Here is a 144,179-nt window from a genome sequence, read left to right as displayed (position 1 = left end):
TTTGGAGATTGTTCTTGAAATGGGGTCTTCGCATTCGTGGAATGCGAGCTCACCGAGCTCGCATTCCGCGAATGCGAGGTCTTTTTTGGGAAAAAAAAAAGACCAGAAAAGTAAGTCAAAGAAACAGAACGCAATATCGAAACAGAGCTGTCGAACAGCAAAACAAAGAAAACAGAGCTGTCGAATAGCAAAACAAAGAAAACAGAGCTGGATTCTGCACATCGAAGCATCCAAAGACCGGAGCTGGCCACCATTTGTCCTATTTTGTGCTGCCCAAACGCCGGACGGCAGAAATAGGAGGAGCGGTGCCACACGGCTGAGCGGCACCACCATCTCTGTTGTTCTGCTCCGCCGGAAGCCACGCCTCATTCTCTTTCTGCCTCGCTGAAGCAAGCCCTCCAGATTGCAGCCGGTTTTCAGAGCTTCTTCAACCACCAGATTGCCGACCCATTTGCGCCTTTGCCCACCCACTGCCGCCCCATTGCCGACCCAACATTTGCCAGCATTGCCGTCCCATTGCGACTGCCAAACAGCATAAAGGTGAGCCTTTTCCATTTGCAATGCCTCACTTATAGCATTTTAAGTTTAATTAATACTTGAATCCAACGGCAAGTTCAGATTTGTTGTGAAATTTGGGTTTAAATTTGATGTGGGTTGTGCTTATTTTTGCAATTTTTGTGGTGGATTTGAGGATATACGTTACATTTTTCGAATTCTTGCAATTTTTCTATTTCCAATTTGTTGTAGTTGCGCTAATTGTGTCCATGTGGACAGTGGAGCTGGAAAAAGAAGGAAGTAGTTTTTTGACAAATATTGCAAAAGAGTTTAAAGCTAAAACCCCTTTAAGGAAAAAGTCCATTTAATTGTTTCAACTATTTTTTAAAATTTTTTTAAAATTAGAATGAAATTTAGGTTAAACTTATTTTCTGTACATCTAACTCTAAAAACAAAAGTGGTGCTAGTCTCATTTTATTGTCTACGGCGGATAGAGAGCTAGTGGTACTACGAACGGGTTGGTGTTCATGATTTTTTCGATAAGGCATAGGAAATGACTAAATGTTCTAACATTGGACCAACTTGAAATAACGTTTTTAAAAAAAGTCTATTTTTTTGTGTTGAAGAAGATAAAACAAAAAAAAAAGGGGGCAAGTTCCATTTAAAATAGAAAATGGGTTCTAATTAAGGGAATTAAACATGAGATGCAAATGAGAAACGAATTTCTCTAGAGCAGCTATGGGTAAATTGTACAATAGAGTTGTGTTCCTAGAGAAAATTTTAGAAAAATAAGGGCCTTGAACTAAAATGGAAAAATAAATTTTGCTAAAATTACAATATATGTTAGCGTGACCCAAAATTTGATGCCGAGCATTGAAGTTGTCTTGGATGCATTTTCGTTGCTTTAACAGTCTTAGCATGCCATTTAATTATTTTTTATATACATTTAGACACTATTGTCGTACTTTAACAAGTGTATATAAATATATTTGACAAATACTTATTTTTCACTAATGTAGTTATCAAAGCCATTTACAATAATTAGTACTTTAATACGCTCTGTATAATTTGAAATGATAATAATTACAATAATTAATACTTTAATATGTCTTGTGTAATTTAAAATGATAATAATTAATCATCTCTGACTATTTTAATGTACAAAATAATTCTCTAAAATGCTAAGCACATAGTAGACAAAGTCTCTAATACTCAATGTGGGGGCAAGGGTTATGTACCAAATTTGGGTGGCAAGTGCCCACTTTTCAGTTTTTGTTTTTAAAATCTATTTCGCAGCTGTTATTTTTGTCGAAACACTATCTACATTGGACATTGTATGTTTTGCAATTGGAGTTTAGAAATTTTATTGACATTATGTAGTTTATAGATTGGAGCTTTTGAATTTCATGGATATTTGGATTGTTTGACAGGGAGTTTTAGCCCATTTATAGGGGAGACTCTGTCGAATTTTTTGTAGAGTTTTCTTTGTGAGGGCAACTGACTATTACAAATACATGTCACAACTTCTGTTTTTTTAAATGGTTTTTTGTTGCAAATTATTTCTTCATATAGGTACATACAAGGTTGGTGACACAAGCTTGAGAGGTTTAAAGGCTGGGGTTGGTACCTCTAAGATCCTGATCACAGAAGTTGGCTAGATTCAAATTTGATACAAGTCATTCGGTAATATATTTATATTACAACTTTTGGATTTTTGACGTCGAATTGAAATAGTATGTTTTGTTAAACTTCTGGATGTAGAAGAGGGCGTTAGAACACGTTAACGGATTTATTTTAAGTCGAATCGATGGATTTAAAATTAAATCTAATCTTGTAGTCTATATTTACAATATATGTATGTCGAGGTTAGGGAAATAACAGATAATGCTGTCAAGTGGCCTTTGGATATAGCCAAAAAATTTTATTGTGTTGTTGATGAAAATAGCATACGTATATGAACATAGATCTTATATAGCTATATGGAGCCCAAAAATTGATTAAATATTCTTCCAAATCGCATGTCAATCAACTCCCTTTTGCAATTCGTAGGCGGCTCATAGTTGTTAGGGTTATAAATTATAGGGGACATATATATTATACAGTGTGGTATTGACCGATTACAACTTAATATAGACCCTATTTGTATCATTGGTACAGTGAGTTTTAGCTTACTTATAGGGGAGACCTTGTCAATTTTTTTTTTAAATATCTTTGTCAGTTTTTGAATATTTATAGCAATTTTCGTATGGGAGACTTTGCCGACATTTTTAAAAAGTTTTTGTAATCATCGTTAACTAACTATTACTAATTGGGATGCAAATAACTTATGTGAAATGGTTTGCATATTGAGCAGTTGTTGCTTCATATAGGTGCATACAAAGTTGGTGACACAAGCTTGGGAGGCGTAGAGACCTGGGTTGGGAAGTCCGTCGTCCAAACCACAGAAGTCCATCTTTCGAATTCAATACAAGCCATTCGGTATTAATTTTTAGTTTACAACTACATATTATGGACGTCGAAACAATGAAATAGTATAGTTTGTTAAAACTCTTCCAAACCACGAAGGCGTTAATGAAATTAAATGAATTTATTTGAAGGCGAATTGATGGATTTAAAGTACTTTAATACGTCTTGTGCAATTTGAAATGACAGTAATTTGGATTGTTTGATAGGGAGTTTTAGCCCATTTATAGGGGAGACTTTGTCGAAATTTTTGTAGATCTTTCTTTGTGAGGGCAACTGACTATTACAAATACATGTTGCAACTTCTATATTTTAAAATGATTTTTGGTTGTAAATTATTTCTTCATTTAGGTACAACAAGGTTGGGATACAAGTTTGGGAGGTTGTGTTTGGTACCTCTAGAATCTAACCCACAGAAGTTGGCTACATTCGGATTTGATACAAGTCATTAGGTAATTTATTTTATATTACAACTATTGGATCTTTGCCGTCGAATTGAAATAGTATAGTTTGTTAAATTTTCTTTTAGTAGAAAAGACCGTTAGAATATGAAATACGGATTTATTTTAAGGCGAATTGATGGATTTAAAGTCAATGACCAACCTTGTAGTATTTTTTGTAATTGGCAAAATCTATAATGCTAAAAAAGTGCCAAAATCCGCTATAGGGAAAAACATTAATTTTGTAAGGTTCATTGCTAGAATATCACATCATTGTGAATGTGGATCTTGTTATACGGTGTGAATGTGGAGCCCAAATATATATAATTTCCCGTACTTTTCTTATGCTTGTACTTTGAAAATTATAGGGTCTCTTGACAATATGTAGTGTGGCAAATGTCATTACAACTTCATATAAACCCTGTTTGGATTGGTTGACAGGGAGTTTTAGTCTATTTTGTAGATTGGTTGGCAGGGAGTTTTAGTCTATTTTTAGGGGAGATTCTGTCCAAATTTTCTAAAAATTTCGTTGGGAGTTTTAGGCTATTCATATCGTCATTTATAGCATATTTCATACCAGTTTTCAATTTTTTTATAAACATCTGGATCGAAATTAGTCTATTTAATAGTACCAATTTCGATCTAGAGTCCACCCTCTTTCATTTGTTTGGACTCTTGGACTACTAATTCTAACTTATTGTCCCCAAAATAGGGATTCATTTCACAGACATGTCTGTAGAAAGACCTCTGCGGGTAAACCTATACTGGGGAGGAGAAATACATTACGAGGGTGACTTTGTTTGTTATTTGCCTCGTACTTTCAACCGGACATTCACTTTGAGACATAGAATTGGATACGGAGAGTTGGTTGATAGGATTTATCACTATATTGGGGTCGATAAAGGAATGTTCAAGCTGAAATTATTTCTTCGTCAACCGTTGGAGAGTTCCAAATATACTGTTTCCGCAGTGGTGGATGATGAAACTCTTGATGTAATGTACGATCTTTGGATCGAAAGAGTTTCATACATGACGGAGATTTAAATCAAGAAGGAAGAAATCGTCCAAATGCCTGTAGTTAATAGCGTATTCACTGGACCAATATGTAATGTTGGTCCAATGATATTGCTTGTACATGCATTCATGGATCCAACAAAGTTTAACTTCGGTTCTAGTTCAGTCGTTCCAAAGATTTCATCGGCATCTCACTATATGCATGATGATCGATCTATGGATTCATTAGAACCAAGGCTCACATCAGGGTCTATGGGTGCCCAGGAATATTTTCATGGCCTAGATTCGATTCCAAGTTTTGGAGATCCAGGGCCATCATGCCATATTTCTCCACATGGGATCGAGTCTAACCCTGGTCAAGGTTGTCGCAGTTCAGTTGAGGATGATTTATATGCTAGTGGGCATGATAGGCTCCTTGCCTTTGAAGAAGATGATCTGGAAGAAGATAACCCCGAAATTGATGCGGAAGAGGTTGAAGAGTCGGAGTCGCAAGATGTGTCTGGTAGTGACTCGGATTATGAGCATGAAGATGGGGGTTTAAGAGTAAACCTCAATACCCAACAACCCTTTGTTGGGTATCGGGTTGCCAACACAGAATGCGGAGATATCAGACGTAATAGCACAGCTGGCAACTCTGCATATGTTCCAAGAGGAATGGCATTTTTCTCCGATCTTGGGAGCATAGATGATGATGATATAGAAGAGGAAGATGGATTGGAGCGTATTGTCACATTCAGTGAGGAGAATAATAATATACGTCTCCCTATGAGGTTTGAGAGTAAGCAGCAGCTCAGCCGGGCAGTTAGGATGTGGTCCATCAATCACAATAGGGAGTTCAGAGTTATTGAGAGTAAGAGTAACACGTGGTTTGATAAATGCAAATCATCAATTGAAAGAACTCCTTCCACTTCAACCAAACCATCGTATCTAACATGCGACTGGTGTGTTAGAGCCGTAAAGAAAAAGACTCATGGAATGTGGCAAATTACAAAATGGGTCAATGACCATAACTGCTTAGGCGACATGATTAGAAATAACAATACAAGCCTGATGGCTTCCGTTATTTCAAGGCACATACTCCGTAACATTGAAGATGATCCTGGATTAAAGGTCAAGAACATACTAAGTTTCGTTAAAGAAAATTTGATGTTGATGTGTCTTACAAAAAAGCCTGGTATGCCAGACGTAAAGTAATTGAGCTTGTGTTTGGATCTTGGGAGGCGAATTTTGTCGAACTACCACAGTATCTCAATGTCCTGGTGCAATCCAATTCAGGCACCGTGGTGGAGTGATCACATCATTCGAATAGTTCGGATCGAGTTAAGACTTTTAAGTATGTATTTTGGGCCTTTTGACCGGTTATTGAAGCATTCCACATGTGCAGGCCGGTTATATGTGTTGATGACACTCATTTGCGTGGCGAATACAAGGGCAAACTCCTTGTTGCAGTCACTCAAGATGCGAACAACAAGATTCTGTCAATTGCTTATGCCATAGTGGATGAGGAGACGATTTCCAGTTGGTCATGGTTCATGAAACAATTAAGATATAATATGACAATTGATCGACATCCTATCTGTGTCATTTTCGATCGTCACAATGGTATCATGTATACCATGACACATTTTGACTATTGAGAGGAACCTTTAGCCTACCATAGGTTTTGCTTGCGACATGTTAGAAGCAATTTGATGACATACTTCAAAGGTTTACACCTTAAAAGGTTGTGTTGGGCAATGGGAAGGGCAAGACAATTGCGCAAGTGGCGGATGTTCAAAAGAGAACAACGAAGCATGTTTCCAGATACTTGGAATTATATGCCTGCCATTAGTCCAGAAAAGTGGTACCTAACACACAACGATGGCCGTCGTTGGGGTATTCTAACTACCAACATATCCGAAAGTTATAATAATGTCTTGCGCGGGGCACGCTATTTGCCAATTCGTGCTTGCATTGACATGACATTTCATCGGACAGTTGCGTTATTTAAGACGAGAAGGAAAGATACTTCACATTGTTGCAATCCTTTTCCCCCAAAGATATGACGGCATTTTAAGAATGCTGAGCAGAAGGTAGGCACCCACAGAGTCATTGAGTTCGATGGTCCATCGGGCATATACAACGTTATCACAGGCCGGCGTGTCGATAGTAAAGGAGGCAATATACAAACCGTCAGATTTTTTGATAAGGCATGTTCTTGTGGAAAGTGGCAGAATTACAGGTTTCCTTGTCCACACGCTTTGGCGGTGTGCAGGAATAGAGGTGACAATTTGGGATTGCTTGTGGATCAGCAGTTTACCAAAACAAGGTGGGTCGTGCAGTATTCAGGAAAATTTAACCCACTGCCTCATCAAGATACTTGGCTCCATCCTGAATGGGAGCTGCAGGCAGACAGGAGCAAGTTTGTTGCAAATCAGGTAGGGCGGGTTCGAGCTAGCAGAATTCGGAATGAGATGGATGAAAGGGATCCAGACGAACCAAAAAGATGTCGAAATTGTCATCAGACGGGTCACAATAGGAGAAATTGTCCGAATTATAGGTTTTGATTTGATCGAGTTCCTAGAAATTGGAAACTCCTGTCAGTGCACTCCAGTTTGGCGTAGGGTTCATTCTATTTCATTTATGTTCGATTCAGGATTTATTTCAAACAATTATATTAGTGACTTTCATTGTTCATTTGTCAAATGCATGCTTCGTTCTTGGCTATGATAAGTATTGAATTAACCAGTTAAACGTGCAGCCCAACAGTTTTATTCATTTATCGCTACATCCCCTATCCATTGATTTGTCGACATATTTGTTAAAGGAATGCTCGGATGGTGTGTTATATGTATTAATGCTCTTGCATATGCAGGATATGGTATTTTGATGTTTGATTGACAGAGAGTTATAGCCGCTTTATAGGGGAGACTCTGTCAAATTTTTTTAAAACTTTTAAAATATGACTACAAATAGATTTCTGCAGTATATGAATACATAGAGGGATAACAAATGTTTCTAAAAAAAAATAACTGATAGGTATGGAGTTTTAGTCGATTTATAAGGGATATATGGTCAAAATTTTCTCAAAAAAAGTCTTGAACACGATTTATAGGTCAAAATTGTATACACAAACTTTTATGAAGTACTTATGCATAATTATTGAATTTAATCGATGCAGATATTTGCTTGGGATTATGGCCGACACTCCTATCTCTCCTGGGCTACATCCAGAACCATACGTGCATGACATTATATCGGCGGGAACTGCACACCGGGCACATTCCATTTTTCACGGACATATTGAGGGCAATCAGTTAGATGTCAGACGATGTGACAGAAGATTTTGGGAGCATACGCCTATTCTTGATCAGATTTGTCGTTATATTGCCTTGGTTGGATTTGAGGGGGTGCTTGAGAGTGGATATCAGATGGTTGATCATTCTTTGATCACAAGTTTAGTGGAGAGATGGAGGCCCGAGACGCAAACATTTCATTTACCGGTTGGAGAGGCTACCGTGACATTATAAGATGTAGAGGTGTTGTGGGGGTTGCACATCGATAGTACACCGGTTATAAGGATAGACACATACCGCAACATTCAGGAGTGGGGAGCCATTTGTGAGGAGCTCATTAGATTTTCTCCTGTAGTTGGATACTTTGATGGACAAAGGCTAAAATTGGGATGTTTAGCAAAAGCCTTGGACACAGAGTTGCCACCCGATATTTCAGATATCGAATGTAGGCAGCGTGCACGCATCTACCTCTTACTGATATTAGGTGGATATTTATTGTCCAATAAGTCCGGCAACAAAGTCCCTTTGTTGTATCTTCCATTACCGCGGGACTTGGAAACTGTTGGGCAATATAGTTGGGGTAGTGCGTGTTTGGCGACTCTCTATCGGTCACTTTGTGATGCCACGAATCCTGCCAAATCGGCTATTGCCGGTCCATTAGTTTTGCTACAGGTACATTGCACCCAATAATGATATGTCTTGGGTTTTTTGCATATTATCATTTTGTAATTTTAACATTGATTATAATTTTCTAATAGTTTTGGATTTGGAAACATATACCAACCATGCGTCCAGACCGAATCGCGCCGTTGGAGCATTACCCTGGTCTATATGGAGTTAGGTGCGCGTTTCGCCCTTATTTTGGTTGTTTTAATGACATTTGTTATCGAAACAACTTTAATTTGTTCTAAACAGGTTCCTACTTTATTAAATATGGGTGGAATGATGACTTGGACGTACACAGAGTTGTTAGGCATGTTGTGCTCGTATTCCAAAATCAGTTGACAGGCCTGCGTCCTGAAGAGGTATTGTACATATGTCCGGACAATAGAAATATTTGAAAAGTTGTGCCAGTAGTCTTGTCATAATATTTCTTGTCAACTGAAAGCATAAGTTTGTCAGATTGTATTTTGTAAATGGAAATTGAAACCTCCAATTATATGGGAGACTCCGCCGAAATTTTTTTAGAAATTCAAAAATTTTTTAATTGACCGGAGACTAGCAATTTTTTCATGAAATTGTCCAATTTGAATATTGGGAAGTTTTATTATTTTTTAATAGAAAAAATGAAGCAACTTTGATTTTATATTTTTGTCAGTTCATATGGCAGTCATATTCAGAGGACGTTCTCGCTTCTCTTCCTGCGTATTGTACTGTAGGTCAGGACATTTGTAGGTTCGTAACGTATCTTATTTGCTGGGATGTAGTTGAACCACACCTCCCTCATCGGGTTATGCGGCAGTTTGGATTTCATCAGTCCCTACCTGATATGAGGTTGACAGATAATCAGGCAGCTCTACATTCTCTAAATCGTCGTGGTAGGGCGAATCAAGATTGAAGCACCACGCATAGACAATATATTGATATTTGAACTGATCGACGTGTGCATGTACAAGATGGCACTGTAATTGAAGATACTACATATCTATCGGATGAGTATGTTCAGTGGTATCGGGAGCGGACGGTGATTTATATTTCAAATTCAAGTCGATTTTCCGCTTTCTCAAAGGGCTTTCAGGGTAATAGCGTTAGGGCACAATATCTTGTAAGTTTATTTCCAACCCACTTTTAATAATTACTTTGAGTTTGCTCACTTTTTTAACTATTTTTTACCATAGTATCTCCTTCTTATTCTTATATTTGTTTCTCCAGAGCGATGCCATGTCTCGCATGTATTTCATGGCACAGGACTCTCTTGCAGTTAGTGATGAACAATACAGCAGATATTTTCAAGAGTTGAGGGACTTTGCATCCACATCTTTGCATCATGTAGGAGAGTCACGCCGACTTCCATTTCGCCCTCCACACGTACCACAGGAGATTCCACTATATGCTGATCCGTGTCGTGTTCAGCGAGTTCCTAGAAATACCCACAGAAGTCAGCATGGCGGTGGACGACGTCGTAGACTCCGATCACCAGAACCCGCCATACAAACTGGATTACATGGAGGTTCGCTGGCTACTGAGGACCAAACTGGCGCATCTACTTTTGTCACACCTCAGACTGAAGTCATGCATGAGAGAGGTGTATCGATTGGGCATTTTAGGTCTCCTGTGAATTTTTCAGAGTTTACGCCTGATAGAAACTCACATCAGCATACTTCTGAGCAATGTGAAGAAGGTGAAGGCACAAGCACATTTATTCAAGATGCTATACTGTTGACACATATTACTCAAGTCCATACAGTAGTGTCAAACCAACCACGTCGAAGTCAAAGAATACCCAAACCAATAACATGTGGTACTCATGGAAAACTTAGGCAGTATTGATGGCACGCTACTTATATCGTTATTGTATAAATAACCTAACTTATGGATTACATACTTTTTTGGTGACATTTTGTATATATTCTAAAATTTCACGAATATGAGTGGAACAATGCTATCACGCGTATCTTATTTCTCACTTTATATGAGTACTCTTTTAAACAAAACCAAAAATGTATGATAAAATTACAAAGAAATACTTTTTTTCCCATGAACAGAATAAATATAAAAAAGGTAAACTATACTAACCTCTCCTCTAGTTCATACACGGTAAGTTAGTTACATGTCGGAACTTCACAAAAAAAAATGAAACATACTATTTATAATATATTTATATATTGTTATTTTTTACCTTTTGTTATTCATAGTTTCCCCATTAAATATAGGGAACAAACTTTAATATTCTCATATGGGCAAGTTAAAAATAAGATTCCAATTTTGTTCATGAAAATTAAGCCCTAACTTATTAACAATTTAATTTTATTTTATATTGACCTTGAAAATAAAGAAGCAAAATGTGTAGTTATTTGGTTAAAATAATTGTATTATAATAACATTATTGGTTCACCACATGGTGGATTGGCTCGGAAGTTTCGACCCATGGGGAGAAAATCGCTCCCTAATGTTCTAAAATGATTCAATTTTTTTGAGTCGAACCAACGACTATAAACAAAAACGCTTGTTGGGAGGCAACCCAATAATAATATTGTAGTTGTGTTTTTATGAGTTTCTTACATTTTACTGTGATTTAATTGACTAATTAGATATATTTCACTTGTTTGCAGGAAGTACCGGAGTTTCATTATTATTTTGGAGGTACAATTGAAGAACAAGTGTAAAAAGGGAGGTTTTCTTACCAAATTGTGCTTTAAGTGTTTAGAATTTCCAAGCATACATACAATGTTGCATTTTCAGTATATTCAATTGAGTTTTGGTGATAACATGTTTATACATGCTCATGGACTCATTTGATGTGTATTTAATGCCCAAAAGTGCCATTTTGGTGTAAAAATGCAAAAATGATCAAAGAACCTCACCCCTAGATTTGCAATGTAGATGTGTTTGATGTGTTTTAAGAGATTGGATATTGTACTTTTGGTATATTACATGTGCATGGGAGGTTAGAATTGATAAAAAGTTTTTCCAAAGCGTGTTTTGGAATTGTCTGGAAAAAGGGAGAAAAAGTTTGAAAAATTGCAGTTTCTGCAATTAGTGCAGAGAAATACAGATCCGAGCTCGGATCATAAGTACCCAGACGAATCCGACCGCGAATCCTTTGATCCGAGCTCGGATCGAACAAATTCCAGATATATCCGAGGGGTCGTCTGTGCTTCTGGTGGTGCGGATCCGAGCCCTATCGGATCCGAGGGTTTTCAGAAACGATCCGACCTCGGATCTGTTCGCCATAAGAAAGGAAACGAGGCCTCAGTTCCTCATTTTCCAGATTTCCTCTTCCCTCTTCTCACCGAAACCCTAATCCCTTCTTCCAATCTTCCATTTCATCCATAAAACTTCTATTTTTTCACAATAAAAACCTTCCCTAACCTCTTGTGAGCATTAACCCTCAACAACTTCGAATCAAAAACATCAATTTCGGGGATTTTGATCGTCAAAACTGAATTTCGGGCCGCACCTGATTTTTTTCAAATTTGGGGGTGAATTTGGACTTGTTTCTTCCGCATTTGTCATCATTATCATCCTCTACCACCTTCCTATACATTTGAGGTATCAATTTGCAATTTTCTTTGAGATTCCATAATTTCTAATTTTATATTTTTCTAGTTTTTGGGCATATTCTAATAATTGCTTATATGTTGAACTTTTGTTATAAATGTGCTACATTGTGCTTAAATAGATTGTCACAACTAGTTCAATGCTTATTTTTGAGAGAATTGTGAATTTGAGGATATTCACTTGTGAATGTTTGCTTTCATGGAATATATGAACTTGTTCCGAAGAGTATCAATCCATGTTGTACCAAATTGAAAATGATATGCTATCATTAGAGCAAATTCCAGTGGGTATAAGAGTGTGTTTATGATTACATAAGCACATTGATTGTTTTTGCTTGAAATCACTTATCTTTTTGAGATAAGTTGCATTTTTCTTGGATAAATTGGAACTCATATGTATGCAAACTGAGTGTTATGTATTCCTTTGACAAAACGGCTAGACGTTGACAATTGTGTAAATTAAGGATATTTTGGCAATGTATATGAAAATATGGCTTTACAAGAATTGGATTGGAGATATTCTCAAGTGTTTGAGATGTTCATTCTTGCAAATGGCTATAATTCTCAGGTGTTTGGACTCATTATGCGTGACATGATTGGTAATGTTCTTTCTAAATGTGGGATTTGGATTTGAGGAATGTTAGGAACATTACTTGCTTGAAATTGTCAATTGTTGGCAGGGAGTTTAGCCCTTTTTCAATGGAAAACTCTGCCGAAATTTTCTTAAATTCTTATTTAACATGTGTGAGCAAGTTTCTATCGTTTCTAATAAATACTTATCTTGTTTGTGTATAGATACTATGGCTCGTACAAGGAGAGCTCGTATTCGTACTCCTACACCATCGTCAAGTGAGGAACATACACCTTCATTGCATGAGGAGCCGTTTGAGGAGGAATCTCCTTTTCCTGAGCCGCCACCTCGCTCCAGGCGAAAGACAGCATCTACTAGCCGCGAGGAGCCGCCTCTAGACTATGATACCACGCGATTCACCTCGCTAGAAAATCAGCAGTGGTATGAGGCAGGCTTGACCAAGGAGATTATCATCGAGAAGCATTTGGCACCAGAGGTGGACGATCACTATAAGGTGTCCACCGTCTTTGGTCGACTCGGATGGGCCAATATTCTGAAATTGCCTAGGCATTATTATCCCAACTTGGTCCGGGAGTTTTACGCCAATGCCGAGAACAAGCAGAGCCATAGTGGAAATCTCATTGTCTCTTGGGTTCGAGGCAAGAGAGTGGCCATCCATCGGGAGCAAATCGTTCAAATTGCCAAACTCAAGGACGACGGAGAAGACGTGAAACTAACCAAGGAGTTTAAGGCACGTGATCCATGGCAAGTGGGCGAAGCCGTATCACGTCTTAAAGGTCAATATTGGGAACGAGAAAGTTCGAAAAAACTCCTCGTTTATGCCGATTCATTTGAACCTAGGTACCACCTTATTATTTATCTCTTTGCTTTTAATGTGGTACCGAAGAGGAGTGGAAAAAGAGAAGTTCGAAATAGCGATCTTTACTTTTTGGATAAGATGATGAATGGAATAGGTCGGCAGTTAACAGGAATTCCTCTCGGCAACATCATTATTAGCTATATGCGCACTACAGCCCGCATGCGAGCCGGTGAGACTTGTTTTGGGTTTCCTCGTCTCCTCACTCTTCTGTTTGAAAAGTTCAAGGTACCATTGGGTGCGGAGAGAGCCATTACTACCAAGGCAGTTGATGAGGTCAATGTTTCAGTATTACGGTCCTTGGGTATCCCTACAGATTTTGGAGTTTCTCTGGTTCGAGATACTGGAGAAGTTTCGACTTCTGCTCAGCCCCCACCTCACACTTAACCACAAGCGGAAACTCAAGAGACAGAGGCACAACAGACTCTTCCTCCCCCCGTTCCACGACCACCACCTCCCCCGCGATCCAAGTGGCAAGAGCTCCTCAATGCCATCTACTGTATGGAGACACGAGTCGTCGAGCGCATTGACCAGACCGAGAGGATGATGACAGAGTGACTCGACAGACATGATCGCCGTCTTCATGTGATCGAGGATGATTTCCATATCCGCCGGTCACCTACTCCGATGCCTCAGCAGGAGGAGGGGCATATTGGTACATCACAGGGTCCTCATGGAACTGAGGAGGCAATAGACCCTCGTTCTGAGCAACCATGAAGATCTTTAGCTGATTACATCTTTTGTTGCTATATTTTTCTTTTATTGTGTTCGGTTTAAACTTTGTAGTTTTCATATTGGATTCTCTTGTGCTACTCATGATTTTTTGTACTCTTTTGTTTCATTGTGAACAGAATTTGGATGATCGTGAGGATTAATGGCTTCAAATTGAATCACCACTTATTTTGAGGGAAGTTTCAGTTTCTATTACCTTCTTCACAATGAGGACATTGTTAAATTTAAGTGTGGGGGAGGGATTACTTTATCTTATGGGGATTGTGTCTTGAAATGCATGATTTGAGTTGTCTATGGCTTAAAAATGTTGGAATTTTATTTGGAAATGTTGTATTGTGGTTAATTTTCTTGAAATTGAGGTTGTTGACAGGGAGTTTTGTCCATTTTTATGGGGAAACTCTGTAAAAAATTTTTAAAATATTTTCCAATATTTCAAGTTAATGGCCAAAATGTTCAATTTTAAGTGCCTAATTCTTCCATTGGATAAAATATTATATGTATTTTGGGAAAGTTTAGTCCTTATTTGACTTGAAATTAGTCATTATGCAATTAGAATTTTTATATTTTAGAAAGTATATTTGGTTAAATAAGGAAAATTATGCTTAGAATTTTGCACGTTTAATGATATTTCTCATTTTTACTTAATTTTATAAGTAAGTGATTGATATATTCAAGACAAGGCCAGATTCTTCCTTTAATTATGCTTAGAGGGAAAAGAAAAAAAAATTGTAAAAAAAGAAAAAATATATATATATTGATATTATTTTCTACTCCAATGATTCACATACTGAGTAACCGGGGGTTGGCATTTACAAATGTCGACATTCGCGTAAAAAGGTATTGAAATTAAGAGTATGTTTAGCAATTTGAATAAGTGAAATGTTGAGTAACCGGGAATATTCACCTAAAGCTGTCGATTTTCGCGTAAAAAGACATTTCTACTATTTAAATAAAATGAAGTATGAATAAATCCCTTTTAGTTATGAAAATTTTGGCGGTTATGGGACGAGGAAGGCCATAGAAATGACTATGTGATTTACTTATTTGTGGAATTAGGATAAAACGGGAGATTGAGTTGAATTTGTTGAAATTAAGGCATAATTATTTTTATTTAATTGAATATTATGAGTATTTAATGTAATCTGAGAAATGGCATAATGATTGGTTTTTAGGTTCTTGAGGAATTAAATTTGACAAAAGTACGTATATTGTTTTATCTATTGAATCATTGAAGTAAGTTTTGTGCAAATTACTTGAGGACAAGCAATGATTCAAGTGTGGGGGAATTTGATAAGTGAATATTTAACGTATATTTTGTACGAGTTTGGCATGAGCTTTTGGTATGTTTTGAGAAGATTAAAGCCATATTTGAATTCTTTTGGTGATAATTGCTTAAATATTGTTTAAGTGTTCAAAATTTGATAAATGAGTGGACTAATGCATTAATTTTGTGAAATTGTGAAGGATATCGATGTATGAAATTCATGCACGAGTTGAAAGAAGTGTAAGGATTGTCCAGAGGATAAAGTACACAAGAAATTAGGAGCAAAAATGAAGGAAAAAGAAAAGAAGCGAAAAACTGGAAATTTAATGGCACGGATCCGAGCTTGGATCCGTGAGAGCAAAGAGAGATCCGATCCCTCGTCTGTACTTCTGGAGGAGTGTATTCGAGGTCAGAAGATCCGACCCTGGATCCATCATGGGAAGTCCTCAGATCCTAAAGATCCGAGCTCGGATCTATATTCAACCCTCTGATCCGAGACTCGGATCTGTCTCTCTCTTCAGCAAGTGGCACAGCCGTTTTCCTTTACCTTTCTCACAACTTTTTCAGCTATTTTGAGGGACAGAAATCGGTGGCACATGCTTCTGCAACAAAAGAGAAGACCAAATAAGTTGTAAACAAAAGAAAACATCATATCTTTGATTCAGCTACTAACTACATTAGAGATAGCACTCAGGGTTTGAGACTTTTAGGATTCAGGGTTTTAGGGTTTTAGAGATCAAGATTTAGTGTTTTAGGAGAATAGCATTTTCGGGTTTAGGGTTGTAGGATTTTAGTTTAACAATAGTGTGCCTTGATTAGGACTTTAGATTTTTAATTAAAATAGTAATCCTATTGTGCCGCAAAAATATTTTTTAATGGATTTTAATAAACCCAACAACCTTGATTTAATGTTTTAGGGTTTACAAGGATTTGGTTTCTAAGATTTACGATTTAGTGTTTTACGGCTTTAGCACTTAGGGTTTTAGGATTTTTGCATGACAATAAATTTGCGTTGGTTATCGCTTTATATTTTTAATCAAAATAGTAATCCTGCCAATAATTGTAAAAGATAAAACATGCAAGATTTAATCGCTAGATATTTGATTTAATTTTTTTTCTTTTCCTTTTCAACTACCAAACAAATAACATGCACTTCATAAAAATAACTTATATAATTTTTTTAAATAACATTGCGTTATGGAATTTCTAAAATTACAGTTGAAATTGTAACAGATATTAATGACTATTAATTATTAGATTCTTATAACTAATATTCATTGGTGTCAATAAATAAATACGATTCATTAATAACAAAGGAAAATTAGAATTTGATAAAAAAAATTTATTTGATAAAAAGGAAAAAAAGTTAGTATTTTATTCATAAAATGTAGTCAACACCTTACATGTTAACAATTTCATTCTATTTTTACATTGATCTATGAAATAGAAAGAACTATGCATGTGTACTTTTTCCACCATTTAAATGTATTATAATAAAATAATGTATTTCCAACCGTACAATTACCAATTTTTTTTAATATAAAAGAAATATGCATGTATAGTAAATTATATTAAAAAGATTATTGTGAATATGATTTTTTTTAGAGCACATATTTGATGACTTTAGGCACGTGCAAGTTTTAAAATAAAAAAAAATTTATTCCTCTGCTAATTACAGATTTTTAAATAAAATTTCTCTAACATTTCTCCGAAATATAAGATTTTAGTAGAGATTTTAAAATAAGATTTTATTACCGACAGCATTTTAGTAAAGGCAAATTCTACAAAACAAACAACATTTAAATTTAATTTTACATTTTTTTTGGAGCTTGTAAATTTCATTTTAAATTTCTTTTTCTAGCAAGTTTGAATTTAATTTTCTGAAAGTCATACTTATAAATGCGAAATCTAACAAAAAAATTAAATACAATTTTTGGAGGTCAAATTTATCAAATGCGAGCTATTTGAAAAAATTTAAAAAAAAAACATTTAGGAGCTCGCATTTAGCTCTTACTATTTTCTGGAAAAAATTCTCTAGCTCCCAAAAAAAAAGCAAAAAAAATTAAATTATACTTAGTGTGGGAGCTCTATTGACCTCCGAAAAAAATTTTTTTTAAGGAATGCGAACGCGAATGCGAGATTTTTAAACATTTTGTTTTAATACAAAAAAATCTCTGCCTCCGAAAAAAAATAAGCACAAAAATTTTACTTATACTTTTTGGGCTCTATTGAGCTCGCATTTCAGAAATGCGAGCTCTGCTGAGCTCGCATTCTGCGAATGCGAAGACCCCCCGATGGATTCCCTCACCAAAATCACCCCTTTGTAGAATTTTTTTAAAATTCATCACAAAATTGGAAATTTCTCTCGACTTGATATAGTTGCTTTGGCGAATTTTCTTGTTTGGAAGCTCAAATATTACATTGATGCATATGCTAATTTTCTTAGAGGTTCAAGTCTAATTTTTGGTCATGCCAAAGGAAATGTTTGGAAGCATGGTAGCTTAGGTCATGTTAAAGAGATCAGAATGATGCATGGCAATCAAAAGTTTCCTTCGTGTCACTAACTTGACGAGTGTGTTGATTACAAGTATTTCATCGTCATTCATTCTTCTTCTTTTTTAGATACCAATTTGAGGTCGAATCTTTTCAAAGGATGAGGGAATTATAGAGGTCCAAGAATCTATAGGGACACATTAGCTATCTTATTCATTGGAGTAGATAATAATGAGTTTTTGGATACGTATTCATGACAAATGGGACGTGAGCTAGAACAAATGCATTGGATTGTGTATGTGACCTAGCTAGTTGAGTAGGTGACATGCTTTGTGGCCTGCCTTTATACATACAAACATTCTCCAGTGTGATTCATTGCAAGCAAGTGCTCAAATTAAAGATAAATCATTTTCAAGAGAGGAAATGATGCGAATCCGATTGCTGTTAAGGGTTCAAATGCTAGTTATTTCTACATCCTCAAGGATCCCGAGTCAAGTATTCAATCAAACCATTTGAGAGAACCGTTAAAGGTGTTTAAGACCTCAATTCAAGATTTGGTACACGCTATCCTAGGACAAGTTGGAACTCACCAAGCCATTGAAGGGATTGGACATGAACAAACATCATTCAAAACCCCGATTCAAGTTGACGAAGAATCCATGGTGCAAGTTCCATCTGATTGAAGAGTTACCTATCAAGCTTGGCGGATCAAGACTCAAGGGGCTGATTTTTTCAATTTGTTTCATTTGGTTAGAGTAGTTAGAAAGCTAGTTAATTGAGTCGTTTGTCTAGCTTTTTATGTCGTTTATCTCATTAAATAAAGTTCGGCCAGCCGTCTTAGACTGTTAGTTGGGCTGTTGGTGTAGTTAATAGACTAGTCCATTAGATGGTAGATAGAATAAGTGATGTAATTCCATAAAAAGAGGTCAACTACGGATCAACTTGACTAGTCCATTAGTAGATAGAATAGTTAGTAGATAGAATAAAAGTGGTGTTCAACTTGACTTATTAATTAAAAATCACATTTGATTGTGACATTTTCTATCCAAAAACTAGGGTTCTCTTATTTCTTTAATTGTGGGTTGAAGTTGTATCAACGTTTGTAACTATGGGAGTTTGTAGGGTCTTTAGTTATTCCAGAAACCAAACTTGTCCACAAAACGATCCTGCGGCTTATTTTGATGACGGGTTTCATTGGTCTCAATGAGGTTTGTATCATTAAGATTGCCTCTAATGTATATTTCGAAATTGCACCAGCAATTGATATATAGACATAAATTGATGTAATATCTTCCCTTAATGTACTATAGGATACAGGATAGATTCAACCAAAATATGTCATTCTTTAACAAATTTGGTAATCTGCAACCACAGAATAAACAAATATCCTTTAGGAATGGTATGACAAGTCAACAATGCGACCAAGAAGAAATCCACAAATATTGTACAGTCTACAAAATTTTGGGTGAACCTTGGTTGCTGAATTCTGCCAAAATTCTTTGCATTTTGGTTTAATTTATTCAGTTCAATTACATAATGAGGCTTTCTGAGACTATGCAACAACACTATTACAGATAATATTTCCCATTAAAAGTTGAGGGTCTTTTTCACAAGCATTTTTTTTGGGGGGCCTATTTCGCAAGCATTAGAACTATGCATCATGTATACAGCCTGTTAATTGTGATTTAGCTGATTAATGTGTACAAAAAAACGAACTCTAGAATAGAACATACTTCCTTCTTGATATGTTCTTGACAATTTCTTTGAAGTCTTCAGCATCACATGAAACTCTAAGTAACCCACGCTGAGTATATCCACAATCCAAGACAGAATCATCAAGTAAAGAAACGAAGAAGAGTGATTGATGATCTTAACAGGAACACATATAATCTCTCCATCTCCTGCTTATCAGTTCCCACAAGTATGGGAACATAACCCTTGCGAGGGAAACTTTTGTCATCTGCATCATTGCTGCTGGACAATCTTACATAAGTAGGCGATGAGTTCATCACCCTTCCTTTCATGCTTGTTAGCTAGATTCTTGAATGATGTTTTTCTTGTTTGAAAGAAAATCTACCTGGGGAAGAAACCTCCCAAAGTAGCGAAATTGTGATGGACTCTTTTTTTTTTTTTTTTTGCTTTGCTGTAATTATAACATTTCTATTATTTAATCTATTCTGTTTTATAGGGAAGAGAAGTCTAAACGGATTGTGTAAGGAATTAATACCTAATTTATTCTATTCTATAGATAGAAGAACCTAAAAAAATTATGTAAGAAACTAACAGATATATACATTTAATTAAATCAAAAAAGTACTCTAATAACTACTTTAAATTTTTTTCAAAGCAGACTCACCTGCAACCCAAAGAGCCCCTCTTTGAGGTTATTGAGCGAAAGCTTAGGTTGTGTTTGGATTGCATTTTCTGTCATTTTTTATGGAAAAATTACTGGAGCGATTTGATAAATGTGAGAGAAAAAGGTGATAGGAAAATGTGATCAAGGAAAACGACAATATTTTTCGACGGAAACAAGCAATCCAAGCATGGCCTTAGTTGTTAAAAGTTGTGATGGACCAAGGATGCCTCTATGTGGCTATGGAGCTACAGAACAGCCACCCTCCAACATACAAAGCACGGTGGCCCCGTGCAGCTATAGCCGGCATATTTGACTTTTTCATGAAAAGAATTAAACTAGGCTTAAATTCCAGTTTGAAGTCGTAAACTATAGATGAACTTTCACTTTAACCATAATAAGTTTCATTTGTGGTTATTTTACTTTCTAAAGTATGAAATCCATTCCACTTCAATTCTTAAATTTTATTTTTCAACACTTTATCCCTAAACTACGAAATTATTCTCAATTGAATCCATAACTTTAAGCAGTAATTGCCTATTATTCAGTTAATTTTAATAATTATCTGAGATGAATTTCATATTTGATGAGGTAAAATTTCTAAATCTGAAATTCAAGGACTAAAGCAGATGACTTTAATACCTGATAGGATAAAATGCTGGAAAATGAAGTTGAAGTAAAGTGATAATGCATCTATAGTTTATGGGTCTAAAGTGGAATTTAGCCATTAAACTAAAGCTCTTGTTTTACTACTAGTCATCCTTTCGTTATCATAACTAGGTATGCACAACTTAGTTTAACCTTTTTTTATTATTATTTTACAAATGAATAGATTGTTTTATAAAAGTCTATGTACACAATCAAGTTGTGACGATGTATGGGAAAGTTTGACGATCAAATAATACAGCAAATAAGAATATCGTCCGAGTTCCAAAGCATCTTTGAAGAATCAAGAAAGAAAAAGTTAGATATGTACACAAAGTCCTTGAAATAATTTACTACAGTCAAAATTTCTTATATATATATGGGACAAATTAGAGCTAATGAGACTTGGAAAATCGACTCGGTGATATTAATTCCAGCCAAATTAATAAGATCCTGAGCAATCCATTCATTGCGAATTGGATTTGCTTTGAGATGGAACCTAAAATTCTAGCTTCATCATCTTGGAATTTATTCATCAGCCAGTTCAGAGCTCCAACCATAATTTGACTTTTGACTTTTATTTTTTTGACAAATTTTGAGGGTACATTTCACCACGTCGCAGGAGGAGTATTGATAAACACAATTCCCAAGGACTATTGTCAATACAAAGTCACACGTGAGTGAAAGTATGAGAAAGCAATATCCAATATCCCGGATTGCTTTCTCAAGAATTTCTAACATAATTAATAACATCTTATGCCATTCCACCTATTTAGAATGTATTCGGATTTAAGATTATTTAGAAAATATTTTGAGAATAACATTATACCACTGTCCGTAATAAATACGTATGCGTGAAAATGTGATTAATAAATGTGTTCAGCGAATAACATAATAAAAAAATTCAAATAATGGCCTGGTGTGTATATCCAATCGGGTTAATCACACAGATCATGCATTAAAAAAGTCATAATTCATGTGGGATGTTCTGAATTAACACGCCTGCTGGTTGTATTCTACTAATTCAGGTCCAAGTCCTTTATCATAGTCAATCCAGTTAAAAAATTGACTCTTTCTGAGCCTAATACGTACTAATAAAGTACGGATTCCAGCATCCGTTATTCTTGACTAACTTGGATTCCATTTTCTTGGTCAAAAAAAAAAAAAATGCAACGAGACTATAAATGTTTAGGCAATTGATAAGAATTATATTTTAGCAAATGAACTCTTTGCTAGGAAAAAAAATATCTTATGTTATTTAATTTTTTTTTTATACTCTTGCTTGGAAGAGTAGCAAGACAAAAATAGTACGAATAGATATATCCAAACAGAAAATAATACGAGTGGGTAGAAGATTTAAGTTTCTTCCTATTGTTCTCGTAGACTTTCCATGTGAAGAAAATAAGTGCTGATTCTGTTCCAATAATAGTTTCTTTCCCTTCATCACATTTTTTTAATTAATTTTTTCTAGTAAGAAAGGAGTGGGATTTAACAAGTAAAGTAGAAAAAACAAATTTAAATCCAAGGCCTCGAAATCGCGTGGCTTCAACCATAGCCACTTTTTCTCGATCACTTGCAGATATTAAAATGTTTTTTCCTCCGTGGTCCCTAACCATATTTATAAAATAGAATAGAGTTAGGGCAGACCTCCCGCAGCCCCCAGAAAATAGCACTAGTATCCACATAATTTTGAAAAATTTTCAGCTTTGCGCCAACTAAGTTGTTGAGAAATTAATGGAGCACTAAAAATCCAAAACTACAAGCCTTCTACTTTAGTCATTTTTTTTTTTTTTTTGGCTAACCCCCTATGCGGGGAGGGACGCCACCCCCGTTTTATTATTAAAAACCAAAAAAAAAACAAAATTACAAAGAATTTACTTGCGAGCAACTCTAACACGAATACCGGGTGTCTGTGACCGATCTAAACCGAAGGCCCCCCTTGCCAATCCGGGTAAATCTGCCTGTGATGAATACAGGACAATATAGTCAGTTAATTCTCTTAAAAAGCGATATAGTTTTTGATTCATTAGTTGAGTGGATTGTGCGGATTTTTCAATAAAACAAACTGTACAAACTATTAATTATCTAAGAACAATGCAAAGATGACTTCTTTGATCAACAAAGCAGAGGTGACATTTGTAATAAAAACAAAAGCTTTTCTCTCCTTCCCCTCACAGAATTGCAGGGGCACGAGCAATTGTACAAGGCGCTGCATGTTTTTTGAAAGAAAATGATTGCTTTATTTATAAATTCAAATATGTCATGGTCTGCTTTTTTTATCGGGGAATAGAAACTTTTACTTATTATGTGATTTTTTTTATAGTATAAATAGGAGTGTTCGAATTCAAAACCTCTTACTTGTACTCTTTCTCCTTGAACAACCTAAAATCTGTACCTTTGGCCCCACTCTATTTTTCTAAAGTGAATTTATTATTCCAAAATCAAATGACGAGTTTTGTAATTTGATGGAATTGAAATACTAAACAATCCAAAATCACAAATTTGTTAAATGCTCTGGACCTTTTTTTAGTAAAACAAAAAAAAAAATACATGTTGTTAATATAGAATTTACTGAAAGGCAAGAGTATGTTGCTTGTTCTGTTACACAATTAAAAACGTGAATGCACTAGAGCAGAAAAAATCTTCCATAGCCTGACTTTGAGGTTCAGGTATGAGGGGTCATTCCCCACACTTAGGCCAAAAACACTTACCAACGAAACTTACAAAGACTAAAACTTTTTTCAGATGCACCTTCAAAACATTAATTTTGTTCTTTGGAAAGTTTCACAAGCACTAAGGTTGCCCCTAATGTATTTTTCCAAATTGCACCTGCGATTGATTCATATATAGACATAAATAGAGATGTAATATCTTCTCTTACTGTTCTTTAGGGTACAGGATAGATTCAACCAAAATAGTTTCATTCTTTAACAAAATTGAACAGACCTTGATAATCTGCAACCACAAAATAATAAACAAGGGACCTTGAGGAATGGTACGACAAGTCAAAAATGGGACCAAGAAGAAATGCATAAATATTGTACAGTCTACAAAATTTTAAGTAAATCTTCACTGCTGAACTTTGCCAAAATTCTTTGCATTGTGTTTGAACTTATTTAGTTCAATTACATAATGAGGCTTTCTGAGACTATGCATCAACACTTTTTCTATTTTTTTTCCTAGCAGGAGAGGGTGTGATTTAAAAGCAGGAAGGGTGAAGGGGATTAGAACCCAAGACCTCAAAAGTTGAGGGTCTATTTCACAAGCATCAAAACTATACATCATTTATACAGCCTGCTAATTATGATTTAGCTGATTAATGTCTACAGAAAACACGAACTCTAGAATAGAACATACTTCCTTCTTGATATGTTCTTGACAATTTCTTTGAAGTCTTCAGCACCACATGAAACTCTAAGTAACCCGTGCTGCGTATATCCTAAATCCAAGACGGAATCATCAAGTAAAGAAGCCAGAGAAGGATGATTTATCAGCTTAACAGGAATGCATAGTCTCTCCATGTCTTCATTGTCAGTTCCCACAAGTACAGGAACATAACCTTTCCTAGGAGAGCTTGTTGCCTCTGCATCATTGCTGCTGGACAATCTTACATAAGTAGGGGAAGAGCTCATTTCCCTCCCTTTCATGCTTCTTATCTAGATGCTTGAATGATGTTTTTCTTGTTTGAAAGCAAATCTACTTAGGGAAGAAAGCTCCCAAAGTAGTGAAGTTGTGATGGAATAAGGATGGCTTTGTATGGCTATTGAGTTAAAGACCAGCCACTATCCAATATATAGAACATGGTGGCCTTGTGCTATAGCCGGCATCTATGACTTTTTCATGAAAAGAATTAAATAATGCTTAACTTCCAGTTTGAAGTTTTGAACTATACACGAATTTCTACTTCAACCCTTAAACTTTAGTCATGGATATTTTACTCCCTAAAGTGTGAAAATTTTTTCAATCTAGTTCTTAAATTTTATTTTTAGACACTTAACCACTAAACTAGAAATCATTCCCACTTGAGTCGTTAAACTTTAGGCATTAATTGCCAACTATTATGTTAATTTTGACAATTACGTGAGATGAATTTCATACTTTATGGGTAAAGTGTCTAAAGTTGAATTTCAAGGACTAATTAAAGTGGATGAATTTCATACTTGATGGGGTAAAATGTTGAAAAATAAGGTTGAAGAACTAAAGTGATAATGCATCTATAGTTTAAGGGTCTAAAGTGGAATTTAGCAGTTGAACTGTTACTCTTGTATGCTGCTGGTCATCCTTTGCTTAGCATGACTAGGTTTGCACAACTTAGTCTAAAATCCATTTCATCTTACAACCCAACCTAATCATTCCCTTTCGATGAATCGACAAGAAAAAAATTGGCTATGTACACAAAGTCCTTAAAACAATATATAATTTACAACAGTCAAATTCTCCTTTTATATATGGGATAAATTAGAGCTCACGAGACTTGGAAAATCAACTCAGTGATCTTATATCTTTGCTAGTTTCAAGAAACAATTATGTGACATCGGTTTTGGAAGGACTAATTCCAACTAAAGTAATGATCCAGAGCAATCCATTTTGATTGCCAATTGAATTTGCTTCTGACAATACATAATTTGCCACAGTCAAATTCTCTTTTTATATATGGGATAAATTAGATCTCACGAGACTTGGAAAATCAACTCAGTGATCTTATATCTTTGCTTGTTTCAAGAAACAATTATGTGACATCGGTTCTGGAAGGACTAATTCCAACTAAAGTAATGATCCAGAGCAATCCATTTTGATTGCCAATTGAATTTGCTTCTGAGATGGAACTTACCTACAACTTTTCTGAAACTATCTACATTTCAAAGTCGCGTCTGAAAAGAAGCAGTAATAAACACAATTCTCAAGTACTATTATCAATACAAAGTCACGTGTGATTGAGAGTATAAGAATACAAAGTGTCCTGCAATGATTTCTCAAGAATTTAAAACAAAATCAATATTTTCTTATGTCATTCCACTTATTTACAGTGCATTTGGATTTAAGATTATTTGGATAATCTTTTCGAATATAACACTATAGCATAATTTGGATAGAGTATTATTTGAAATATTATTTGGAATAATTACTGTAGCACTTTTTGTTGCGTGATGTATGTGAGATAAAAAGATAATTGAGAATATAAAAATGTGAGTTGGGAAATGTGTTTATTATGCAATCAAAATATTATTTGAGATATTTTTGCTATCCAAACACTCCTGTACGTTTAAAAAAACGTGGTTAAAAAATGTGTTCAAGAAATAACACAAAAAAAATCCAAATAATGGTGTATATGTCCAATCTGATTTTTGTTCATAATTTGATATTGATTTGGCTGATTGAATGTGCAGTTTGATGAGTTTAATCACACAGTTCATGCATTAAAAATCCATAAAACTTGTCAGATTGTTTGAATTAACAACCAACCATGTCTTAATCAATTGGCTCTTCAACTGACAACCCCACAATGTATTTTGACTTTCGCACTTTGATCTCTTGATTAGCACTGCTAAAGTTTGAAATAATTGGGTTATTATCACTTTACCCCCTTAACGTTTGGTGCTACTATCAATTTTCCCCTTAACGTTATCTTTTAATCATTTTGTCTCCAAGACTGACGGTCAAACTTAACGGAGTTTATTAATTAAAGTGAAAAGACATGTTTAACTCTTAAAATTATTATTACTTTACCCCCATAAAATATAGTCTCATTATCAATTTACCCCCTTGAGTTATTTTTTAGACAATTTATCCTACCATTAAACCAACTTAGTAAGTTAAAAAACTTTAGAAGAAAATATCCTCCTCTTTGCATAATAAAAATAATAAAAAATTTAGAGTGACTCTTCTCCTTTTTAGTATCAAGAAAAAAATTCAAAAATATTAATTTCTTTCTTCTTGGTAGCCTTATTAATATTGAAAAAAAATAGAAAGATGGAGAGGGGGAGGGGGAGGGGGAGAGGGAGAGAGAGAGCTCAATCATTTTTTAAAAAATTACAAATAAAAAAGAATTAAATACTTTTATTATTTTAAAATTATTTCACTTTTTTGTTTACCACGAAATTCTAATCCTAATCTCGACAACCTTAAAGTAATACGATAATGTTAAACTTTTTTTATTTTCTTTTTTTGCAAAATCTAATTTTTTGTTTCTTTCTTTCCTATCTCTTTTTCTTTTCCTAGTATTAATAAATGGGAAAAAAGAAATTTGAGAAAATCCTTTTATTTTTATATTTTTCAATCTCTTAAAGTGAAAAAAAGAAAGAATAACCATTTCAACTTTTTTTTTTAATTATATATAAAAAAGGGTATATATATTTAAAAAATTTTAACCATACTAGTTAAATTAATGATAAGGTAAAATGTCTAAAAAATAATGTTAGGAACTAAAGTGATTGTATCACTATAATTTAAACGAATAAAGTGATAATAACAATGTAGTAATGTTATAAAATAAAAGGGTATTTTTGTCCAAAATTTTTTAACATGTTTAGTTGAATTACTTATGAGGGTAAAGTGACCAAAAGATAACGTTAGGGGGTAAACTGATAGTAGTGATATAGTTTAAGGGGGTAAAGTGATAATAACCCGAAATAATTTGCATTGTACAAATGAGAGTACAATTTCTAGCAGCCACACAGTGTCTTGAGTCTTGACTGATATGAAACGCTGGGGTACCTATCATTCCTTCCTTTTCAACGATGTCTCATTCCTGCGTTGGTATGACCTTTTCTTATAACACTGGGAAGAATACAAATTCAAACTCAATTATTGATTCATTAATAAAAGGTTAATCACATTTTATTCCTTTAAAGAATACCCAATTTCTCAGTTTACCCCATAACCTTTAATTTTGCTCACTTAACCTGTGAGAACCCTGAAAAATATATATATAAATATCATTTTGTAGTTCATTTGCATTTCTTTTAACTCTTTAATAAATTTTAGCATTAATTTCCCTTGTCTGCAAATAAGTCCGTAAAAACAATTTCATGTGACAAATAATATAATTTTCTTGATTTTGCTAGACTAAATTAATACATCTGGAGTTAGAATAATTTATCGCCTTAAAATAAAATGCTAAAATACTTAGTTTTCTTTATGTTGAAAATTAATGCTACCTGAGTAGAGTAATTATATAAAATTTCTTGAATTCCAATAATTAATTCTAATCAGTGAATAACGTTAAATACTAATAAGAATGTTCACTTCAAGACAAAGCCAATAAATTTTAGATAAACATGATACAAGTATACTAAACATACTTAAGGCATGAAAATTTCGATAATTAAAGTCTTGCAGGATTAGTATATAATTCGACGTTTAAATCACGTTTGGGGTAAACTTTGAATTTGTTTAGAACTAAGGTCTTGAGTGGAGATTAGGAAGAGACGTGAAAAGACTAAAACACCCTCCATACTATCACAAAACAACCATGCAATTCCAAAACCAAATTGTCGGACAACCTTATGCGCTACCTCTCTATTCGGCCAATCACCAAAGAGCCAACTCTTCCATTTCTGCCGCACTTCACTTTCATCTCCACTTCAACACTCAACCTCCTCTAGCCGTGCACCATTTTCTCTCTACCATTCCACTTCCAAACCCAGACCACTACAACATTTCCTCCCCACCTCGTGATCATCGACCAGAGAAAGAGAGAGAGAGCCGCATCTCGCATCCGAGAGAAAAGAAAAGAAAACCGCGAGCTGCAATTTTTTCTGTTTCTGTCCGCAAGCCTGAGGAAAGAAAGGGAGAGACCGTGCATGCTTTCCATTTACACCTTCACCTCCACCAGCTACAACCACCGCAACCAGGACCAACCATCGCGTGCGTGAGCCAGCCGAGAGGAGAGGAAGGAAACTTCAGTTTCTGTCGCATGAGTGAGCTTCCAGTAGAGGTAATTTCTGGGCTGAAAGCAGTAGATTATAGGTAGATTAAGCTGATTAAGGACTTGCATGTGAAGCTGATGCATTCGGATGATGAGTTAAGGAGCATAAGAAATTCTGTTTTGATGAAGTGGAACTTCCGTGAGCATAAATTGGAAATGTAGCACCTAATCTTCTACATTGTGATGAACTAAGTTGATACCTATGATTATCTAGCTAACAACATGATGTTTGAGCCGTGCATGAGGTTAACTAGCCGTGTGTGAATCAGAAAAATTAGGGGTAACGAAATCAGCTTGCATGCAAGCTAATTGAGTAGGATCGATTAAACTTCTGGTCGGATGGTATCTTGTGATGTTGTTCGAACTCAATTCTGGATCAAAACTCATTGATAGTTAATTATTTTGATCATGTATGAAGCTAAGATGAGTCGTGTATAATAGAAAAAAAAAGGAATATTGAAAGAAAGCTGCTGGAGTTTCTTAGCTTGGGCCGAGAGAAAGAAACAGAGTTTTATCCAACTTTTTCTTTTGAATCTTTGGTTATAAATTTCATATTATTGCACAAGATACACCTTAGCATGATCATTGCACTCTGCATGTTGAGCTGGAATGGAAAGAAAATGAGGAATTATGGAGAAAGCTTCAAAATTTAATCTACCAATTGGTGGAAAAATGATATCCTAACTGATGACAGATTTATGAGGACTTCTTGGTGGAATAACTTGCTGGAATTATTTACCATTTGACTCATTCCATGTTGGACAAAACGCATGTTAAGTGTTTAGTGTTTAAAGCAAGATAAGGATGGAAATCTTGTTGAAAATTATGAAGTATCTTTGCTGGAAATCTGTACGTGGTTGCTAGCCGTACTAGCTCAAGCTTTTGATGAGTTTATTTTTCTGGATTCGTGTATTATTTGCTTTAGCTTAAGTTGAGCAGGGTATAAGCTATATGTTTAGTGCATCTAGCAAGTAAAAGATGGAGATTTAATAGACATCTTGAATTGACATTTGCTAGAATTTTTCTTGACTATCGAAGCAAGAAAGGAAAATATGAACTTCTAGAATTATTTGAATGCAAGCTAGCCGTGACTTATCTTCTATATTTGAGTTAAAATTTCTGTTGTTTGTGGCAAAGGATGTTTGTTTGATACCAAGAGCTAATGATTGATGAAGCTCTTGGCCACTTAAGTAATTTTTGCAAGGGTTAAATTCTTGGTGGAATTGTTTAAGTGGTTTGGCCAAAATGCATTTGGAAGGTCCACGATTTGTGATTTGGAATTGTTTTAATACTTTGGACTTCCTTTGGTTGATTTTGATTAGAATTGAATCTGTTGAGACCTAGGGCTAATGATTGATGAAGCCCTAGAGAAATTGATATTTGGTTTGTGATTTTTGTTTATCTTGGTGACTTGGGAATCCATTGTGCAAATGAGCTGAATTTGTGAAGACCGTTTTGATTATTCTTGATCTTGAATATTTTCAAAATCAAATTTTGTGGAAATATTCTGCCTTAATATCAAGTGATAGAATTGAGTTTAGTATATTATTAAAACTTAGTTATTTGGACTTTTAAAACCTTGCCGACTAGTTAATTCCTTTATTTTGCTTAAGCTAGTTTATTATCTTTAGGGAGTAATCGTATTTAACCTTCTAAATTTTAAGCTTTCCTAAAACTATCCTTGACTAGACGTTTTAAAGGAAATTTGTTAAAAACATTAGATTTGAATAATTTCAAATAAAAGACAAAGAAAACTTGTTTGAATTAATTTGGTTCTAGTTTGCCCTCTAGAAGGGAAATACCTTTAAAGAAACCATACGAGATATTTTATTTCTTTACTAGCCTTAATTCCAAGGGAATGATTGATTTGTTTAGAGAAATTAAATTAGTTTTATACAGGATAACCTTTTATATACAAAACAAGAACTTGTTTAGTAAAACTTATAGTTTTAAAACTTGGATTTCTAGGGTGTAGCGAGGACGTGGACTTCGATTCCCAGCTTGACTTTTGAGCTTCACTTTTGGTGAGTGTCCCTGCCTGTTTTATGACTACTTGGTTAAAGTGCTTTATCGACTCGTTGTGTGATAATTGCTAAAAATGATTGCTGATCCATCGAAGTGAGCAATGTGAACTTTATCACACTAGACTTTCGAGTGGTGACTTGCTTGAAGTGTTTTTCGTGAATAGCTTGCTTGCGTTTGCTAAGTGCTAAATTACTAGGCAGGGGAATGTACCACACCATAAGGGTGGGAGGGTTTCTTATCTTGTCATAATAATCAAGTGTTGGACGTAAAGTCGTTGGGTGAATCCCTCGATCAGTCTATAACAATCAAGTGCTGGACGTAATGTCGTTGGGTGAATCCCTCGACCAGTCTATAAATATAAGTGTTGGATGTAATGTCGTTGGGTGAATCCCTCGACCAGTCTAAGGTATACTTGAATATTATTGCTTCCCTATTTATTTACTTCAGTCGAATCAGTACGTGTTAATTGTTTCGAGTGATTGCATGATTTTGGGGCACCACTGAGCTTTAGCTCACCCCACGTTTATTTGTTTTCCTTGACAGGTCTTGAGGTTTGAGAAATCTGAGCTGCTTATATCTTCTTAAGAATGTATCTACTTCGTTTTGTGACTTGTAATGTATTTGAATTAAACGATATAGTTTTGTTTTGGGGTTGAAGCTGGAGATGTGTAAACCCTGATTATAATATTTGGCTTGTATGTGTATATATACTCGGGCTGTATGAAATTTCATGTTTTGGAAACTGTAAGACCTTACTTCTTGAATGTAACGCGTGAGGTGTTTAGGAGCCGCCGATTGGCTAACTTCGGTTGCTGTTATCTTTGAAGTTAATGTGTTTTAGTATTCAAGCCGCTTAAAAGTTGGCATGATCGGATGGCGGATTGTGTTTTGGTTTAAGTTATACGTGGATATTTGGTCGGTTTGCTTGCGTGAGTCCTGACGAGAGCTAGGCAGGCGACCCGCCAACCCTCTGGTTCGCCTTAGGGGGAAGTGGGGTCGTCACATAACCCCCTTTAGGACAAAATTACCCTTTGCATTATTTTGACTTTTCATTTATTTTGTTTTCCTTTCATTTATTTCTTTTTCTCTTTCTTCTTTATTTAATTCTTTCTCTCTCCCACAAAAATCTTCACCTTAATGATTGAAATTAAAAAAAAAGAAATTGCAAAGATCTATCTTCTCCTTAAATGATTTAAAAAATATTCAAATCACTTTCCTAAAATACAATTTTTTTAGCCTTTCAATTCTTTTAATTTTGGGTTTTCCTCTTTCCTTTCTAGTTTTTCATTTTATTCTCAAGAAAATATCATAAGATGAAATTGTTTTCCTTTCTTTTATTTGTTTTTCTCTTTCTTCTCTTTTTAATCCTTCCTAATAGAAATTTCATTTCAACGAAAATTTTTGTTTTGAGTTTATAATTGCATATTTCTGAGTGAAAATTTAAAAGGTATCAAAAACTAATTTTGATTTTTTTTATGATGCCACGTGTCACAAATTTCAACTGATGAGTATTAATTAGGTCACAATTTCATCTTAAGATATTTTCTTGGAAATAAAATGAGAAACTAGAAAGGAAAGAGGAAAACCCAAAATTAAAAGAATTGAAAGGCTAAAAAAATTGTATTTTAGGAAAGTGATTTGAATATTTTTTTATTTATTTAAGGAGAAGATAAATCTTTACAATTCCTCTTTTTTAATTTCAATCATTAAGGTGAAGATTTTTGCGGGAAAGAGGCAGAATTAAATAAAGAAAAAAGAGAAAAAGAAATAAAAGAAAGGAAAACAAAGTAAATAAAAAGTCAAAATAATGCAAGGGCAATTTTGTCCTAAAGGGGGTTAAGTGAGCAAAATTAAAGGTTAGGGGGTAAACTGAGAAATGAAGTATTCTTTAAGGGGATAAAATGTGATTAACCCTTAATAAAACAATTGGTTAGAGAATTAGAATTCAAGAAGTTAGTTTTCGAACCTTTACTTTTCAGCCTTGATTTCTCCTATCCATCGTTGTATCTTAGATTCGTATGCCGTGTGGTATATTACCAACCAAAAATTGTTTGCAAAAGAACTTTGACAAAATTATCAGTGATTTTCCTACGATCCACAATTCCATATAGGACTCAACTCTCTGTGTCCAGTTTAAACAAGCACCCAATTCAACTTTCTTTTTCCTTTTTTTTTCCCTCATTTAGTGTGGTGGTATTAATTTGTAACTTCATCATAGACATGTACTCAGAAACCAAAATAATAAATACAAAGAAAACCACCTTAGCCTTCTCAAAAACCGCTAAATGAAACCTTGTTCCCAAAACTTTTGTTTCACATTAAACTTGTTCACATATTCAGCCAATTCAATGGACATAGAATTCCAAATGATGTCGTCCAGTCCTTTGATGCGCGTAATTCAATGCCTGTACATAGATCCTTTTTTTTTTTTTTTTGTACTTTGACCGTAATAATAAGAAAGGAGAAATGGAGTAATTTATTTTCTTTTTTGTTTTGATCCCTAATGTTCCGCCAACGTACCAAATTGATCTTCAATGTTTCGATCAAAATAAATATGCCCCTTAGAATTTCTATTTTTAGGCAAAGTAGGAAAATCGATGAAAATTTAATAGTCCCAAATGGTAAAAATCAAATAATTGTTCGTCAACAATTTCTTAATTTGAATTGCATTGTCTTTTGGTACGAGGTGGGCTATCATATTTTACATGCAGGTCTCTATATTTTCTTGTCACGCATAAGTTTACTTGCAATGCTATTACAATACATGAGCATATATATGAGCAACTGTTACTTGAAGACGATAAACCTGAACTTCAGGGAATAGTAGCGAGTTTGGGGAAAGGTCAGCCGAAGCAAGGAGAATTAGCAAGTGTCTCTAGCTTGGAACTTTGATCAGCAGACTTCTCGATACATTTCGTCTAAGTTTTTAATCCGAGGAGCTTATGGATAGGCAGTGGCAGAGTCGGCAGGAGTGCAAGTTACAAATTTCTCTAAGGCAAAATTATGGGAAGTGAGACCAATTTATGGGTTTTTTTTACCACAATGTTACAAGGGCCAAGAAGAGGACTTATTAAAAGGTTCATAGAAATTGTAGGGGGCGAGAGGGTTCCCCCAAGGCCCCCATGGTCCAATATGCTGATAGGTTTTATATGCCTCTGTGGGAAGAGTTTTGTTGGATACCACTTGGTTTAGTTTACTCTTTTTAGAAATGGCAATGAAAACCATAGGTTTACCTCAAATTGAGAAAACTACTATTCACTACTGTACTTATACAGTAGGTAGCATGTTCCAAACGTGCCAAAAAAAATCATGGAAAAGGATTGTGGGAAAGAGACCATCATATAATTGTGCATTTTCTTTCTTTAGATTTGTGGTGCTGAATTAATCTGCATGGAGGATCTAGTAAGAAGAAATGTTCCAGAGACAATGCCTGGTAGAAAGGAGCACAAATTTATATTATGGGAATCTAACTTCCGTATTGTCGTTTGGAATTTTTTCCTCTAGAGGGAAAGGAGATATTTTGAAAACTATGCCATAAAATCGTAACAAAATCCACCGATGTTTCCCTGTCCATATTGCTTCGAATCTCAGCCCACTCTTCTCAACTACAACGGGAGAAATGGAGACAAAATCAATCAATGCCACGGCGGAGCAACTAGTTGATGAAACCTACATGTTCACCTGGTTTCAGGCTTGTGGGCTTCAAGAACTTCATCAGAACTGAACCCAAATCCTTTTTTTCACCATGAAGCGCTTCTACCACGTAGAATTCTAGTGCGGCAACGCCGCCAACACTTGCCACCGCTGCTGATTAGTCTGTACAAAATAGACAGACTCTAAAATAGCACACACTTCCTTCTTGATAAAGACTTGACAATTTCTTTAAAATCTTTAGTATCACATGTGTTAGGATCCAGACGCGGAACAAACAACTATTGAGACATCAAGTGTACAATAATTTAATGAGGAACAAGCCACAAGCATAAAAGATAGACGATACACAATATTTAATGTGGTTCGGCTCCACCATTGAACCTACATCCACGGAGAGAAACCTGTTCTTTATTATGAGTGAAAAACCCTATACAAGAATACAACTTGAACCCAATCCCAACCCTTGTATACCATCTCTCATATCTCAAGAACCCTCTCTCACACCCCATGTATAAGGCTACATGATGCCCCTTGTGTCTCCTTGTGTTTCTCTTTGTGTGTTTTTTTTTGTAGTATGCCAACCTACCTATTTATAGAGAACATTACTGCCAAAAAACCAAATAACAATTGAAAACCAATACTATTTCCTAAACTCATATAGAGTAGGAAATAGCATCTAGCTAAATAGGGTTTTACTTAACTACTATTTCAAGTAACTAAAACCAATTAGGAAACTAGTTACTTCCACACAAAACAAGAATTCTACCTAAAAGAAATTAAGCCAATTTCCTAACAAATCTCCATCTTGGCTAAAATTTCTTTTAGCAACCATTTGCCTTCAACTACCAAATAATATGGTATCAAACTACACACCCGAATCAATACAGTCCTGACACCAAATTGATTCAATCGGCAAATGAACATGTGTAGTTACCCTGAGTCCAACCTCCAGTTGACTCGTGAGAAGGTGCCTCAATTCACCGTCTTCCTTTGCAGGATTTCTTCTCACCACCACTTGCAATTTGGGATCCCCTTCTGTGAGCTCTAACCCTAACCATTGAGGTAATCAAGTGGTAAAGTCACCATACTTCTTTCCATCCTCAGAACTGTCTCGCCACGTGTGGTTTCCAAAACTCCACCTAAAACGAAAAACTCGTAACTGTCAGAGTCTTCTGGCGCATAGAAATTAGATCTCCTTAATTCTTTGGGACACATGCCACACCACCCAAAAAACATAACCAAAATCTAAAATCCACCGAGATGAAATATCAACTGTTGGAGGTGTGAGAAAGTCTCCACCGATTCATGTCCAAAATCAACATTGGATTCCATCTTTTTCTTGACCCTTGAATCACCTGCCTAGATTCACCGTCAAGCATCTTCATACTTTTCATCTTTCACCATCAATGTTTTTTGTCAAGCCATTGAAACAAGGATACCATACATTAAATTGTTCAATTGGTGACAGCTACCAATCCACTTGATCTCAATAGTTAACTAGAATCCAATTACAAACCTTGAGCAGCCCAGACTCGCAACCAAGTTCTGATACCACTTGTTAGGATCCAGACGCGGAACAAATAACTATTGAGACATCAAGTGCACAATAATTTAATGAGGAACAAGCCACAAGCATAAAAGATAGACGACACACAATATTTAACGTGATTCGACTCCACCATTGAGCCTACATCCACGGAGAGAAACATGTTCTTTATTATGAGAGGAAAACCCTATACAAGAATACAATTTGAACCCAAGTCCAACCCTTGTATACCATCTCTCATCTCTCAAGAACCCTCTCTCACACCCCATGTATAAGGCTACATGATGCCCCTTGTGTCTCCTTGTGTTTCTCTTTGTGTGTTTTTTTTTGTAGTATGCCAACCTACCTATTTATAGAGAACATTACTGCCAAAAAATCAAATAACAATTGAAAACCAATACTATTTCCTAAACTCATATAGAGTAGGAAATAGTATATAGTTAAATAGGGTTTTACTTGACTACTATTTCAAGTAACTAAAACCAATTAGGAAACTAGTTACTTCCACACAAAACAAGAATTCTACCTAAAAGAAATTAAGCCAACCAATGGTATCCATTGTTGGGATATCAAGTGTGAATCAATATCTCACATCGGAATGAGATGAGTAGAATGAGAAACATATAAGTGGGAATGATCCATAGACCCAATGCCTTAAGGTTTTAGGTTGGATTTGGTGTCAATCCCATGGTTGTGGTTCCCATTCTAACTCATGGTTAAATTCTCCCCGAGTTTGTCTCTCTCAGAACCCAACAAGTGGTATCAGAGTCGATGGTTCTGCTGGACAGTGACTCCAGGATAAAAAGCCAATGGAAGTGGTAAGGCGTGGTTTGGATAAGAGCGGGGGAAAAAAATCATGCAAACCTACAATAAGGCAAGGGCATGTGGGTTCTTGAGCAAGAATCGTACACTTCAGATTGAAGTGGGATTGATGGAGTGGATGGGCTAGGGAGAGAGGTCCGATGTGAAAGAGATTCACAATTGAGGGGGAGATTGTTGGGATATCAAGTGTGAATCAATATCCCACATCGGAAAGAGATGAGTAGAATGAGGAACATATAAGTGGGAATGATCCATAGACCCAATGCCTTAAAGTTTTGGGTTGGATGTGGTGTCAAACCCATGGTTGTGGTTCTCATTCTAGCTCATGGTTAAATTCTCCTCGAGTTTGGCTCTCTCAGAGCCCAACAACATGAAACTCTAAGTAATCCACACTGAGAATATCCACAATCCAAGATAGAATCATCAAGTAAAGAAACCAAAGAAGGGTGATTGATGAGCTTAACAGGTACACATAATCTCTCCATCTTCTCATTATCAGTTCCCACAAGTATGGGAATACAACCTTTGCGAGGAGAACCTGTGGCCTCTCCATCATTGCTGCTGGACAATCTTACATAAGTAGGGGAAGTGCTCATCTCTCTCCCTTTCATTTTTTTTTGTCAAAACATCATAAATTCACTTCATTTCATGAACTTGATATTACAAGATTGGATACATCAGAATTTCTCCCTTTGTAATCCTTTTGTGCACTCTCATGGAGCCACATGGGAAAACACTCTTCCCATTCAACATTTTTAGTTAGTTTTACCGCAAATTTTGCTAAGCTATATGCACAGCTGTTTCCAGCTCTATGAACAAAAGAAAAAGTACATTGTTCAAACAAACATCTCATATTTACAATGTCTTCAAGGACAGTAGCTATCCTGGTATGCTGGTCCTTTTCCTTGTTGATCATGTCCACTACCTCCTTGCAGTCAGACTGGAATTCTACTTCCTTCCAGTTTGCATCGCAAGCCATTTGCATTCCCATCCGAATTGCTGCTGCTTCCTCCACTTGTGGCTCGCTGACTTTTAGTTCAGCTCTTGCCCAAGCTTTCATCAGTTTTCCTTCTGCATTCCTAGCCACAGCACTTATGCCTGTTCTCTTCATGTTTTGTGAGAATGCAGCATCAGAATTTATTTTTATCTGTCCTCTTGAGGGTGGCTTCCATGCCTCGATGCTATTTGAGCTTGTTGTTTGTTGAATGAACTTTCCATCTAAACTTTTTTGGGCTTCTATATACTCATTCCATTCTACCATAGCTTTTTGTACTGACTTCCTTGGATCTGCATCTTTTTCATCAAAAGCTTTCCTGTTCCTCGTCTTCCATATTTGCCAAAGGATATTTACAGTTAGCGCTATATGCTCCTTACCTTGTTCCCTCTTTTTTGCGCCTAATATCCCTTCCCACCATCTTACAAAATTGCTTCTCATATCCTTCAAACCATCCCATTGTATTGGTGCTAGCTTCCAGGTGGTTTCAGCAGTGTTGCAAAAAAACAGCATATGTTCAATTGTTTCCACCCCTTCCCCACAACTTCTACACATTGGACTGCCTTTACCTGTTCTCCTGCTTATTTGTTCATTTACTGGTAGGCTATGATGTAGACACCTCCAGATGAAATGTTTTAGTTTGTGTTTCATCTGTAAGGACCACACCCCTTTCCAGATTTTTGAGCTCTGTTGGGCATAGCTCGTTCCCCCTCTAACCTCTTGCATCCTTTCCTTGTGCTGTTGCTGACTTGTACTCATTGCTACATCATAGGCTGACTTCACAGTGAACACGCCTGAATTGGTGTATCTCCAATACAATATATCTTGGCAGCCTGTAATACTTAGTGGTATAGCCTTTATCTTCTGGATATCCTCTTCTATAAACCAACGATTCAGAGTTCTTTGATTCCATTTTCCATCTGTTATCAGTTCATCTACTTTCCTTATGGTGCACTGTGGATCTCTCCGAGTTTTTATCCTGCCATCATCACTCCCTGGTACCCAAATATCCTGCCAAATATCGATTGTTGTTCCATTCCCTACTCTCTTCCCTATCCCTTCTGTCAACAGTTTCTTGCTTCCCATTATGCTTTTCCAGATCCAAGAAGTTGCTCGAGGTGGATCCTTGTTCCAGTTCTGTGGTTGTGCTAGATACTTAGCCTTCATCATCTTACTCACCAGCAAATTTGGATTGGTGAGTATTCTCCATAGTTGCTTGGCTAAGAGAGCTTCATTGAATTTTTCCAGGTCTCTAAAACCCAGTCCCCCTCTACCTTTCACCTGAGACATTTTTTTCCAGCTAGTCCAATGTATTTTCCTCTCTTTCTCTCCCCCATTCCACCAGAACCTAGCTATCATCTGACTTATATCCTTACACAGCACTTTGGGAAGTTTGAAGCATGACATGGTATATATGGGAAGAGTCATTACCACTGATTTGATAAGAGTCTCCCTTCCTGCTGGGCTTAACAGGTTTCTCTTCCATCCTTGTAACTTGTCTTTTACCTTTTGTTTGATATAGCCAAAAACCTGTTGTTTTGATCTGCCTATCATCATAGGGAGTCCTAAGTATTCCCCACTTGCAGCTTCTTTCATATTTCCAAGCCCCACACATATGGTCTTCCTCAAATCTTTGTTTGTGTTTGCACTAAAGAACACAGTAGACTTTTCATAGTTGGTGGCCTGTCCTGAAGCTCGTTCATATATAGCAAACATCCCTTTCATTTGTTCAGCTTCCTGGATACTAGCTTTACAGCAGAATAGAGAGTCATCAGCAAACAGTAAATGAGACAGCATTGGACATTCCTTCCCTACTTTGACACCTGTTAGAGCTTTACTGTTTAGTCTCTGGTTCATCAGGTTGGACAGCCCCTCAGCACAAATAAGGAATAAATAAGGGGAAAGGGGATCTCCTTGTCTAATACCCCTGGATGGTTTAACATATCCCACCTTTTGGCCATTTACATTAAAAGAGTAAGCAGCAGTTGTAACACAGTTGAGGATCCATTTTACCCATGTGGGACAGAATCCCATTTTCATCATCATCCTTCCTAGGAAAAGCCATTCTACTCTGTCGTAGGCCTTTGAAAGATCAAGTTTTAGAGTCATGAAACCATTTCTGCCTGTTCTCTTATTTTTCAAGAAGTACATCAGTTCCTGGGCTAGGATTACATTGTCAAGGATATGTCGACCAGGGACAAAAGCAGATTGGGCATAGCTAATGCATTTTGGGATGACTCTTTTCAATCTGTTTGCCAACACCTTTGCAATGACTCTATAGATAACATTACATAAAGAGATAGGCCTATACTGGAAAAGGTTGATGGGAGCTTCTACTTTCGGAATCAAAGTCACTATAGTTTCATTCAAAGCTTTTAGTAATTGACCCCTAGCAAGAAAACTTTGAATAGCCATCACAATATCATTTTTGCAAGTAGTCCAGTACCTTTGGAAAAAGAAAGGGGACATACCGTCAGGTCCCGGAGCCTTGTTTGGATGCATAGAGAATAATGCAGCCTTCACTTCCTTTTCATCTACTGGTTTTATCAGCATTGCATTCATCTCCATTGTGACTGTACAAGGAACCCCCTCAGTAACTACTTCAATGTCAGATGGTTGAGAAGATGTATACATTTTCTTGTAAAAATTACATATTTCCTCTTCGATTTCTTGGTCTGTTTCACACCACTTCCCATCCTCATTTTGCAGGCATGTTAATCTGTTTCTTTGCCTCCTAGTTCTCACCCTTGCATGGAAGAAAGCTGTATTTTTATCTCCCTCTTGAAGCCACTTGCATCTTGCTTTTTATGCCCAGTAAATCTCCTCTTGTTTGTAAGCTTGACTTAGCTTCAACCTCAGTTCAGCAATGATCCCCTTGTTCTTTTCATACTTTCCATTTTTTGCTTCCATGATCTGTTGCTTTAACGCTTTTATCTCTTTCCCAAAGTTTGTCTTACTTGCCTTACTCCAGTCTATTAAGCTTGTCTTACAGTTCTTTATCTTTCTAGCTAGACTGAACATTTTAGATCCTTGTTGAGGTTTGTCCCAGGCTCCGCTTATCACTTCCTCAACCTGCTGGTTTTGTGCCCATCTTTTATCAAAATAAAAACGCCTCCCTTCCTTTCTTCTTTTTGGCATTGTATCAATCATGAGCAGGCTATGGTCGGATGCCTCTTTTTCTATATGGGTGCACTTTGCTATTTCAAACGTTTGGGCCCATTCCTGGTTTGCAAGTGCTCGATCTAGTCTTTGTCTAATCTCCTGACCATCCCAATGGGAACCCCAGGTCCAAGGCTTATCTTCGTATTCTATATCTATCAAGTTATTCCCATTTACTAACCCCCTAGAATCAGCAAAGCTCCACTCAGGTCTCTGTCTTCCCCCCCCACTTCTCTCCATTTGACAATATATCATTAAAATCTCCAGCTATGATCCATTTGTCGCCCCATTGATTCATTTTGCTCTCTAACTCTCTCCACTGACTCCTCCTCTTTCCATCATCCGTACTAGCATATATTCCAATAAAAGTCCATTCACATCTCGCCTCCATATCCAACATGCGAGCAGTAATGTAGAAACTAGAGAGCTCCACTTCTATCATTTTGATCCAGTGTTTCCAAAACAAAACTAAACCTCCAGCTTTTCCTATTGAGTCTACCACAGCACTTCCATCAAAATTCAATTTTTTTTTTCACATTTTCCATAAACTTTTTTTGGTTTTTTGTTTCACTCAGAAATAAAACTCCTGGGGAGTGAAGATGTGTTACCTCCTTCAGTTGGGGAACTGTCAAGGGGCTCCCTGCACCTCGACAGTTCCACACCCCTACCTTCATTGACACTGTGGAGGCCCTTCAGGGATTGCCTCCGTCACCCTCAGTAGTGTTTCAAGTTGCACCTCTTTCCTTAGTACTTTTGTCCTTCCCTGTTCCATAGTATCTGAGTCTACCAGCATGTCCTCCGGTTCATCTGTAAACATGGTTTTCCTTTTTCCTCTTTGCCTAGGTTGCTTCTGTTGCATGTTTATTTCGGCCATAGGGACTCCTCTCCCTGTCATGCTTCTTCTAAAGTGACGAAGTATTCTTTCTGTTGTCACAATTTTCTTCAATTCCTCTTGTTTTTCCAACTCTATTCCTTTTTCTCCTGTGCTACTCTCCTCCACCTCCTCACCTTTCTGACATTTTCCTAGTCCTTTCCTTTTTTCACCTTCACTTACATCTATCCACATTTCCTGTATATTATCAGTTTCCTTGGCTCCGATGTTGTCCCTTGAAGGTGTTTTTGAGGGGGTATTCACCTGATACTTCTTTCCTTGTCCCTCATCCTTTCCCTTTTCCTGCTCCTCCAAGTTCCTTACTGGTACCATTTCCCCCCCTTCCCTCAGGTTCTCCTCTTGACTTCCTCTTCTCAGTAGTCCCTCTTGTCCTTTCTCCTTCACACCCTTGTCATGAGCATCCCTTTGTTCCTTTCTCTCGGTTTCTATTATACTCCTTCCTGGCTCATCATGCAGAGTTTCCAAACCTCGTATTTGAACTTGTGTTTGTGTTTCCAGGGTTGGCCCCTTTCCTCCCACTAGAGTTCCCTCCCTTTCATGCTTTCTAGCTAGATATTTGAACACTGTTTTTCTTATCTAGAGAGCAAAATCTACTTAGGGAACAAAGCTCCCTAAGTAGTAAAATTGATATGGACCGATACTAGCTTTCTCTGGCTATTGGAAGAACATTCTCCAATTTATATTCAATGGTGGCACTGTGGTATGGTTGGCATCTATGACTTTTTCATGAAAAGAATTAGTAAACTATTGCTCTTTTTACACTGCTGGTCATCCTTTCGTTAGCTTGACTTGGTATCAACAACTTAATTTAAGCTTGTTTTTGCAAATGAATATAAAGATTGGTTGATGTTATCTATTGAATTGTTTTATACAAGTTTATGTGCACAATCAAGTTGTGTACACAAAACGTGTTCAGACAATAACACCATTTTCCTTTGATGATGACTTGGTTGATTGAACATGCACATTCATTTCCTTTGATGAGATTAATCATACAGATCATGCATTAAGGAAAACTGTAAGTCATGCTGGAGGTTATGAATTAAAAACCATTTCTAGATCAACTGACTCTTCAATTTTTATTGGTCTCAATACTAATCTTTTTTTTTTTTTTGTCAACAAAGGGGTATCCGGGTCAATCCTTACAGGGTCCGACTAATCCCCTGCGGTCCGGGAGAGGAGGCTCCACTCCACACCGAGCACGTTAACAGTGGAACTCGAATTCTGGACAAGCCAAGAAGGTCGTCATATCCTAAGGAGGGGGAGCGGACCGCTCGAGCTATCCTGTGGGGGCAAAAGACTAGCCACGTAAAGTGGCAAATTTGTGGGACCTCCTCCAGCATCACCAAAGAGGGTGATGACCACTAGACCAAATGGCCAGCGGCGTCTCAATACTAATCTAGTTTGTGTCTTTCACACTTCGTTCTCTCGGTTCTCACTGCTTGGCATGTCAAAACTTGGATAACTGTTCCCAACATCCAATTTAATTGATAGAGAGATTAGTCAAACAATTGTAAAATTTTTTATTTGACACTTAAAGCTTTCCCATTTCTCTGTCTAGGATTTGGAGTCTTCTTTTAGGTCCAAAAAAGCAGTAAAGTATGCTCAGCTAAAGTTTGAAATTTGTATGGTACAGATGGGAATGCAATTTTTAGCAGCCAGTGGCCCACTGCATCCCGAGTGCTCTTTGACTGACCATGAAACGTTGGGTTACGTATCATTTCTTCCTCTGAAAAAAGATGACTCGTTCTGGGTGGGTGGGCTAGGACCTTTGCTTGTAGCACTGGGAAAGAGATATGCAAACTCAATTATTGATTCATTCGTAGAAGAATTGGCAGAAAAGCAGCATTCTAGAACTTAATATTTTTAACCTTTTACTTTGCAGCCTTTTTGACTCAAGTCCTAAAAATAATTTACTAAGTCAAATATAATACTCATATTGGACATGTCAGACCTCACTAGACTTGGAAAATTGACCAGGTGATGGTATATCTTGTCAACAAAAAGTTACATGTGACCGAGAGTATTAAAACACAAAATATTCCAAATTGGTCTCTTAAGAATATCAACAAAATTAAATCATATTTTATGCCATTCCGCTTATTTACAATCCTGGTTCTTTATCACTAGTGTCTAATATGGTTCTCATGCACCTTTCCCCTGGTGTCCCAATGCCGGATTTGAAAAATTAAATAAAAACTGCCTGATCTAAAAAATTAAGAAAATACAGCAATACTCTCAAGATCTAATAATTTCTGAGAGCACTCAAGTCTGAAGATGTATGTGTTGAGAAGAATTTTAAGAGAGCCCTTCAGGGTTCTATCAATCGGGAAACATGTTATTAATGCAATTTAATAATAAGTGGGTTTGGAATTGAAGATCTTGGATAAATATTAAAAATAACACAAAGCTATCTACAGTAAAATATATGTAAGTATAAAAGATCACTAAAAGATTAAAAAAATGTATAGTTGGAAAATTTACCTAGAGAATTACACCGAAAGTTTTTTGCAAATAATGGATTATCAAAATGGTTTATTTTCCATAATTTCATTTTGACTTGGCAGATGCAATGTGCACTTCTATTTTCTTTGAAGAGGTAAATTACGCAGATCATGCATCAAGAAAACCATTGATCATGCTGGATATTTTGAATGGTAAAACATGTGTAGAACTGACTTTTGAATTCTTATGGTTTGCTTAGTTCCCCACAAAATCTATTTTATGTCTTTGTTCTCATGTTTCTTGCAAAGGACTAGCTCCACTTTGTACCCCCAAAATTTTTACCATTTTTTTCACTTTACACTTTAAACGTCAATGTTGGATACTTTACACCTTAAAGTCTCAATTCTAAATAATTAGCAACATAAACTTTCAAGTTTACCGTCTTTAAATCCAATCAATGAGTACGTCAGCAAAATTAATTGCATAGAATACTCTATAATCAATGTTAATTTGCTAACAATGGTCAAATGGGACCAAGGTAATACAATTATAACAAAATGATACATTGTCATTAATTTGTACTATCTTTTATCTCGTTAATTTTACTAATAATATTAGCAAATGAAACCATATAAATCAATGACAATATGCTGCAATCGGTCAAATGAGCCAATGGACCACATTCATAAAAAAAATGATACATTGTTATTAATTTTCACTTTCTTTTATCTCATTTATATTGCAAACATTGTCATTGATCAGACTTAAATGGGACAAAGTTGAAGGTTTATCGTATAAAGTGTCTAAAATTAAGAATTTATATTACAAATTGATTAAAATTGAAGTGTAAAAAACAAAGTGAGAAAGTGGTACAAATTCAAGATTACAAAATTAAATTAACGTGAGGGAGATCCTGAGGGGTGCCCTTCCTTACCTCGAAAAGTTATTAGGAAAGTTTTTACATCCCTCTAACAAAAAAAAAAAGTTTTCTTTTAGAAATCCAATTATATCTCCTTAAAACAATCAAAATTTTCACATATATCCTTTTAAATGTTATACTTTATCCTCCAAGCATTTCAGAAAAGTATAAAGGTGCTCTTTTAGATATACTTTTTCCCTTTTTTAATTAAGCATTAAATATAAATCGTTATTAGTTTTGCCCTTCTCATTCTCCTTTTATTCTGCCAGTGGTTTCTCACTACTCGGGATATCAATACTTGGACAGCTGAAATTTGTAATTTGTATTAAACAAAGGGAAGTACAATTTCTAGCAGCCAATATGGCTTGACTGACTATGAATCGTTAGGGTACTTATCATTTCTTCCCTTCGGAAAAATAGGACTCATCTTGGTGGTGAATGACTTATGCTCATAATACTCAATACAATTAACTTTTTTATTTTTCAATACAATTCACTTACTGATTCGATATCAATAGCAAATAGGCAGAAATGCACACATCTATAGTTGAAATTTTTGACCTTTTAGTTTTCATCCTTTCTGGCTGAAGCTTTCTCTTGATTTGACCAAGATGTCTCCTACTGTTAATCTTGTGTCTGGAGTGTATTGATGATGGATATGCTACCTTCATTTTCTTTGTGGTTTATCACCAATTAACTTTTGTCTTTTTTTTTCCCAACAAACGACAACAGCTTTCATTTATATTAACACTTGATAGTACAAGAATTAATTACAAAAAGGGATACTACCCTCATTTCCTTCTTCCCTAACTCAATCAGCCATATTGGGAAGTCATGTTCCCATTCAATATTATGCACCAGTTTAACTGCAAAATGAGCTAGTGCATGACTAATTTCATTTTTTGTTGTAGGAATAAACACAAAAGAACATCTGTCAAAGCCTGTTCTAAGATCCTGTACATCTTCTAGAATAGTTGCAATGCTGTAATCATATTCACTGCATCTGTTAATTTGCTCAACTATTGATTTGCAGTCTGAATGTACTATAATTTTTGTCCATCCAGGCTTTTTGGCCATCAGTAGAGCATTCCTTACTGCGAGAGCTTCTTCTTTGCTCACTGTTCCTTTCCCCTGGTTTACAATTCCTTTGGCTCTCATTATCGTTACTTTCCAATTTCTTGCAATGATACCTTGTCCAGTCCTGATCCTTTTTGCTGATATGGCAGCATCCGTATACAAACATACCACGTCTTCCCTTAGTTGCTCTCTTCTTGCTTGTTGTCCACTCATGTTCTGGCTTGTGTTGCTCTCCTGTTCTGACTCCCTTGGTTGCTCGAATTCCAACCACTCTTCTTGGGCTTTCTGTACTGTGTTGTGAGGTTCCTGTTTAGCACTATCAAAGATTCTTTTGTTCCTGGCTTTCTAGATTTGCTAGAAGATGTTGATGGTGAGATTAAGTCTATCCTGACCTTGTTCCATCGAGAGTGATTGAGTAGCTTTCTCCCACCATAGCCATAGGTTATGTTGTTCATCTTGTAGCCCATCCCACCTTACTGGAGCCATTTTCCATACTTCTGCTGCATTTTCACAAAAAAAGAGCAAGTGTTCGATGGTTTCCACTCCTTCCCCACAGCAACCGCATCTTCCCTCTCCTTTCCCCGGCCTTTTTGACATAATCTCGTACGTAGGTAGGCAATTCGGTAAGCATTTCCACATAAAATGTTTCAGCTTTGCCTTCACCTTCATGTGCCACAGCTTCTTCCACACACTGTGCTTTCTTATTTCCCAGCTTGTCTTAGCATCTTGTCCTCCCTGTCTGCATTGTCAATACAAAGTCACACGTGAGTGAAAGTATGAGAAAGCAATATCCAATATCCAACATAATTAATAACATCTTATGCCATTCCACCTATTTAGAATGTATTCGGATTTAAGATTATTTAGATAATGTTTTGAGAATAACATTATACCATTGTCCGTAAATAAATACGTATGTGTGGAAATGTGATTAATAAATGTATTCAGCGAATAACACAATAAAAAAAATTCAAATAATGGCCTGGTGTGTATATCGGGTTAATCACACAGATCATGCATTAAAAAAGTCATAATTCATGTGGGATGTACTGAATTAACACGCTTGCTGGTTGTATCCTACTAATTCAGGTCCAAGTCCTTTATCATAGTCAATCCAGTTAAAAAATTGACTCTTTCTGAGCCTAATACGTACTAATAAAGTACGGATTCCAGCATCCGTTATTCTTGACTAACTTGGATTCCATTTTCTTGGTCAAAAAAAAAAAAAAATGCAACGAGACGATAAATGTTTAGGCAATTGATAAGAATTATATTTTAGCAAATGAACTCTTTGCTAGGAAAATTTTTTTTTTTTTATACTCTTGCTTGGAAGAGTAGCAAGACAAAAATAGTACGAATAGATATATCCAAACAGAAAATAATACGAGTAGGTAGAAGATTTAAGTTTCTTCCTATTGTTCTCGTAGACTTTCCATGTGAAGAAAATAAGTGCTGATTCTGTTCCAATAATAGTTTCTTTCCCTTAATCATTTTTTTTTTTATTAATTTTTCCTAGTAAGAAAGGAGTGGGATTTAACAAGTAAAGTAGAAAAACCGAATTTAAATCCAAGGCCTCGAAATCGCGTGGCTTCAACCATAGCCACTTTTTCTCGATCACTTGCAGATATTAAAATGTTTTTTCCTCCGTGGTCCCTAACCATATTTATAAAATAGAATAGAGTTAGGGCAGACCTTCCGCAGCCCCCAGAAAATTGCACTAGTATCCACAAAATTTTGAAAAATTTTCAGTTTTGCGCCAACTAAGTTGTTGAGAAATTAATGGATCACTGAAAAATCCAAAACTACAAGCCTTCTACTTTAGTCAGTTAATTCTCTTAAAAAGCGATATAGTTTTTGATTCATTAGTTGAGTGGATTGTGCGGATTTTTCAATAAAACAAACTGTACAAACTATTAATTAGCTAAGAAAAATGCAAAGATGACTTCTTTGATCAACAAAGCAGAGGTGACATTTGTAATAAAAACAAAAACTTTTCTCTCCTTCCCCTCACAGAATTGCAGGGGCACGAGCAATTGTACAAGGCGCTGCATGTTTTTTGAAAGAAAATGATTGCTTTATTTATAAATTCAAATATGTCATTGTCTGCTCTTTTATCGGGGAATAGAAACTTTTACTTATTATGTGATTTTTTTTATAGTATACATGAGAGTGTTCGAATTCAAAACCTCTCCTTGAACAACCTGAAATCTGTACCTTTGGTCCCACTCTATTTTTCTAAAGTGAATTTATTATTCCAAAATCAAATGACGAGTTTTGTAATTTGATGGAATTGAAATACTAAACAATCCAAAATCACAAATTTGTTAAATGCTCTGGACCTTTTTTTGTAAAACAAAAAAAAATACATGTTGTTAATATAGAATTTACTGAAAGGCAAGAGTATGTTGCTTGTTCTGTTACACAATTAAAAACGTGAATGCACTAGAGCAGAAAAAAGTCTTCCATAGCCTGACTTTGAGGTTCAGGTATGAGGGGTCATTCCCCACACTTAGGCCAAAAACACTTACCAACGAATCTTACAAAGACTAAAACTTTTTTTCAGATGCACCTTCAAAACATTAATTTTGTTCTTTGGAAAGTTTCACAAGCACTAAGGTTGCCCCTAATGTATTTTTGCAAATTGCACCTGCGATTGATTCATATATAGACATAAATGCCGATGTAATATCTTCTCTTACTGTTCTTTAGGGTACAGGATAGATTCAACCAAAATAGTTTCATTCTTTAACAAATTGAACAGACCTTGATAATCTGCAACCACAAAATAATAAACAAGGGGCCTTGAGGAATGGTACGACAAGTCAACAATGGGACCAAGAAGAAATGCATAAATATTGTACAGTCTACAAAATTTTAAGTAAATCTTCACTGCTGAACTTTGCCAAAATTCTTTGCATTGTGTTTGAACTTATTTAGTTCAATTACATAATGAGGCTTTCTGAGACTATGCATCAACACTTTTTCTATTTTTTTTTTCTAGCAGGAGAGGGGTGTGATTTAAAAGCAGGAAGGGTGCAGGGGATTAGAACCCAAGACCTCAAAAGTTGAGGGTCTATTTCACAAGCATCAAAACTATACATCATTTATACAGCCTGCTAATTATGATTTAGCTGATTAATGTCTACAGAAAACACGAACTCTAGAATAGAACATACTTCCTTCTTGATATGTTCTTGACAATTTCTTTGAAGTCTTCAGCACCACATGAAACTCTAAGTAACCCGTGCTGCGTATATCCTAAATCCAAGACGGAATCATCAAGTAAAGAGGCCAGAGAAGGATGATTTATCAGCTTAACAGGAATGCATAGTCTCTCCATGTCTTCATTGTCAGTTCCCACAAGTACAGGAACATAACCTTTCCTAGGAGAGCTTGTTGCCTCTGCATCATTGCTGCTGGACAATCTTACATAAGTAGGGGAAGAGCTCATTTCCCTCCCTTTCATGCTTCTTATCTAGATGCTTGAATGATGTTTTTCTTGTTTGAAAGCAAATCTACTTAGGGAAGAAAGCTCCCAAAGTAGTGAAGTTGTGATGGACTAAAGATGGCTTTGTATGGCAATTGAATTAAAGCCCAGCCATTATCCAATATATAGAACATGGTGGCCCTGTGCTATAGCCGGCATCCATGACTTTTTCATGAAAAGAATTAAATAATGCTTAACTTCCTGATAGGTTGTAATTTTATCATTTATTTTATTATTAATTTTCCCTATTACCTGACCTAATGTGGATTAATTGCTAGATTCTACTCACTTTTGATATTTTGCATTTATTTCAGGGAGTAGAACGAAAATATAACAACAGGTGCTAATTTGGCAAGAAAAGAGTTCAGATGATAGAGTTTGTCCTAGGGGCATTTTTGGAACAACAAAACGTGAGCCCTTGTTGGGCAAATTGGGCCGAAGTCTTCATTTTTCCGCACAGGAGCCGCCGCAAGGAGCACTACTTTATATAGGAAAATTGCGCAAGAAAAAAGGGGTCTTCTTCTTCCTCTGCGGAAGGAGAGCCGCCGCGCAGAGCTTCTCAAAAGAGGACATTAGATCGGAATAGAGCAAACAATGGCAGACAACTCTTTAGCTTAGTCTTTTGACTTTTCCTTGTGGGCTCCAAGTAGCTTTTCCTTTTCCTTCTCGTATGATTGGACAAGTAGAAACCATAGAATCAATTGCTGTAGCTTTGCTATCTTTTCAAACATTGGAACCGAATTGAATTTCCCCAATTTCAAGGGACAATGGCTGCGGCTCTCTTTACAATTTCTGGTGGGTTTAGTTCATCAATTATGAACTAATTTTCCAATTCTAGTCAAGGAGCAACGAAGGCTCTGGTTCATCTAAAAATTGTGAGATCGTTTTAATTTAATCTTTTCCTTTTATTTATTGGTATCCGCACATTTCTTGATTGCTATGCTTATGGTTATTTAATTAATTGATTGTCTTGGATCCAGATAATTAGTTGATTGGGTAATCTATTGTCAATTAGGGCATTAAATCCGTAATTGTTTAATTGCTCTAAAATAGTGACAATTGGCATGATTAGGTTTATGTCAGGGGAATACGCGGGCTAATCTAAAATAACCCTGGTAGTGTGTTATTTGGTTAGAATAGGGCTCCTCTAATACGTAAGACAATTGGGGAATTAAATTCTATGGGCGTACCTAGGATTATTTCTCAATTAGAGCAGTGATTAACGGGCGTACCTTGATCACCGACACAGTAAGGAGGGGTTGACTGCCATCGCTTGTTTGGTAGTTATAACCTATTTATTGATAAATAATTGGAATTGCCTTTGTTTCAATGATCAATTAGGTGAACCATTGCTGAAGTTATTTCTTGGTTAGATCCTTAATTATCACTCATTTGATTTTAGTAATTGGTTATTTAATTTTTAGTAGTTTCTTAGATTTTAGTTGAATTGCTTAAATTGTCACCCCTGAGATAAAAACATCCCCCTTTGTCACTGTGAATTTAAAAAGAAACAATTACTCCCAGTCCCTGTGGATTCGACCCTGCTTACCGCTATCTACAGAAATTAACTTTAGTTTGAGCAGGTTTTATTATTGCACAGGCTTCGACACCCTGTCAATTTTTGGCGCCGTTGCCGGGGACTGGTGCTTGATTAATTAGTTTCTTTTTGAGTTCATTTTTTTTTAAAATTATTTTCCTCTTATTTTTTTTATTATATATATATAGTTTATGACTGCTAACATTCCGTATTTTGGTGATAGACTGGATTTTATTTTTAGAAAGGGTTATGAAGCTTGTGCTTTTTCTAATGATCAATGGGCTGTTGCAAATTGTGGAACTTATTTTGACTCAGGTTATTCAACTGACACATGCCCCGTATTTCAAGATAATCTAAGTTCTCCACTTGATACTTTTGGAGATTTTCCACCCCAATATCAAACGCAGTATGACCCTTATTCAAACGGGTATGATCAAGAATGGTGGGATAATTCCAATTTTGATTATGCAACCAGGCCAATGGATTTTCAACAGCAAGAGTCTCAGCAATCATCCTCCGTGTCAGGTATGTCTCTTGAAGAAATGATGGAATTACTAATTGCTAATACAAATCGATTTCATCAGGAGACACAAGCGAGCCTAAATCGATTTCATCAGGAGACACAAGCGAGCCTTCGCGACCTGGCAGATCAACTATGTCTATTGACATCCAGAATAAATCGATTGGCTCCTCAAATGGAAGAATTGCCCGCACAAACCAATATCAATCTTGAGGAAGATGAGAGTGCAATTGTCCGGCCAAATGACATGGAACTGCAAGAGTTTCAAGAAAACGGATTTAAAGATGCAGTTGAAAAGGAAGCTGAAATGCAAGAAATGAGACTCCAAGATCAACTCGCTCAAGTGAAAGAATCCAGTGAACAATCTCCAAATGCGGTGACATCTCCTCCACTCCTTCATCAATATTCTCCTGACTCTTACTCTCCAATTCCTGTTAACGAAATTGACTTTATTATACCAGACAATTTTGAATTTCATGACAGGAATAGATTAAGAGTGGCGATGGCGAGATATCTTGAACCAATAAATGCAAGTGGGGGAGGAGTGAATGGAGAAGGCAAATTATCATCGACTCGTTTGACGCCATTCACTAGTCCATGGAAGCCCGTAGCTCGTATGCTCAAGGATTATTCTATTTACGAGGGTTATCAGGACTATATAGAGGATGAAGCAGTAAGACGAGTCACAAGATTTTATCCTCCATGAGCAAAACATGATAATGTCTAGCCAAAGACATTAAAGAAAGGCGCTCCTTGGGAGGCAACCCAATTGTTCCTTGTAATTGTTTGTTCATTTTCGTGTGGTATGTTAGATGTGCTCTCCTTGAATTCGACTGATTTTGGGTTTCAGTTTTCGTTTTTGCTGATTTATAGGTGCCCTTCAGTCATGACGCGCCCGCGTGGTGACGTGCATGAAGCTCACGATCAGAAACTTCTGGGAGCTCTCTTGCCCTCATGACGCGCCCGCGTGGTGATGTGCAGGAAGTTCACGACCAGAAACTTCTGGGAGCTCTCTTGCTCTCTTGACGTGCCCGCGTCACGTTCGCGGGAAAGGTAAGTATTCAAAGAAGCTCAAGAACGATTATTGATTTCCTGTTAATCACTACTTTTGAATTTCAAAAATAAATTTTGTCAATAATAAAAAAAAAAAAAAAGAGATGATATATGAAAAAAATTTTCCACCAAAAAAAAAAAAGGGGAGTCTTTCCCTGAAAAAAAAAATCTAAAATGAAAAAAAAATGAAAAAGCAAAAAAAAAAAAAAACACAGAAAATCTTTCTTTATCCCCGTAGCTTTAGTTTCCAAAATTCAAAAAAAAAAAAAGGGGGGAAACAAACCAAAAAAAAGGGAGATATTTTTCACCGTAGCTTTGGTTTCCAAATTTCAAAAAGGAAAAAAAAAGAAAAAAAAACAATTCCTTTCTTTCTCTTTCTTCTTTTTTTCTTTTCTTTCTTTCTTTCTTCTTCTTTCTTTTTCTTTCTTTCTTTCTTCTCCCCTGTTTCTTCTTCTCTTTCGGCCGAGCACACCTCTTGGCCGCCGCCATCTCCTTCGCCCACGGAGACGCCGCTACCCGACGCCATTGACGTGTGCCTCCTTTCCCCCCTGGCGTCCTCCACAGCTCCTCGGTCCGCCTCCAACCTCGCCGCTCCACCCAGCTCATCCGCCTCCAGCAGCACCAGAGGCAGCACCCACCTCGCGCCTCCACCAGCGACGACCAACTCGTGCGCCGCCGCTGCTCACCAACCACGCGCAGTCCACCTCGCAGCTCTCCCTACAGCTGCGACCACTTCGCACGCCGCCGCGCCTCTTCCCAGCAGCCGCTGTAGCTTCCCTCATCTCCACCACCGCCGCCGCCTTTCTCATCACAGTCGCGCGCCCCTTCCACCATCTCTCTCTCTCGTTCAGGCGAGCAACCCAAGCACGCGTTTATCGCGAGGCAGCCACGGACGCACGCCACTGCCCTGCCCATTGCCGCACATCCACACTCTCTACTAGCGCGTCACGGTGGAGGTAATCTAGTTTTTGGACTCTAGTGTCGCTATTTGCTTTCTACATCGTTGCATTTGGGGTTTGCTCCTGCTGTTTCATCACTGAGTAGGCTGCCGTATATTAGTTAATTGACTTGCTCATCGTTGGATGGAATATTTGGTATCACTGGTACTGGTTGGACTATTTTCGTTTGAAATTGCTGCTTCTCTTCAGTTGGATGGGTGGTTGCCTGCTAATGGCTTGGGATTGTTGTCCTTAAATTTCTGAATTACTCGTGGGTTTTGGGGTATTGTTCAACTTTTGGATGGAATTGTTGCAACTTTGGGTGAGCTGAATTGCTGTGATTGTTTGTTAACTTTGGAGGAGACTCTGAACCTCACGTTACTTGTGGAAATTGGTTGACTCGTTGTGAATTGCGGGGCACTATTCTGCTTGAACTGCTGGAGAACTCGCTGAGGTTTCTTTTGGGATTGTGATTGAGTTATTTCTGAAAATTGCTTGTTGAATTAGAAAACCTGGCCACTTGAATTACTTGTTGAGATTGTGCTGCCTGGTTTCCCTGTTGAGGTTGGTAGAATTTCGTTTAATTGTTGGGGACATCCTGGTGATTGGTTAATATTGTTATTTTGGGACCATTGTCTGTGACCTCAGTGGCCGGGGTTCCTACCTGGTGGATTAGTACATACTTGGGGCTATTGCTTTACAACTGCTTTGATCTGCTATAGCATTTGTTGAAATTTCTGGGGACATTTGTTGAAATTTTAGTTGGACCGAGTTTACTTTTGACTGTGAGTTGGAGTTCTCATTACTTTGGGTCAGCCGTTGGAATTGTTTCATCAACTCTGTGGGTATTTTGACTCCACTAGATTAATTCTACTCTACTTGAATACTGCTGGGAAGCTGGGGGTTTGAGATTCAGTTGTTAATGTCAGAGTTTTCCACTACTATTGCTTGACTTGTTCACTTCTTGAGGCTCACTGCTGGGGGCATTTGTTGAGTCTTTAGGTGCTATTATTGGAATATTTTATCTGGAACTTGTTAACTCTAGTTTGTTGGGTATTTGATTAACTACCAAGACCGTGTGACTGTGTTGCTATTGCTAATTTTCTACACTTCTATTGCTGAATTTAGCATATAATCGGGGGCAATTGTTATGGTTTGACTGGTGGGGGTATTCGTTAAAATTTTAGAGTGCATTTGTTGAGATTATGAATGGCCAAATTTGCTTGTTGACTGACTGAATTAGGTAGTCCCTATGCTTATGGACGTGACTTTGCTAGTTTTCAGTTGTTGATAATAGTTTCTGGTTGTTGATTTTGGAGTGCAATTGTTGCTTTGCTGACCATATTTGGGTCGGGGTGGCCCGTGTTTGCTTTTGCATTTGACTATTGAGTGGGAGAACACCAGTGACTATGAATTTGCATTTGTTGGTTGCTATCTTTGTTGGATATTCTGTCTTTTGTTGTTTGGGGTGATAATTGGCGTCAATGGTGAGTGGCGCCACTTACAAGCACAGGTTCACAACGTAGATGAGCGAATGACGAACATCACCCGCCAAGTGGAAAGGATGTCTCAGAACTCGGCTTCCCTCCACTGTTCCCTCCTATCCCTTAGCTGTTCAACAGGGAAGTTTCATTGTTCTCTTCGCTTTCATTACTTTATTACCTCCATTGAGGACAATGTAGGATTTAGGTGTGGGGGGAGCAGTTATGGTGCTAGTGTCTTTCGTTCTTTTTCTTTTTCTTCTTTTTAGTGATTGGCTCGTAAGTGCGTGCCAAGGTTTGATGTTGGATTATTGCCTCTATTTCTACTTTTGCCAAGTTTTAATAATAAAAGGGTGTCAAGTTAATGTGGTTGAATCCAAGAACATCTTTTTGGTGAATATCGATGATTGTTTTACTCTTATAATTTTTTGGTTAACTCTCCTAGGCATAGGGAATGACTGTTGGCATTTTCATGTGAATTGGTCCGGTTATTAACCTTAGTTCTCCATATTTAAAAAATGAGACTAGCAGCTGCAAAGTTCCTTTTGATTTTTGTGTTATTTTGAATTTTTGGTATTATTTGGCTGTGAATAAGAGTTGACTGTACTCCGCTAGTATTTACTACCGAGTAACTGGGGATCTTCACCAAAAGTGTCGATTCTCGCGTCAAAAAGTAGTAATTGCTATGAGTACGTGGTCACGTGGCGATAGAAGCTGAGTAACCGGGCTCCTTCATCTGGCCAATGTTGGAGTTCGCGTCAAAAGGCTCAAATGGCTAGCAACTAAGTCTTTTGTTACTATTAAAAAAAAAAAAAGAATCAAAAAAAAAAGAGAGAGAAAAGTAGAACAAAAAAATGTGAAAAAAAAGTGAAGGTTGTGTTAGTGTGTAATAAAAGTCAGCTTGCCGAATTATGGATTTAATGTTGAGATTTTGGTTAATAGTTGGACCATTTGTTGATAAATGTTGTGTGTCATTCCTTTTTCTTAGATTAGTTAACCTAAAATTAGAGAAATTTGTGGTTTAGAAGCTAACCGGAGTGATGTTTCTTGGACTTGACCATTGATGCTTGATTATTATTTTTCTTGGTATCTTGGCAATTTGTTGGATAGAGCAATAGCCACTATCAAATATTGGTGTTTGATCGCTTTTCTCATGCTTGAGGACAAGCATGGTTTAGGTGTGGGGGGAATTGATAGGTTGTAATTTTATCATTTATTTTATTATTAATTTTCCCTATTACCTGACCTAATGTGGATTAATTGCTAGATTCTACTCACTTTTGATATTTTGCATTTATTTCAGGGAGTAGAACGAAAATAGGTGCTAATTTGGCAAGAAAAGAGTTCAGATGATAGAGTTTGTCCTAGGGGCATTTTTGGAACAACAAAACGTGAGCCCTTGTTGGGCAAATTGGGCCGAAGTCTTCATTTTTCCGCACAGGAGCCGCCGCAAGGAGCACTACTTTATATAGGAAAATTGCGCAGGAAAAAAGGGGTCTTCTTCTTCCTCTGCGGAAGGAGAGCCGCCGCGCAGAGCTTCTCAAAAGAGGACATTAGATAGGAATAGAGCAAACAATGGCAGACAACTCTTTAGCTTAGTCTTTTGACTTTTCCTTGTGGGCTCCAAGTAGCTTTTCCTTTTCCTTCTCGTATGATTGGACAAGTAGAAACCATAGAATCAATTGCTGTAGCTTTGCTATCTTTTCAAACATTGGAACCGAATTGAATTTCCCCAATTTCAAGGGACAATGGCTGCGGCTCTCTTTACAATTTCTGGTGGGTTTAGTTCATCAATTATGAACTAATTTTCCAATTCTAGTCAAGGAGCAACGAAGGCTCTGGTTCATCTAAAAATTGTGAGATCGTTTTAATTTAATCTTTTCCTTTTATTTATTGGTATCCGCACATTTCTTGATTGCTATGCTTATGGTTATTTAATTAATTGATTGTCTTGGATCCAGATAATTAGTTGATTGGGTAATCTATTGTCAATTAGGGCATTAAATCCGTAATTGTTTAATTGCTCTAAAATAGTGACAATTGGCATGATTAGGTTTGTGTCAGGGGAATACGCGGGCTAATCTAAAATAACCCTGGTAGTGTGTTATTTGGTTAGAATAGGGCTCCTCTAATACGTAAGGCAATTGGGGAATTAAATTCTATGGGCGTACCTAGGATTATTTCTCAATTAGAGCAGTGATTAACGGGCGTACCTTGATCACCGACACAGTAAGGAGGGGTTGACTGCCATCGCTTGTTTGGTAGTTATAACCTATTTATTGATAAATAATTGGAATTGCCTTTGTTTCAATGATCAATTAGGTGAACCATTGCTGAAGTTATTTCTTGGCTAGATCCTTAATTATCACTCATTTGATTTTAGTAATTGGTTATTTAATTTTTAGTAATTTCTTAGATTTTAGTTGAATTGCTTAAATTGTCACCCCTGAGATAAAAACATCCCCCTTTGTCACTGTGAATTTAAAAAGAAACAATTACTCCCAGTCCCTGTGGATTCGACCCTGCTTACCGCTATCTACAGAAATTAACTTTAGTTTGAGCAGGTTTTATTATTGCACAGGCTTCGACATCCTGTCACTTCCAGTTTGAAGTTTTGAACTATACACGAATTTCTATTTTAACCCTTAAACTTTAGTCAGGATATTTTATTCCCTAAAGTATGAAATTTTTTTCAATTTAGTTCTTAAATTTTATTTTTAGAAACTTTACCACTAAACTAGAAATCATTCCCACTTGAGTCCTTAAACTTTAGGCATTAATTGCCTACTATTATGTTAATTTTGACAATTATGTGAGATGAATTTCATACTTTATGGGGTAAAGTGTCTAAAGTTGAATTTCAAGGACTAATTAAAGTGGATGAATTTCATACTTGATGGGGTAAAATGTTGAAAAATAAGGTTGAAGAACTAAAGTGATAATGCATCTATAGTTTAACGGTCTAAAGTGGAATTTAGCAGTTGAACTGTTACTCTTGTATGCTGCTGGTCATCCTTTGCTTAGCATGACTAGGTTTGCACAACTTAGTCTTAAAGTCCATTTCATCTTACAAGTTACAACCCAACCTAATCATTCCCCTTTTGATGAATCGACAAGAAAAAATTGGCTATGTACACAAAGTCATTAAAACAATACATAATTTGCCACAGTCAAATTCTCTTTTTATATATGGGATAAATTAGATCTCACGAGACTTGGAAAATCAACTCAGTGATCTTATATCTTTGCTTGTTTCAAGAAACAATTATGTGACATCGGTTCTGGAAGGACTAATTCCAACTAAAGTAATGATCCAGAGCAATCCATTTTGATTGCCAATTGAATTTGCTTCTGAGATGGAACTTACCTACAACTTTTCTGAAACTATCTACATTTCAAAGTCGCGTCTGAAAAGAAGCAGTAATAAACACAATTCTCAAGTACTATTATCAATACAAAGTCACGTGTGATTGAGAGTATAAGAATACAAAGTGTCCTGCAATGATTTCTCAAGAATTTAAAACAAAATCAATATTTTCTTATGTCATTCCACTTATTTACAGTGCATTTGGATTTACGATTATTTGGATAATCTTTTCGAATATAACACTATAGCACAATTTGGATAGAGTATTATTTGAAATATTATTTGGAATAATTATTGTAGCACTTTTTGTTGCGTGATATATGTGAGATAAAAAGATAATTGAGAATATAAAAAGGTGAGTTGAGAAATGTGTTTATGATGCAATAGAAATATTATCTGACATATTTTTGCTATCCAAACACTCTTGTACGTTTAAAAAAAACGTGGTTAAAAATTATGTTCAAGAAATAACACAAAAAAAAATCCAAATAATGGTGTATATGTCCAATCTGATTTTTGTTCATAATTTGATATTGATTTGGCTGATTGAATGTGCAGTTTGATGAGTTTAATCACACAGTTCATGCATTAAAAATCCATAAAACTTGTCAGATTGTTTGAATTAACAACCAACTATGTCTTAATCAATTGGCTCTTCAACTGACAACCCCACAATGTATTTTGACTTTCACACTTTGATCTCTTGATTCGCACTGCTAAAGTTTGAAATAATTGGGTTATTATCACTTTACCCCCTTAGCGTTTGGTGCTACTATCAATTTTCCCCTTAACATTATCTTTTAATCATTTTACCTCCAAGACTGACGGTCAAACTTAACGGAGTTTGTTAATTAAAGTGAAAAGACATGTTTAACTCTTAAAATTATTATTACTTTACCCCCATAAAATATAGTCTCATTATCAATTTACCCCCTTGAGTTATTTTTTAAATAATTTATCCTACCATTAAACCAACTTAATAAGTTAAAAAACTTTAGAAGAAAATACCCTCCTCTTTGCATAATAAAAATAATAAAAAATTTAGAGTGACTCTTCTTCTTTTTAGTATCAAGAAAAAAAGTCAAAATATTAATTTCTTTCTTCTTGGCAGCCTTATTAATATTGAAAAAAATAGAAAGATGGAGAGGGGGAGGGGGAGGGGGAGAGGGAGAGAGAGAGCTCAATCATTTTTTAAAAAAATTACAAATAAAAAAGAATTAAATACTTTTATTATTTTAAAATTATTTCACTTTTTTGTTTACCACCAAATTCTAATCCTAATCTCGACAACCTTAAAGTAATACGATAATGTTAGACTTTTTTTTATTTTCTTTTTTTGCAAAATCTAATTTTTTGTTTCTTTCTTTCCTATCTCTTTTTCTTTTCCTAGTATTAATAAATGGGAAAAAAGAAATTTGAGAAAATCCTTTTATTTTTACGTTTTTCGATCTCTTGAAGTGAAAAAAAGAAAGAATAACCATTTCAACTTTTTTATTTTTAATTATATATAAAAAAGGGTACATATATTTAAAAAAATTTAACCATACTAGTTAAATTAATGATAAGGTAAAATGTCTAGAAAATAATGTTAGGAACTAAAGTGATTGTATCACTATAATTTAAACGAATAAAGTGATAATAACAATGTAGTAATGTTATAAAATAAAAGGGTATTTTTGTCCAAAATTTCTTAACATATTGAGTTGAATTACTTATGAGGGTAAAGTGACTAAAAGATAACGTTAGGGGGTAAACTGATAATAGTTATATAGTTTAAGGGGGTAAAGTGATAATAACCCGAAATAATTTGCATTGTACAAATGAGAGTACAATTTCTAGCAGCCACACTATGTCTTGAGTCTTGACTAATATGAAACGCTGGGGTACCCCTATCATTTCTTCCTTTTCAACGATGACTCATTCCTGCGTTGGTATGACCTTTTCTTATAACACTGGGAAGTATACAAATTCAAACTCAATTATTGATTCATTAATAAAACAATTGGCTAAAGAATTAGAATTCAAGAAGTTAGTTTTCGAACCTTTACTTTTCAGCCTTGATTTCTCCTATCCATCGTTGTATCTTAGGTTCGTATCCCGTGTGGTATATTACCAATGAAAAATTTTTTGCAAAAGAACTTTGACAAAATTATCAGTGATTTTCCTACGATCCACAATTCCACATATAGGACTCAACTCTCTGTGTCCAGTTTAAACAAGCACCCAATTCAACTTTCTTTTTCCTTTTTTTTCCCCTCATTTAGTGTGGTGGTATTAATTTGTAACTTCATCATAGACATGTACCCAGAAACCAAAATAAATAAATAAATAAATACAAAGAAAACCACCTTAGCCTTCTCAAAAACCGCTACATGAAACCTTGTTCCCAAAACTTTTCTTTCACATTAAACTTGTTCACATATTCAACCAATTCAATGGACATAGAATTCCAAATGATGTCGTCCAGTCCTTTGATGCCCGTAATTCAATGCCCGTACATAGAACTTTTTTTTTTTTTTTTTGTACTTTGACCGTAATAACAAGAAAGGCGAAATAGAGTCTTTTTTTCTTTTAGTTTTGATCCCTGATGTTCGGCAAATGTACCAAATTGATCTCCAATGTTTTGATCAAAATAAATGTGCCCCTTAGAATTTCTAATTTTAGGCAAAGTAGGAAAATCGATGAAAATTCAATAGTCCCAAATGGTAAAAATCAAATAATTGTTCAGCAACAATTTCTTAATTTGAATTGCATTTTCTTTTGGTACGAGGGGGCTATCATATTTTACATGCAGGTCTCTCTATTTTCTTGTCACGCATAAGTTTACTTGCAATGCTATTACAATACATGAGCATATATATGAGCAACTATTACTTGAAGGCGATAAACCTGAAGTTCAGGGAATAGTAGTGAGTTTGGAAAAGGTCAGCCGAAGCAAGGAAAATTAGTAAGTGTCTCTAGCTTGGAACCAGCAAACTTTTCGATACATTTCGTCTAGGTTTTTAATCCGAGGAGCTTTTGGATAGGCAGTGGCAGAGAAGAGAGGAGTGCAAGTTACAAATTTCTCTAAGGCAAAATTATGGGAAGTGAGACCAATTTATGGTTTTTTTTACCAGGGCAAATGACACTTTACCCCCTATGGGTTAGTATTGTTTTTACATAAACCCTCCTATGGTTTCAAAATCTATATATAACCTCCTTACGATTTGGATTAAAGTGTCAAAGTAACGGAAATGATCATTCGTGATGGAGTCACCCAAAATATAAAAAATACCTTTATGTAAAGTTGAAAATTATTTATTAACCAAGGGGGGTTATGTATATATTTTGAAAACCATAAGGGGACTATATGGTAAAGTATTCAACCATAATAGAGTCATATGGTAAAATATAAAACTATAAGGGATTAGTGTATTATGTATTTATAAGAGTAATTTCGATATTTTTAAAGGTTTACGAATGATCATTTCGGTCACTTTGATACTTTAATCTAAATTATGAGCGAGTTATGTATAACTTTGAAACCATAGGGGAATTATGTGTAAAAACTAAACCACGGGGGGGTAAAGTGTAATTTGACATTTTTACCATAATGTTACAAGGGCCAAGAAGAGGACTTATTAATAGGTTAATAGAAATTGTAGGCGGCAGAGGGTTCCCCAAAGGCCCCTATGGGCCAATATGCTGATAGCTTTTATATGCCTATGTGTACCACTTGGTTTAATTTACTCTTTTCAGATATGTCAATGAAAACCATAGGTTTACCTCAAATTGAGAAAACTAATGTTCACTACTGTACTTATACTGTAGATAGTATGTTCCAACGTGCCAAAAAAAAAAAATCATAGGAAAGGATTGTGGCAAAGAGACCATCATATATAATTGTGCATTTTCTTTAGATTTCTGGTGCTGAATTAATCTGCATGGAGGAACTAGTAAGAAGAAATGTTCCAGAGATAATGCCTAGCAGAAGGGAGCACAAAAATCGGAATCTAACTTCCCTATTGTCGTTTGGATATTTTCCTCTAGAGGGAAAGGAGATGTTTTGAAAACTATGCCATAAAATCGTAACAAAATCCACCGATGCTTCCCTGTCCATCTTGCTTCCAATCTCAGCTCACTCTTCTCAACTACAACGGGAGAAATGGAGACAAAATCAATCAATGCCACGGCGGAGCAACCAGTTGATGAAACCTACATGTTCACCCGGTTTCAAGCTTGTGGGCTTCAAGAACTTCATCAGAACCGACCCCAAATCCTATTTCTTCACCATGAATTGAAGCGCTTCCACCACGAAGAATTCTAGTGCGGCAACGCCGCCAAAACTTGCAGCCGCTGATTAGTCTGTACAAAATAGACAGACTCTAAAAGAGCACACACTTCCTCTTGATATAGACTTGACCATTTCTTTAAAATCCTCAGCATCACATGAAACTCTAAGCAATCCATGCTGAGAATATCCCCAATCCAAGACAGAATCATCAAGTAAAGAAACGAAAGAAGGGTGATTGATGAGCTTAACAGGAACACATAATCTCTCCATCTTCTCATTATCAGTTCCCACAAGCATGGGAACATAACCTTTGCGAGGAGAACCAGTGGCCTCTGCATCATTGCTGCTGGACAATCTTACATAATTAGGGGAAGAGCTCATCTCCCTCCCTTTCATGCTTTCTAGCTAGATGTTTGAACACTGTTTTTCTTATCCAAAGAGCAAAATCTACTAAGGGAACAAAGCTCCCAAAGTAGTAAAATTGATATGGACCGAGACTAGCTTTCTCTGGCTATTGGAAGAACATTCTCCAATTTATATTCCATTGTGGGCTTGTGGCACTGTGGTATGGTTGGCATCTATGACTTTTTCATGAAAAGAATTAGTAAACTATTGCTCTTTTTTCACTGCTGGTCATCCTTTCGTTAGCTTGACTTGGTATCAACAACTTAATTTAAGCTTGTTTTTGCAAATGAATATAAAGATTGGTTGATGTTAGCTATTGAATTGTTTTATAGAAGTTTATGTGCACAATCAAGTTGTGTACACAAAACGTGTTCAGAGTTCAGACAATAATACCATTTCCTTCGATGATGACTTGGCAGATTGAACATGCACTTTCATTTCATTTGATGAGATTAATCATACAGATCATGCATTAAGGAAAACCATAAGTCAAGCTGGAGGTTCTGAATTAAAAACCATTTCTAGATCAACTGACTCTTCAATTTTTATTGGTCTCAATGCTAATCTATTTTGTGTTTTTCACACTTCGTTCTCTGGGTTCTCACTGCTTGGCATGTCAAAACTTGGATAACTGTTCCAAGATCCAATTTAATTGATAGAGAGATTAGTCAAATGATTGTAAAATTTTTTATTTGACACTTAAAGCTTTTCCCTTTTCCATGCTCTTTCTAGGATTTGGAGTCTTCTTTTAGGTCCAAAAAAGCAGTAAAGTATGCTCAGCTAAAGTTTGAAATTTGTATGGTACAGATGGGAATGCAATTTTTAGCAGCCAGTGGCGCACTGCGTTCCGAGTGCTCTTTGACTGACCATGAAACGTTGGGTTACGTATCATTTCTTCCTCTGAAAAAAGATGACTCGTTCTGGGTGGGTGGGCTAGGACCTTTGCTTGTAGCACTGGGAAAGAGACGTGCAAACTCAATTATTGATTCATTCGTAGAAGAATTGGCAGAAAAGCAGCATTCTAGAACTTAATATTTTTAATCTTTTACTTTGCAGCCTTTTTGACTCAAGTCCTAAAAATAATTTACCAAGTCAAATATAATACTCATATTGGACATGTCAGACCTCACTAGACTTGGAAAATTGACCCGGTGATGGTATATCTTGTCAACAAAAAGTTACATGTGACCGAGAGTATTAAAACACAAAATATTCCAAATTGGTCTCTTAAGAATATCAACAAAATTAAATCATATTTTATGCCATTCCGCTTATTTACAATCCTGGTTCTTTATCACTAGCGTCTAATATGATTCTCATGCACCTTTCCCCTGGTGTCCCAATGCCTGATTTGAAAAATTAAATAAAAATTGCCTGATCTAAAAAATTAAGAAAATACAGCAATACTCTCAAGATATAATTTCTGAGAGCACTCAAGTCTGAAGATGTATGTGTTGAGAAGAATTTTAAGAGAGCCCTTCAGGGTTCTATCAATCGGGAAACATGTTATTAATGCAATTTAATAATAAGTGGGTTTGGAATTGAAGATCTTGGATAAATATTAAAAATAACACAAAACTATCTACAGTAAAATATATGTAAGTATAAAAGATCACTAAAAGATTAAAAAAATGTATAGTTGGAAAATTTATCTAGAGAATTACACAGAAAGTTTTTTGCAAATAATGGATTATCAAAATGGTTTATTTTCCATAATTTCATTTTGACTTGGCAGATGCAATGTGCACTTCTATTTTCTTTGAAGAGGTAAATTACGCAGATCATGCATCAAGAAAACCATTGATCATGCTGGATATTTTGAATAGTAAAACATGTGTAGAACTGACTTTTGAATTCTTATGGTTTGCTTAGTTCCCCACAAAATCTAGTTTATGTCTTTGTTCTCATGTTTCTTGCAAAGGACTAGCTCCACTTTGTACCCCCAAAATTTTTACGCTTTTTTTCACTTTACACTTTAAACGTCAATTTTGTACACTTTGCACCTTAAACTCTCAATTCTAAATAATTTGCATGTGACGATCCGAATTTTTCTCATTTTATTTTATTTTACTAGCTTAATTAATTATTTACTCACCTGTTTCCTCCAAATAATTTATTTCAATCATTTTAAACTTATTTACCTGGAATAATGTCTTAATTATATTTTTAACACGTCTCGTTAGTAAAATTAATTTTTTCTAGAGCTTGTTTAGTGGAAAATAAGGAGTACACATTTTTCGAGGCTATGTTCGATCCGAGAGTACATTAGTCTTGGAGAATTAAGAATGATTAATAGTAGATTAAGAAAAATTAATTGAGAGATTAGATGTGAGTAAGTTAAAATTAAACTTATACCGTGCGCGCGTCGAAAGTTTTCCGAAAGACGCGCTGGTACAAATTAATTGGAGATTTGAGGAATTAATACTAGACTCATGTGAGGAATCATGTTTTTATTTCTAAAATAGTTATTTTCATGATTATATACCATAGTATTAGTTAGTTATATCATCGTTACAAGAATTTCTTTGAAATTGCGTTTTATCGCGCACAAATCGGAAGTAAGCGTTTTCGCGCGCGCGATTATTTGAGGGACTTTGGACATTTATTTTTAGACTATTAAAAGTGAATAATAATAATGTTAATGGAAGTGCACTAGAGGTTTAGTCCACAAGTGAAACAAACCAGAGAGGAAATGGGCACGAAACGCCCGTGTACGCGCACTATTGGAGAGTTGACTTTTGTGCACCTTAGAGCCAACTACCAAGCTTACTCTAGAAGCTTTTGATCAGCACAACACTCTCTCTTTTCTCTCTCAAACAGCCGGCCACACCAAGGAGAAGAAGGAACCAAAACTTCTTCATCATCTCACTCAATCTTTCACCAAATCATTTCAAATTCATACCACAACTTGCAAATAACTTGGAGATCATCTTGGACTAGGAGAGGAGCTTCATTCTCACGGTTTTCTTGGAGCTCTAAGGACCGAAAATTCTGAGTTCATCATCTAAGGAGGTAGCAAACCATCCAACCCTTGAAACTTGATTATTGTAAGTTAGATTAGACTTAGAAACTTGTAGCTTCAAGTGGGTAGCTTTAGATGGTTGAAAATCATGTGAGTGGGCTCTATGAAATCCCACAATGGACTTGTTGGGCTGATGTGATGATTTTGGATGTTGTTTTTGTTGATTAAGTGTTAAATGAGTAGTTATAAGTTGAAAAAGTGGAAAGAAAATCAAAGGAGGTTGAAAACTAAGAAGGGCCGAATCTGCCCTGTTCTTGTTGGACCCTTGGTGAGATTTTTTTGTGACCAAATGGCCTTGATTTTGATGTAGATATGTTGTATAGGTTGTGTGGAAAGTTTCCACCAAAAATCACTTGATTTGGTTGGGTAAATGTTTGGATTTCAAAAATTCTTCATAGCTGGAAAACGTGTCCAGAGTTACTCTGGTAGGGAATTTTAAATGACCATAACACTTTGTTCCGATGTCGAAATCGGGTGCCGTTTGTAGAATTAGAAACTATACACTTCCAGTTTTCTAACGGTATAAAATACATCCCCTGATTCCACCTGAGTGAACCGTACCAACTCCTCAAAGTTACCTGTCCTGTTTCACGACTGTGCTAGAGGGACAGTGAGGTGCTGGAACATGTTGCTTGAATTTGAGCTAGCTATGGACAGAATTTCAAAACGATTTCTTCTGAAAATTGTAGCCTTATGAATTTATTTTTCAATGCCACCAACCACGCCCAATTCCAAGTTGCATTGAGTGAGTTGTGGCCGAATTACGAAACTGTCTCAGTGATGGAAAACCCTCATTTTGGCTAGCCGAATGGCTTAGCTCAAATTGGGACTTGATATTTTGAATCCTTTGATGTCAATCACCTACCAAATGTGTATTGGATGTTTCTTAGACCTTTCCTTTATAAATAGACCAGATTTGAAATGATTTCATTGGCCAAAAGTTAGAAAAAGGAAAATGGAAGTACAAGGCAGATTTGCCTTGGAAATTCTTGGAACTTTAGTGACTTTGTTAACTGACCTTCCGTACGAATTTTTGCATGAAATTTGACAGAGGAATAGCCCTTATATGGTAGTGAAATACTACCAAATTTGGTTCCATCCCAAGTCCATTTCGATGCCCAACCAAAGTCTCAAAGTTCATGTTTCAAATCTGGAAAATCCTTGTTCAGTGAGAAATTTTCAGCAACTTTGAGCTGCTATATCTTGGCTCTCAAAACTCCGATTCTTGTTCCATTTATTGTGTTTTAAACTTTGATTGTAACTCTAATTGAGTTCCAAATTTTAGAGGCTAGTTCACATTCTGTAAATTTTACCGAATTTCCAAAGTTAGCCAAAAATCAACCCCAAATCTATCTTGGGAGTTCAAATTAGTAGCCTTAAGCCAAAATTTGAGTGTCTTCCATTTAGAATCATGAAAAAGTGTCTTCTAGGAAATTTTAGCACTTTGGAAGTAGTTTCCAACGGTACCAAGTTTTCCAATTTTCGACCTACGGAGAGTGAGATATGATTTTTCAAAGATTACACCTCAAATCTGGAATTTCTGAACTTAAAGGGAATTAAGTTTATAGAAACTCTCCATTTTCCTTCGATATTGCTTGACCGTTTTACACTTGATTTCAAAGATGAAAATCAATTTTTCCTTGTATTATTAAACCCCACTTTTGAGCCTCGATTTACGAATAATTAAGGCTCATTTTCATGATATTTTCTTAGGACGTACAAGTGTACAATCTACCTTAATAACCAGGGGTTTTTAAGGGATTGTGTGTGATAGTTAATTATTATTTACTCATGCACTCAAGGAGACCTTCAAGAGGACCTCACAACGGATGCTTAAATACTTGAATTGTGCACCACACTCTCTTATTTTGCCTAAGTGAGTGTCAAGTGCATGAATATTTGGAAATTATGTGAATTACTCATTATGAAATAGATGGTTTATAACTACTGAGTCGAGTATGTACCTTATTGAATGCGTTCTCATTTAAATGAATTGTAATTGAATTGCCTGAATTGAATTGAATTATATGTTATGGCTGTATATGTCGTTGGAGTGAATCTCCTCGACTCATAATTGAACTATATGACTGCCGATTGGAGTGCGCTCATCGGCCTATAAAGGTATTTGTCGATTGGACTGAATGTCATTAACCTTTATAATTATAATCGTATAATCAGATTTCTGAGCGATAGCATGTACCACACTGATTTGGGTGGGAGGTACCTCTTATGTCGTCTCAGAACCATAAACCTTTCTAAATCGATTGGAGCGATGTCTCATCAATTACTGGGCGATATTATGTACCACACCGATTCGGGTGGGAGGTACCTCTCATGTTGACTCAGAATCATAAACAAAGTATAAGTCGATTGGAGCAATGTCTCATAGACCATTGAGGGATAGTATGTACCACACCGATCCGGGTGGGAGGTACCTCTCATGTCACCTCAGAACTGTAAACATATAGTCAATTCCCTGAGCGATAGCATGTACCACACCAATTCGGGTGGGAGGTACCTCTCATGTCGACTTAGAACCATAAATGGAGGTATTGAATTGAATATGGGCAAAACAATTGGAAATTAGCTCCTGAGAGCTCCTGCATCCTACTCAAGTGTATTTTATTATAAATTGTGAATTACTTGAATGTTATAGCTTTCATTATTGTGTAAGTGCTATTGTTATTTGAATTATGCGTTTTGCATGTTTTCTTGGTCTCGCGAGTATTCGCTCACTCCGTTAGATTCGTTTTCCTTAACAGGAGCTGAAATGGAAAGAATTATGGAGAGGTCGACTTGATGGCCCTTTTGATTAGAATTTTGAATGTATTTGTTTAGACAACTTTTGGAAACTGTATATTTTGGGAATGTAAGATATTTTTGGTAGCTCATATTGTATGACTTGAACGATTATTAAGGAATTGACCTTCTTTTTTTTTTATCTTCGACTTTTAGTATCGATTGGTTATTCTTAAGTTTGAATTGAATTTGTACCGAATCCTGGTGAGAGTTGGGTAGGCGTTCCGTGGATACCCTTGGATTCACCCTTGGGAGAAGTGGGGTCGTCACATTGCAATATAAACTTTCAAGTTTACCATCTTTAAATCCTATCAATGAGAATGTCAGCAAAATTAATTGCATAGAATACTCTATAAATCAATGTTAATTTGCTAAAAATGGTCAAATGGGACCAAGGTATTACAATTATAACAAAATGATACATTGTCATTAATTTGGACTATCTTTTATCTCGTTAATTTTACTAATAATATTAGCAAATGAAACCATATAAATCAATGACAATATGCTGAAATTGGTCAAATGAACCAATGGACCACATTCATAAAAAAAAATGATACATTGTTATTAATTTTCACTTTCTTTTATCTCATTTATAGTGCAAACATTGTCATTGATCAGACTTAAATGGGACAAAGTTGAAGGTTTATCGTATAAAGTGTCTAAAATTAAGAATTTATAGTACAAATTGTTTAAAATTGAAGTTTAATATGCAAAATGAGAAAGTGGTACAAATTCGAGATTGCAAAATTAAATTAACATAAGGGAGATCCTGAGGGGTGTCATTTCTTACCCCGAAAAGTTATTAGGAAACTTTTTACATCGCTCTAACAAAAAGAAAAAAGTTTTTAATATCCGTGTTTAAATTTTAGAAATCCAATTATATCTCCTTAAAACAATCAAAATTTTCACATATGTCCTTTTAAATGTTAGACTTTATCCTCCAAGCATTTCAGAAAAGTATAAAGGTGCTCTTTTAGATATACTTTTTCGCTTTTTTAATTAAGCATTAAATATAAATCGTTATTAGTTTTGCCCTTCTAATTCTCCTTTTATTCTGCCAGTGGTTTCTCACTACTCGGGATGTCAATACTTGGACAGCTGAAATTTGTAATTTGTATTATACAAAGGGAAGTACAATTTCTAGCAGCCAATATGGCTTGACTGACTATGAATCGTTAGGGTACTTATCATTTCTTCCCTTTCGAAAAATATGACTCATCTTGGTGGTGAATGACTTATGCTCATAATACTCAATACAATTAACTTTTTTATTTTTAATACAATTCACTTACTGATTCGTATATCAATAACAAATTGGCAGAAATGCACACATCTATAGTTGAAATTTTTGACCTTTTAGTTTTCAACCTTTCTGGCTTAAGCTTTCTCTTGATTTGACCAAGATGTCTCCTACTGTTAATCTTGTGTCTGGAGTGTATTGATGATGGATATGCTACCTTCATTTTCTTTGTGGTTTATCACCAATCATTTTTTGTCTATTAACAAAATTGTGAGTGAGTTTGTCCACGATCCATGTATATTGGTCTCCAATCTGTGAGTTAATGTTAATTTCAAAAAAGAGGAAAAAAAGAAAATATATATATATCTTACATCTTTTCAAGAGTACTACAAGAACTAAACCGTGTTCCAGCTTCCAAGAAGTTGAGCAAATCCGTGAAACCCGTTAAACTTGTTCACATACTCAGTCAATTCTAGCTAAGAAAGCTCCAAATGAAGTGGTCCAGTCTACTTGTTCACATACTCAAGATGTCTCCTACTGTTAATCTTGTGTCTGGAGTGTATTGATGATGGATATGCTACCTTCATTTTCTTTGTGGTTTATCACCAATCATTTTTTGTCTATTAACAAAATTGTGAGTGAGTTTGTCCACGATCCATGTATATTGGTCTCCAATCTGTGAGTTAATGTTAATTTCAAAAAAGAGGAAAAAAAGAAAATATATATATATCTTACATCTTTTCAAGAGTACTACAAGAACTAAACCGTGTTCCAGCTTCCAAGAAGTTGAGCAAATCCGTGAAACCCGTTAAACTTGTTCACATACTCAGTCAATTCTAGCTAAGAAAGCTCCAAATGAAGTGGTCCAGTCTATTGACGTCCTTTATCCAATCCCAGTTAAATATAAAAGTATTCTTTTTTCTTGGCAAATTCGACCATCATAACAAAAAAATCCCTAATGTGTGGCATATGTGCTAAGCTGGTCTTTAATATTTTAACTAAATCAAATTTGATCATCAAAGTCTTAAACTTTAGGCAAATTAGGAAAACTTAGAGAAATTCAGTACTGTCAAACGGTCAAAAGCAGATAATTGTGTTGTCACCAGTTTCTTAATTTGAATTGCATTGCTTTTGTACGTATGAGGAGGGCTATTATCCTCATAATACAAGCTCCTCTCTATTTTTTTTTTTTTTTTTTTTGTAAACAGGAGAATTGCATAAATAAATAGAGCAGAAGTACAACAGACGTTACCTAGCTATTACAATCCATCCTAATGCTACGGGGTAAACAGACCCTCTGGTGTCCTCATCATAAGCAAAAGATACTTCATGGGGACAAGATTCAAAAATCACAAAAGGCTTGTCCAGTTTGCTTCCTAACTTTGCTAAAGCATCAGAACATTTGTTGGCTTCACTCTACACGTACTTGAGCTTGACTTGCTGGAGCTGCAAGAGCATGCAGGAATCCACAATCCATGATAACGTTATGAAAATAGGGATCTGAATCATCATTTGAATTTAGCAAAGATAAAATGTCAGCACAATCAACTTCAATTCCCAGAAGGGAAATGCTTAGAGATAAGCTCAGTTCAATTCCATCTCTAATGCCCCACAATTCAGCTAGCATATTGGTGGCTAATCCCAGATTCTGACTGTATCCCTTGACCCAGAAGCCAGAGGAATCTCTAATAATCCCTCCTGCTCCTGCCAGACCAGGATTTCCAAGTGCAAAACCATCCGAGTTCAACTTGAACCAATTAAGGATTGGTGGAAACCACCTTATCATAATATGAGATTTTTTGGTGAAGAAGAAAAAGAATAGGGACCTAGTGTGAAGAATTCAACAGCAAAGATTAATGCACCACTTAAGAGGGTTTGGTCGAGGCAAATGTGGTTCAAAGATTGCTTTGTGTCGAGAGTTCCAAATGATCCAGTGGCAAAGGCTGATATGCCACTCCGTGGAATGGAGAGAAACGGTGAGGGAGTAGAAGATGTGCAGCTTCTTTTAAGCCAGATTTTGAAATCAATTTGTTGTGTTTGGAACATCCAAGAAGGCTTCAAGGCCAACCAAAACTTTAGAGCTATAGGTCGGTTTCTAAAGACATGATCAATTGTTTGTAATACATTTGGATAGCAGATAATTTGGAATGATTTTTTAAAAAAAATATTGCAGCACTTTTTTAATGTGATGAATATGAGATAAGGAAGTGATTGAAAAATGTATTGATGATACAAGTAAATAAAAATTGATAAATAAACAACAATCCAAACAAAGAACTTGTCGATATTCGTCACTTGTAATTGGCTGTTTTACAAGCCAACTTGTAAATTCGTTTTCTTTTTTAAGGTGAAGTTGTAAATTCCTTACCTCCAATTTTCCCCGCTCTTTATGGTAGAGCTGATTCACTCGAAAATTGATCGCCGAACTCTCTGAATACCAATCATCCAAGTAGGGTTTAGGGGTCACAAAATTACTGCAGACATTCCTATTTCCTATTATTGATCTAATTACACTTAATTGTTATGTAGTATAATACAAATACTAATTACTTTGTGTACGAGAACTATTTTTAAGAAGAAACTAAGTAACTCTTGATTGTTGTTTGTCATACATATAATTGATTTTCCTAAGGTATATTCATACAAGAGGAAATGGACGTCGTTTAAAGTAGTCAAACTTGACACTTTAGAGTGTGTAGCTTTTCTTTTTCCTGGGTAAGTGGAAGGTCTTGAACCCAAACTTTCTACGCACAATTCCTTCCGAATTACCAAAGCTAATTAATTATATTTGTGGAAGAAAATGAAGGAATATTGTTGATAAATTTTTTTCCATAGACACATTTGGAATAAAGTTTCTGAAAAAATTGCAAAGGTGGTTACTAAACAATGCTCTTAATCTTTTCCAAATGATTACCAGGAAAGTGTTAAGATAACTAACCGAAAAAAAAAATAGTGAAAAAGTACCATAATAATAATATTAATAAGAAAAAAAAAGAAAGAAAGACAATTTGGAAGACCGTGTTTTAACAGCCAAACGAAAAGCAGGAATAGGCTAGAAAACTAAACTTGTAATCATAGTTGGCAACTGGAAACCATACTATATGATCACACAATGATGGCAAATCTGTCTTAATGAAGTTGGATGTAGTGAACATAACTGATACATATCCTCATCAGTGATATTTCTCTTAAGGAGGAGATGTTTAGTGGCAAGTTTGCCATGTGTACCAAGCCAAATAAAGCGTTTTACTTTATTTGGGACTTGCATCTTCGAAATCCAGCCAAAAGAGAAATCAGGTGACTAGTTCATTGCGTTGACAGGATTGAAGACTGTTGGATATTAGACCAAGAATTGAGAAGAATATTTGGAGACAATGTTAGTTTCAATTGTTTCGTTCTTTCTTTGCTTTCAGTCTTTAATTGCTTTGGATCTTACAAGCCCAATTTATAGTTGTAAACGATCATTCTAGATATATAGAGAAGATTTCCAGCCACACTTACCAATAACCTTCTTAATTTCCAACCTTCTAGATACATAGAGAAGATTTCTCTTACCAACTATCTCATTTACCAAGTAATTAGTCAAGCTTCCCAACTAACTAATTAATTCAGCACATTATTCAACATATTGCCCCCTTAATGTGCTGTTCTTGAACACCAAATATCTCTTGGAAATAGTTGAACTTGTCTTTTGGAAGTATCTTGGTAAAAAATGTTTGCAACTTGGTCTTCACTCTTGCAAGATTTCAGCTCAACTTTACCATCTTCAATTACATCTCAAATAAAATGGTGCTTGATACCAATAGGGCGAGTTCTGCTATGATAAACTAGATTTCTAGCAATGTCAATTGCTGATTTGTTGTCACAGACCATTACCGTAGCTTCCTTTTACTTCTCACCAATGTCTTCAAGAATTTTCCTAAGAGGTGGCTGTCAAACTACTAAAAATAAAATTTATATCAATACCTACTCCCAAAACTAAATGAGTATAGTGGTGATGCAGAGGTCAGTGGATGCCTGCGATCTATGATCCAGAAGCTACAAAAATGGCAGAGAAGTAACTTCGAAGACCAACAGATAAAGGGAATTGTTATTATCTGAGTAACAGAGAGAGAATACACGGAAAGGAGAAATGTAAAGTTATTACAAGATTATTATGAAGATGATGTCTTCATTTCTCAGCCCAGATTCCTATTTATAGCAAACTACGTCGGTTACTAAGTCGGCTATCAGGCTAATGCTGACCTAAGCTGACGTCACTAGATTCCACTAACTAACTGGCTAACTAATTCCAACTGCATGGCCATAACTAACGTCTGCATGGCCATAACTAACTTCAACAAACCTCCTCAGCTGCATTTCCGTTGCTGTATCACACGCATAATATGAAATAACCAAACACGTGCATCAATACCCTTGCCTCACAGAGTCCTTGTCCCCAAGGACTGAAGTTGGGAAATTGCAGCTTTAGGTCCTATAGGTTTTCCCACGTAGCATCCTCCGGGAAGCTGTTACTCCACTGGACTAGCACTTGAGTAGCCGCCACCCTACCATGCTTGACCAAATGCCTGTCCAATATGGCGATGGGTTCCAACAGTAGCTGACCCTGGTGTGAGACTCCAGCTGGAATGTGAGTATGAATGGCCCCTGTGCCCATCTTCTCTTGAGCACTGAGACATGGAAGGTGTTGTGAATGCGAACATGCGAAGGAAGTGCCAATTTGTAAGCCACTGTACCCACCCTTGCCAATACTTGAAATGGGCCAAAGTAGCGTGGAGATAACTTTTGACAGTGATGAGTCCGTAACGAATGTTGCCTATAAGGTTGAAGCTTGACATAAACCTAGTCACCAACGCTGAACTCCCTTTCTGACCTACGTTTATCAGCCAACTGTTTCATTCGGTGCTGTGCCTTAGTCAAATTATGTCGCAGGGAGTGAATGATTTTCTCCTTTGCACGTAAGCTTCTATCCACAGAGTCAACTGTTGTAGCCTCAGGCAAGTAAGGAATATGAATAGGAGGAGGTTGTCCATTTAATTCAACGCATCTCCACCATTTAATTCAAACTTTCACTGCATGAAAGGGTCAATTACATCTATAACAAAAACAGAATGTGCCTCATTGAAATGTTGGCATCACAAATATTGAATTTATTATTTCACCATCAAATTCCATTGTCAAGGTTCCTGAATAAACATCAATATTTGTTTTAGATGTCATTAAAAATGGTCTGCCTAACAAAATTGGGGGTGAAACAGAAAAATCATCATCCATATCTAACACATAGAAATCTACAGGAAAAACCAATTTATCAACTTGAACTGGAATATCCTCTAATACCCCATCCGACTATACATTAGAAATATCAGCAAGTTGCATAATGACACTCGTTTCTTTTAATGGTCCAAGATTCAGAGAATTATAAATGGAACGAGGCAAAATATTTATTGCAGCTCCTAAATCTATCAATGCTTTTTCGACCTTAACATTCCCTATTTTGCAAGGAATAGTAAACATACCTGGATCTTTATATTTAGGAGGTAATTTCTGTTGTAGGACCGCTGAAACATTTTCTCCCATATAAATCTTTTCAAAGCCCTTCAACTTTGTCTTAGTGGTGCACAATTCTCTAAGAAATTTTGCATATCGAGGAATTTGTTTAATGGCATCAAGAAGGGGAACATTTACCTCAACTTTGCGAAAAAAGTCAAAAACTTCTTGCTCTTGCTCCACTTTCCTGGATTTTGCATATCGACTGGAAAATGGAGGAGGAGGTGTCACCACTACTAGGGGTTCATCTCTGGGCTCTTTCCTTGGAAGGGATTGAGTTAGAGATTTCATTGTTTCTTCCTCAACTTGCTCTTCAAGATCATGCTTAGATACTCCTTTTTGATACCGTTGCAATTCTTTGCCACTTCTCAAAGTAATTGCACTCACATTTTGCTTGAGATTGGGAATCACTTGAGCTGGTAGCTTCCCTTTATTACTATTCTCAAGATTACTCACTGAAGACGCTAGTTGTGACAATTGCGCTTCCAAATTCTGAATGCTGGCGCGAGTCTCTTGTTGGAATCTCTGCGAATCCTGCTGCATTTGACAAGTGCTATTAGCTAGTGATTTAACCATATCTTCAAGAGACATACCTGAATTAGACACGGATGGTGGCTATACTGGAGGTCTCTGCTGGAATGGTTGTTGAAAACCCGAGAGTTTCGGAGCATAGCTGAAGTTGGGGTGGTTCTGCTACCCTGGATTGTATGTGGGCGCATATGGTTCGTTTCTCCTTTGGGGTGGTCTAGGCAGATCTCCCATGGCGCTGGCTTGCTCGTGGGGGTCTTCTTGAAGGGTCGGCCACATATCGGTCGTGTGTTCAGGAGTAGCACATATCCCACAAGCTTTAACTGCCTGTACTTGTCCTATAGCCATTTGACGAATTAAGGTAGTTAGCTCAGTTAATCTATTCACAAGGTCGGAATTATTTACCTCATTGACCTTTCTAGTCACTCCCTCAGATCTGACTCCAAATTGTTGGGAGTTCTCAGCTATGTTCGAGATTAGCCGTTTGGCTTTATCTGTTGTCTTATTTACCAAAGCATCGCCACTCGCTGCATCTACCATGCTTCTATCCATGGGTAACAGTTTCTCGTAAAAATACTGGATCAACAATTGGTCAGGGATCTGATAGTGCGGGCAACTAGCACACAGCTGTTTGAACTGCTCCCAATATTCGTAGAGAATTTCTCCATTGGCCTGTCTAACTCCATATATTTCCTTTTTGATGTTGGCGGCCCTAGAGGCTGGGAAGAACTTCTCAAGGAACTGCCGTTTCAGTCCTTCCCAAGTAGTAATGGACCCCGATGACAAGTAGAACAACCAGTCCTTAGCCTTGTCTATTAAGGAAAAAGGAAACACACGCAGCTTGATTTGTTCTTTCGTAACACCCTGCTATTTCATGATTGAACATACTATATGGAATTCCTTCAAATGCTTGTGTGGATCCTCACCTGCAACACCACGAAAAGTAGACAATAAATGAATCAACCCAGATTTTAATTCAAAAGCCTTCTTAGTGTCAGGATACGTAATGCACAGAAGTTGTTGGTTAACATTCGGGGTTGCTAGTTCCCTTAAAGTCCTTTGGGCTGCCATTGTTTTGTTGGGTCTAGTCAAGTCTGTTTCCAATTCAACTGATGAATCACCAAAGTCAAAATTTTGTTAAACTCCGGGAGATAGTGCCGCTGAAGCTTGTTGCTTTTGCAATTTAGTCTCCTTCGTCAACCTCCTTGCTGTTTTCTTGATCTCTGGGTCAAATTCGAGTCTTCCTATATGGGATGATCGAGGCATAAAACATAGGCTAAACAAAGCCTAGCAATAAATCACTTCAAACACCAATCCCTGGCAATGGCGCCAAAATTTGGTGGCCGTCAAACTACCAAAAATAAAATTTATATCAATACCTACTCCCAAAACTAAATGAGTATAGTGGTGAATAGGGTTATCTCCTCAGGGAACTAGCAGATTTATTACACAGATAATTTAGGGGGTTTTAGGAAGGGAGATATAAAGAACAAATTAAAGATGTAAGGGTACTGAATTTCCACTTCGCAAACAGTGCAGTAGCTAAAGGATATAATAAACAATTAATTGACACAACCTAATTAAGGAAATAATTTCGGCACCGGCTCACGCAATTGATCATAGATACCTAGCCTTAATTGATTATTCCTTAATTAGATTAAGAAACCTAGCATTGCCTCATAACAATGATGCAATCCCAGGCTTTAATGTACTTTAGTTGATGAAAAAGTACAGTCGCTAATCTCTAACTCACGTTAAGAAGGAGAGAAAAAAAGATAAAAGATAAACTGCTAGTCTGTTGCTCTCCTCTTTAAAGTTTTTCCGCCGCCGCCTCCTTTAGCCAAATACGTGTTTGTATCTATATGGGATATCTTCTCTTCTTTTTCTTCTTGATTTGTTGCCAAAATATTCTCTGAAGATGACTCCTAATCCCACACAACTTCAAAACATATCTCCCAAAAATAGTGGCGAGCTTCCACGGATAAGTCCCGCGGCCATCTTTTTGGATTAACTCTGCAGTCTCTGGCGTGGGCACACTTTGAAATTAATAGTCTTCTGAAAATTGGCCTCTTTTCACCACTTTTGACACCAATCGCCTGCAACTGACACAAATATCAATTATGAGCAGAAACCCATTACTTTGCATAATAAGTGGCGAAAATTGAGATCAAATACCATCAAATAAAATGCACAATTGTCTCACTATCACTAAGCCAAATGACTTGTGATGTTGCCAAACTTGCGGACACATATTTAGCTTTAGTAGATTATTGTGCCATGCTTTGTTGCTTCTTTGATGCCCAAGAAAATACTCCAAAACTAAGCAAAAAACAATAGCCTGAGGTGCTATTAATATCATCAAGGCATCCATCTCAATCACTATCACAATAGCCATGCAAATTTAACATAGCATCTTTGCTGAATTTGATGTCGTAGTTGAGTCTCCCTTTGATGTATCTTAACCTCTCTTGGCTGCTCCAAGATGTAATTGACTGGGATTGTACATAAATCTTGACAATAAGCTTGAAGCAAACATGATATCCGGCCTTGTAACTATGAGATAAAGCAAATTTCCCACCAAACTTCAATACAAGGTAGAAACAACTTTTTTTTCACCATCTTCTTTGACAAGTTTTTCACTTACAACAAGTGGTGTGGCCATAGGTTTACAATCAGCCAATGCCAAACTTCACAAGAATTTTTTCAGCATATTTCTTTTGACAAATAAAGGCTCCATCATCGTATCGATAAATCTCCATACCAAGATAATGATGTAGCAGTCCCATATCATTCATTTCATATCTTTTCATCATGTCTTACTTGCATTTTATTTGTTTTTGATTCATAATGAAGGGTTAAAAATCACGTTTAGGTCAGTTTAAACTTGCATGAAGTGTTAAACTAGGTGAACAAGTGATCTAGGATGTATTTTTGACAATTGTAATCAAAAGCGTAAAAGTTGGAGAAGTGCAAATTTTTTGCGCAAAAATTACAGAATAGTTGAAAATGAGGGCCAAAACATGGCCTTGACCTGCATTTTTTTGCCCCCATTTTAGCGCAGATTCATGCATTTTGGGTAAAAACGCAACTCAAAACATGAAACAACTCGTGTTTGTGGTAGTGTATTCACCATTGGAGTAGAACCATTGCATATAATCTTAGTTCTACCATAAAATGCATACTTTCATTAGAACTTAGTTAATTAGCTATAAAAATAAATAAAACACCCAAAATACATAATTATCAAGTTTAGCCTCCATCATTGAGAAAATAATATTGAAAGTTGGTACATAATCAAAGTAAAGTTGAAAACTTATTAGAAATGAAGAAACCAGCAATAAGGCAAAACGTGGGGTAATACGAGACCTTATGCCCGTGTTTTCAGAGGTCACGTTTTCTTCAAACAAAACTGTAACTTGCACATCAACTTGTTTTGCATTCACATAGCTTTTCCTGCTATTCTCCAGCTCAGAATTTTGGCAGCAACTGTAAAGAAAAGTGTGAAAACTTGGAGAAACAACTTTTGGTGATTTCAAGAGACAACATTACCAACTAGAAACAACTCATCTTGAGATTGAATTCATCTATAAATAGGGCCTTTGTTGAAATTGTTTAATAACTTTGGAAGGCTAGAAACGCTACCAAAATATAGTTTTCACTAGTTTTTTTTAGTTCATTAGTTTAGTTCAATAGTATAGTATAGTTAGTGTAGTTTATCCTTCTTGTACTTGTAGTTAGATTTGGATAAAGAATTGAGAAGTAAGATGGACAGCTTGAAACTCATGTAATAAGGGTGATTTCTCTCCTGTCACTTTTTTTTTTTGTATTTGAGTTTATGTTTAGTTATAATACAAGTATGGTCTTTTCTTTCATTCTCTTCATGTTTTACTAAAGTTTATGCCTAAAGGTATGGATGAACTTTCTATATCTTGTTAGTGATGTTTACTTGGTTATTTGATGATATTATTTTGAAAAAGTTATTTATCACTTTTGCTTTTCTAATCATGATTAACCGGCCATTAATTGTGATAATTTTAAGGTGTTAAATTTGCAATGAGAATTGAGATTTAACACTAGTTCAAAAAAGTGCTAAACCTAGAAAGTATACTCATGAGAGTAGAGGTGCACGTTTGTGGCTTTAGTGACTTGTCTCATGTAATTTAATAGAAAAATGAGCTTGTAGTTAATTTCATAACCATAAGAGTATACATAGTTTAGCTACAAGTATAGTTGATTCACTACGAGAGTAGGCTTCACATACATGAGAAAATTACGTCATAACTAGCCAATATAATAACATTCACTTAGCTGACAATTTCACTTGCAGAAGTAGTGAGAAATTCCATAACCCTTGGAGTTTTCTATTGTTAATTTTATTAATTTTATTTCATGTTTATAGTGTCGATTTAATCTCTTACATTTGTGGTAGTCTAAATAATAAAGAAGTTTGAAAACCACCAGTAATTAACAATCTTCCCTATGGATTTGACCCTTAATACCTTATACTCAATCTTGAGCCGTATACTTGCGAAAAATTACGTGATACATGCTTTTGCCGATGTACCAGCCATATTTATAATTACTCCACACATATTAATGTGACTTGGGAATTGGTCAAACGGTCACCAGAGAGAAAGGTTGTGACTTGCAAATGGGTCTTTAAAAGGAAGGAAGGAATTTCTCCAGTTGAGGGCATCAAGTATAAAGCACGTGTTGTTGCAAGAGGGTTCATTCAAAGAGAATGAGTAGACTACAATGAGATTTTCTCACCAGTGGTCAGACACACTTCTATCAAGGTGCTACTAGCAATGGTTGCACATCAGGACTTAGAACTTGAGCAACTAGACGTGAAGACAGCTTTCCTACATGGAGAGTTAGATGAAGAGATTTATATGATTCAACCAGATGGATTCCATGTTTCGAGAAAAGAAGATTATGTATGCAAGTTGAAGAAATCCTTGTATGGATTAAAGCAGTCCCCAAGGCAGTGGTACAAAAGGTTTAACGGCTACATGATTGAGCTCGGCTACAACAGAAGTCAGTATGATTGTTGTGTATATCACAACAAACTTGAAGATGGTTCGATGATCTACTTGATTCTGTATGTAGATGATATGCTCATAGTTGCGAGGAACAAAACTGATATACAGAAGTTGAAAAGTCTTCTCAGTGCAGAGTTTGAGATGAAAGACTTGGGTGCAGCACAGAAAATTCCGGGAATGGAGATTTTCAGGGATAGAGGTTAGAAGAAACTTTTCTTATCACAGAAGAGCTATATTGAGAAGGTACTGTCCAGATTTAGCATGTCTACAGCAAAGCCCTTGAATACTCCGAGTGCAGCAAATGCTCAACTATCTGTTACACTCGCACCACAGTCAGAAGCAGAGATAGAGTATATGGCTAAGGTTCCCTATTCTAGTGCAGTGGGCAGTTTGATGTATGCCATGGTCTGCACTAGACCTAATCTGGCACATACAGTTAGTGTTGTTAGCAGATTCATGGCTAATCCTGGAAACGAGCACTGGCTGGCATTGAAGCGAATTTTTCGTTATCTGAGAGGTACGTATGATGTTGGTCTCATCTATGGAGGTGATACAGAGTGTTTGGTTACAGGCTATTCAGATTCTGATTATGCTGGAGATGTTGACGGTAGGAGGTCGATGACTGGTTATGTCTTCACTCTTGGGCATTATGTAGTTAGTTAGAAAGCAACTCTACAACCTACAGTGACTCTGTCCACTACTGAAGCAGAGTATATGGCACTAACGGAGGCTGCTAAGGAGGGAATTTAGTTAAAGGGATTAGTTGGAGATCTTGGCCTACATCAGGATCAGGCTAATATATATTGTGATAGTCCCAGTGCAATATGTCTAGCCAAGGATCAAGTTTATCATGAGAGGATTAAACACATTGATAACACTTAAGTTACATTTAGTAACTATGTCATAACTCAGTTACAAGCGTATCTCAGCCTTACTATTATCTACTCATTTCAAAGATAATTGGGTTGCCGACCGGTTAGTTAGTATTTTCCTAACTCTCATCTCCCTTGCTCGACCCAAACCCAATGTTTTGAAAATTGGATCGGACCGGCCGGTTTGATCGGTTGAACCACGAACCGGGTTCTATGTCACGGTTGACTTTGTCAGAAAATCAATCAAAAACCGGTCGACCCGTGAAAACCGTTGAACCGGAGGTTTCCAGTTTTCAACTTTCCTCTCTTTTTTTTTTTTTTTTTTTAAGTTTTGCAAAATGCAGCTATCAAAATTCAAACTCAAGACCTTTTGTAATAGAAAACCAATGTATTAACCATTGCACCATCACATCTTATTAGTTTTTTTTGATAACTTATTTATATAAAACAAACACTCATATTTCTTTTTTCTATTTTTCTTACAATATCTCATCCTCTCATGCCTATTTCTTTTTAATTTTCAACTCTCTCTCTCTCTCTATCCTCTTTTTTTTTTGTCACTCTCTTTTTAATCAAACCTCTTTATTTTTAATTTATTGATGTTTTCTTCCATCTTTTAATTTTGTTTTTGTCCATTAAATTAAACAAAGTTAGAAAAGAATTATTTTTCTTTAACCCAAATTATTTAATGCCACAACCACTCACTTTTATCTCATTTTTTGTTTCTTATCAAGTTTACATTTCTATTTTCGATTCTCTTGACTTCCTTCGAACTCCAAACTTCCTTTTTTAAATTGTAATCTCTAAATCCCAAAACGTAAATTAAAATTTAAGTTCACAATATCTAAATTCTCATAGACGTGAATTTTGTATAATTTCAAAATATTGTGATATTTTTGGGTTGGATTTAGATATAATTGAAATTGAGATGAAATTTATTTGTTTTAACTTATAATTTAAAATTTTTATTTTTAAAAATCCAAGTTATTAAAAAATAGTAAACTTTTCATCATATAAAGTATTAAATTAGTCCATTACATGTCTTATTTTGTGCATATATATATTTATATAAATTATTTTTTAAAAAATCATTGAACTGGGATTGAACAGATCTGACCGGTTGAACCTTGATCATTTCACTTCACCGGTTCAATTAACGGTCCGATTTTTAAAACATTGCCCAAACCTCTTCTCCTTCCTTTTCGAAGAGCCCCTGGATCTTTTTTCGTCCCCACCCATCACTCAAATCTTTCTTCTCTTCTCCGCCATGGCCAATATCTCACCACAAGTCTTTCCCTTCGGCTCCTCCAAACACTGCCTATACAGCTTTTATGCCAAACTCGGCAGTATCATATCAGATTCCCTCTTACATTAATTTCCCTGTACCCAAATCTCCCTTCCCTACATAAATTGAGTTTTCCACTCTAACTTTGTTTTGCAAAGATGAACTTTCAGGTGCTTATATAAAATTTGGTCTGTTGACTACTAGGCTTCAAAGTGTAACATAACTAAATTGGAAAATATCTAACTCCTATTTTGTCTTCTGTTGGTGTACTTGAAAGCTAAAACAAGTGCAAACAGGTGTGAAAAGATCCATAACATAGTAGTGTTGATTTAATTGTTGGGTGTGGTTATGCAAACCACCATAAAGTGGTTTGCCATTCATGACTTTAAGGTCTGATGAATTTTAAGGTAAAGGTAGAATCTGAGTTGGAGGGGAGAAATAGAAAGAGAAGACTTCTGCATGATTTTGTCAGTTGGTGCCGGAGTGGGATTAGGCTGTGTTTTTGGTTGGACAGTGATGGGCTGTTGCATAAATTATAATTTTTTTGAGGGCTACCTTTAAAAAGAAAGGTTCAACTGTACCAACCGGTTGAATTCATGTCTGTAAGTGTGAGACTTGAAGTATTGTCCTATTCTTTTAAGTGTATTTTTCAAATACTATTATGCAACATTTCTTGATGGTATTACAATTGAGGTGGGTTAGATCAATATCAAACTTTTTTGAATAATTTTGAGCCTTCTTGTTAGAATGAGTTTTAATTTGTTAGAAACCAAGGCAGGTTATGTGCTTATTTTCAAACCATAATGAGAATCTGGTAAGAAGTTAGACTAGAGGAGAGATTAACTGTAATTTACCCTCTTTATAAAGTGTGACAAACTACATGATACGACTATAGATTTCTCTATGCCTGATACAACTGGTTTTCAACAGTATATGTATCATAATAAATATCTTCTTTTTAATCTCTATGTGCTTTAGAGATCTTGGGTTCAAATGTCCTTTCTCTCTCTTTTTTTTTATTGTTAAATTCCATCCTTCTCTTACTTTTTTTTTTAAATCTCCACGTGTCTATGGAGAAAAACTTTGAAGCTTAGTTCCTTCTTTAATGCATGCATAAAAAAAGGGTCCAAAAATTATGCTATCGAAACTTTCCCAGAAAATAATGCAGTAGTAAAATTTACTTGTAACACATTCAAGAGTAATGTCATCACTCAACAGGAACTCCATAAATTGGTACATCAGCTGAAACAGGAACTCACTTTGAAAGAAAACTAGAAGAAAATCTGAGATTGGACTTTGGACATAAAATAGAATCAAAACTTCATCCACCCTCTCATAATAAATCTACAAACTTGTTTTTCTCTTTTTCCTTGATGGATACCTACCAAATCAGTGGACCAAGAAATTAATGGGCTTAGTAAAATTAGAGAAATAATTTAAACAAGCTAAAATTTCAAGAAGATTGTATCGTAGTACATGAATTTTCGTGCGTAGATGTCTGGTTTATAAGGCTTTATCTTAGAAATGATGTCTTTCTATCATTGGTTTTTATAGCAATGAAGGATGATGTCCCGATCAACTTATAGTGTATCCCAAGACTATACCAACGCTTATGTTTTTTTGACCATTACAACATTTATTACAAAACTGAAAACGTGTATGTTAAGGGACTTAGGAGACGACTCCATGGCATTACTGCTTATGATGACTGATTCAAACGATCAAATAGCTTACACTTTTCTGCTCATGTGACCATGTCAAAACCAAAATTGGTGTTGATGTACAAGCACTTCTAGGATCAAGTTATTTTGTCATACATGTACATATGCACGAACGAATTCTACAATATGAAAGTATCATTGTAAACCCACATCCATGAGTCTTAACTCAAAATCACTGTATGAATGCGTTACGTACACTACATGAGAAAAAAAAATGTCTACAGATTTTTTCAAGAGTTATATGCACATTTTAGAACAAGGGAATTAGTGGTCCTTTCTGGGCTGCCAATCAATAGTGGAATTAAGACCTTCGGTTAACAACGTAAAAAAATTTTTTTGGATGAATATCGAGCAAAAAAATTATGTCAATAATGGATTAAAAATTAGAGATATACAAAGATGCTATTGCAAGCAGTGGCGAAGCCACATAGGATTAAGGGTAGGCAATTCCCCCTCCCCATCAAATTTAATAAAATTATATAATGGTCTTGAACATTCTTAAAATTTTTAAATTTGCACCATTTTTGCACCCCCTCAATTTCATAGAGTGAGAGATTCGGATAATATGGTATGGGTAGATAACTTAAAAATGTGAATCATTTAGCTTCCAAAAATGTAAAGTAAGAAATACAATATGACTATAAGATTAAATCACATAAAATGAAATAGTCAGATAGAAATTGAGGATTGGTATAAGCATCAAGGGTGCAGAGTGAAATTAGGGCAAACAGTAAATTGTTGATGGAACCTACATTTGCAATAGAGGAGGGGTATACGTGGATGAGGTATTAGTTCATTTATCTTCAGTCTTTGAATGGTTCAATTGTGCATACTGCATACTTTTGGATGAACTACTTCATTTCTAATCTCTAACAGTTCTATTAAGACTTGGTTCTACTTTAAAGAATTTATCTCAAATAATTGCAAGTAAAATAGTTTATACATTCTTTTCGTGAAGATCCAGAACTTATACAAGACAAGAAGAATATTTAAACTATGCTTCCCGTTTAAACTCTGAGGAGATAGCATTGAGCAACTGGTTGGTAGGTAACTCTAGCTTTATTTCAACTCATCTTGTGATGACACATTTAAACATCGCAACTGAGGAAAGTATAAGATCAGCGAAACTGCTTTGTAATTTTTCTGGCTTCATTGGGAATATAAGTGTAAAATAAAGCATCGTTGAACTTGTTTCTGTGTTGAACGAAAGACGACGTACCACAATTATGAGGAAAAAAAGCATTCTACTGTCGGTGTACGTTGTGAAGTCTTGGTCTACCTACCCCAATATTCCAGAATGCACGTTAAAGACTTTTAACAGTTTCTTTGCAAACATATAAGAAAATGAATACTATGACAAAAAAAAAAAAGAAAATTTAAAAATTAAAAAAAAAATGAGCTGACAGCCTTTGGCAATCACTTTTTAAGAAGCATTCAGGTTACCCTAGATTTTGCTTAATATTCGTTTTCTAAAGAAGAATCACAAGATTTCGAAAAAATGCTACTGAAAAAAAAAAGGGCAAATTACTTTTTATCCTCCCTGTGATTTAGTATTTTTCTACATAATTCCCTTATAGTTTTAAAAACTATATATAACCCCCCCCATAGTTTGAATTAAAATGTCAAAGTGACGGAAATGATTATTCGTAACAGAATCTTTAAAAATATCGAAATTACCCTTATAAATACATGACACACTAATCCTATATGATTTTATATTTTATTATATAACCCCCTTATGGTTTAATGCTTTACCATATAATCCCCTTATGATTTTCAGAAAGGTGTAACATTTTAAGTGACTCCGTTACGAATAATCATTTCTGTCACTTTGACACTTTAATTCAAACCATAAGGAGGGTTATAGTATTTAGCTTTCAGGTTCTTTGCCATTGGCGATATTCAATATTTCCGCATTGGAAATTATTGCTTTTCAAGGTAATAGCCTGTCTGGTAGTCTTTCATCCAGCATATGTGCCCGTCTTCAAGGACTCTCATGGCTTGACCTTTCCCATAATGAATTAAGTGGCATGATACCAGCATCCTTATCTAAATGTTCAAAGCTTCGTGTACTGGGGTTGTCATACAACAACTTTAGTGGAGTTATGCCGGAAGAAGTTGGGAAACTTGACGGCACTCCAGCAACTATATCTTGGTCACAACGATTTAGAAGGTACCATCCTAACTCTTTGCATTTATGCTGAAATCAATAAAAAAAAAGGGGGTTGCATTAACTAGTTATATATCCTCAAACAAATAAATATTTGAAAAAATCGTTCAAAACGTCCTTAATTTACATTTTGTAAAATGATTTTTTTTATCCCTTACTTTTAAAAGTATAATTTTACGTCTTACAAATTCAAATTGGTTAATTGATTCCTACCTAGGTTTCCGATTAATTTTTGGCTGAAATTCACCACGTGCCTTGCATGTGATTATTTTTTAGGGGCAAAATTGTCAAATTGGATCTATAGTCTCTTACATTTCACAAAATGAATTGTTTCGTCGCTCACATTTCACAAAATGAATATTTTCATCCCTCATTGATCATGTGTACGAATAATTTTTTTTTTAAATTCACGTATATATCTATCTGATTTCACATGAACAATACGAATAGCGTATAATATATCTTCATTTGATTTCACATAAATAGACTAATTGTAGTTGTACACATGCTATTCAATATATATTTATGGGTTTAAAACTAACGATTTTGTTTTAAACCTATATATATATATATATATATTCGATTTCACCATATGAACCTATTCAATATTTGTGACATTTTCTTTTTTGGTAATAATTCATTTATTGAGTTGTGTAATAAGGTCATCTAATTAATCGGTCCTAACTCGAATTCTATAATCATGCTAACAAATTGTAGTTTAAATCTAAAGTTTCTACTCACCATCTTTAAAACCAACAGTTGAATTACTTGCCTTATGTTTGTTTTAAAAGTTGAAAGTGTCAATCACTTCTTTTTGTCATACTTTTCTTTGTTTATTTTTTCTGTTCAAATTTAATTCGATATAAACACTTGATAAGGTTTAGGATTAATTGTCTTCTTTGTTTTCAATTTTCGAGTAAAAGAAAATGAAAAACTAACAATTTTTGTTAAAATCCGTGTATATATCTATTTAATTTCGCCTGATCTATTTAATTTCACTTGAACAGTATGTTCAGGTGAAATTAAATAGAGATATATTACATGCTATTCGTATTGTTCAGGTGAAATCAAATAAATATATACATGAGTTTTTTTTAAAAAAAAAAGTTAGTACACATAATCAATGAGGGATGAAAAAATTCATTTTGTAAAATGTGAGGGATAAAAAAAATTTATTTTGTGAAATGTAAGGAACGAAACAATTCATTTTATAAAATGTGAGGGACTATGGATCGGATTATGTAAATTTTGATTTGATAATTTTGTCCTTAAAAAATGATCACGTGTAAGACATATGGTAGATTCCTACCCAAAACTAGGCAGAAACCTAGATAGGGACCAAATTTGACCAATGTGAATTTGTAAGGGACGTAAAAGTACACTTTTAAGAATGAGAGACGAAAAAAGTCATTTTGCAAATTGTGGGGGACGTTTTGAACGATATTTCCTAAATATTTTATTGATTAGGAATTTAAGACTGTCATTTAATTCTCTGCAAGGGACAATTCCAATGGAGATTGGGAATCTAAACAAATTGAAGATAGTGGAAATCAACAACAATCAGCTTTCCGGTTCTTTGCCACGGAGGTGTTCAATATTTCGTCATTGGAGACTATTGATTTTGCTGGTAATAGCCTATCTGGTAGTCTTCCAGTCAGCATATGTTCCCGTCTTCAAAGACTCAAATGGCTTGATCTTTCCTATAACAAATTAAGTGGTATGATACCAGCATCCTTATCCAAATGTTCAAAGCTTCGTGTACTGGGGTTGTCATACAACAACTTTAGTAGAGTGATGCCAGAAGAAGTTGGGAATTTGACGGCACTCCAGGAACTATATCTTGGTCACAACGATTAGATGGTACCGTCCTAACTCTTTTTGCATTTTTACTTGAAATAAAAAAAAAGTGCTGCATATAACTAGTTATATATTCTCAAACAATTAAATATTGTATTGATTAGTAGTTTAAAGGCTTGTATGAAGGGAATTCGAAGGCACACAAATATTGGGGCCATGTTTGTTAATTAGGAAAATTGACTTAATCTAATTGGGAAAAATACCAAAAGAATGGTTCAAACTAACCTATATGATTTGTTTTACTTAAATCGAATTTCAAAGTTCAAATACTTGATACTAAATTTACAAGAGGTTTATAAAAACACATAATTACGTGATCATGTACAAGAAGATAATGTAATTATTTATCATGGTTGTAAATGTTAACCAAGTTCATGCACGGTAATACATGCATTGCTGTTAACAAACGAAAGAACAAAAGAGGGCTGTGTTGGTGATGTAAGGGTTGTATTGGTGGGCGATTTGTAAGTACCTCTATAAGTGACATATGCTCTTGGAGGCCTGCCCTGCCCTGTGGTGGTAACCGGAGCCGAACCCACCCAAACTTTTTTTTTTTTTACGAAAAAAAAACAAAATATAGAACAAAACAACAACTCCATGTCATATGTATGCAAGTTTGCCCTTTTGTCATCTTTAAACCCTATAGACAGGCAGGCATGCATGCATACATACATACATAGATACACATATGTGTATGTATATATATCTTGTGTTGGTTGTAGTGCAAATTCATTTTAGTTGTTTGAGAATTTTTGAGTTAAAAATTTTAATTTAAAGATTTTGGGCTGCAAAATAACACAAAGAAACCAAAAGTATGGATTACATTATGGAGAGAATATAGATAATGTTTCATATTGTGCGGTTAAATTCTTTATAGTATCTATATTTTACTTTAATTAAGGGAAGGCAATTCATTTTTGAGAAAACATCATCACAAAGAATAAGTACAAATAGAGCCATGCAACCTGCAAAGCACGTACTTCAAACTAGTCTTAGAAAAAAGTCTAATAATCATAGTAGAAACATTTTTTTTAATAAGAAAAAAGGTTTTAGGTAAATTCTTTACAACAATTTAACATAAGTTAAAAAAAAATCATCCAGCTCATAATTTGAATATACTGCCCAATAATTTTTGATGCTTGAATGTAAAATCTTAGGTTCTGAAATTTTAATTTACATACTGGTCAATCATATTTCACTAGTACAAAGTTTTTAGAATCAGGTTTTACCGTCTAAAGACAATTTTGTAAGTGTGATTTTCATAGAGGTTGAGAATTTGGGAGAAAGGGTCGGTTTAAATATTAAAATGAGAGAAATTACAAGTAAGAGGTTCTCAATTCAAAACCTTTTCACTTACCAAAAAAAAGAAAGGAAGTTGAAAACTTAACTTGGCTTAGGATACGATCTCTCAGTGACAGTAAGTTGACAGGTACCACACATTTCATGAACATTGTACTATCCTAGCTCATAATATTTGGGATCCATTTTATGCATTAACATTTGTATATTTCATAACTCAGGTAGTGATAGGGTATAATTTGTTAGTAATTTTATTATTAATTTCCCCTTCTATCCCGGACAAATATTGTGTTAATTGCTGATATTTACTCATATTTGATATCTGGACCCAATTCCAGGAGTGGAGCAGATAACTACAAAAAGAGGGACTTTTGGATGCAAATTTGGGAGACTCCAGCAGAAAGCCTCAATTGGCTGGGACCACAAGAGCGACAAGAGCTAGTAAAGGCGACGTACAAAGCCTTAGGAACAAGAAGTAATTCGGCAGCTTGTGGCCAATTGGTGGGGACCGCGCAGAGGCTCAAAACAAGGAGATGAATTCGGCAGCTTGTGTCCAATTGGTGGGGACCACTGGATATCTTTCCTTTGGCTTTAAATAGGGAGCTAACGTACAGAGGCGCGGGACCGTTTTTAGTTTAGCTTTTTAGCCTAGTCTTTAGTTTAGTTTTTTTCTTTTCCTTGGACTGGCCTCTGACACACGCCAGGTGTTTGACAATATTCCCCAACGGGGAAAACCTCCTTCATTCCTTATTTCTTAGTACAAAACGATGCCTTCGCAATTTATTAACTCGTGTGGTGATTTAATTATGCGGCGTGGCTAAGTCTTTCATCTAGTCAAGGGTCAACTCGACGGCGCAGTCCCGAAAATCTGTGAGATCTAATTAGTTTTCACGTGTTCCCTTATCTATTAATATTTGCATGTTGTCTGATTTAATTTTCATGGGATTATTTTATTAATTGGATGTCAAGGGCCCGATGTTCAACTTGATTTATTAATCTCGTGCCAATTTAGTCAATTAAATCCGTAATTGTTTGATTGATTAATATTAGTGGCAACTGGTGTGTTTACACATTAGAGGAATGTGCAATCTAATTTAAATAACCCTCGTAGCGTGTTATTGATTAGGGCTAGGTTTTTCTGGTTATTAATGCAATTAGAAAATTAATTCCTACGGTCGTACCTAGGAGTACTTTTCTGGTTAGGGGTGATTAATGGTCGTACCTTGGTCACCTATAACTTAAGGAAAAATTGGTTGTCAGACTATAACTAGCCTATTAATACATTAAGTGAACCTCTCCTGCATCGATGATCGGATAAATGGACTGTGCCTGAGTAGTTGTATCCTTGACTAGAATTTATTTATTCCTGATTAAATTCCTGCTATATTTGCGCTAGTTATTTATTCATTTTTAGTTAAATTGTTTAATTGTTTTTAGTTGCATTCCGGTGAAATCCCCCTTTATCAATTGGACTTTGAAAGAGACAGATATCTCCAGTCCCTGAGGAGACGACCCTACTTGCCACTGTCTACTATTTAGTAATTTTTGTCAATTAATGAATTCTGGTATATCGGGTTAAGCAAACTCTTCGGGAATAGGGTGAATCAAGTAACCCATTGCACACCTAGAGTCCCTGCTCCAGTACCTAGGATTAATTATTGACTGCTTTTGGTGGTAGCTAGGTTCTATTTTTATTATTATTATTGCACAGGCTGACGACCTGTCAATTTTTGGCGCCGTTGCCGGGGACTGGCGCTATTATTTGTTTTTTTTTAAAATTCAATTTTGTCCTAATTTTCTGGTTTTTTTTTCTAGTGTATGCCTCGATCTTGTCGCACAGGTGATTTGGTTTTTGATCCTGAGGTAGAGAAGACCGCGCGTAGAACGAGAAAGGAAACCAGACAGCTCAGAGAAGAGCACTCTAGTGCTACATCTCAAAGACCCGAGTCAGAAGTTGAACCAACAGATTCGTTTGGTAACACTTCGAGTGACTCTGACCAGGAGGAGTTCACCATGGCTAATGCACAAACATTAAGGGAGTTGGCTGCTCCTGATTTAACTCAGCAACCTTTGTGCATTACTTTCCCCGCTTTAAATGACAACATTCCATTTGAACTAAAATCTGGTCTGATTCAGCTTTTACCCTCTTTTCATGGTTTATCAGGTGAAGAGCCGTATAAGCATCTACAGGAGTTTGATGTCGTTTGCAACAGTATGAAACCCCCGGGAATCACAGAAGAGCAGATAAAAATGAGGGCATTCCCCTTCTCCTTGAAAGATTCTGCGAAGGACTGGTTGTACTACCTGTCACCAGGTAGCATCACCACGTGGGGCCAATTGAAGAAAAAATTTCTGGATAAATATTTTCCTGCGTCCAGGGCTGCGAGTCTAAGGAAAGAAATTTGTGGGATCAAGCAGCATCCCGGGGAGTCACTTTACGAGTATTGGGAACGGTATAAGAGCTTGTTGCGCAGGTGCCCCCATCACCAAATAAGTGAGCAGTTGATCATACAATATTTCTATGAGGGGCTCATTTTTAGAGACAGGAGCCTCATTGATGCTGCAAGTGGAGGGGCACTGGTGAACAAAACCCCTCAGGAAGCACGGGAGTTAATAGAGGGGATGGCAGAGAATTCACAGCAATTCAGTACGAGAGAGGATGTCCCAATACGTAGGGTGAATGAGATAGAGACACCCTCTGTGCAGCAGCAGCTAAATGAGTTGACTGCGTTCGTTAGGCAACAGGCTGTGAGAAATGCATCACAAGCCAGGGTATGCGGGATTTGCACTGGTATAGGTCACTCTGCAGACATGTGCCCAATGATTCAGGAAGAAACTGAGGAACAGGTGAACATGGCTGACCACGCGCCCGCGGCAAGGAAGCAGTACGACCCTTATTCAAGCACCTACAACCCCGGGTGGAGAGATCATCCCAACCTCAGTTATGGTGGGAATAGGCAATCCAACTTCACGCCGAACAGGCAGTCTAACTTTGTGCCGAATAAGCCACCAGGGTACCAGCAGCAATACCAACCCCGACCACCTCCGCCCCCTCAATCTGGTTCATCTACGGATGAGATGCTGAAACAAATGATGACAACCATGGCACAGAATCAGCAAAGGACGGAGGCAGCTATTATGCAAAATCAGCAGAAGACGGACTCCGAGATGCAGGACATAAGGAATCAGATAGGTCAACTGGCCACCAGAATGAACCGTTGGGAGTCCCAGAACCAAGGGAAGCTGCCATCTCAACCGGAGTTGAATCCGAAGAACGTGAGCGCAATGACCCTAAGGAGTGGGAAAGAAATTCAGGGGCCTGAACCTGTGATTCCCAAGGACAAGGATGACTAGAAGATCGAAAATGAGCTTGAAAGGGAGGACAGCAATGGTGCAGATCCAAAGGTATTTCCTGACCCAATAATTACATTTAAAACTAACCCGCCTCCTTTTCCTAGCAGGTTGGAAAAATCAAAGAAACAGGATAAGGAAAAGGAGATTTTGGAAGTTTTTCGCAAGGTTGAGATAAATATCCCCCTCTTAGACGCAATCAAACAAGTACCAAAATATGCCAAATTCCTGAGGGACTTGTGTGTCAACCGAAGGCGGTTGAGAGGAGATGAACGGGTCATAGTTGGGGAAAATGTATCTGCGGTCCTGCAAAGAAAGCTCCCACCAAAGTGCGGGGACCCAGGTATGTTTACTATTCCTTGTAAGATAGGTAATACTGTGATCAGAAGGGCCATGTTGGATCTGGGAGCATCAATAAATGTCATGCCTAAGTCTATCTATGCTTCTCTAAAATTAGGTCCATTAAAAGAAACTGGAATAATCATTCAATTAGCTGACCGAACTAATGCGTATCCTGATGGGTTGGTTGAAGATGTGTTGGTAAAAGTTAATGATTTGGTGTTTCCAGCTGATTTTTATGTCCTTGATATGGATGATGATCACTCCCCTGATCCCTCACCTCTGTTATTGGGTAGACCTTTTATGAGCACAGCACAGACGAAAATTGATGTTAATAAGGGTATTCTGTCCATGGAGTTTGATGGGGAAATTGTGCATTTTAATATTTTTGATACTATGAAATACCCCTCGAACTCCAACTTTGGCTCAGTCTTTTTTGTGAGTGCTATTGACCCTGTAGTGCAGGAAGTGTTTGAAACTGATGGCAGGGATGAGCTGGAGGTGGCTTTAACCAAACACCTCGAGTTGGAGACAACTCATCAGGTGGAGTGGAGTGAGGATTTAAAACGCACAATAGGTGCATTACACTCGTTGCAGACCACCACGAAAAGGTATGAAGTTTTACCTATTTTTACTCCCGATCCTCACCAGAGGGTATTGCCATCTGTGGTGCAGGCACCTGTACTGGAGTTGAAACCTCTACCAGAGCACCTGAAATATGCATATCTAGGTGATAATGAGACGCTCCCGGTGATTATCTCATCGGCACTGTCAAAAATCCAGGAGGAGAAATTGATCCGGGTCCTTCGGGAGCATAAAGAGGCGATAGGCTGGACAATCGCAGACATTAGGGGGATCAGCCCGACCATCTGTATGCACCGGATTAGGTTAGAAGACGATGCCAAACCTGTTAGGCAGGCTCAAAGAAGGCTCAATCCCCTCATGATGGAAGTTGTAAAGAAAGAGATTCTAAAATTGCTAGATGTGGGGATCATCTTTGCAATATCTGATAGCCCTTGGGTGAGTCCGGTCCAAGTAGTCCCAAAGAAGGCAGGAGTAACGGTGGAGGCCAACCAAACGGGTGAACTTGTGCCAGTGCGTAAGCCCACTGGATGGAGGCAATGTATAGACTACCGTAGGCTAAACGCTGTCACCAAAAAGGACCATTTCCCTCTCCCTTTCATTGACCAAATGGTTGAACGTTTAGCTGGTAGAGCTTATTATTGCTTTTTGGATGGATTTTCAGGATACTTTCAGATAGCAATAGCTCCGGAGGATCAAGAGAAGACAACCTTCACGTGCCCGTTCGGGACCTTTGCCTACAGACGAATGCCATTTGGGTTATGCAATGCACCTGCGACGTTCCAAAGATGTATGGTAAGCATTTTTTCTGAGTATGTTGAGAAAATTATTGAAGTTTTCATGGATGATTTCAGTGTGTATGGTGATAGCTTTGATACGTGTTTAGATAACCTGAAATTGATTCTGATAAGGTGTATAGAGACTAATCTTGTGCTTAATTGGGAAAAATGTCATTTTATGGTTGAGCACGGGATAGTCCTGGGTCATATTGTATCGTCTAAGGGCATAGAAGTTGACAAGGCTAAAATAGACATTATTTCTGCATTACCTTACCCCGCGAGTGTGCGGGAGGTACGCTCTTTTCTTGGACATGCAGGTTTCTATCGAAGGTTCATCAAGGATTTTTCAAAAATTGGGGCCCCGCTGTTCCAACTTCTACAAAAGGATGTGACCTTCGAATTCGATGATAAGTGTGAGGGAGCCTTCAACAAATTAAAAGAATTGTTGACTTCACCGCCCATCATCCAGCCCCCTGACTGGAGTCTACCATTTGAGATTATGTGTGATGCCAGTGATCATGCCGTAGGGGCTGTGTTGGGGCAAAGAGTAGGAAAGGCGGCTCATGTCATCTATTACGCATCCCGAGCATTGAACGGAGCCCAGTTGAATTACTCCACCACTGAGAAGGAGCTTCTTGCAGTTATTTTTGCTTTAGACAAATTCAGGTCATATTTGCTAGGTGCTAAAGTAATTGTATTTTCTGACCATGCAGCATTAAGGTACCTAATGACCAAGAAAGAGGCAAAGCCGAGACTCATCAGGTGGATATTGCTACTACAGGAATTTGACCTGGAGATAAGGGACAAGAAAGGCTCAGAAAATCTCGTAGCAGACCATTTAAGTCGCATACCAATTGGGGAGGATAAGGAGCCATTGAAGGATGCATTCCCTGAAGAGCATTTATTTTCCTTAAATTCTCAATTGCCTTGGTATGCTGATTTGGTCAATTATCTAGTAACGGGTGATTCTCCTGCAGGTTGGCCAAAATCGAAGAGAGATAAATTGAAAAGCGACGCCAAGTATTTTATCTGGGATGACCCGTACCTATGGAAGAGGTGTGCAGATCAGGTAATGAGAAGGTGTGTAAGTGAAATGGAATTTCAATCGATTCTAGCTTTTTGTCATACTTTTGCCTGTGGAGGTCATTTTGGACCCAAAAGGACTGCTCATAAGATTTTAGAAAGTGGATTTTATTGGCCTTCATTGTTTAAGGATGCCTATGTGTTTTGTAAGTCATGTGATCGCTGTCAAAGGGTAGGTAATATAACCCGTAGGGATCATATGCCCCAAGTCCCGATGATTTTTGTAGAAATTTTTGATGTCTGGGGTATAGATTTCATGGGGCCTTTTCCTACTTCATTTGGTTATCTGTATATTTTGCTGGCAGTTGATTATGTGTCCAAATGGGTGGAGGCTAAGGCCACTCGGACTAATGACTCGAAGGTAGTTGCAGATTTTATTAGGTCTAATATTTTTGTACGATTTGGAATGCCAAAAGCCATTGTTAGTGATAGGGGGACGCACTTCTGCAACAAAACCATAGCCGCGTTGTTTCGCAAGTATGATGTACTCCACAGGGTCTCGACATCGTACCACCCTCAGACCAATGGTCAAGCGGAGGTATCAAACCGGGAGATAAAGTCCATTCTGGAGAAAATGGTGCGCCCCGATAGGAAAGATTGGAGTTCGAGGTTGGAAGATGCTTTGTGGGCATACAGGACCGCTTACAAGACGCCTATAGGGATGTCTCCCTATAGGCTAGTATTTGGTAAGCCTTGCCATCTTCCAGTGGAGTTCGAGCACAAGGCTTTTTGGGCGATAAAGCAATGCAACATGAACCTAGAAGAAGCCGGTGCCCGACGGAAATTGGATTTACAGGAGTTGGAGGAGATTCGCAACGAGGCCTATGAGAATGCGGTAATTTATAAGCAGAAAAATAAAATTTTCCATGACCAACAGATCTCGAGGAGGACATTCGAGTGTGGGCAAAAAGTTCTGCTGTACCACTCCAAATTGCAGTTATTTCCAGGTAAATTACGTTCTCGTTGGATTGGCCCTTTTGTTGTGACTAATGTCTTCCATTATGGTGCAGTCGAGATCCAAAGTTTGAAAGTTGAGAAGAAATTCGTAGTGAATGGTCATCGTCTCAAGCCGTATTATGAAGGGGTTCCAACTGAACGGGTGGAGGTGATGCACTTGGAGGATCCTACTTGCTTAGTTTAAGCAAATTATTGGACAATGTCTAGCCAAAGACATTAAAGAAAGGCGCTCATTGGGAGGCAACCCAATTGTTTCTTTCAATAGCTTGTTGGTTTCGTGTCATAGTTTAAATCTGTTTTCCCTTTAATTTGACTGATTCTGGGTTTCAGTTTTCGTCTTTGCTGATTTGTAGGTGACCTTCAGCCATGACGTGCCCGCGTGGTGATGTGCAGGATGCTCACGATCAGGAAATTCTGAAACTTCTGGGAGCTCTCCTGCCCTCATGACGTGCCCGCGTGGTGATGTGCAGGACGCTCACGATCAGGAAATTCTGATACTTCTGGGAGCTCTCTTGGCCTCATGACGTGCCCGCGTCACGTTCGCGGGAAAGGTAAGGATTTGAAAAAATATTTCATTATTATTATTGTTATTATTATTATTCTTATTATGCCTTTCATTAAAAGAAGAAGAAAGATTATTATTAAAAAAAATAAATAAATAAATAAATAAAAGTAATAAAAAATAAAAAAATAAAAAAATAAAAAAATAAAAAATAAAAAATAAAAAAAAAAGAAAAAAAAAGAATCCTTTTCTTTCTTTTCCTTCTTTTCTTTTCTTTCTTTCTTCTTCTTTCTTTCTCTTTTCTCCTTTTCTCCTCCTCTGTTTTCCTCTGCGTCGGCCGAAGCAGCAGCCGCTGCCATCTCGCTCCATCTCGCTCGAAGTAACTCCTCGCGCGCCGCCACTGCTGCCACCCAGCTCGCGCGCGCGGTCCGCGAGCCCGACGCCCCTCTTGTCCGCCGCCAGATCTGCTTCGCCGCCAGCAGCCCACAGCTGACGCCGAGCTCTCCTGCGCACGTCGCCCACAACCGCTGCCATCGTACCTGGAGTCGCGCGCCGCCACCAGCCCCCCTTCTCTCTCTTTCTCTCTCTGCTCCACCACCGGCACCGCTGCACGTCCACTCCAGCCGCGGACCTCCACCTCGCGCGAGCCTTCCCTCCTTTCCCCTGCCGCAGCAAGCTCCTCGCGCGCGCGGCCCGCTACGCCAGCGCGCCGCTGCCGACCTCCATTTGTACTCCGCGAGTTGCTGCTAGCCGAGACCCCTCATCCTAGTGCGAGTTCTCTTTTTCCTCTTGCTGTCCGTAGCTCTACCCTGTCCGCCGACTGCCACGGTATTGGAGGAGGAGGTATTTCACTCTTACTCCCAGATTTTTCAGTTGTGATTGGAGCCATCTGTTTTAGCTCTAGTTGGTGTTGGCAGTGTGTTCTCTTCCATAGTCTACTCCACCAGTGGTACTGGTGGGATAATTGGACTTCAATTCGGTATTTCTATTTGGTGGGCTCAATGATTGTTTTGTTATCTTTCAAATTGCTGATTTTGAGTTGCGACTTTTCTTGGCCAACTGGAGCCGTTTATTGAGATTTTGAATATGCTGCAATGCTGTGATCGTTTGTTCGATTTGTGGGAAACTTTACACTTGACATTACTTGTGGAAATTGGCTGAATAGTTGTGCATTGCTGGGCGCTATTCTGTTTCACATGCTTGTGATATCACTGAGGCTTCTTTTGGGATTGTGCTTGAGTTAGCTCTATCTGTGTTTGTTTTCTTCACTCACTTGCGCGATTTGCTACCCCTTGGCCTTTTTGTTTGTTATTGTTGGGGTTACTACTGGGAGTTGTTTGCGCTGTTTTTGCTGAGATTCTTTTGCTAGTGGGTTTCGCTGGTGTCTATACCTGTTGGAACTTCTGTTGATTAAGTTGATTGTGCCCAACCATGGCGAGGCCGAAATCATCTTCTAGGTCCAGGACCCCTAGAACTGCTCAGTCTCATCCCCCAGCCTCCATTCCTGTCAATACCCCTATCAACCAACCTACCGCTCCTGGTGTCCGTACTCGGTTGGGCAGGGGTAGAGGTGCCCACGTGGCTTCCGCCACTCACTTGGGAGGGCGTTTGGAGTTCACTAGAGCCGCCGATAGCCGGCGCTACGCTCAAGCCTGTGAGCGGCGTATCATTCAGTCCACGTACGCGGATTGCGGGACTATGGCTTTTCTGGGCATCCAAGAGGAGGTCGAGCGCATGTACACCGCCATTGGATGGCGCCCTTATCTCGCTATCTCCCAGCCCGCCTTTGTCGAGTTGACTAGGGAGTTTTACTCCACTTTTGAGTTCAATTTACCTGCTAGGTATACGGTTGAGACTCCCAATGTCATCCATTTCCGCCTCATGGGTCACGAATTTGATTTTTCTATTACACAGTTCAATCTGGCTTTTGGGTTCATCACTCGGGAGTACTCTGAGACTCGAGAATATGCCGAGAGTGCCGGAGATTATGTGGAGCCTTTTCTGTCCGCTTACCATGAGGTATGGGAGGATATGTCTGTCGACACGAAGCGTTACGACCCCTCTCGGTCTAGGAGCTCCTATCTTGAGGATCCGAGTGCTCGATATGTTCAGAGGCTATTAGCATACAGCTACTCAGGCAGAAAAGACAGCTCCGGTATCATCTCTCGGCCGGAGCTCTTCTTTCTTTGGTGCATGAAGAATGGTTTCAAGGTCAATTTGGGGTGCTGGTTGGCGGCCCAGTTCAAGTCCGTTATGGCGAAGAAGAACAGACCCTTGATCCTTGGGTCGTATATCACGCACTTGGCGGTCCAGCTAGACGTTCTGAACCTACAAGATCATAACCTCCACTTGGCCTGTGACATGGAACCTCTAAACGCTGAACGATTGGAGAGGATGGGGATTCTGGAGCTCGTTGAGGGCCGCTACCGTCTGGTTCCCCCGGGACCATCCCGCGCCCCACCTCGACGACCTTCTGCCCAGCCAGCCTCAGTTGGCGGCGACCCCAGCCCCTCGACTTCCGCTCACCCCCCCTCTGTCGCCGCAGGCTGGAGACTGGCGCCAGCTACAGACGCAGGTTGCCAATTTGGAGGCCTGGATGGTCAACATAGACAACAATGTGGCTGCCTTAGCACAGAATGTGGAGGCGTTCATGCGGCACTCGGGTTTTCCACCCCCGGTCACACCTCATCCCCCACTTTGATCCAGTTTCAGGGAAGTTTGGTCCTTTTCCCTCTCACTTTTGCTTTCTATTTGTCACATTGAGGACAATGTGTCCTATAGGTGTGGGGGGAATGGGTCTAAAGTGGTGCTGGTGTTGTCCGTTTTTAGTAGTTTTTATTTCTTAGTAATTTTTAGTTTTCAGTTTTAGTTCTTAGTTTTTAATAGTTTCTAGTTTTATTAGTTTTTAGTTTTAATTCTAGTTGTTTATTTTTCTTTCTTTGTGACTATTAATTCTAGTTTTAATCCTATGTGACAATTTAGTAAACAAAAAAAAAAAAAAAAAAAACCAAAAAAAAAAAAACCAAAAAAAAAAACAAAACAAAACAAAAAAATTATTTGGTTTATTGACTCTAGTTCTACTTTTGCCAAGTTCTTTTTAAGTATAATGTATCGGGTTAGTGTGGTTGGATTCGAGATGTCTCCTTGGTGAATATCGGACTGCTTGGTTCTTTTGATTTCCGTGTTAACTTTTCTAGGCATTGGGAATGACTGTTGGCATTTTAATGTGAACTGGTCCAATATTGACTCCAGTTCTCCATGTTTGGCAATAATGAGGCGAGCTGCCCCTATGTTTAGTTGTTAGTGCTGTTATTTTGCGTTTCTGCTTTGATTAGCTGTGAATAAGCTTGACTGTACTCCTCTATTGGCTACTACCGAGTAACCGGGAATCTGTACCTAAAAGTGTCGATTCTCGCGTCAAAAGGTGGTACTTAATATGAGTACGTGGTTTCATAGCGGTAGGAGCTGAGTAACCGGGCTCCTTCATCTAAAAATGTTGGAGTTCGCGTCAAAAGGCTCCGGCGGCTAGAGACTAAGTTTTCGTGTGTCAAATATTATTATGTGCTTTATTAAAAAAAAAAAAAAAAAAAAAAGGAAAAAAAAAAAAAAAAAAAAGAGAATACATAATAGGGAAGCTTGCTGGTTTATGGACTCAATATGGGGACTTGTGTGAATATTTGGACCATTAGCTGATAAATGCTGTGTGTCATTCCTTTTCCTTAGACTAGTTAATTTGGAAATTGAAGGAGTGTGCGGTAGAGGCTAACTGGGGGGATGTTTCTCGGATTTCAACTACTAGTGCCCGACATATGATTTTCTCTTGAATCTCTTGGCAATGTGGTAGATTAGAGTGATGACCGATATATGATTTTTGGGTCTGTCCACTTTTCCCATGCTTGAGGGCAAGCATGATTTAGGTGTGGGGGGAATTGATAGGGTATAATTTGTTAGTAATTTTATTATTAATTTCCCCTTCTATCCCGGACAAATATTGTGTTAATTGCTGATATTTACTCATATTTGATATCTGGACCCAATTCCAGGAGTGGAGCAGATAACTACAAAAAGAGGGACTTTTGGATGCAAATTTGGGAGACTCCAGCAGAAAGCCTCAATTGGCTGGGACCACAAGAGCGACAAGAGCTAGTAAAGGCGACGTACAAAGCCTTAGGAACAAGAAGTAATTCGGCAGCTTGTGGCCAATTGGTGGGGACCGCGCAGAGGCTCAAAACAAGGAGATGAATTCGGCAGCTTCTGTCCAATTGGTGGGGACCACTGGATATCTTTCCTTTGGCTTTAAATAGGGAGCTAACGTACAGAGGCGCGGGACCGTTTTTAGTTTAGCTTTTTAGCCTAGTCTTTAGTTTAGTTTTTTTCTTTTCCTTGGACTGGCCTCTGACACACGCCAGGTGTTTGACAATATTCCCCAACGGGAAAAACCTCCTTCATTCCTTATTTCTTAGTACAAAACGATGCCTTCGCAATTTATTAACTCGTGTGGTGATTTAATTATGCGGCGTGGCTAAGTCTTTCATCTAGTCAAGGGTCAACTCGACGGCGCAGTCCCGAAAATCTGTGAGATCTAATTAGTTTTCACGTGTTCCCTTATCTATTAATATTTGCATGTTGTCTGATTTAATTTTCATGGGATTATTTTATTAATTGGATGTCAAGGGCCCGATGTTCAACTTGATTTATTAATCTCGTGCCAATTTAGTCAATTAAATCCGTAATTGTTTGATTGATTAATATTAGTGGCAACTGGTGTGTTTACACATTAGAGGAATGTGCAATCTAATTTAAATAACCCTCGTAGCGTGTTATTGATTAGGGCTAGGTTTTTCTGGTTATTAATGCAATTAGAAAATTAATTCCTACGGTCGTACCTAGGAGTACTTTTCTGGTTAGGGGTGATTAATGGTCGTACCTTGGTCACCTATAACTTAAGGAAAAATTGGTTGTCAGACTATAACTAGCCTATTAATACATTAAGTGAACCTCTCCTGCATCGATGATCGGATAAATGGACTGTGCCTGAGTAGTTGTATCCTTGACTAGAATTTATTTATTCCTGATTAAATTCCTGCTATATTTGCGCTAGTTATTTATTCATTTTTAGTTAAATTGTTTAATTGTTTTTAGTTGCATTCCGGTGAAATCCCCCTTTATCAATTGGACTTTGAAAGAGACAGATATCTCCAGTCCCTGAGGAGACGACCCTACTTGCCACTGTCTACTATTTAGTAATTTTTGTCAATTAATGAATTCTGGTATATCGGGTTAAGCAAACTCTTCGGGAATAGGGTGAATCAAGTAACCCATTGCACACCTAGAGTCCCTGCTCCAGTACCTAGGATTAATTATTGACTGCTTTTGGTGGTAGCTAGGTTCTATTTTTATTATTATTATTGCACAGGCTGACGACCTGTCAGGTAGCATTCCAGAAGAGTTTGGCAACCTAAAGTATCTAGAAGTACTTAATATGGACTTCAATAGCCTAACTGGATCCATACCCGCTCAAATTTTCAACATCTCAACACTGCAAATATTGGGCCTTGAGGGCAATAAGCTTTCTGGAAGACTTCCGCCCTCCATGGGTTATGGATTAATCAACCTCGAAGAACTTTGTCTCAATATGAATGAGTGTGATTGAGTAATACCACCCTCAATCTCAAATGCATCTAAATTAACTGTGTTGGTCTTGAATTCAAACAGATTTAGTGGTCCAATTCCAAACTCTATTGGGGACCTAAGACTTCTAAGACGGCTGATTCTCTATGAAAATCATTTGACAACTGAACCTTCATCAAGAGAATTGAGTTTTATCAATTACTTGACAAATTGTAAGTATCTAAAACACTTATCTTTTGGTGACAATCCATTGCATGGTTTTCTTCCGGTATCGGTTGGGAATCTTTCAACTTCTATGGAGAAATTCTATGCCTATTTATTGTAGAATCAAGGGAAGCATTCCCGATGCATTTGGGAATTTGAGCAATCTATTGACTTTGAGTCTATATGGAAATCAATAGCGTGGACCCCTTCCATCGGAGTGAGACACTTGCAAAAACTCCAAGGTTTAAGTTTGACATCCAATCAACTGAGTGGTTCAATTCCAAATAGTCTTTGCGGGTTAAAGAGCTTATAGAAATTGTATCTGAAAGCAAATCAGCTTCGTGGGTCAATACCATCAAGCTTAAGCAATGTTAGTTCGCTGAGAGAAATTTTCTTTGATGGAAACTTCTTAAACTCAAGCATTCCTGCTGGCTTATGGAACCTCACCGATCTCTTGTATTTGGATTTGTCCTCTAATTTACTGAGTGGCTCACTACCTCAAGAAGTTCAAAATTTGAAGGCAATAACACTATTGGGTCTGCCAAGAAATCATCTTAGTGGGAATATTCCAAGTTCCATTGGAGGTTTGCAAAGTCTAGCCAACCTTTCTTTAGCACAAAATCAGTTTGAGGGACCTATTCCAGACTCACTCGGTCATATTATAAGCTTGGAGGTTTTGGACCTATCCAATAACAATCTATCAGGTCCCATCCCAAAGTCCTTGGAGGTACTCTCATATCTCACTCATCTTAATCTTTCTTTCAACCACTTAAGAGGAGAAATTCCCTCTGGTGGTCCTTTTGAGAACTTCACACACGAATCATTCATGTGTAATGGTGAATTGTGTGGAGCCCAAAGATTTCATGTTCCTCCATGTTGGAGTCACAAAAAAGTATTTCACATGTTAGGCATTATATTGAGTATAACAGCAGCAGTAATTGCTGTTGCAAAGGAAGAATGAGGTTTCAAGAAATGCTGATTTGTTGCCCATGGGACTGCTGAAAAGGATTTCGTATTATGAACTGGTCCAAGCAACCAATGACTATGATGACAGTAATTTACTTGGCAAAGGAAGTTTTGGATCTGTATACAAAGGTACTTTAACAGATGGGACAGTTGTTGCTGCGAAAGTTTTCTCTTTCCTCTTAGAAGTCACTTCTAGGAGTTTTGATACGGAATATGAAATTTTGCGCAACCTTCGCCACAGAAACCTGATCAAAGTGATTGGTAGTTGCTCTAACCTAGACTTCAAAGCCTTAGTGCTCGAATATATGCCCAATGGAGCCTTGAGAAAAGGTTATACTCCCACAACCATTGCTTGGATTTAGTGCAAATAATAAGCATGATGGTGGATGTTGCTTCGGCATTGGAATATCTCCATTTTGGCTATGCAAAACCGGTGGTTCATTGTGATTTGAAGCCTAGTAACATATTGCTTGACGAACATATGATTGCGCATGTAAGTGATTTTGGTATTGCAAGATTCTTGGATGAGAGAAACAGTGTTATGCATACCAAGACCCTTGCAACACTTGGATATATGGCCCCAGGTTGAGCATATCTGACTTTTTCTTTAATTGCTTTTATATCTCTTTTTTTGTATGAAAATGTGTCAATTTCATGAGTTTTATCTTTTCCTTCAACTATGATAGATTGATAGATTTCCTTGTGCAGTACAGAGTTTGGACTTAAAGGCCTAGTGTCAACAAGAATTGATGTGTACGGTTTTGGCATAATTTTGATGGAAACATTTTCAAGAATGAAGCCTAGTGATGAGATATTCAATGAAGATTTGACCCTGAAGAATTGGATAGAAGAATCTGTACCTAATGCAACAGTTCAGGTTATAGATGGCAACTTACTCAGGCAACAAGATGAGCATTTCAGTGAGAAATTGGAGTGTGTTTCAATGATCTTCAAATTAGCTCTAAGTTGCTGCACTGAATGCCCACAAGATCGGATCAATATGAAAGAAGTTGTGGCAGCGCTTAAGAAGATAAAACGTCAACTTGACACTTTATCGGATACCTGAAAGATGGAAACGTCAATGTGAAAGAAGTTACTTGGGCTGATATTTGCTCCACCAACACCAAAAATATAGTGGTTTATGGGTGCAGAAATTGGCTGGCAGTTTGATTTGTGAACTTTTATGGGATAACATAGCTCCAACAAAAGGATTAGTGCTACTCTTCTGCCTTATCAAATGTTGAAATTAGGGTGCTTCAATAACTACCCAATGGGTACCAAGCTAGATTTTTAGTGTTGTTTTTATGGTCGAATTTATGACTCTATTTATATATGAAGTTTTTCTATGTCTTCTTCAGGTATGTGGAAAACATTTTGTTCGAAAATCTTTTTCCTTTTTTTTTTTAAAAAAAAAAATCTGTCTCTGCTTCCCACAAAATCTGGACAGACATGAAACCTGTGGGCCCTAGCTGAGACTCATTGATCAAGAGGACAATGTAATTTAGTGCAAAACAAGATTTTTTTTTTTTTTTTAAGAGCATGGGGCTGAGAATTGTTGTCTTTTTTTTTTTTTTTTGCTGACGGAGTCAGTGTCCGGATCAATCCTTACGGAGCCCGATTAATCCCACTCCGGCCCGGGAGGAGAGGCCCCTTCCCCTCGAACACGGTAACCCTGGGACTCGATCCCTGGTGGGAAGCTGGACAACGACTTCCAAGGGGCTGTCGTGACCAAACGAGTTGCGCAGGAGGGGGGCTGAGAATTGTTGTCCAACGCTACATCTTTTTAGGATTAAAGATACAATCACAACACCAGAACTTGGTTTTGGCCCAACAACCAAATTTTTTTTCCAGGATTCAAAACTTTAAATCTCTCCAGTTGCAAACTTGTAGTGTTTAATCCACATATGCAACTGTCCAACAGTGAATTCTTTTTCTATCTCTCTCTGTCTCTTTTTTTTTCGTTTAGATGTTGTTTGGGAATTTCAGAAAGTCAGATATTATTTTTGTAGAAAAATACAAAATCTATGCAATGTCGAACCCCTTTCCTGCTTGGGATTCTCTAGGATCGAGGAACATTGTTAGTATACAGTTGTGAAGATAAAAGGTATTCAAATTCAGTACTTCTTTTTCGGGTTCTATAGACGCGCTTTGGAGTTTGGAGAATTTTGCTAGTGCAATCATTCAATTTTATAAGTCAACCTACACCAATCCCCACCTATTTATAAGTCACATTTATGGACCAACATCAAAATAACAATAGGATTTAAATGCTAATTCCTAAACTCATACAAAATAGGAAATGGTTTCTAATTCCTAAACTCATATAAAAAGGAAATTCTTTAACTACTATTTCAAGTAATTAGAATAATTAGGAAACTAGTTACTCCCATACAAAAGAAAGAACCCACTTAAAAGAAATTAAGCCAATGTGAAGAGAATCTAATAGAAATAGTAAAAGTGCATGCCATCAATAATGGAATTATCTTTCAAGTGCTCAGCAGAGCAACCTGAGGAGAGGATACTAATTGAATATGTTCCAACTTCACTTTAAAAATAAAATAAAATTCTCCACATTAAGAGCTAACAAAAGCCCCAAAGATAGTACGCATAAGAGAAATTTAGAGTGATATAGCTTGATGCCATCGTAAATATTCCCACATTTAGACCAAATATAGGTGCAAATAATTTAGGGTAACAGTGATAACATCATAATTGATCTTTTGATTTTATATGAGCTAAGTGATTGTAGCCTTTGTTTCTTCTCTTGTAAAACAGCTAACAAATGTTGCCCTCTAAAGCATGTATATAATTCTCCCCTTTACTTGTACATTTTTTTTGGTACGTTATTTATTGAATTTAATCAAGACAAAGCTCTCTTTTTGGTAACACTGGTTCACTTCAGTTCCCTAAACAACTTAGGATAACCAAATAGAGAATCTGTGCCAACTGAGCTTGTTTATATTGTGTACAAGTAAATACTTTGAAAGGACATATGTTTAGGTCTAGGATAACTTTTGCTAGAAACTTCCTGGTAAGTGGAAGCATGTTCTTCTTTACTTGCCTCACATGTCAGTAGACTTTTCCTTTGAGGTAGCTCTACCACCCCAGTGTTGGAAACTTTTTAACTAATCTCTATGTTGAAAATTGCAATGTTTCACTTTAATATTATCTACATGAATTCTATTAAACTAGACTTTTTTTTTGTTAAAACTAAAAAAAAAAATCAAAGGATGCTGGCAGAAAGTCCATAAGATCAAAGGACTCCAACAACAAGGACATTGTTATTATCTCTGGCTAGTAACTATTACATCAGTGTCCTCAATACAGTCAATACTTAACCATTCTTTAAATTAAAATGGTGCATTTCTTTATAAAAATGCTTCACCAATTCTCAGATACTTCATAATTGCAGAACTCTGTTTTTGTTCCACACCCCAAGTCCAATAGAGTTTTATATCGACCTAATTCACTTCTCACAATTTTCGTTCCATGTATAAATGGACAACTCAAATTAGGCAAGGTTATTAAAGTTCTGATATGTGATGATTCAAAGAATCCCAAAAGACTTGTGATGTAGAACAAAGGGAAGTGACAGTTGCCAACAAAAGCCATGCTTTCACTTAACTCTTTAAACGGCTTGTAGGATATAACTGTTGTAAAGGAAGAAGAACAGATGACAGCTACTATTCTTTCTGTAGTTTAGAGAGCAACCTAAGCAACCTGATGCATTCATTTGTAGTAACGAAACATTTATTGCAATCTTAATACATGATAAGGCTAAAAGATACATAATCAGGTCCACATAAAAAGTAACCAAGAACTTGCTCAAAATTCAAAGAAAACAAAATAAAACCAATTATCCATTATGCCCCATAACTGAAAGTCCAAATTCGGCATATATAATGACACCTATGGAATCAAGTACATAACTCTTGAGCCTTCCAAATAATCAAGCTTTTGAACTATATAGCAATATCCGTTTGATCTGGTCAAAACATTGTACCTGATCCACTCAAGGTCTGACAGTTGGCTACAAGAAATAGCAGGCCATGAGCGCAAACGAATAAGGAAAGTAACTTCCTACCTTGAAAGATAAAATTTGCACAAAATTGCTAAGTACTTACTATCAGAAGAAGCTGCTGTTTAATCTTCTTCAAATTTGCTAAAACATCTTTCATGTTCATCCTTTCTCCTAGAGATTCTCTACAGCAGTTTAGAGCCAAATTCATGATCAATAAAACACACTTTAGCTTGTGAGTGAAATGCTCATCCTCTGGCCTTATTAAGTTTGCATCAACGACTTGAAGTGCATCAGGAAGACAATCTTCTACCCAGCTTCTAAGGCTCAAATCTCCTGAAAACATTTCATCACTAGGCTTCATCCTGGAAAAAGTTTCAATCAAAACTATTCCAAAACTATATACATCAATTCTTGTTGAAACTACCCCCTCTGATCCATACTCTGTCATAAGATTACAATAGTCAGAATAATGGAATTAGCTAAAAGATTAACAACAGATGGACAAATGTCGAAGCAAAGAAAATGTAGACTGAAAAGGATAAAAGATTAACCTGGTGCAATGTATCCCAGTGTTGCGAGGGTGTTGGTATGCAAAATACTTTCTCCTTCGCCAAACATTTTTGATATACCAAAATCACTTACATGAGCAACCATATCTTCATCAAGCAAGATATTACTAGGCTTTAGGTCACAATGTACCACAGGAGTATCATAACCATAATGTAGATATTCCAATGCACAAGCAACATCAATCATTATATTTACTCTTTGAAATAGATCTAAGAAATGGTCACGAAAGTGCAACCACTTATCAAGATTCCCATTAGGCATGTATTTGAGTACCAAGGCTTTAAAATCAGGGTTGGAGCAGCTACCGAGCACCATTGTAAGATTTCGATGGCGTAAACTCCTTAGTACCTCGCATTCTCTATCAAAGCTTTTTAATGCACCTTCCACTTGCAAGTTGAATACCTTGATAGCCACAGCAATGCCATCATTTAGGATACCTTTGTAAACAGAACCAAAGCTCCCTTCTCCAAGCAAATTGCTTTCACTATAGTTATCAGTTGAGTGCAAAAGGTCATAGTAGGAAAATCTTTCATATTTTGCCACTGACATCAACTCTGTTCCACCTGAACCCTTTGGCTCCTTCAACCACCTTAGAACCAATATTGCTACAATTGCTATTATCATTATTGCTGCAATCACTGATAGACTAATGACAAGTACCTTTCTTTTTCTTGAATTACACTGACATGGTGGAACACCAAGCCTTGGGTCACCACAGAGTGCTTCATTGTTCATGAACAATTGACCTGTAAAGTATTTGAAGGGACCACCTTGAGGAATTTCGCCGCTTAATCTATTAAAAGAAACGTTAAATTCCATGAGAACCTTAAGTGTTTGCAATGACTTGGGTATCGCACCAGAGATATAATTGTGTGAAAGGTCCAAGAATTCCAAGCTGAGCATATTACTTATTGATTCTGGTATAGAACCCTGCAAATTATTTTTTGCCAACGAAAGGCTCTGTAAAACTTGTAGCTCTCCAATTGTTGTAGGGATTTTGTCTGATAATTGATTAGACGAGATATCCAAACTATATGCTTCTTTGAGATTCCCGATCTCTAAAGGTAGCGATCCACTTAAGAAATTTGATGACAGATTGAGAATTTGGAGATCTTTCATGCTCAGTAGGGTAGCAGGTATCATGGAAGTCAACCTATTGGAGCCTAGAAAAATCTGTCTCAAATTTGTCATATTTCCTAAGCATTCTGGAATACTACCAAAGATTTGATTTTGACTCAATTGTAACAAACCCAAACTATGCAGTCCGCAAAAAATATCCAAGACATCTCTTATTTGATTGAAGTCCAATGTCAACTCCTGAAGATTTGTCAACCTATGGATAGTTCTTGGTACAAATCCAATCAATTCATTACCTGAAAAATCTAGAACTAGTAAACTGCTCAAATTGCTGATTCCGACTGGGATGTTTCCTTTGATTTTACAACTGAATGCATTCAAGTGTTCAAGAGTCGAATAGTTAGAAAAAGAAGCAGGTAGAAAACCATTTAGAGGATTCTGATCCACTCCTAGATATCTCAAGAATCTCCAAGTCATCAAGAAAGTGAAAATGCTTAATTCTGGAGATGAGGGATCACTTGACAGCTTGTTGAAAGCCAAGTTTAGAAATTCTAGATTTCTTAAACTTCCTAAAGAGTCGGGGATTGAACCTGTAAGCTCATTATTGTCAAGCGACAAAGTAACTAGCTGAGAAGCATTTGAGATGAAGCTAGGTATAACTCCACTCAAGAAATTATGGTAAATATTAAAATACTGCAGATTGCTTAGCTTATTACTCATTGTCAAAGGAATAGTTCCTGAAAACTTGTTCTGGCAGAGTTGAATTGTTTTGAGAGATGAGATGTTAAAAATTGTTGCTGGTATGGAACCCGATAATGTATTGTTGTGTAAATGAAGCTCCTCCAATTTGTGAAGGTTCCCAATCTTTTCAGGTATTCCACCTGTAACATAGTGAAGTACTTTTGTGTTAGCATACCGTCGACAGCTTTCCATTGGCAAGGCTCTAAAATTAAAAGAAAAAAAAACTTTTAGAACAATAGGAAGTTTTAGGTCCCCCTCCCCCACCCCACCCCACAAAATAAAAACCTTCTAGCAAGGCTTTAAAACCGACCTCTTTGAATATCAAATCCGTTAAAAGGAAAAGTTGATTTCATTCAACCGAAATATAGGCCTAAGTTATCCTATTACCTATAGATCAGCCTGATGCGGAGTTTTAAAGACAGTCTATGCAATTAGGAACGAAGGCATACCAGTCAATTTGTTGTTGTCAAAATCTAACTCTGTCAGCATAGCTAAATCCCCTATTTCAGTTGGAATTGCACCTGCAAAATTGCAACATTTATGAGTTTGATTTGACTTGTAATGGAAAAAAAGTTGTGATCCTTTTATTTTATAGATCCAATTGTATTCTGAACTTTGCCAATGGTTTAAGCAATTAAGAGCTTTTACTTAGGAACTTTGACATACCAGTCAATTTGTTGTCGGCAAAACTTAAAATCGTCAACATAGTTAGATTCCCTATTTCATTTGGAATTGCACCTGCAAAATTTCGACTTTTATGAGATTGATTTCACTTGTATTGGAAGTATATAATAACAACATTAATTGAGATTACTGAATTCTCCAAATGTATTAATTTGAAATGAGTATAGAATGTCTATAACATGATATAGGGGAGATTTGGCCCAATTATAAACCAGGGTAGATTTACACAGCTGGTTTGAACTGGATTTGTGAGGGCCCAAATCCGTTGGCATAGTGGAATATTAATTCTAACCATTACAGAATTAGACCACATTTCCTTCTCTATCTTAGATCAATCAACTCCCTTGTGCTTCATTTCTTCTTCTTCCTCTCTTTCTCTTACTCTGCTTAATCACATATGTACAATTATTAATATATATATTTATATTATTGTATATTAAGTAATATATAATATATAACTATAAATATTGTACCATGAAATATTAAAAATTTATATATAAATTTATAATAATTCATAAATATCAAGTATATATATATTTATGTACTTAATTATGAGCTTAGGTGAAACTCGATTTGATTCCAAAACTCATATTAAAGTGTGAGTTGAATTTGAACCTTCTAACTTAGGCCTAGGGATGGCAATGGGGGCGGGTGCCCGCGGGGGGCTCTCGGGGCAGGGGTTGGGGCGGGGGGTGGGGCGGGGGCGGGGGGGAAATTTTTTCCCCCCGTTTAGAAATGGGGCGGGGGGCGGGGTTCCCCCGCCCCGCCACCCGCAAAAAAAATATATATATATATAATTATATATAATATGGAATTTAATTAGTTATAAACTTATGATAATGATATTATTAGTTAGATGTATTATATAATGTATATTAGTGCATGTAATATAATTGATATTATCAATTATGTGAATAATTAGACATGTCTACTAATAGAATTTATTAATTAGTTATACTAAATTTACTAATACATTTATACTAAATTTCTAATTACACTTAATAGAATAACACTTTTTTCTCAAAAAAAAAAAGCACAAACACAATAATGAATTAGTGATTGTATTTGTACCAAAAGTGAAAATTTAACTATTTTAGTTGTATTTATTTCATCATGTTGGATTGTATTCAAATAACTTTTGTTTGATTGTTTTTATGAGTTTCAATTGTAAAATTAAAATGAATAATAACTTGATGATGTGTTGATATTTTAGTACTTGATTATTTATTAAAATTGAACTATAATAAAATTTTATTAACCCCGCGGAGAAAATTTTATTAACCCCGTGGGTGCCCCCGCGGGGAAAGCGGGGCGGGGCGGGGCGGGGGGAGTGGGAGGCGGGGGACGGGGCGGGGGCGGGGGGAGTTTGTAAGCCCCGCCCCAACCCCGCCCCGTTGCCATCCCTACTTAGGCCTGAACCCAAAAATTCAAAAGTTTGAAAATCCTATTTATTGTCTAAACCAAGTTTGGATTTATCAAAGTCCAACTCATGGAGTCCAATTGACACACCAGCCTTGTTGCAAGTCTCCAATCTAGTGGATTCCTATGCTCGCACAACTACTTGGTCCCGCCTTAAGTCGGCCTTTTGCGGAAAGTAAATCCCAAATCCTTCAACCCTTATTCCTCCTCACTTATTCCAAAATAACCTACTGTTATTGGCTCCGTTTGGATTAGCTGTTTTTGGGGTTGTTTTTCAAAAACACCACTGTAGCATTTCGAATCTGAAAAACAAATCCGTTTGGATTAGTTGTTTTTGGGGTTGTTTTTCAAAAACTATATGAAAAACTTTTACTGTAGATTTTTTTGGATTATTTTTAGAGGTATTTTTGAAACATATTTTTGAGTATTTTTAGAATATTATAATTTTTATATTTTTATATAAATATACATTTATGCATTTATAATACATTTATATTTACAAATGTATAAATGTATATTATTATAAATGTATAAATTATAAATGAATATTATATAAATGTATAAATTATAAATTATAATTTTTATATAAATATACATTTATGCATTTATAATACATTTATAAATAAATATATTCATATATTCATATAAAAATATATAAATGTATTATATTCTATATAATACATAATATAAATATATTTATAAATGTATAAGTGTATATTATTATAAATGTATAAATTATAAATGAATATTATAAATATATTATAAATTATAAGTGTATATTATTATAAATGTATAAATTAATATATTATAAATATATATTAATATTATGTAGAAATGTATTTATATAATTAATATAAATGTATATATGCATTAATATTATGTATAAATGTAAAATTAATATTATGTATATTAATATAAATGTATAAATGTATTATATTATATATAACACATAATATAAATGTATATTTAAATGTATAAGTGTATGTTATTAAAAATGTATAAATTATAAATGAATATTATATAAATGTATAAATTAATATATTATAAATATGTTTTAATATTATGTTGAAATGTATTAATATAATTAATATAAATGTATACATGTATTAATATTATGTATAAATGTAAAATTAATATTATGTATATTAATATAAATATATAAATGTATTATAAATGTATTATATAATATATAATATATAATATAAATGTATATTATAAATATACATAAATATTTATATATTATGTATAAATGTACATTTATATAAATGTATAATATATTATATATTATATTATATATAATTTATATAACATATAATATTTATGTAAATATATTATAAATATATAAAAATATATTTTAAACAAAATAAAATATTTATGATATGTATATGTAAATATATAATATTAGAAATGTATAATATATATAATATACATTAATATTAATATAATTTATATATAATATACATAATTGAAATATACATATTAATATATATTATAAAACAAAATTGCATAAATATATTTATAAATTTATATATAAATAAATGTATTTATATAAATATATAATATTTATTTCAATTGACATAATATATATAATATTATACATAATTGAAATAAATATATTTATATTAATATAATATATATAATATACATAATTGAATATACATATTAAAATACATAATTGAAATATACATATTAAAATATATAATTAAAATATATTAAAATATAATTGATATATACATATAAAATACATAATTAAAATGTACAAATTGAAATATACTTATTAAAATATACAAATTAAATATGCATAATTGAAATATATTTGGAGTTATTTTTGATATATTGTTTGGATTGGTGTTTTTGAAGTTGTTTTTGAAATACACATTTACTGTAGCATTTGGAACGTGAAAAACAGTTTTTCAAAAATAGGCTCAAAAACACCAATCCAATTATAATCTAACAAACAATAACCAATACTCTGCTTGTCCTTCAATTTCACCATCAGATTGCTACTACCTCTACCGCTGTGCGTATCGCCCTCCTATGGATCTGTATGCCATAGTTTGCTGGTGCATTTTTTGTACAATTATGTTGATAGAATGTTGTTTTCAGGTGAAAATTAGATGAATATGGTGATAAAGAATGGGTTAAATGATGAGAAAGTGGCATGAAGAAAGAGGAATATGGTAATTTTGTTTTTGAGAAATGCAGGCTGCTAGGGGTGTATTATGGCCAAAATTTGAGATTATTTATGTTTGACTTTGTTTATCTTTTGCACATGAATGTCTCAGGCTAAAGATTTCACCTCAATAGTAAATAGATGGGCATGGGAGAAAGAATTTGTTGGTAATGGAAAACTTGCTTGAATAGAGGAAGAGAAAGTTGGGGCTTGGGGGTATTATCGGACTTTTGATAAAAAAAATAATGCTGACATCAGTCGACATATAAAAGGGGTAATTTCAGAAACCTCCTTTCAAGTTTCTAATAATATCATTTAGTACCTTTAAAGTTTTAAAAATATCACTTACCTTTCCCTATTTTCAAAATTTTTTTTTGTAACACTTTCAATCCCAAGTCAAAATATATGATTAAAAAACTAATTCTAAAAGAATTGGTAATCTCATTCCAAAGTTATCCTTTTGTTATGATTCCTTAATTGTCATGATAATTTTTTTTTCAAAGAGGATCAATAGTGACTTCACACTTAATCCCTTAATAACTCGAACCCATAATCTTTTAGTTACAAGTGAAGTATCTTACCAAATAGGCTGTGTTCTATTCTGCTTATGATAAAATAATTTAGAAACACTTAACATTTGAAAGCTTAATCAATGTGGTTATTTAATAGAAATATTTCTTAACCGATCTAAGAGATCCTTTAACAGTTTTTTTTGGTCATAATATGGACAAAAAAATTTAAAAATTGTATAAATTCTAAATATTTTACAAAACACGTAAAAACCATATGAAATACTGCAAAGATGAAAAAAAAAAACCTTTTTAGCACCTTGAAAACATCTTAAATAAATTTAAATGTAATTGTGAACACTTTCCCTTCTTCTGGTTTTCATCATGAATTTGGACAAATAAAAAATAAAGACTCTAAACAATTTATAAAATTCCTTAAATTCACTCAGGACATGTTACATAAAAGGAAAGATTTCTTTTGTTTGGTTCTCTAATGGTGTATTAAAAATGAAGGTAGGCCCAATATTAAAATTCTAAAAACAAAACTGACTGCTCGAATTGCAAAATTTTTGGATTCATCCCTTTTGTCGAAAAAAGGGTCCATTACTTATTATGTGGCCGTAGATCACCAAATAGACAAATCCCAAAGAAAAATCTACTTTTGCACTTTGGGAATATCTTAAATGAACTTTTATTTGTTTGTGCATTAAATGAACATGATGCTTATGTTTGTAGCTACTATAATTTAACGCATTAGACTTGCATCTTCATGCTTTTTGCCTTTGTTTTCAACTTTTAATTATATCATTATAATTGTGTAAAATAATAGTGCAACAAAAGGGCAACGTTAGAAAGAAATTATTTTCTCTTTCCTAAAATTAGTAGTTTAATCATATATTTCAATTGTGTTAAAAGTATTACAAAAATTTAAAAATGAGATAAATAAGTAATATTTTAAAAACATTGTGGACACTAAATGATCCTGCTAGAAACCTCAGGAATACGGTAAACATTAAGAGTTAAGACCCATACAATAAGGGTATTTATATTATAAATCTATTTGGATGTAGGACCTTTTGATAGTATTGACAAACCTCAGGGTCTGATATGTAATTTGATCAAACTGCAGAAGATGTAAATGTAATTGATCGAAGAATATATACGCACTCATATATAAACGAGAATGTCTATGTGGGTATATATGTATGTAAATCCCAAAATCCAATTACATGATTTGCATGGTTAAGGTTGAAATTTTGACTGCATATTTAAAGTTGTTAAAGCATGGTTCAGAAGAAATTGCCAAGTGATAGACCCAAAACGGAATCCACAAACAACACTCAGCATTTATATATAAAACACATTATACCAAGATAACTAGAGCTCGTGGAACTCTAACGATTATGTACCACACACAACTCTTAAACTTATACACCAATTTGCAATAGCAGGGACTTACCTCTCACTTCTACTAAAGACTGGCCCTCTAATTATACATGCACTAAGTTATCACAATTAAGACAGTGCTGATTTCCTTCGGGAAGATTCTAAAAATGCATCTTGCAGCTATATAAATCTAGTGAATGCTAGACTAATAGAGAAACAGAGAGGCGGTGCTCTCTCATCACTGTCTACCAAACCCGCAAAAAGAAAATGTTGGTATAGTTATTCTTTTTGTCTGAAACCTCCATATAGAAGAAGAGAAGCATAATCTTACTAGATATCTCAAATGCAAATACAAGAACAGAAGCATAAGCTTAATCCATACTTAAAAAATAGGAATAAAAGCAGGTCACTAATACATTTTACCTGTTAAATTGTTCATCTGCAGGTATAGGTCCTCCAGCATTGTCAAGTTCCCGATTCCGTTAGGTATGGATCCAGTGAAATGGTTCCCAAACAAGGCAAGATACCGAAGCAGTGAACACTGTGACACCGTTGAAGGTATTCGACCGATCAAATTGTTCTCTGCTAGACTAAGCCATGTAAGTTTCTGAAGGCGGTGACAGATGTCGTCCGGAAAAATGCCAGATAGGCTGTTATTCAGGAAGGAAACGCTTTCCATTGAGGAAAGATTGAAGGCATGGAAAGGCAAAGGACCGGAAAGCTGATTACTCTCAATAATCAAATTCTTCAAATTATGAAGATTCTGAAATTCTGTTGGAACGGTCCCCTCAATTGAATTGCAAGACAACCATAAAGTTTCCAAGTTTGACATGTTAGAGATGGAAGGCGGGATAGAACCCGTAAAGCTATTGTTTCTGAGGGACAGGTATTGGAGTTTGTATAAAGAACCAAACCAGGAGGGGAGCTCTCCACCGAGATTGTTGATCCCAAAATCAAGGTATCTCAATCTGCGCAAGTGAACTAACTCACGAGGCAATTCTCCGTGGAAATTGTTGCTGCTAATGTCAAGGAAAACCAGAAAGGACAGGTTCCCAAGTTGAGGAGGTAAGGTACCAGTAAGGTTCATCTTTGAGATATTCAAGCCAGTCACTCTACGTTGTTGAGCGTCACAGGTGACTCCCATCCAATCACAGACGGAGGAGGTAACTGACCAGTTTTTTGGCAAGATTTTGTGAGAATCTGAAGTGATCATGCGATCTCTAAAAGCAAGAAGCGCTGATTGATCAGCTGTAATATTACCGTTGCTGGCTGCCATGACGGCTAACCAAGCTAAACTAAAGATAAACAAGAAAAAGTAGTAGATTTTGTTCATGGCAATGCTCATGGTTCGATTTCAGATTTTTCTGAGCTCACAAGTAAGAATTGGGGTCAAGTTTAACCCTATATATAGCTGTTGACGAGCATGGGAAGCAATAGCCAACACGCTCTTAGAAAAATAAAACCAAATAAATGGAAAGAGGCTGTAATATTGATATTCCTGCTAAGTTCCAAACAAGTACTATTAGATCATGGAAGGATGGACCTTTAGGGGAGGGACCTCCATCAAGTCGTGTTTTAACCTCTTGTAGGATTAGCAGGGCAGCAAGTCGGTGATGGGTAGAACAGTCTTCGGAGACCATAGCTTCAAGGTGAGGGCGTCTACCGTGCATAACAGGACCGTTTCTTGATATATTCCAGCATCTCCCCATTCTAGTTTCTTTTGTCATGTGCACTGGGAAGAAACAGACAAGCACTTGTCTCCCATCTCAAGTCGTTCCTGAACTCTCCTTTCAAAGTGAAGTGGGGACTTCTGCTATTCCATCGTGCAGGAGGGATATTTTTTGGCACTTTGTTGGTTAAAGGCACTCTTATTTTTCTCTGCACTAGTTTGGGATGTCGTCCGTTGCACATTGGAAACATATCAAGAAAATTTACAATGTAGTTAATTAGAGATATATCAAGGCCACTTCGAATTACAAAAAAAAAAAAAATTGTAAATAATTGTAGATAAAACTTTCATGTACGTAGACACATTACTTGTAACCAGTGCATATATATTTAAAAAATGCTATTTATTTTATGTGTAAAGCTCGAGTATTGACTTCTACATACATCCATATTACTTATTTAATCTTAATGTTCATTGGTTGGTATGTGAAATATGAAACACTGGCTTGTCTAGATTATCAACTATACTTTGTTACAGGGCAAGTTCTGTAAAACCACATAGGCCAAGTATTTGATCTCTATAATATTTGTAATGTACAACAATAAGGTTTTTTTTTTTTAACCCTCTCTCCCCTATTCACATCCTTTCGACCCTGAAACTATCATGTTCTATTTAATCTCTATAAGTAAGTCATATAACAGTAAGGTTCTATTTGATCTCTATTAGATTTATTCGCTTTATAACTATGTGAGGCGCGCATCTTGTCGGGCCATTAGATTCTTGCTTTGATTTCGTTGAAAGCAATTTTTTTCTCGCAAGTTGTCGTCAACCAACATAACCAGTTGATTATTACTTTTATCATAATTGATAGATTATCCGTTACAAATCGGTTAATATCAATATTTTCTTCCCGTATTCATCAAGGCATTAGTGGATTGCCAATCTTTTTGACATCTTATTCCACCTTTTCCAGTCTAATCCGCTTGAAAGTTTTGCCAAAAAGGAAAAGAAAAGAAAAGGTTTGGATAGGACCTTGAACCAAAAAAGTGTACTGCTATGATCATAAAACTTCGTTTCTCATTTCTTTGTAAAGGAATTTGAACTTTCAATACTCGATCATGCTATGCATCAACTTATTGCAAGAGCAACTTTTTGGTACTAACTCTAAAATGTTCCTGCAGTATTAAATAATGGCCTATGTCTTGCAATTAAATAGAGCAAAAATATCCAAAGATGATCCAAAGTCTTGACTTCTTTTATATTGCAATTGTGAAAAGAGTTTGGATGGAAATGAAACTGAAAGGCCTTACTAGAAAGTAGCACTTGCATTGCAACATGAACCAAATCAGTATGTTGATTTTTGGAATTATATAACTTAACCAAAACATATGTAGGTTTTCGGAATTATATAACTCAATGAATAACCAAAACTAGTAAACTATGGACTTGTGCTATTAAACTTTATTGTTAAAGCATGTTCCTTCATTTTTAATTCGATCTATTTCTTTATTCTGTAAACTCCTAAATTATACTTTAATTAACAGATTTTCCATTCGTGCTAAGATTAGCTATTCCTTTTTCATTCTTTCACAGTTTAAGTTTCTAATATAGGCGGAGTATCCTTCTCGCCCCAACTCCATTTAAAATTGGGGAAAAAAAAAATTTCTCCAGGGCGGGGCGGAGCATATTGGCTAGAGCTGGCAATTTGTCCCAAGTCCCAATGGGCTACCCATGCCCAAAGGAACTTTGGGCGGGATGGGTATTATAATTTGGTATTGGGTTTAAGTTGGGACACATCCCAACTATACCCATTAATGAATGGGAAAGGATGGGAAATACTTGGGTACCCATTGGGCTCAAATGGCAAGGGCTCCGTTTGGATTAGCTGTTTTTGGTAGGTGTTTTTGAAATATTTTATTGTAACAGTGTATATGAAAAATTTTTACTATAAAATTTTTTTGAAATATTTGATATATTAATATGGATGGGATGTTTCTTGAGTTATTGTATATTACTGTAACATTGTATTTGAAAAACTTATTTTTTGAAAAAAAAGTCAATCCAAACGGAATCTTAGATTCAAAAATTATCTTTAACAATTTTTATAGTCATACCAGCGAATATAATCTAGTAGTCTTCCTAGTCATTATCCACAAGAATTTCCAGCATTTCAGTTAGTTTAGACCTGTCATCCTTGGACAATGATAAGGATAAATATTCAACATCCTAAGGACCTTGGCCATCTTGATATATGTTGGAATATGGCTGTATATCTATCTTTTCCTTTATTTGTTAATCCAATTTTTGGTGGGAATCTTGAGTATAAAGCACTTGCATGTTTATTTAATAAAACTAAAAGAAATTTAATAAATCAAAAATATTAAAATTATATAAAAATAAAAAATGAATTAAAGAAAAAAAAATATGTAGAAAATGGATTTGGGTACTGGGCGGGATCAATCTAAACCCATCCCAAAATGATCCCGCCCAAGTTAGTCCCAAAACACATATGGGTAAGGTTGGGCCCAAACCCATATGACTCGGTTCCATCTCAAACCCAAGCAAATCCCGCCCATCCCGCCCATTTTGCCACCTCTAATATTGGCACCCCTGGTTGCCATCCTAACGACTATAATCTTTCCTTAAGTTGTAGAAAAATTTGCCGTGATGTTTGCTAGAAAATGGAAGGATGCTTCGTAAACACGTGAAGTGATAGACATTCTTGCGCACTTGTCATCAATTACAAAAGTATAGCGTACTGTGACTGATAATCAAGAAGTCCACAACTCACCTTGCAAGAAAGACTTGGATTTCAAATGTTGAAGTCTTTGAAGTTTGCTTCTTCTCCTTTGACGACCATCAAAAAATTAAAAAAAAAAAGGCTATTTTCATATTAGCATTTTTTAAAAAAAATAATTGAAAATACAATGGGTTGGAAATTCTTTTCATGAAAATTTAGAACATGTATAAGAAGATCATTTAGTTTGTACTTCCTGTTGTTTTCCAAAATGGTAAAGAGTATAGAGCAATTCATTTGTAATTTATACAAGTGCCCGTACATCTTGCTTTATGTCGACTCACGTTGTGATGACAAAAGTTTATTTCTTTCCTTGTTTCTTTTGTTAATTTTGTGTAAACTCAGAGACATTTTCCCTTCAACATACTTTTGAATGTCATCAAATGAAGTTAAAAGATAGCAAGCAAAGATTTTTTACTCACGCCTTCAATTTGCTTCTTATAGGACTAATATTAGAAAGAGAGTTGGAAAAAAAAAGAAGATAAAGTTGCATCACTAAATGCAAATGTTAGCACCAGCAAAGTATCCTTTTGTAATTGTGGTCACATCAAACTACACCAAATTCTTGACTATGCACCGATTGCAATGAAGATGGCGACTGAGAAAACTACATACAAAATTGGTCTATATATTTTTCGACCTGATTTGGAAGATAAGCATAAGATAAAAAATTGTGTTACCGGGTTGAAGGGAAAGGTGATGTACCAATTATGTGGAAAGAAGAAAGCATTCTGCAGTTGTTGTACGTCACAAAGTCTTGGTCGTTTCGGCCCGTAGCCCAGAATACACATTAGAGACCTGCGCCAATGTCTTGGGGAAAAATACAGAAAAATGGAAATGAGATGAGAGCCAGTGTGATCGAAAGCGAGTTGAGATCTAGTGCTCAGTTTGGCTAAAAAACAACGAGTGATGAACGGTTGTACTTTTCGAAGTGCTTGTATGTTTTCAGTGATCAAATGCTAATTAATTACGTGAATGGATCCTAAATTCTTTAACTAAACAATGAGAGACTCTACAAATATATGAATGGTTTTGCTTGACTAGAATCTTATCCTTCTTGTTCCTCTAAATATTACTTTTAGTTTCATTTTTCGGTGTAGGGATGTACCAAAAACTATAAAATAGTTATCTAGATAGTTAAAAGTCCGTTAAATTTTTGTGGGAGTTTGTTTGAAGGGTTGATATGAGTAGTAATCTTTCTTGAATTTAATTTAATTTGATATTTATATTCTATGCTTTCCAATGAGATTGAGAATCAATTAAACTTTTTAAGACTCTTATAGAATTTTTTTTTTTGGTATGTTTTATTCAAGGAGATGGTTAGTCACTTTAAATACATAATGTCTCTTTTCCTTTCGTTAAGCTCCAGAAATAAAAATCTTTTTGATGTGATGACAGATAAAAAAAACCAGCAATAGTCATAGACTCTAGGCGTAGAAAAATTGCCAAGTGTTCGTCCTTCACGCACTGATTGGGAAGATTACTACAGTCGTAAAATTAGTAGCTATATTTTTAGGATTGAATGAGAAGATAATGTGCCAATTCTGGTTGGAAAGATACCATTCTATTGTCCTCGTAATTTCCAAGTCTTGGTCCCGGAAGCACATATGATAAAGTTGAAAATGAAAGAAGATGATTTTTGCCAATTCACCAGCCCACAGCACACGTAAGATGATTTTTTTTTCTCTGGCTTAGTTAGTATACAAGACTTGAAGGGAGTCAAGGTCAACCTTTCGCCAAAATACTGCAACTCGTTCGCAGTCGCCAGTTAAAAAGGTAGTAAGAGACATGAGACATGTGAATTAGTTGATGAGATTTTGAGACTTTGTAGGTTTGATAAATTGAGCAATTTGGAGGTGAACAGAACTGGAAAATGGCGGTCCTTAGAGAACTGGAGATTGGAAAAATCATCTCATATATGAAATGGCATCCGATCACTTACAAGCAAGTTTGACGGATCTGGATTAATTCCGTATGTTTGCTTCATTAATTTCTAATGAGTGGACAAGAAATCCAACATTAAACAAATAAAGATAAGGTGGAAGAAAAGCAAATTAACATTTGTTTGTTTTGTGGGTACCTATCTACATATTGAAGAATTCGAGCTCGTTGCTCGATTGTGGCATCATCACAATTTTGATTTGTGTGTACCGGTTGTAAGAAATGTTTCAGCACGAACAGTAACGTATATCTTGGAATCCCACAAAGTGTGTGTATTTGTATCCCTTCCAGAACAAGGGATCATTGTTTATTGGGCAAATTACATTTTACCCCTATGTGATTTAGCCCTTTTTTTTGCATAACCTCCTGTGGCTTCAAAAGCTATACATAACTTTCTCATGATTTGAATTAAAGTATCAAAGTGACGGAAATAGTCACTTGTAACGGAATTTCTAAAAATGTCGAAATTACCCTTATAAATACATGACACATTAACCCGTATGATTTTTATATTTTACCATATAACCCCTTTATGATTTAATACTTTACTATATAACCCCCTTATGATTTTCAAAATACCCATATAGCCCCCCTTCGTTAATAAATAATTTTCAACTTTACATAAGGGTATTTTTGATATTTTAGTGATTCCGTTACGAATGATCATTCTTGTCACTTTGACACATTAATCCAAACCATAAGGGGGTTATGTATAACTTTTGAAACTATAGGGAGGTTATTAAAAAAAGGCTAAACCACAGGGAGATAAAATGAAATTTGCCCTTGTTTGTTTAATGGTCTCAAAGCAATAACCTTCTTGGATCATTGTTTTCAAGAAACATTTCTTTTTGGTATAAATCAAAGGTATTTTATCAATTTTCCGGTCTACGGTTAATGCGGTTTGAGTCGGACCATACAAATATAAAGATCACATAAAACATGTACTCTACATGAGTCTTCCCTTTTCTCATCCAATTTCACGAGCAATCCCATACTTGCACTAATGGGCTCAAAAGCTATATATCTATAGTGGGCTAGAATGAAAAATTGCTTGTTGGACTTGCACCAAAACAAGGCCATGGGCTTGAGTTGTTACCATTTTGTAATTTTTTTTAAAATTTTTGTCTAATGAGAAACTCCAAGCTTTAAGCAGTGGAAAAGGAGAGGAGCAATATCTTAAAATCGAATTAGAGATTTCATGGTGGACTAAACCAAGTCTTGGAGACCATATCGTTCCCTATGATTATGTGTTAATTGTGATTGCAAACAAAAATTGGTTTAGTTTTTAAGGTTTGGACTTTGAATGCTCTATGTGAAAGATGTTTATATCAAAAGTTCAACTACCAATTGTCTCTTTCTTAGTATGCACGGATTGGCCCAAAAACAAAGAAGGGTAAAAAAAAGGTCCATCTGGGGTGGAAAGCTATGTTTTTAGAACCGGACCGAGTATCGACTCGGTCGAACTCGGGGGTCAGGGGTCAATGAGTTCAACCGGGTTCGATCGGGGGTTGAACCAGATGATGTCATAAATAAAAATTATTTAAAAATTAAAAGATTATATGTAAACTACCTAATAACATGTTAAAATTAATAAAGGTATATTCATATATATTTGATGTTTCAAATATATTTAACAAAAAAATACAAAGAAATTAGAATAATCAAGTAACAATTTATATTATTTAACGAGTATTAACAAGTTTAGAATTAAAATTATGGACTTAATTGAAAAATAACACCAAATTTTAAAATAACATTTATAAAGTATGAAATATTTAAAGTATATTAATAATTTTTAACAATCTAGGGGTCAAAACATAATATTAAAAATATTTTGATCTTTCAAAAAAAAGTTAAAAAAAAAAAGATTTGATCTAGCACGAATATTGTTATCTTCTTTTGTTGACTGAACCTCCTGTATACCTTTGACCTGAAAGATTTGACCAATTTTTCTCTGACTGGGCCATAGCCCAATGGGCACAAGAAGAGTTCAAAATCCTACCCGTGTACGGAAGTTTCCCGGATGAATGTTAGCTTTGAGAAAAGAAAATAGCCCGGTTCTTATTTTTCCAGTCAAACCCTGTCAAACCCGATTTTTGACCTGGTTTGACCGAGTTCTTAAATTTCCGGTTTTTAGAATTAACTCGGACCGAATCATTGGCTGGTTCCCGGTTCGATCGGTTGGACCGATAGGTCCGGTCCGAGTTTAAAAAAAGAAGTGGAAAGAGGACTAGGAACAGTTAGGCCTTGTTTGGATTGCATTTTCTTGGATTTTTTGTAGAAAAATTACTGTAGCGATTTGATATATGTGAGAAAAAATGGTACTAGGTAAATATGATCACAGAAAATAATGCAATTTTTTGACGAAAAATGGCTGTCCAAACACAGCCTTAATTTCCGACCTATGAGAAATCTTGTAAGATGACATGAATTAAAGGATTGAAGGAAAATAATTAGGGATTGCGGATGAGAGAGAGTGGTTTCATGGTTGTAAGCATAGTCATAAAACACAACTCGATCGCTCGTTCAACTCAGTGAGCTCGCCATAAAATTAGACTGGATTACTAATTAGATCGAACAAGTAATAAACTGTTAACCATTCAACAACTCGACGATTCAACTGGTGAACCGAGAAAAAACTATTGGTTGGACTATTAGTCGAAAAGTCAACTTACAAATTTTATTATTTTTGTAATTTAATATATATTATTATATTACATAATATAGCTACCACGCAAGCTACAGTTGAACCACCCAACCGAAGATTGAATCGGAAATCGTGGAACTAATCACCTCTTTGGGTTGAAGTTCGAACCACGTTTTATAGCTCTGGGGATTGGGCTGGTGGTTTGATTTGTAACCATGCCTGGGCTGATATTGCTCCAGCAAGAAAATCTAATAGCAGTCCTTTTGGATATAGTGATTGCCCTTAAGGTTTGATTTGTGACACCATGCAGAACCCATTTTACCAAACTAGTAGTGCTCTACAACACAGGCACAAAATTTGTTCTGGGTAACTAAATAGACGTGCAAACACTACACATGGTGCATGCCTGCACTTACGTTTCCAGAAAAGCAATAAACTTCAACGGATCAACCAATAGGTACCAAGACAAGACTCCATAAGTCTTTGTTCTTATGGTTGAAATTATGACTTCATCTACCAGGCTTCTTCCTGACACGGGCTGCACCTAAGTTGTGTGCGGCTGTGCCTTTTCGCACAGGCATCCGCGCGCGCCCGTGCCCAGTCACGAGCACGACCGTGCTTGGGCGTGCACCCGCGCGCGCGACTGTGCCCATCCACACAATCGCCCGCACAGAACCGTGCTTAGTCGCGCGCGGCTGTGCCTAGTTAGCTAGGGTTATTCCACAAGATGCTAGAAATGTGGAAAATATTCTAGAACCTTGTGAAATACTTATGAGCCTTATGGACAAATATGAACTTTGTAGATAAGCATGCACCTTGAGGATAGGGATGAACCTTGAGGATAAGCATGAACCTTGTAGATAATGTTTGACCCTAAGGATAAGGGTTGACCTTGTGGATAAATTTTGACTCATGTAGATAAGGATTGAGACTTGTAGAAGCCTCTAGTGGATAAGTATAGATAAGAGTTGTGTAGAGATTTCTAGGAGAGTGTAGTGTTTTGGCTTGCCTATAAATAGGCCAAGCCCTTTGTATTTGAGATGGTTGGCAACCTTTGAAAAGTCGGATTTTAACTTGGGATTGAATGGTATATTGAGGTTCCAGAATCGGATAATATTGCCAAAGGATACAAGGCTAAAGAAAGAAATTTTAGAAGAGACACACCGATCAAGGTTTACGATACACCCGAGAAGGAATAAAATGTACCAAGATTTGAAGAGTTTGTATTAGTGGGAGAGCATGAAAAAAGAGATTACTCAATTTGTCCAAACCTGTTTGATTTGTTAACAGGTAAAAGCTGAACATCAGAGACCATCGGAACTTTTACAACCTTTAGAGATACCCGAGTGGGAATGGAAAAACATCACCATGGATTTTGTATCAGGATTACCTAGGACACAAAGAGACCATGATGCTATTTGGGTAATAGTGGATAGATTGACCAAATCAGCTCATTTTCTGCCGATTAATATGAAGTACCCATTGGAGAAGTTGGTTAGGTTGTACTTAGATGAGATTATCAGGTTACATGGTATATCTGTAAGTATTGTGTCCGATAGAGAGCCTAGATTTGTTTCAAGATTCTAGCAAAAGATGCAAGAAATATTGAGGACTAAATTGAATTTCAGTACTACATACCATCCCCAGACCAATAGTTAGTCTGAAAGGACAATTCAAACTCTTGAGGATATGTTGAGAACTTGTGTTTTGGATTTTGGGGAGAGTTGGAGTAAATTTTTAACTTTGGTTGAATTTGTTTATAATAATAATTTTCACTCTTCTATTCAAATGGCCCCGTACGAAGCACTTTATGGTCGGAAGTATAGATCTCCGATTTATTGGGATAAAATAGGTGAGCGAAAAATCTTAGATCCGACAACAGTGCCTTAGATTGAGGAAGTGAATGAAAAAATGAAATTGGTACGCCAGAGGATTTAGACCGCACAACGTCGTCAAAAAAGTTATGCGGATAACCGAAAGAAGGATTTAGAATTTGCAGTTGGAGATCTAGTATTTCTTAATATTACACCTCTGAAAGCAAGTTTGATGGCAGGAAAGGGAAAGAAATTACAATCGAGATTTGTAATACCTTATAAGGTTATCCAACACGTGGGAAATGTAGCGTACAAGTTGGAACTGCCACCGAATCTGTCTCGAATTCATAATATTTTTCACGTATCCATGCTTAAGAAATATCATCCAAATCCTTCTCATATCTTGCAACCGAAAAGTATCGAAATTGATGAGACGTTGACTTATGAGAAAAAACCGGTAAAATTTCTAGATCATAAGGTGAAAGAATTGAGGAACAAGCGGATTCCATTGGTGAAAGTTTTCTGGAGGAACCATGGGTTAGAGGAAGTAACTTGGAAAGTTAAAGAAGAGACCCGAGTAAAGTATCCAGACCTGTTCGTAAATCAAAGTATAATTTCGAGAACGAAATTCTCTTAAGGGGGAGAGGATGTAAGGACCCAAAAAAATTTACCTATTTTAAACTTCTTTTACTAGCTTATTTGAATATTTAATTATCCGTTTGCTCCAAATAATTTATTTCAACCCTTTTAGACCCAATTACATGGAACCATGACTTACATACATTTTAAAAATGGCTTATTTCAAATTTAATTCTTGGAACCTCGTTTAGTAAAATTAGTGAATACGCGTTTGAAGGCGATAATCGAATTGAAGGGGGACAGTGAACTTAGAGATTTGAAGACTCATATGTTAGTCTTAAAATAATATATTTTTATGTCTAAATACTCAAGTATTAGTTAGTTATACTATCGTTATATGAATTTCTTAGAAATTCCATTTTATCGCGCTCAAATCGGAAGTTCGCATTTTTGCGCACTTCCGACTAATTGGAGGATTTCGAAAATTATTATTAAACTATCAAAAGTGAATAATAATAGAGTTAATGGAAGTGCATTAGAGGTTTAGTGCACAAGTGAAACAAACTCGAGAGGAAACGGGTACGAAATGGGCGTGTACACTATTGTAGAGTTGACTTTTGTGCACCTTAAAGCCTTACCTACCAAGCTTCCTCAAGAAGCAAAACAACACTCTCTACTCTCTCTTTTCTCTCTCAAGACAGCCAGCCACACCAAGGAGGAAGAAGACCCAAAACTTCTTCATCATCTCACTCAATCTTTCACCAAATCACTTCAAATTCATACCACAACTTGCAAACAATTTGGAGATCATCTTGGACTAGGAGAGGAGTTTCATTCTCACGGTTTTCTTGGAGCTCAAAGGATCAAAAATTTCTAAGTTTATTATCTAAGGAGGTAGTTAATCATCCAACCCTTGAATCTTAGCTTTTGTAAGTTAGATTACACCTAGAAGCTTGTAACTTCATGTGGGTAGTTTTGGATTGTTGAAAATCATGTGAATGGACTTTATGAAATCCCACAATGGACTTGTTGGACGGATTTGATGATTTTAAATGTTATTTATGTTGATTAAGTGTTAATCTAGTGGATTTAAGTTGAAATAGTAGAAAGAAACTCAAAGAAAGTTGAAATGGAAGAAGGGCAGTTTTGCCTGTCCTTGCCGCACCTTTTGGTGCGATTTTTTGTGGTCAAATTGTCTTGATTTTGATGTAGATATGTTATATAGGTTGTGTGGAAAGTTTCCACCAAAAATCACTTGATTTGGTTAGGTAAGTGTTTGGATTTTGAAATTTCTTCATGACTGGAAAACATGTCCAAAGATACTCTAGCAGCAAATTTCAAACGACTATAACTCTTTACTCCAATGTTAAAATCAAGTTCTGTTTGTAGCATTTAGAAAATAGACACTTCCAATTTTCTAACGGTATAAAATTCATCCCCTGATTCGACCTAAGTGAATCGTACTAGTTTTTCAAATTTACCTGTCCTGTTTCTCGGCTGTGCTAGAAAACCTGTTATGAGCTACGACTTGTTGCTCGAATATGAGCTAGTTATGGATAGAGTTTCAAAATAATTTCTTCTGAGAAATTGTAGCCTTATGAATTTAGTTTCTAATGCCACCAACCACACGCAATTCCAAATTGAATTCAGTGAGTTGTGGCTGAATTACATACCTGCTTCAAAGAAAGAAAACCCTAGTTTTGGCTAGCCAATGGCTTATTTTGAATTGGGACTTGTTATTTTGAAACTCTTGGTGTTAATCACCTACCAAACATGTTGTGGATGTTTCTTAGACCTTTCCTCTATAAATGAACTAGATTTGAAATGATTTCGTTTGGCCAAAAGTTAGAAAAAGGAAAACGGAAGTACAAGGCAGATTTGCCTTGGAAATTCTTGGAACTTTGTGGCTTTGTTAACTGACCATCCGTGTAAATTTTTGCATGAAATTTGACAGAGGAATAGCTCTTATATGTTAGGGTAATACCACCAAATTTGGTGCTATTTGAAGTCCATTTCGATACCCAACTGAAGTCCCAAATTTTACATTTCAAATCTGGAAAATCCTTGTTCAGTGAAAAATTTTCAGCAACTTTGAGCTGCTATATCTTGGCGCTCAAAACTCCGATTCTCATTTCCTTTATTGTGTTTTAAACTTTGATTGTAACTCTAATTGAGTTTCAAATTTCAGAGGCTAGTTCGCATTTTACGAATTTTGCCGAATTTTCAAAATTTGCCAAAAATCAACCCTGAATCTATCCGGGGAGTCTATATCAGCAGCTTTAAGCTGAATTTTAGGTGTCTTCCATTTTGAATCATGAAAAGTGCCTTCTAGGAACTTTTAGAACTTTGAAAGGAGTTTCCAACGGTACTAAGTTTTCCAATTTTGGACCTACAAAGAGTGAGACATGATTTTTCAAAGATCGCACCTCAAATTTGAAATTTTTTAATTTAAAGGAAATTGAGTTTTTAGAACTCTCTATTTTCCTTTGAGATTGCTTGACCGTTTCACACTTGGTTTCAAAGAAGAAAATCAGATTTTTTCCTTGTATTATTAAATCCCACTTTTGAGTCTCGATTTATGAGTAATTAAGGATCATTTTCATGATATTTTTCAAGATTGTACAAGTGAGCAATCTTCCATGATAATTGGGGTTTCTAAGTGATAGTTCATTATTAATTGCTCAGGCATTCAAGAGGACCTTCAAGAGCATCCCACGGTGGACGCGTGAACCCTCAAGTTGGCACTACTTCTTTGTTTTTGATTGGTGAGTGTCAAGTGTATGTGAACTTGATACGTGCTTAATTGTTATTAGTGATTGGAGATTTTGAAAATGCTGAGTCGAGTGTGTACTTTACCGCACTCGTTCTCTTTTGAAATCAATGACTCGTGATTGAATTGATTGAAATAAAATGAATGAATCATGAATAACTTGATTGAAATTAAACGAATGATTGAATGAAATGGAATGGTATGCTATGGCTGTATACATCGTTGGAGTGAATCTCCTAAACTCACAAATGTTACATGGGGAATGCCCAAACTCATAAGTCGACCTTGGGACTTGAGCCGGCATGGGCTTGGTCGGGAACCTCGGTGAGTCATGAGAATTACATGATAAGCTTGATCTATTGGAGAGATCTTACTTGGTATACTCGTGGAGTATCGCCTTATAAGTGACGTTCGGATCTGGTGCGATGTACGGTGGACGGACATGAGAAGTAAGTGGAGTTTTACGGATTGAAAATACCAACCCGGTTGACGGAGTGTCATCACGGGAAAGTATACAATTGAGATCTGGCAAAACAAGTGGAACTTAGCTCCTAAGAGCTACCATATCCTTGAATTGTTTCTGTTTATATTTCGCTTGAATTGTTAATTACTCGAATATTATCGTTTTCTTGTTAATTGGGATTGTTATTTGGACAACGTGCTTGCATGTGTGTATCTTGGCCTCACGAGCAACTGCTCACCCCGTAGATTTATTTTCCTTAACAGGAACGGATTTGGAGTGAAACTCAAAGAAACCCTTGGGATGTACTTTTGTATTAGGGTTTCAAATGTAATCGACTAGACCTTTTGGCAGTTGTATATTTTGGGAAATTGATGTATTTTGAACTTGTGGTGTAAGATCGGATATTATTTGTAGTAGTTTCCGTACTTCCTTACTTTGTCTTGTCGTTTTGGTTACTATTATATTAAGTTTGAACGGAAATTGTACCGAGTCCTGGCGAGAGTTGGGCAGGCATCCCGCTGATACCCTTTGGTTCGCCTTAGGGAGAAATGGGGGCGTCACGATAACATACAAAAGTATATTAGGTTCAACCAAAAGTCGTTAGTTTAGAATTTCGAACTTCCACCTCCAATGCCTATTAAGGAAAACAAACTTAAAGGAATGAGATAACGCTCAGTGAGGCCAAGAAAATCAAGCAAGTAAGCAAGTAGCACCAATTAATCAAATAACATACTTGAAAGCAATTTTAAACATGAACTTTCATTTAAGTGCACAAGTAGAAAATGAACACACATGGAAGGATACAGGAGCTCTCAGGAGTTATTTCCACATCTCGACCAAATCAAGCCATTTGTGGTTGACTCTTCGTCAACTCAAATAGTAATATGACCGTAGCGCTCCACTTACTTCCTCCATCCAACATAACACCCACTCGGATTCGGAACCAAACATTCATGTAGTGGCGATACTATTTGAATATGTCAAGCGAGATTTCAAAAGATCAAACTATATCATTTCCCAAGGTTCACCAAACTTCTCGACCAAGCCCTTGCCAGCTTGAGGTTACGAGGTTAGCTAATAGGTTGGGGCGTCCCCACAAGCATGATTGGTCGATGAGATAACGCTCCAATCGACTTAAAATCGTTCATAATACTGAGTCGGGATGAGCGGCACCTCCCACCCGAATAAGGTATGGTACATTCTACCGCTCAGTACTCATGAGTTAAAACATGTTCGAGTACAAGTGCAAATCACAAACATTCATATAACAAGTATCATTTAATCAAGAGAGAGAGAAGACGAAGGCAGTAAAGTACACCCTCGTCTCGATAAGTTCATGTATCATATAGCACTTGTATAAATATCATTTCAATCATAGTAACATTGAACATGCACTTGACACTCACCAAAAGTCAAGGCAAAACAAAAGCAAAGTGAGAGGTCAGACAAGCTCCCCGGCGTCCACGTGACCACCTGAGACATGCACAATCACGATTACTAGGTACTCGACCAAGGCTGATAAGAAAAACATCTTCTTGCTACATACTTTCAAGGTCACAAGTTCAAGTCAAGTTAAAGGAGCCTTTCTCACTAAGTCATTGAAATAATACTCAAAGGAAACTCAAGAGTCATTTTCGAGTCAAGTCTTGGCAAGAAATCTCAATTCCAAAAAGAAAGTACCATACTTAACTTTCGACACAAAAATCGAGAAAAAGGAAAGATGGTTTTCATCTCTAAAACTTCTAATCCTATGTCCAAATTTTAGAATATAAAGAAGCATTCACATTTTCTAATCTTATGGGGTCACAATCCATCGAAACGCGACTCATTTTTATAGTAATTACTAAAGGTAAAAGTTCCAAGTTTCGAGTATAAAACCAGTGAAATCTTTCAAGAATTACTTTAGTTAAAACACTCAATTTTTAGGGTTCAAATTCATGGAAACTATGGGCATAAGACTAGGTTCGAAATCCATTTCTCAAATATGAAATGAGGTGCAAATAACTAAGAAAGTAATGCTTGTCATCTAGAAAATGTTTCCAAGTGACTTTAGAATATTGTCACTTTATGAGAAAAAATTCAGTTTTGGCAACCATCTTTGAAAAATCGTAACTTGAGTTCCATAAGTCCAAAATTAGCAAATCTTATACCGTTGAAAAATAGACTCAATTAACTAAAACTCTCTACAAGATACCTTTTCCAGATTCGAATCTGAAATCAGTAAAATTTTAGCTCCAACTAACTGATCCAGTTAGAACAGAGCAAAATAGTCTTGCATTTTCAGCGAATTTTGGAAATTTGGCAAAACTCATAGAAATATAATCAACCCTTCAAATTTATACCACTTAAAGAACTCCAAGTCTAGTTTCAAATGCAATAAATAGAATGCAATTTGGACGTTTATACACCAAGATACAATAGTTTCATGAAAGCTGATTTTTAGGACCTGGTTCACGGAATTCCAGCTACAGTTTGTAAATCAGGTCATAACTAAAGCTACACAAATCAAAATTTAGCGTGATTTGTGGCATTGAAAAATAGATTCAAAATTCTAAAATTCACTAGAAAAAACTGTCTTAAAATTCGTTTTGTAAGATGAGTGAAAATGAGTTACAAACTGCCGCTATGCTTGTTTCTTGGATTGAAACAGTGAGGAAAATCAGTCAATTTTGCCGATTCACTACGTCTCATAGAAAATGAACTAGTAGGTACATTTTATACCGTTGGAAAGGTCTCGGAGTCTAGTTTCATATGCCATAAACAGCACTTGATTTTGACTCTTGGACGAAAAGTTATGGCTTGTTAAGCACACATTGGTTTGGTATCCTGATCTGAAATTTTTCAGGTTTGCTTCCTCTCTTTAATCCAACTTTCACTCAACCAAATGAAATGCTTTTAGGGAAATAATTTACATACATAAACACCAACATATAACAAGCATTTTAGCATCAAAATAACCACAAAATTTGAAATTAAAATAAAGGAAATAACCTGTAAAATTTTGGACACCTTGCTCCCTTCTTTCTTCAACTTTTCTTTTCAACTTTCCAAACCAAAACCAAGCCATAAATCATCAAAATAATCACCAAACAAACAACTAAACACACAATAATTCTTCAAGACCACACCCTCATTGAACCCATCAACAACCCAATGCTTAACTAGTTAAAACTAACTAAGCTAATCATAAGTTGAAAGGAAAGATGAGGGCTTTTGGAGTTTTACCTTTCTTCCAAGTGTAGGGTGCAAGAATACAAGGAAACAAGCTCTAAACCACCAAGATTCTTTCTCCTTCAAGTCTCCTTTCAAGCTTGAGTGATGATCTAAGAAGTTGAGCAAGATTGGAGTGAGTTTTTGAAGCAAAAATGGAAAAGATGCTAGCTGAAATTTTGGCAAGAAAATGAGAAGGGATAGCTGGCCATGAGGGGAGAGGAAAGAAATGGTTTGTGTAGGTTGTTGGTGAAGTGATGGAATGAAAGGAAGAAGTGACATAAAGGTGCTTTTGGTGAAAAAAGTCAACAAATGAATAGTGGGCCATTAGTGCTCCGAATTGAACTTAATTCAACTCACTCATCTCTAATCCCTCACTTAACTTTTCTTAATCTACAATTGATTACCCTTAATTCTCCAAGATCACTGCACCCTCGGACTGAACATTGCCTCGAAAAACTTGTTTTCACTAATTTTCACTAACCGAGCAGCAGAAAAATTAAATTTACTAACAAGCATTTTAAAAATATAAAATGAGACAGTGTTCCATGCAAATGCAATTAAAATGGATGAAATTAATTAATTTGGGCAAACGAATAAATAAATAATTAAATAAGCCAGTAAAATAAAATAAAAGTAAGTAAAATAAAATTCGAGTCCTCAACAAAGTCCCAAAAAAGTATGAAGTCGTAGACAAGCTGTAAAAAGTCATATGCAATATCTTCAATTCTATCAATTTTGTTAACTTCCAATAACATAGAAATGTGTTAATCATTTTCCTTTAAAAAATGTAGGGATATTGCCAAGTTTTGAGGATTTTTAAAGAATCTCCATCCAATTTTATTGACTTTGGTAGGATGGTAGGATATTGCAGGGCTATGTTTTTGTATGGATATTGTAGGGTTATGTTGGTATCTGTTTTGAACTCATCTTAAATTTATTGAATTATAGTTGGTTATCTTTTGAATTATAGTTGGTTATTTATTTTTTATTTGATTTTAAAAAAAGGCTTGTACCAAATATAAGCATTTCATCCACATATAAACTAATTATCACATACTGATCATTTATAAGTTTAGTATATACACATTTATCCACTTCTATAGATGAAAATATATCTCTTATCAAAATTTGATTAAATTTCTTATGCTACTATTTAACAGCATGTTTTAGACCATAAAAAGACTTAACTAATTTACAAATCTTATTTTCTTATCTAAATGTACGTGATAAAATCTCAAGTTTGCAAAAAAAATTATAAAACAAGAATAATATATGACAAATAAGAATAATATGAATCGTAAGAAAATATGTGAGTAACAATCTCCGGAATTTTCTCAAACTTGTAGAGAGATTCCTTCGATTCTTCTTTTCAAATGCTAGTCCAAGGGTTTCGCAACTTATTTTTGGATCAACAGCTAATTGCTTTAAATCTTGTTATGGAAGATTTGAAGAATTTGACAAAGTTAATAGAAGATACTTAAAGATTCAAGTCTTAATATAAAAAAGAGTTGAAGAACTTGAAGAAGCAGGCCTTTATAACTTGGAGTTTCAAAAGACTTGAATCTATGAGATGTGTGATGTCTAGTTTTGATAGAGAGACCCCCTATTTATAGTTGTAGTATGAGGTAGAGGTTGAGAACTTATGCACTCCCTTGTTTGCCTTGCAAGACATACAGTCATATAAGAACTGTATCACTTGAATATTATTTCCTTATTTTGTAAAGAGATAATACTTATATGTATTTTCTTGATTGGCCAACTTGTAAAGAATTGTGACATGGCGCAATTTCACTGGATAAACCTTTGCAGTATATAAAACATATGTAAAGACTAAATAATTCTAAATATTATCTCTTTAATAAGAGATAAATATTGAGATATTTAATATTCTCAGTCATGAAGACATGCGATATTGCACGATTTAATTGGTAGAAATGTTTCAACCCTTTTAATTGGTTGGAACACCTCATCTTGAAATGTGGTAGAATACTATTGACTATTTAATAGCCAACCTTCAAAATGTACATAACATATGACAATATCCAATTGAATAACAATAAACTATATAAATAATTTATAGACCAATGAAAATATTTAGAATTAATTAAAATTCCATTATCTACACCAGGCACAACACATCTCTCAGATTAAATCATATAATCTTTTCTTCTAAGTCACCATTTAAAAAAAGTTGTTTTGACATTCATATAATGAACAAAGAGTTTGTGGATAGAATTGAACGTAAATAAAATATGAATTGAAGAAATTCTTGTTACTGGTGCAAATGTGTCAAAATAGTTAACATTTATGTTTGAGAAAATTCTTTTGCTACTAAACGAGTTTTGTTTTTCTATAGAGCCATCAGGATTGTGTTTTCTTTTAAAAATTCATTTGCAATCAATAAGTTTTCTACCAAGAGGTAAATCTACTAAAGTCTATGTTTTGTTTTTCATAATAGAATCAATTTTATTTTTAATTGTTTCTTTCCAAATTTTGCCATCAGAAGAAAAAATAGCATCAAAATAAATTAAAGGATCATTATCAATAAAAAAAATGTTTGAAAATCATTTCCACAAGAAAATTCTTTTCTCTATCTTTCACTCCTCCTCAATTCTTCATTAAAGGTTATTTCTCTATTTATTTCAACAGGTGCACGAGAAATTTTATTTGACAATGAAAAAATATGTTTAAAGAATCCAACATTTTTTGTTTCAATAATTGTGTTACAATCAAACACATCACTTCTTAAAACAAGAAACTTATATGCAACACTATATTTAGTATATCCAATAAATATACAATCAAAAATTTTAGAACCTAATTTTCTTTTCTTAGATTCAGACAATAATACTTTAGCAAGACATCCCCACACTTTTGCATATTTTAAATTTGGTTTATAATGTTTTCATAACTCATAATGTGTTTTACCAGTTTTTGTACGTGACATACAGATAATATAGTTTCTCCCCACAAATTATCAAAAACATGAGAATTAACTAACATGCAGTTCATCATTTCTTTTAGTATTATGTTTTTCGTTTTAGCTATTCCATTAGATTCTGGTGAATAAGAAAGTGCTATTTCATGTATTATGCCTTCATGCTCACAAAATTGATATAAAACTAAATATTCACATCTTCTATTAGATCCAATTCTTTTTATCTTCTTATTAAGTTGATTTTCTACTTCAAACTTATAAGATAAAAAGGCATTATGACTACCATCTTTATTTCTAAGTAAGTAAAGTTTGGTGTATCTAGAATAATTATCTATAAAAATAATATAATATATTTTGCCATTCTAGTCATAGTTTGTTTTACATCACCTAAATCTGTATGAATTAAATTTAATAATTCAGTTTCTCTTTGGATAGATATACAACTTTCTTTGTTATTTTAGTTTCTGCATATATTTCACATTTAGCCATGTTATTATTAATATAAGAAATTAGGCCATATGATTACATTTTCTTGATATTTTAATATTAACTTGTCCTAATCTAGCATGCCATAAAGAAATTGAATCAACGATAAAAGTAGAAGAAGAAAGATTTTCATTGATCACATAGGAAATATTAAGTGCAAAGAGTCCTTGATTATAATGACCTTTGCCCACAAACACATTATTTTTTATCATTACAATTTTGTCAGATTCAAATGACACTTTCACCTCAACTTTTCCTAACTAAGCTATGAAAATCAGATTTGTCTAAATGTTTGGCATATGTAGCACATTATTAAGGGTCAAAGTTTTTTCCGAAATGAGTTTTAAGAGCACTTTCTCATTGTTGGTTAGAGTGTTGATCAAAGAAGAGGAAGATATTTCCTTTACATCATCGTTAGTTAAGTGTCGCCACTTAAAGTAATTAAATTTAGGTCATCTCTTATCATTTTTTTTTATTTTCATGACTTCTTTAATTTTCAATTCGCATTTCTTGAATTTCACCGAGAAGAAGTTGACAATAATTTACAGATTGAAGGTGAAGCTGATGGTGCAATTTCAAATAAGAAAGATCATGAAGTTGTTATCAATAGTTCAAGATAATTTACCATCAGTGAGTCTAACTCATCAATACATAAGAAGGATTTGGCTAGTGCGCATGAGATTCAAAAGAGACCTAAAGTAGCATTGGTATTAAAATCTAGTAGGCAGAAATTGATTAGGATATATCAAAAAAATACTTGCAAAATTTGTGGATAAATTTTTATGGGTAAATCATTGACACTCCTATTGAACAACTCTCTTCTTTAAAAGTTTACGGAGGAAATTATTGCAGAAATCATAAGGACAGATCTTACAAATGATCTTCCTTTGAATGACTTTCTGACATAATTGTTTGCCAAGTCAGAGACATATGATATTTCGGTATATTCGTCATGAAAAAAGATAAATAAAGAGATACATGCAGAACTTCTTTTTAAAATAGCTGCATAACTTGGGAGAGTCAAGCAAAGGAAGAAGAATTAATTTGTTACTTGCAGAATTGTGAAGAAAAGTTGCAATCTATTGAAGATAGAAAGAAAGTTCTTCAAGATGAACTTATTGATTTTAAAAAGTAAGGCATGGAGGTCAATTCAACTATCAGTCAGAAGTATGAAACTCCCAAGAAGATTCAGGCCGAACTATCTCGAACATATGATGAATTCTTTTTCAATGAAAATGTTAGTATTTTAATTGATGACGTAGTGAAAAAATGTGAAAACACGAAGTCTGTACTTGAAACATATAAAACTGTTGTTGTAGATTACAAGTTTGATAATTATATTTCCTCTCGTGTTGCCGTTTTTCCCTAAACTTTTTTTCGCATGTAATGAAGTTTTTTTTTTTTAATAATACAATGGCTTTTCTTTTCCTATCTTGTGTGTTTTTTTTGCAAGATAAAAGAACCTAAATTTAAAATTTAATTTTCAAAGAAAGAGAAAATAAAACTTTTACAAAGGAAAAAGATTTGGTTTGAGAGGTGTAACTGAATTTAAAAATTGCCCTCTAAATTACCTACGAATCCCAAAAAGGAATCAAATTATACCTAATTCCTTCTGCTTATAGTTTAATCTCATACAGGTCGGGAGTATCTATTTATTTACCACATTAAATTTGATGAAATGTTTCAAAAGTTTAACCATATACTACACTATTGATAGTTGCCCTTCACAATTTTAGTTCATGTGGGTCAGGAATAACATGTAGTTTCAACTCTTGCATTATGGAGCTTTCAAATTATGCATAATACTTCTTTAAGTATTTATCATTGATGGGGCCAACCCTTAATCCATTTTCAATAACCAATTTGTTTGACCGATTTGTATATATTTCTTGAACAATATATGGACCATCCCATTCAGGGATAAACTTCCTTTGTCCATCATGAGTAAGGATGATTGATTTTTGAATAACAAGTACTAACTCTTCAATTTGAAAAGAGCAGGGTCAGACACGCTTATTGAATGCTTTTGAAAAACGAGTTTGATAGTATTCAATCTGTTGTTGAGTTTCTAATCTCTTTGCATCAAGTGCTTCTAACTCTTCAAGGTGAAAATAAACATTATTTTCTTCGCTAAACCCTTCTTGAATTGCAATTCTTAGTGAATGTATTTGAAACTCAAGTGGAAGAACAATGTCAACACCGTAGACCAACGCATATGAAGTAGCTTACGTAGGAGTTTCAAAAAGTAGTTCTATATTCTCCAATTCAAAAATGCCAATCTCTTTTTGACTTGTCTATAATTTTTTCAATAAATTACATAAGATTTTGTTGAATGCTTCAGCTAGTTCATTTGCAACAGCATTGTATATGGAAGAATTATAAAATCTATTCATCAGTGATGATAAACGTGAAACCCTATACCAATAAATGATGTGTAGATGAAAAGAATCTACTACATTTTTCTTTTCAACCTCTCTTAGAGGGACTACTTCAACCCACATTGAGAAATAATCTACTGTAGGCAAGATGAAAATATGTCCACCAAAAGATTTTGAAAGCGGTCCAATTATATCTAATTTCTAAGTATCGAATGGCTAAGAAACCACAGTTGGGTGCAATGAATCAGGAGGTTGATGAATGAAATTGCATGAAATTGACAAGTTTGACATCTTTTAACAAAGTCAATACAATTTTTTGCCATCATTGGTCAGTAGTATCCTATTTTTTTAATGCAAAAGTGTAATTTAGGAATATGTTGATGAGCACCACTATCCCAGAGTCTGCTTTCTCCATTACTTGCATAATTTCATCTTCTACAAGACATCATAGAAACACTCTATCAAATGATCTTCGATAAAGTATTTTCATGTAGTAAATGAAATGTTGCGCTCGACGACATACGTCAACTCTTTTCTTGGGATCTTTTGATAATTTTTTATGATTACGATAATCAATAATGGGATATGCTATTCCTCCTTTTCAATTTTTTGGACAGAAATATGATAGATATTTTCTTCCTTACCATTATCTTTTTTGCCAAACATCAAAGGTGTAATTCAATTTTGACATATTGAAATTTAATTTCAATGAGAAAGTAAAGTGAGTACGGAAGCCAATATTATCGAAGAGTCAGCTTGTTAGTTAAATCTTCTCGAGATATGTTCTATGGCAACATTGCCTAAGCATCCCATGAGTTGTTTTGCATAATTATAATATGAGATCAATTCAGACTTCTTAACATTATAAACACCAAGAAAATGATTTACCAACAATTTGAAATCATCGTAAATTCTAAGATGTAACTATTTCTTGTCTATAGTCATTTCAAGTTCAAGAATTAATGTTTGATATTTGGCCACATTGTTTGAGCATTGACATGTCAGAGTAAAAGAATACGGCAATTTGTCAGCTTGAAAAATATAAAAGATGACTCCCGCACCGGCTTTATCACGATGAGCAGGTCTATCGAAATGTATCAACCATGAAAATTCAACCATAAACACTTTTTCATCAAAAAATTTATCAATCAACTCCCACCCAACATGTATGAGATAATTAGCTAAGAAATCAGCCAATACTTATCCTTTGACGACCTTTATATGTATATAAACAATTTCAAATTGTTGAAATTGAAGTATCATCTTGTAAGATGGTCAGACAACACAGATCTTGTCATGATATATTTAATGGAATTAGTCTTGGATATGAGTCGAATAGTATGTGTTTGGAAGTAATGCTTCAATTTATGGATAACAAATATGAGTGCCAAACATAATTTTTAATATGTGAATAACTCAACTCATTTGATGCCATTATCCAACTCAAGTAATACTGTACATTCTCCTTATATTCATTATTTTCTTGAGAGACCCCAACTGATAGTTCTTGAGCGAAAATATAAATAATTAATGGCTTCCAAAAATTGGCACAACTAACACAAGAGAATTTATGAGATAAATTTTAATATTTACAAAAGTATTTTTACACACTTCATTCCATTTGAAAGACACCCATTTTTTATTGGACGACTAAACGATTGGCATCGTCCGATCAAATTAGAAATAAACCTCTAGATGTAAGTCAATTTTTCTTGAAAACTGTTTAATTCATAGATGTTACGTGATTCGAGAATATTTACAATGACTTCAATTTTAGATTGATCAACCTCTATTTCACATTAATAAACGATAAAATCGAGAAACTTGTCAAAAGCGACTCCAAATGCACACTTTAAATGATTGATTTTCAGTTGATATTTTCAAAGGCGTTGAAAAACTGTTCAAAAGTCTTAGATGTGATTTTCTCGCATTTTTTATTTGAGCATGAGATTGTCAACCTAGTACTCCACATTTCGATAAAGCATATTATCAAAAAAATTTTGCATTGCTCTTTGGTATGTTGCTCTGACATTTTTCAACAAAAATGGCATCACTTTATAGTAATAAATTTTTTTGAGATTGCGAAAAGCAGTGAATTCGTTTTTGACTATCATGCGTATTTGATTATAGTCAGGGGACCTATTCAGGAAAGATAGTGCTTCATGACCCGTTGTAGCACCTACTGTCAACTCTGTGATGGGTAGTAAAAAATCATCTTTCAAATAAGTTTCATTTAAATCTCAAAAATCTATGCACACTTGAATTTGTCCATTTTCCATTTTCACAGGGTCGATACTTGAAATTCATATTGGGTATTTTACTTCTTGTATGGATCTAGTTTCAATCAATTTTATTTATCTTATTCCCTATCAAAACAATTAACTCAGGTCGAAAGCCTCTTTGAACTTGCTTGATGAGTTTTATGTTTCGCTTGACAGATAAATTATAAACAGCGATCCTTGGATCCAAATTAAGCATTTCTGAGTAATTCCAAACAAAGACATTCTTGAAGTCAAGTAGCAAATAGATATAATTCTTTTCTTGTTCAAGAGTCATCCAAAAATTTATGTAGATTGGGTGAGGATCATCACTTGTGCCGAAATTAATCACTTTTAGCACATCAGCTGCAGCTTTTACTCTGTGATCAAATTCAGAGAGAGCATCACTCACATTTTCTTCTTCTTTAGGATCTTTGATCGTAATATGATGATAGGAAGCGTGCTTTCTTGATCTTGCTCTAAAAAATGATCTTAATTCTT

General features: G+C 35.8%; 4 protein-coding genes and 2 long non-coding RNA genes across 6 annotated transcripts; 4 read left to right on the top strand and 2 right to left on the bottom strand.

Annotated features, from left to right (window-relative positions):
- The first annotated feature begins 30,751 nt into the window (after positions 1 to 30,751).
- On the top strand, positions 30,752 to 31,597 carry LOC140006197 (uncharacterized). The gene is made up of 2 exons (XR_011813831.1): positions 30,752 to 30,793; positions 31,338 to 31,597. It is a non-coding gene; the product is annotated as an uncharacterized lncRNA (long non-coding RNA).
- Positions 31,598 to 40,615: 9,018 nt separating this feature from the next.
- Positions 40,616 to 41,209, bottom strand: LOC140006859 (uncharacterized). Its single transcript, XM_072049526.1, has one exon. It carries the CDS (start codon positions 41,207 to 41,209, stop codon positions 40,616 to 40,618), a length of 594 nt encoding a protein of 197 aa, XP_071905627.1.
- Positions 41,210 to 66,186: 24,977 nt separating this feature from the next.
- Positions 66,187 to 69,326, top strand: LOC140006196 (uncharacterized). The gene is made up of 2 exons (XR_011813830.1): positions 66,187 to 66,375; positions 69,148 to 69,326. It is a non-coding gene; the product is annotated as an uncharacterized lncRNA (long non-coding RNA).
- A 23,243-nt stretch (positions 69,327 to 92,569) lies between these two features.
- On the top strand, positions 92,570 to 94,105 carry LOC140006858 (uncharacterized). The gene has a single exon (XM_072049525.1). The coding sequence runs from the start codon at positions 92,570 to 92,572 to the stop codon at positions 94,103 to 94,105; it is 1,536 nt and encodes a 511-aa protein (XP_071905626.1).
- An 11,419-nt stretch (positions 94,106 to 105,524) lies between these two features.
- Positions 105,525 to 106,211, top strand: LOC140006857 (probable LRR receptor-like serine/threonine-protein kinase At3g47570). The gene is made up of 2 exons (XM_072049524.1): positions 105,525 to 105,729; positions 105,859 to 106,211. The coding sequence occupies exons 1-2, from the start codon at positions 105,525 to 105,527 to the stop codon at positions 106,209 to 106,211; spliced, it is 558 nt and encodes a 185-aa protein (XP_071905625.1).
- Positions 106,212 to 108,857: 2,646 nt separating this feature from the next.
- On the bottom strand, positions 108,858 to 111,678 carry LOC113722751 (receptor kinase-like protein Xa21). Its single transcript, XM_072048114.1, has 3 exons — positions 109,718 to 111,678; positions 109,270 to 109,607; positions 108,858 to 109,175 (listed from the first exon to the last, which is right to left on the bottom strand). Exons 1-3 carry the CDS (start codon positions 111,531 to 111,533, stop codon positions 109,158 to 109,160), a joined length of 2,172 nt encoding a protein of 723 aa, XP_071904215.1. The 5' UTR covers positions 111,534 to 111,678; the 3' UTR covers positions 108,858 to 109,157.
- Between the last annotated feature and the right edge of the window lie 32,501 nt (positions 111,679 to 144,179).

Source organism: Coffea arabica, chromosome 5e (assembly GCF_036785885.1).
Source record: "Coffea arabica cultivar ET-39 chromosome 5e, Coffea Arabica ET-39 HiFi, whole genome shotgun sequence".
Lineage (NCBI taxonomy): Eukaryota > Viridiplantae > Streptophyta > Magnoliopsida > Gentianales > Rubiaceae > Coffea > Coffea arabica.
This window is presented reverse-complemented; position numbering and strand designations above follow the sequence as displayed.

What these genes read in the sequence shown, in the direction of transcription:
- LOC113722751 (XM_072048114.1), bottom strand. Translation starts at nt 111,533, where the DNA reads ATGAGTAATAAGCTAAGCAATCTGCAGTATTTTAATATTTACCATAAT. An exon ending in ACTGGGATACATTGCACCAG is followed by an intron (nt 109,608 to 109,717) that starts GTTAATCTTTTA and finishes ATCTTATGACAG; the next exon opens with AGTATGGATCAGAGGGGGTA.
- LOC140006857 (XM_072049524.1), top strand. Translation starts at nt 105,525, where the DNA reads ATGGTGGATGTTGCTTCGGCATTGGAATATCTCCATTTTGGCTATGCA. An exon ending in ACTTGGATATATGGCCCCAG is followed by an intron (nt 105,730 to 105,858) that starts GTTGAGCATATC and finishes TGTGCAGTACAG; the next exon opens with AGTTTGGACTTAAAGGCCTA.
- LOC140006859 (XM_072049526.1), bottom strand. Translation starts at nt 41,209, where the DNA reads ATGGAGAGAAGTGGGGGGGGAAGACAGAGACCTGAGTGGAGCTTTGCT.
- LOC140006858 (XM_072049525.1), top strand. Translation starts at nt 92,570, where the DNA reads ATGCCTCGATCTTGTCGCACAGGTGATTTGGTTTTTGATCCTGAGGTA.